Source organism: Lepidochelys kempii, chromosome 21 (assembly GCF_965140265.1).
Source record: "Lepidochelys kempii isolate rLepKem1 chromosome 21, rLepKem1.hap2, whole genome shotgun sequence".
Lineage (NCBI taxonomy): Eukaryota > Metazoa > Chordata > Testudines > Cheloniidae > Lepidochelys > Lepidochelys kempii.
The window spans coordinates 3,605,285-3,707,232 of record NC_133276.1 but is presented as its reverse complement, the minus strand read 5'-3'; the positions used below and the strand labels follow the sequence as shown (position 1 = coordinate 3,707,232).

Genomic DNA, 101,948 nt, shown 5'->3' with positions numbered 1-101,948 from the left:
AGGGACACAACGCCAGACAAGTTTTAAATGTTTTTTTTTTTATTGTCTACAGCTGCACTCCCGCATGCTGAGGTCCCTTCCACTCCTGCAAGCTGAGCAGGGTTGGGCCCAGTCAACCCCCAGATAACTGACCTTCAAGGAAAAAATGAGTAGCATCAGGAAGTGGTTTCAGTGATTCAACAGCTAGTGCTCTGTCCTCTTAATCAGCACAGAGACGGTGCCCAAGGGTGGTGCTAGGCTGCTGACAGTGCCCTCTGTGGGGTGCCACACCAAGGTACTGAGTACTCATGGCCACTGACGATCTTATGGCACTTTTCCCATACGCTTGTTGTCCTGCCCTTTGGAGACTTCAATTTTGCCTCCCTAAACTCCCAGTGAAGTTTCATTTGGATTGGAGAGTCTCCTCTTCCTGCCCTAATCCGTGGGGTAGTGTTGCTGCGAGACCAGACAGCTTCTGTATCCCACCTCAGAGGCAGCTCTTCGGAACTGGAAGCGTTCTCCGTCTCGAGAGGCTGCCCACCGAGCAGCAGCTGGTTACAGATAGAGCATCCACGTTCACGTTGCTGCCAATGGGACATCGATTTTAAAAGACTCCACCCATGCTACACTAGCAACAGCCAATAAAGACGCTGCTAGTTTGGGGTCAACCGCAATGTGGAAAGGGCCAAAGTGGCTTGAACATAAATGCTCTACAGCCCGTTGGCTAGGACAACAGAGACAACCGATGGAGCCAGGGGTGAAAGGATCACTCATGCTTCTAAGAGACACACACAACGCTCTTTTTCAGTTAACACTCTCTGCGGTACCTTGCGTCCTGGCCACACAATATCACTGCATCCTGCCCAGCCCGGGTGAGAAGAAACAGATGTAGGTGCCACAAGTCCAAATTCTGTGATTAAATCTAGAGCCGGATGTTTATTGGCAAAGTTAGAATCCCTGGCAGCAGAGCCGGCACTGTACCTCCCAAACCAACTGAGTACCAATGCAGCAGCAGAACCCCCGGGCTTGGAGTGGTTTCTGTCATATGCAGGGTTTACCATTTGGTTCAATGGCTCACAGCCCCCGCACTGTGCAAATGGTTCCAGCACCCCTGCCCTGAGCGCACACTCCACAGCTGCAGCCAGCATAAACCCAGGTCCGAATTCAACAACTTCAGTGATGTTACACAAAGGATGAACTTGGCAATGACTTTTTTTTTTTTTTTAAAGTCAGTGGGAGCCAAAATTCATGAGCATGTGGCTACTCCCGGAATGGCTTTGTTTTAATTAAATTTCTCTTTCTGATTCTACTTAAAATTATTATTAGAGACTAGAAGTTTCAAAGCGCGTGAAATAACCCCAAAAGGAATAAACAAGAACTCTAGTTATGTAAGGAAATACTATCTGAGTCCATAGCTTTTGATACAGATCAGAGGTGAAGCCAGTTAAGTTAATACTGGGAAGTCTTGAATGATTGATTGTTTTCCGTTATTTCTTGTCTAGTTTCTCTCCAGAGCTCCAGGTGGGACATAAGCTCAGTTGAATGACAAGGGATGAAAGAGCGACACAGCTGGAGAACAGCATGTGGGACTACTTGAAAAAATCTCTTGAAAAAATCTCAAACCTGTTACTGTAGAAAGGATGATGGATGTGTAGAATTTATATTAAACCATTTCAAAATGAAAAAACGCTGTAGTTTGATATCCTCATCCAACAGGGGACCTTAAAGTGCTTTACAAATGGGGTGACCAGATAGCAAGTGTGAAAAATCTGGACAGGGGGTGAGGGATAATAGGTGCCTATATAAGAAAGTCCCAAATATCAGGTCTGTCCCTATAAAATCAGGACATCTGGTCACTCTATTTACAAATGCTTATTGATCCTCACAAAACTCCTGCCACATAGACAACCATCATCACAACCATTTTACACATTGGAAAAATGAGGCAGAGAGGTTAAATGATTTTCTCAAGGCCACAAAACAATTCATTGACACAACTGGGACTGGACTCCAGTAGTCCAGATTCCCAGTCTACCCTGCTCTAACTACTAGAGACCACTTCCTTCCCAGAACTGTGACTAGAACCCAGCTATCTTGACTCCCAGCCTGCTCCTTGAAGTACTAGGCAGATGTAAAACACAATCCCACAATCATCAGACCACTGTTTGATGCTGTGACGTGACAGTTTCAGGTACTAGTATCAAAGCTGAACTGCTAAAATGAAAAATGTTCCCTTCCCCATCCAACCCACTTCCCTCGGCTTCTCTTCTCATTTTAAACAGAGCTGGTCAGGAAACTATTCTTTTTCCCCCTACAAAAAATGTTGATGAAAACCAAAATTTTCATTTTTTTGTCAAATTTTCTTTGGCATTTCTTGGGTTTTCAGTGTCAGATGATCCTGGTTTTCTAATGAAAACCCAATAAATCTCAACAAAAATTGATGGTTTCTATGAAAATATCCATGTTGTCAAAAAAATCAATTCAGCATAAAATGTTTGACCTGTTCTCATTTTACAGTCTCTTTTCCGCTATCCAGGAGTTCATTCCAGAGGGCTGTGCCACATCTGGTTATATAGGCCAATGCCTTTGCTTAGGATTTGATTGCAGTGTGAGTCAGATATTGATAAATAGCCTCAAACAGGAAGCATATTAGGCCTGTTTATTTATTGCTTTGGGCAGACAAGCTCTGAAATGTTCCACCCCTCCAAGTTAGCAATGGCTCAGAAAGAACCACCGTTTGACTAGCTGGTCAATGGGAAAACATATTACTAAATATTAGTCAATGGACTATTTTGCAGTGCAGGTAAGTTATAATAGCGAGACCTCCCTAGACAGAAAACAACAAGCTTGGGACTAGAGCTACTGGAAGAATTTCCATTGAAGTTTAAGTTCTAAAATCAAAAGTATTTTTAGTTAAATCTAAAATCAAAAACCCACTTTTTACAATTTTCAAAAAACTGAGATTTTTCAACTTTTTTAAACAAATTAAACAAAATGAAACATTTCCATTTCTTTTTACATTTTTCATGAAATATCCTTTTTAACCAGCTCATCTTGGGACACAGATTAAACCAGTTCTAGCCCAGTCCACACCCAAACTTTCCCCTAAAAGCAATTTCAAAATGTTTAGGTAACTTTTTGGACCCACTTTTTTTTCCATTTTCATACCCTTCCAAGCTTCCTGATACCTTCCCTAACATTAAATAGACAATTTTAAATTAACTAAGCAGTCAGCAAAATATTATTCACTACACTCTGTCTAGCATGTAGCTAAAGAAACAAATTAAAATGTGACTGTCATACGTGTCACCTTCAATAAAAATTCAATTAGTTTGCAGTGTGTATAATAAAGCTGGGTGGATTTTTTCAGATTTTTAAATTTAAAACAAAAAACGGGAAAAGATTTTTTGTAGGAAAAAAGGGTGAGTTTTCTCCCTCTTTCCCAAACAGCTGGTATATACAGTAAATAGTTTATAATCTATGTTCAAAATGTTTCATTGCAGTCCAGTAGCAGCATAACATATATACCGCCAGTCAGATCTGATGGATAAGGGCATGGAGTAAAGCTGGTTGCAATTTTTCTGTTGACATTTTTTTCGTCTTTGACAAAAAATGGCTGTTTGACCAAAATGAAAATTTTCACAGAAAATTTTCACTTTGAAATTTTTCAGTTTCTTGACAAAATCAGAAATTGATTGTTTCTTCAGTTAAAATTGCGGATAAACATTTTCAGGTTTTCTCAAAAACTTAACATTTTTACTTTTGCTTGTTTCAGAGTTTTTATTGTACATATGTAATTCTTTTAAAGATTTGCTGAATTTCTGTTGGTTTTAGTTTTGTTTGCTGATTTTTCTTAAGTTTTCTGAGAAAACTAAAGTTGCATTTTTTTATCTACTGTAGTTTGAGGATCAGTCTTTGAGGAAGGCAAGAGGCAGAAGTTCCACTACTGAATAACTCAGGAGTGGCATTAATGAGCATCATGTGAGAACTACATCCTGATCTTCCCCATCCACAAGAAACGGCTGGCCCAATACAGCACTTCATGGGAGGGTTACAGAGAACAAATGAGGGGATCCAGAGACGAGTTCTGCCTGCCAAACAGCCCAGGAGCCCAAATGAAATTGCAATTGTGAACAGCGGTATGGTTGACAATTGCCCGTTTTCCACTTCTAAAAGCTGATTTGTACACACAAATGTGGGCTTTACACATACAATTCAGGCAGCCACTTTGGAAATCTGGGCCTTGTCTGTGCAATGCTTCCGATCCCATCTTTGCAAAAGGTGTTTTGCTTCGTTCTTTTTGCACCCGTTGCCACTCTCAGAACCACAGACCACGTGCCTTAGCCTGCTACCTGGCTTCCCTACCAGTCCCAGCAACTACATTCTCCAGACACTATTGCCTTTATTATGTAACTTCTACTCCAAGCGGGGAGCCATCAAATCATTTACCTACCTGAACACGTGTTTATTAGAGACAAAGTCCAAATGCATCTGACCCTTGCCCGTATATGGGACATGTGGAACTGGGAGATGTGGCAATGGGCCCTTCTGCTTTAGCAATACAAGGATAAAAACAGTGCTGTGCAATATTTGGGGAAATTTCGCTATCTGGCAGAAAGTGGGCACTTCCATATGTCTGACTGGGCTGGGCTTCTCCTGGAAATGAGATGCAAGATACTTGTTCAAAAACAGTATTTAGCTGAATCGTATTTGAGAATTTCCCTCCAACTGTTAAATAAGCAGGGCCGGATTTCCAATACACACACGCCAGCCCGATTTCTCTCTTTCTGGTCTTGTTGATAAAGCTGTACCAGTTTAACTAAAGGTGGAAGGCTGTATCGATTTAGTGAAAGGTGCACCTTTGTGTGCAGACAAGCTTTCATGAGTTTAAACCTGGCTTGTGTTGGGTTAGTTTTCACGGTTGTAAGAGCCTTCAGTGCAAAGTTGCACCTGTTTAACTAAATCGATGCAACATCACATTTTTAATTAAGCCAGTGCTTAAACTGAGCAGACACTGAGGGTGTGTCCGTCTGACAGCGCCCTCCAACATCTGCCACTGCACAGAGGGACCAACACCTTCACTTCCTGCAGCACCCTGAAAGGTTCCCATCCGAGGCCTGGCACAATGCTAGCCTGAGAGCCCTGACAGGATCACAGTGCAACATGGTGTGACTGCAGGCGTAGGCGAGCACATGACATCTGACGTACTTGTTGATGTCCCTGTAACAGTGCTGATGGCTGGACCACTGACAAAACCAAAGCGACATCACTGGGGCTATCCTACAAGCTGTGGAATGTTTACAAACATAAAGGGTCACTAAAGATCAGCGCAAGGAACTCAGCACAAGCCTTGATGGTCAATATAACTTTACGACTCAGGATCATTAATGAAAGAACAGATCAGCAGCCAGACCTATGTTCCTGCTGCTCCATCCCTGCTGATGTGTCTGCAGGCATGAGCGACACAATGCACCTGTGGACTTTACTGCAGCAATAAAGATTACACAAGGACACTTTCCTCGCCACACGGGTCCTTTGATCACTGTTAAGGGGCTCCGGCATTTTCCTCTCTGGGACGGAGTGACAGGGTGATAGATCCAACTTTGGTAAGAGAAGGGAGAGAGAAAATTGCACGTTTAGATGATCGGAACAGGTCTGAAGTGTTGAGGTGTGCACTCATATGGAGGATACAGAGGTAGAGATGGGGTAGGGCCCCAGACTGGGACTCTGCCTACACTGTGATTAAAAAAATCCTGCAGCACTGCATCTTTGCCTGGGGCAGCTGATACGGGCTTGGGTTGCAGGGCTATCAGCATACGTGTTCAGGCTCAGGCTGGAGCCCAGGCTCTGAGATGCTCCCCCTCGGGGGTTTCAGAACCCTGAGTCTGAATGTCTACATTGCAATTTTACAGCCAAGCAGCCTGAGCCCCAAAGGCCCAAGTCAGCTGGATTTATCCATATTCTCTGTAACAGTTATGTCAGTGTGTCTGGCCCCCAGTGTGTCTAGTCCCTAGATATTGCTAGCTCTAAAAAAATTTAATTAAAAAGTGCATGATTCATATTTAACTCCATTTGCAGCAGGGTAATAAGGCCCCCTGTAAAGAGAGTTACTGTGCTCTTGTTTGCTTGTTATGGTTTTGCAGCTTGGTTTCATAGCTGTTATTCATGGCCTTTAGCACTGGGATTTCCCCCCTTTTCTGTTATTCTTATTTTCTCTCACCCTGAAGTCCAGAGTTCTACAGACTAGCTTTGACAAATCTTTCCCTTCAGACTGGCCGCTCATCAATTCCCAAATCTTTACAGAAGAGAGGAGATCAGTTCATCCTCCTCCTATGTTACAGAGCTCAGAATTCACCCTGCTTCTAAGTCCATAATAATCATCTTCCCAATTCCCCTTGCTGTTCACTCCTTTTGATGGTCTCCCTGCCACCTAATTAACACCCTGTTAAGTTTCATGCCCACAGCAGCTTTAATCTTCAGGCATTAACATTAATCGTGGGCACCAACCCTCTGCATGACACTCCTTCTCAAGCCCAGTCTGCACACCAAAACTGCACCGATTTAACTAACTGGTTTCTAAAGGTCTGGTCTACACTTAGAAATTAGATCGGCCTAAGATACATTGCTCAGGGCTGAGAAAAATGTTGCACCTTGAGCACTGTAGCGAGATTGACCTAACCCCTGGGGTAAATGTGACTAGGTTGATGTAAGAATTCTTCCATTGCCCTAGCTACTGCCTCTCGGAGAGGTGGATTAACTCCGGAACTGCACCTATGGAAAAACACCTTCCCTGGATGTAGGAAGCCTCTACACCAGAGCATTATGATGACAGCACAGCTCCACCACCGGAGTCCTGTAGCAGCTGCAGTGTAGCGATGCCCTGAACTGATTTAGGGCTTGTCCGTCCAGGAAAGTGGTAGTGGTATAACCTAAGGTGTGAATTTAGACCAAATACGGTTAAGATAAACCAAACGAAGCTGCTCTTAAACTGAAATAAGAGTGTCCACACAGGGGTTTGCACCAGTTTAAGCTGATTGGCAACAGGTTTCATTTAAAGAAAAATAACCCTCTTAAGCCAAAATAAAAGCAACCACACATGGGTTTGCAAACTGATTCAAGTTAAGCTGGTGCAACTTTCCTGTGCTCAGAAGGCCTCCATTAAACCTGTATAAATGCCTTTGGCTGGACACTCAAATAAAATTAAGAGTGGCTAAAATTAGTTTAATTTAATATTAAGATCATTAACATTAGCCACTCTTAATCCAATTTAAGAGTGTCCACACAATGAGGTTGCATTGACTTAACTAATGTGATATAAAAAAATATTTCGTAAAATAGATGCAATTTCTGGGTATGATGCACTGCGGGATTGTTACCAACTCACAGGATCTGACCATAAATCTCATGATATTTATTTGTTTTTCTTAACTGTGTCTTCAAGGGCTCAAGCTTTATGTGACAATCTCAGCTTTCTTTTTAAAAACTAAAGTGGCTGCAGAGAAAAGCTGAAGAACAAACCCTAAATGCTCAAAAATCAGAGGCAAGGGTTTCGGGGAGCCGGACTCATAGTTTTTGAACTCTTGGGATTGCCAATACAGTTAATTAGCTTCTTGTTGCACCTACAATGTGCTAGGCACTGTACAAACCCAAAAAGGCAGAGTCACTTCCTCAAGGAGCTGATACAAAAAGCTATGACCAGCTCTCCCTTTCAGATCAGACTTTATTCCTTAAGGAGCCAGTACAGTCCTGTCCTGTCAGACAGTGGCTATATAGCAGTTAACAAACAATCTGATAATAGAAAAGGAGGACTTGTGGCACCTTAGAGACTAACCAATTTATTAGAGCATAAGCTTTCGTGAGCTACAGCTCACTTCCTCAGATGCATATCGTGGAAACTGCAGCAGGCTTTATATATACACAGAGAATATGAAACAATACCTATTCCCACCCCACTGTCCTGCTGGTAATAGCTTATCTAAAGTGATTTCCAGCACAAATCCAGGTTTTCTCACCCTCCACCCCCCCACACAAATTCACTCTCCTGCTGGTGATAGCCCATCCAAAGTGACAACTCTTTACACAATGTGCATGACAATCAGGCTGGGCTATTTCCTGCACAAATCCAGGTTCTCACATCCCCCCCACCCCCATACACACACAAACTCACTCTCCTGCTGGTAATAGCTCATCCAAACTGACCACTCTTCAAGTTAAAATCCAAGTTAAACCAGAACATCTAGGGGGGGGGTAGGAAAAAACAAGAGGAAACAGGCTACCTTGCATAATGACTTAGCCACTCCAAGTCTCTATTTAAGCCTGAATTAATAGTATCCAATTTGCAAATGAATTCCAATTCAGCAGTTTCTCGCTGGAGTCTGGATTTGAAGTTTTTTTGTTTTAAGATAGCGACCTTCATGTCTGTGATCGCGTGACCAGAGAGATTGAAGTGTTCTCCGACTGGTTTATGAATGTTATAATTCTTGACATCTGATTTGTGTCCATTTATTCTTTTACGTAGAGACTGTCCAGTTTGACCAATGTACATGGCAGAGGGGCATTGCTGGCACATGATGGCATATATCACATTGGTGGATGTGCAGGTGAACGAGCCTCTGACAGTGTGGCTGATGTGATTAGGCCCTATGATGGTGTCCCCTGAATAGATATGTGGGCACAATTGGCAACGGGCTTTGTTGCAAGGATAAGTTCCTGGGTTAGTGGTTCTGTTGTGTGGTATGTGGTTGTTGGTGAGTATTTGCTTCAGGTTGCGGGGCTGTCTGTAGGCAAGGACTGGCCTGTCTCCCAAGATTTGTGAGAGTGTTGGGTCATCCTTTAGGATAGGTTGTAGATCCTTAATAATGCGTTGGAGGGGTTTTAGTTGGGGGCTGAAGGTGACGGCTAGTGGCGTTCTGTTATTTTCTTTGTTAGGCCTGTCCTGTAGTAGGTAACTTCTGGGAACTCTTCTGGCTCTATCAATCTGTTTCTTTACTTCTGCAGGTGGGTATTGTAGTTGTAAGAAAGCTTGACAGAGATCTTGTAGGTGTTTGTCTCTGTCTGAGGGGTTGGAGCAAATGCGGTTGTATCGCAGAGCTTGGCTGTAGACGATGGATCGTGTGGTGTGGTCAGGGTGAAAGCTGGAGGCATGCAGGTAGGAATAGCGGTCAGTAGGTTTCCGGTATAGGGTGGTGTGTATGTGACCATTGTTTATTAGCACTGTAGTGTCCAGGAAGTGGATCTCTTGTGTGGACTGGACCAGGCTGAGGTTGGTGGTGGGATGGAAATTGTTGAAATCATGGTGGAATTCCTCAAGGGCTTCTTTTCCATGGGTCCAGATGATGAAGATGTCATCAATATAGCGCAAGTAGAGTAGGGGCTTTAGGGGACGAGAGCTGAGGAAGCGTTGTTCTAAATCAGCCATAAAAATGTTGGCATACTGTGGGGCCATGCGGGTACCCATAGCAGTGCCGCTGATCTGAAGGTATACATTGTCCCCAAATGTGAAGTAGTTATGGGTAAGGACAAAGTCACAAAGTTCAACCACCAGGTTAGCCGTGACATTATCGGGGATAGTGTTCTTGACGGCTTGTAGTCCATCTGACTACAAAGGCTGACAAAGGAGGTGCTGTTGTCGTCATGAATAGGTCGGAATATGAACAAGAGGCTGCTCGGCAGCTCTCCAACACGAGTTTCTACAAGCCATTACCCTCTGATCCCACTGAGAGTTACCAAAAGCAACTACAGCATTTGCTCAAGAAACTTCCTGAAAAAGCACAAGATCAAATCCGCACAGACACACCCCTGGAACCCCGACCTGGGATATTCTATCTACTACCCAAGATCCATAAACCTGGAAATCCTGGGCGCCCCATCATCTCAGGCATTGGCACCCTGACAGCAGGATTGTCTGGCTATGTAGACTCCCTCCTCAGGCCCTACGCTACCAGCACTCCCAGCTACCTTCGAGACACCACTGACTTCCTGAGGAAACTACAATCCATCGGTGATCTTCCTGATAACACCATCCTGGCCACTATGGATGTAGAAGCCCTCTACACCAACATTCCACACAAAGATGGACTACAAGCCGTCAAGAACACTATCCCCGATAATGTCACGGCTAACCTGGTGGCTGAACTTTGTGACTTTGTCCTTACCCATAACTACTTCACATTTGGGGACAATGTATACCTTCAGATCAGCGGCACTGCTATGGGTACCCGCATGGCCCCACAGTATGCCAACATTTTTATGGCTGATTTAGAACAACGCTTCCTCAGCTCTCGTCCCCTAAAGCCCCTACTCTACTTGTGCTATATTGATGACATCTTCATCATCTGGACCCATGGAAAAGAAGCCCTTGAGGAATTCCACCATGATTTCAACAATTTCCATCCCACCACCAACCTCAGCCTGGTCCAGTCCACACAAGAGATCCACTTCCTGGACACTACAGTGCTAATAAACAATGGTCACATAAACACCACCCTATACCGGAAACCTACTGACCGCTATTCCTACCTGCATGCCTCCAGCTTTCACCCTGACCACACCACACGATCCATCGTCTACAGCCAAGCTCTGCGATACAACCGCATTTGCTCCAACCCCTCAGACAGAGACAAACACCTACAAGATCTCTGTCAAGCTTTCTTACAACTACAATACCCACCTGCAGAAGTAAAGAAACAGATTGATAGAGCCAGAAGAGTTCCCAGAAGTTACCTACTACAGGACAGGCCTAACAAAGAAAATAACAGAACGCCACTAGCCGTCACCTTCAGCCCCCAACTAAAACCCCTCCAACGCATTATTAAGGATCTACAACCTATCCTAAAGGATGACCCAACACTCTCACAAATCTTGGGAGACAGGCCAGTCCTTGCCTACAGACAGCCCCGCAACCTGAAGCAAATACTCACCAACAACCACATACCACACAACAGAACCACTAACCCAGGAACTTATCCTTGCAACAAAGTCCGTTGCCAACTGTGCCCACATATCTATTCAGGGGACACCATCATAGGGCCTAATAACATCAGCCACACTATCAGAGGCTCGTTCACCTGCACATCCATCAATGTGATATATGCCATCATGTGCCAGCAATGCCCCTCTGCCATGTACATTGGTCAAACTGGACAGTCTCTACGTAAAAGAATAAATGGACACAAATCAGATGTCAAGAATTATAACATTCATAAACCAGTCGGAGAACACTTCAATCTCTCTGGTCACGCGATCACAGACATGAAGGTCGCTATCTTAAAACAAAAAAACTTCAAATCCAGACTCCAGCGAGAAACTGCTGAATTGGAATTCATTTGCAAATTGGATACTATTAATTCAGGCTTAAATAGAGACTTGGAGTGGCTAAGTCATTATGCAAGGTAGCCTGTTTCCTCTTGTTTTTTCCTACCCCCCCCCCCCCCAGATGTTCTGGTTTAACTTGGATTTTAACTTGAAGAGTGGTCAGTTTGGATGAGCTATTACCAGCAGGAGAGTGAGTTTGTGTGTGTATGGGGGTGGGGGGGATGTGAGAACCTGGATTTGTGCAGGAAATAGCCCAGCCTGATTGTCATGCACATTGTGTAAAGAGTTGTCACTTTGGATGGGCTATCACCAGCAGGAGAGTGAATTTGTGTGGGGGGGTGGAGGGTGAGAAAACCTGGATTTGTGCTGGAAATCACTTTAGATAAGCTATTACCAGCAGGACAGTGGGGTGGGAATAGGTATTGTTTCATATTCTCTGTGTATATATAAAGCCTGCTGCAGTTTCCACGATATGCATCTGAGGAAGTGAGCTGTAGCTCACGAAAGCTTATGCTCTAATAAATTGGTTAGTCTCTAAGGTGCCACAAGTCCTCCTTTTCTTTTTGCGAATACAGACTAACACGGCTGTTACTCTGCAATCTGATAATAATTACAATGCCCCTGAACTTTCCCTATTTGCTGTCTCCTCAGCATTTTTCTCTGTAATGCTCACTTTTCAATGTACCGAAGGAGAAAAAAAATGCCTTAAATGTAGTGACCAGCTGTAAAACGTGTTGCCAAGTTGTAGGAAAAGGTAAAGAATTTAAAAAGAGCAACCAAAGAGAACAGAAAGAACCAGCTGGTTCTTTAGCAACCTTTGCAAAAAATCCAGCAATTCAGTTTCAAATGCTCTTGGGGAATCTGTGTATGAAATAACAGAGCAGTTTCAATATCATAATCTTGCAAGGGTTCTTTCCCTGACTGACGTAATGTGTTCCCAGCAAGCAGCACCAGCAGTCCTGGGAAGGGGGAGGAGAGTGTTACAATGGTGAAGAACCATAGTGCTTCTGCTACGTGCAGGATGTGTGGGGAAAGCGTGAGAGTGACTCACTGACTAGCCCTTGCTCACATACTGAATGAAACTCTGGGCCAGAAATAAAGTTCCAGATTTCAGTAACAAGTACTTATCTGCACACGCTGTATATTTACACCATGACCCAGATCCTTGAGACTGGCTGTTTCGTGCCTGATGTAAGTCAGGGATGAGGATAGGGGGATAAGCCACCCTTATGCTCTTCCCCCCAATCACTCTTTGGCCCACGGTGTTGTCCCGTGGATCCTCATGGCTACTCCAAGTTGCACTGGCTGCCTGCAGCCCCAAGACCATGCTCCCTCCACAGCCCTATACCAGAAGGTCTGAGGAGCAAGAGGAGGAGCCCCCAACTGGCTAACACTGCCTTTTGGGCTGCTTCATATAGCCAGAGTAGTTCAGAACAACTTTAAAAGGGCCATGGGACTCGCCCTGCAGTGTACCGCTGCCTTTGGATGCACACAGAGTCAGTGAAGTGAGCTGTAGCTCACGAAAGCTTATGCTCAAATAAATTGGTTAGTCTCTAAGGTGCCACAAGTACTCCTTTTCAGTTTGCAAAGTGGGATCCACACCCACGCCCCCACCCAGTGGCTCTGCTAGAACAATCTCTTTGACCCTGCTAGACATCACACTGTTTTCTCAACGGAACTTCACTTCTCTTTCCACGATAATCAGCTGGACAAAATTTCCCTCTTAGCGCCACACAGTCGATCTTGACTCTGATATGCTGTTCTCCCTAGCAAATCCACACATGGGGAGCGAGAACAGAATATCCACATTCAACACAACCATCTGGATCTGAGAGGAGACTTCTGCCCAAATTTCCCAAGCAGCTCTGAGGGATTAGAAGGCATCCTGCGGCCTCCTCTAGGCTTTAGCAGGTATTCAGACCCGGAGTCCATAGCGCTGCGTAAGGCTCTTTCAGACAAGGAAGCGTTCTGCACATTGCTCAGCATTCACTGGCCCAGTGGGTGATGTAATCCACTTTACGCTGCTGATGCAATGCCCTTACAGAGCAGGCCGCAGAGGAAATGTCAAAGTTCTACAGAACATAATATAATGTACTTTAGTTTCACGCTCATTTCAATAGAAAAGATTGCATGCAACTGGCTTTCTTTTGGTTTCAGGATAGAAGAACTGAAGGCAAGAAACCAAATTCAGCAAGTGGGGTGGTGGGATGCAGCAGAGAGAGAGAGAGAGAGAGAGAGAGAGAGAGAGGGTATGTCTACATTACAGCGACTACAGCGGCTGGAGTGGAGATGCGTCCTACTTGGACAGAAGGGTTTTTTTCCCCAATCGGGATTCAGTGTGGTTAATCCACTCTGAGAAGGGGTAGCTAGGCTGACGGAAGATTTTGTTATATGCAGCATTTAGTCCATGTTGTAACTGAGACAATCCATTTAATCATTCAAAGTACTCAGTATTCAGCTGCTATTTTTTGCTGCCTCTTTTCCTGCCCATGTTTTGCTGTATCCCTGGACTGTGCAATTTCAACTATATGGTACCAAAAAGAAAGAGATCAATGCATTCCCCAAGCTCCTATGTACATACTGTAAATCAGGGGTTCTCAAACTGGTGGTCGCAACCCGCTGAAGGGTTCTTATGTGGGGGCCGTGAGCTGTCAGCCTCTACCCCAAACCTGCTTTGCCTCCAGCATTGATAATGGAGTTACATATATAAAAAAGTGTTTTTAATTTATAAGGGGGGGTCGCAGTCAGAGACTTGCTGTGTGAAAGGTACAAAAGTTTGAGAACCACTGCTGTAAATTACACTTTTCTGAAACACCAGGGGGTCTCTCCCCGAACTTGAAAGTGGGCAGAAGAATAAATTACCTTCCAAGGGCAATATTCCCCCTTTAGAGCCGCACTGCTGCTGACTTTCCCCAAGATCAGGTTTCAGAGTAACAGCCGTGTTAGTCTGTATTCGCAAAAAGAAAAGGAGTACTTGTGGCACCTTAGAGACTAACCGATTTATTTGAGCATGAGCTTTCCTGAGCTACAGCTCACTTCATCGGATGCATGCCGTGGAAACTGTAGCAGACTTTATATATACACAATCATACAAAATCATATTCTCTGTGTATATATAAAGTCTGCTACAGTTTCCACGGCATGCATCCGATGAAGTGAGCTGTAGCTCACGAAAGCTCATGGTCAAATAAATTGGTTAGTCTCTAAGGTGCCACAAGTCCTCCTTTTCTTTTTCCCAAGATCAGGGAGGGATATTACAATGCTTTTTGCAGCAGTTCAGGAGAGATCTGGGCAGATTCCAAACCTTGTGCATTTCACCCATCCGTCCCCCGAAGGGGGTTTATGATTCTGCAGCTGCCCCAGCCCCAGGCGCGACCACCCCCGCCCACCATAAAGCAAACGCACCAACCAGCCCACTCCTCCCCTGCCCGAAACTGGAGCGTGCCGAAACGTTTGCTACGTGACTCCCAGGCTCCAAGCCTGCCCAGAAGCCCCCTCCCACTCCTCGTGCCCAGAGGCTGGATTCGGCTGAGTGATGCCTGCGTGATCCGGCCGCGATCCTTCAGGCCCCCCCCGGGTGTGTCTGCTCCGCAGCTGGCGACCCCAGCCCCCGCAGCGAGCCTCAGGGCAGGGGGCGGTCACCCAACAGAAACCCTGCGGGCTGCACGCTCCGGGGCCGTGCACAGCCCTGCTGGCACCCAGCCTGCCTGAGCAATGAGGGGCCGGCCCCGGGCGGGGAGGAGCCGCCGGCCAGCCAGGCAGGCGATATAAGGCTGCGGGTGGCTGGGGGAAGCAGCTGCCCAGCTCCAGCCGAGCAGAGAGCGGAGATCCCTGGCTGCGAACCCGCGGAGCGGAGCGCGTCCTGCGGTGAGTACAGAGGGAGCGGGGTGCGGTCCCCTGCCCGCTGAGAAGGGGAGCGTGGGGCGGTCCCCTGCCCGCCGAGGGAGCCCCAGGTTATCCAGGGGGAATTTCAGACCCAAATGCCGGCAGTTACTATAGTTAGGGTGACCAGACGTCCCGATTTTATTGGGACAGTTCCGATATTTGGGGCTTTTCTTTTTTTAATAGGGGCTCCTATTACCCCCACCCCTGTCCCGCTTTGTCACCCACGTCTGGGAGTTCTTTAAACTCCGCTTCGCAGCGGGGGCTGGCTGGGATGAGCGCCCGTGTGGATGTGGCTGGAGAAAGGCCGAAGGGATCACTGTTGGGGGAGGTTTCTGGACTGCCCATCACCGCCGCAGCCCAGTGTCTGCATTTTCCTGAACTAGACCCTGGGCAATGACCGCGTTAAGAGTGGCCCTGCATGTGCCATGGGTCTGTGCAGGCTACACAGACTCCACTTTCTCTGGGAAGCGGCCCTGCTGAATGCAGAAGGAAGCAGCACTAGATAGCAGCTGATGGGTATCTGTCTTTTTTTCCCCCTCTCTTGCTCTGCAGGTTTTGTGACCTTCCAGGCCCAAGATGGAGACCATGCAGGAGCTGATTCCCTTTGCCAAAGAAATGCTCAGCCAGAAGCCCAGCAGAAAGATGGTCAAGATCTACATGCTGGGCAGCGTGCTGGCTTTCTTCGGGGTGGTTATTAGCCTGGTGGAGACAGTCTGCAGCCCTTTCACTTCTGAAGAGCAACTACAAGAGGAGGAGGAGAAGAGACCTCCCCTGGCAAAAGAGCACACTGTCCCCCAGAAACAGAGGGATTTGATCGTGGAGAAGAGCAAAGAGCAGGATGTAATGCAGAGGAACCTGGTGATCAGGCAGCGTGCATCCTAAGAGAGACTGCCCAGTCAGTGATAGGCCTGCACAAAAGACTGCTGCCCTGTTTGATCTCCAGGTGCGGACTCCAGGGAGAAGGGAATCGACACTGACTGCAAACACAAGGGACTCTAGAAAAGTGACTTCTATTTGCTGCCATGCAGCAGTTGAAAAATGCCACCCATTGAATATGTACCCTTTTGTGGTATACACAGGTGTAACGTGCCCGGCATTTTGCACCATGTTTTTTTATTGTGAATAAACTTTACAAATATATTTTGCATTATAAATAAATATTTTATACATCACCAAGCCTCTTTCTTTTGTCAGTCTTCAAAGAGGGATGGAGTCTTAATCCAGCTAAAGTTATTGAAATAAATTCTTCGCAGCAGCAGCCTAATGCCTCCTGGTGGGTGGTGTTTATCAGGGCACTTAGGGAAGTGTCCTAAGTTTGGCAGTGAAACAGTTGCTGAATGCTGTCACCTTCCAATTAGTACACACACACGCACTCAACAATGTGAGAGCTTGTTTGTTTTTCTTAAGCCTACAGGTTAGGAGTTCTTTCCCACATCCCTCGCCCAAAAATAATGCACTGACTTTTTTATACAAAACTGCTATTACTCACATCCTTGTATTTACAATCATACACTGGTTGGTTGGTTTGGGTTTTTTTAAGAATGGAGGTGGGGGAATGTAGCCAGATGGTGATCTCTTGTTACATGGGTGTAAATGCAGAAAGGGATATCTGGCCCACTCTGTCTTATTTCTAACAAGCTGCAGGACTAATGAAAAGAGCCCGATCCTGCCTCCATTCATGTTTATGGCAAAACGGTCAAGGACATTTATACCCACCTCTTACATAGCACTTTTCAGTACCATTATCCCCATTTTGCAGAGGGAGCAACAGACACAGAGCAGTGAAATGACTTGTCCAAGGCCACCAACCAGGCCAGTGGCAAAGCTGGGAACAGAACTCACGTCTTTGAGTCCCAGTCCAGTGCTCTACCCACTAGGACACACTGTTCTCACCAGACTGTCCTATGGTCACAATTTTCCTGCAATTTCTCACCTGCATGGTCTTGAATGCAGCGGACTGTTAGCACCACATGCTTTAATTAACAAGCGAGTAGGTTAACCGTTTCCACTGTCCTTTAAAAAAAAAAGATTGGTGCACATATGCTACATGTAACACAATGCTAGCAAACTCTCCCATTCAGAAGTCAATGGGTCATCCAACTATGGGAGGGACAGTTTTAAATGTTGGTTTCTATTTGCTAGAAGTTAGAATCTGCAATGCTATCTCCAGTGCCCCCAAAGAGGCAGGGTAAACATTACGTGCTGTATATAGCATCAGGAAAGCACACAAGCATTATGCCTCTGTCTAGCCCCAAGGGGAAAAAAGATCCCTTTTCTAATTGCTACAGAGGACAGAAGATAGTGGAAACAAAAAAGATAAGAAAACGGGAAAGAACATGCTGCTCTCACTAGAAAGATCCTGTATGGTTTCTAGATGCTAGTGTTATTTTAAGAATAAAAACATCGATCAACTTCACCCTTTCATCTGTGTAACCAACACCTGTTGTCAAAAAGGGCACATTATTTGGGGAGAATGTCCCTGAGCCTGTGAAAACGTCATATTCTGAATTAAACACAAGGGTGCACATACATTTTCCATCTGTGGAAAAAACTGGGATAGAAGTCAACATAAAATAGCACTTGAGAAATATCGTGTTTTATGTGCCAATCAAGCATTACTCAGGGTTTCAATTTCCCAGACAAGACAGACATGGGCCACTGCCTCATTCACTTCACTGACTGCTGCATGTGCAAAGGTGATGACACAATTTAGCCTGAAAAAAACAGCTGAACCATGTCCCTGAATAATGCCAGATCAAGGACATGGATAGTTTTGCAGCATACACAGATCCTTATGCTGCAGAAGGCTTGTTGTAGTGGAAAGAAAAACTTTGGGCCCATACTCCAATCCCCTTACTCACCTCGCTGCCCAGTCATGTACCTTACTTCAGAAACAGTCTCATTGAAATTGATTTTTGTTTTGTTTTTACAGCTCCAGTGGGGACCTGAGCTATGGTCAGGGCTCCTAGGGGCCACAAGTGTGAATTTGATTTAAATAAGAAGCCAACTGGATCTTGACTTGATTCAAGACTTTTTGGCTTCAAACTCTCTCAACATCTTACTCATTCACAGAACTAGACCAGCTTCACAGGTTACACCTGGTGCAGGACAATAGGGAAACCTAGAAAATGAAGAGAAACATTTCTTCTTTGCTGTCATGACAGGAAACCACTGTTCAAAGGCTTTGGATGAAGCCTCTCTGTTGGATGACCTGAATTTAATATGAGCCAGTGATTATTTTTATCATCCTCCAACTCTATGCAAAGGGGCATTTCATTTGGTCTGGGATGACAGGGAGAGGGTAATCCTGTCCTTCCACCCACTCCCCCTTTGAATAAAAATAGAGTTATCTAATTTCAGGGTTTATGAGCTTAAAGCAGAGAGATTTGTGCAACTGTCAAAATAGCTGCACTTTAGGCAGCTAATGGGATTAGACAGCTAGAATAGGCTTGACTACGCCAATATGTCTAGAATCGTCCAAGCAAGTCCTTCCTTCCAGTATGCAGCCTTCTGATCTACTGTGACCCTGGAGGTCATCCCTTTGCAAATATTTCCCCCAAAGGTCAATCTGAAAAATCAGTTCTGTATCTCATTGATTCTGCAACAGGAGTTTGCGCTTAATGCACAGAAAACCGTGGCTTTCTACAGCCATGCAAATTAGGCAAGTGTCAGTGGCTAAACTGCCGTGCAATAATGCCCGGGCAAAGTTTAACATCAAGCCATGTGTAATAGATCCAGTGCTTGTGAATTCAAAATAATGTCATGGTAACAGTGGTGGGTTGCAGGAATCACCCACTAAAGAAGAGGTTTCAACAAACCCCACCTTCTACATTATGGCTGGAATTTTCAAAGTGGCCTGTCATTTTGGTGCTTCAGTTTTTGAATCCCCAACTTGAGGTACCTGGCAATTTAATGCACCTTAACTCATGGATCCAAAACCAGGAATTCTTGTAATGTTTTGGGGCTATACAAACAGCCCAAACACTGTCATTTGCAACTAAATGCCATAAGCAAATTGTATCTGTCAGATACAGAAGATAGAGTGTTGTATCTGCATCATACATGTCCATTTGCAACTTCCAAAAAGATAGAGGGATTTTTTTTTTATTAATGTGGGCTATTGGGATATAGCTAAGAGCACTGGGATGGAATTGATTAGAGGGACATGTACGCTCAAACTCAGGAAAGGCTCCTAATGGTGACGTTTATAGAGTGAAATAACATCACTTGGACCATTTGAAATTGGACTGTGCTAAAGCATTTGGGGCTAAGCTTTAGGAAAAACCCTGCATTGTCTAAAGGATGAATGAATCCCCTAATATGGCAGGTGTTAATTTCTATTATTCTGTTCCATTTAGGACAGATCTAAATTCTGCTTATTCTAAGCAACGAATCAGGAAAAATCCCCTGGCACGTTACATCCCCAGAGACTGCAGCTGGAGTGAGATCTGGTGTATAGCTTCCCCCAGGCTCACCATGCACATCTCAGAAGAGGTTATGTTAACGCTGAGACTTTACTCAGACCTTGGTAGCATGATAGAGCTGAACACTGCCGCAGGCACCATGACCTTCTCTGACCTGCCAATGCACCGCAAGAGTATGGGAGGCTTGTTTTTTAGAAATGCCTAACTTGCTATTTGCAGGTTGGGGTCTGCTTGGTTCAAGGGCCTCCCAACTAAATTTAGGACTTCAGCAATCAACACCTCGAGAGAAACAAGCCAGGTTTTTTTTTCAAGGGCACAGGGAGCATGGCCAGTGGCCAGGGCTCCTCCAGGCAGGCTGTAGTCAGGGTCCTGGAGATGATCTTTCCCAGGAGTGAGTTGGGTTAGGTCACCCAGCAGATATGAACATCACAAACACACTGTTCCCCCTGTACTAGCAATGTGCAAACTCTGACAGTACTTGTACGTGGGGACTCTCACTGAGACCTTTGAACAGGAATAGCACCTGAAACCTTCCCCAATCTCACCTCTACACTGGCCTTCCCACCTTCTCTGCTTAACACACATCTCCACACCATTTGCCAAGCCTGTACCCACAAGGGCGTTTTGCCGCTTCATTAATCCAAGATTTACCACATAACTGGGACGAGGCTTGACACTGGAATGAGGTTTGTCAATGAGGTGAAGTAGTCCGAGGAGTGGAGTGCCAGTCCCTTTGGAACAGTACAGGCAGAGCTGCTCCCCTTCCAGACTTTCTCCCTGGAGAACTAGCAAGGCAAGCCAGCTTTTCCCAAACTCCAGGAGCGCTCTTCTAGGGGCCAGAACACCTTCTGCCCCGTCCCACCACCTGAACATCGCACCTAATCCAACTGCTGCCCCTGCAATGGCTTCACACGGGGGCTGATTGGTCCCAAAGCATAAGGCCCTCAAAGCTCATAAGAAACACACTGGCTGCTACTGAGCCCAAACCTCTCAGATACACAGCAGATTCCCATGCACCGGCCACTGCATTTGCACTACCAGGCACTGTCCGGCTACTTGTTTCCCCAACTTGCTCTTTCATGGTTTCGACTGAGTTTCCCAAATCACCTCTGGAATGATCCAGTAGCTCAGGGGGCTGAGTGAACTGACTGTCGTCTCAGGCACACGTGTGTTTGAGAGAACACAATCAGCTCCCAAAAGGCAATGGTGCAATGTTCCTCGTGGCCATGCTCATACATGGCATTGCACGGTGGCGGGGCTCGGGCTCACATACAGGATAGAAGTCATTTGAGGCATGGCTGGCCTCTCTTGGAGCTCTACTGTCTACGCTGACCCTGCAGTTAGACCTTCACCTACACAAGCACATTTAGAACATATTTTTCAATGCCAGCTACCCTGATGCTGAAAAACAAACACTAAGTTGTCTTGGGAGCTCAGGTTCGATGGCCCATTCAGTCCTGACCCCTGCTAACACTGCGCCAAGTAGTGCCCTGGTGATGCACACCTCTGGGCATTCTGAGCTGCACTGTACCTGCCTTTTGTTGAGTAATGATCTAAGGCTCGATTGTAACCAATAATGACCAGAAAGTGACATGCCCGTGTCCCATTCCCAAAGCCCAGGACAGCCTCTCGAAAGTTTAGCTGGTAACATCAGCTTTTTCTTTATGATGAAACAGAAGCAAAGCTGCTTTTTTAAAAAAGCCATTTTAATTTCTGCCAAACTATTGAGAGCCCATCAGTTTTGCCTTGCATGCATAAACCTGACTACATTTTTCTCCTGTTCACTGTATTTGCCTCTAATACTCAGGCCATGGGTGGCTTGTGTGGGGAGGGAAGCTACAGCAGATATGATTTGCAGCTTCACTGACCATCCATCAGGACATTTAAAAATGCACCTTTAAATTTACATTAAATCCTCTCTCTAACGTGCTGTGGGTCTCAAGGAGTGGAAAGCATCCCCTGTGCAGAATGGCCAGCATAACGTCTATGCACCACTTATTTCCTTCAAGTGGGGTATAAATTGGACTTAAATGATACAGAGCTGACCCTCTGCACCAGGATGCATTTCTCCAAAGGGGAACAAATACAATAATGCCGCTGAGGTTTGTTCAGAAGTGGCAGCGTATTCTGCATGCTGCCAATACGCTCACTTCAAGGGCACGCTAAACTTGCTCTCATAAATACTTTACTATCAGGTTGCTGGTCTTTGGCTATGTGCTCTGCATACCTCTGGGCTAATTTAGAAGCTATGGGGGATAAAGGGAATGAGAGGTGGTGCCTGGTACACGTGCGCATGTTAGAAATGTGAGTAATAGTTATAAGATCTGCCCCTTTGGCAGGCCTTCTCAACCAAGGAGGGTGTGTTCATAGCAGCAGCAGCAGGCAGGAAGGTGCTGTTCAGGAATGACATTCTACATTTGGAGAGCAAACTTTGCTGCCTCAGTTTGGTCTCCAAATAAGTGAAACCTAAGTCTTGTTCCTTGGCAAAAGCAAATTGTTAAATAGTTCACAGCAAAAAAGTTAGCAAAGTGAAAAAAGATTTCAATGGAAAATTCTCGACCAGTTCTAGAGCATAGTTCTGCATGCTGGAGTCTAAAGAATCCACAGTGGGGGGCGGGGGAGGGGGCTTCTTGTCAGTCTTTCTGCTTCCATCCTTTCCCAGGCCATCCCAGCGCCTGGCGACCAGCTCTGAGGCCTTGTAAGGCTCACAGTGAACCTGAAGCACCGAGCTGATCAAATGCTGTAAAAGAAATCACGTGTGGATATGAGGAGGCCTCTCCCTGCAGACACAGGCCTGGGAGCCAGTGACTTCTGGGTTCTAATCCCAGTGCTGACACCGGGCCCTGGGCAGGTCACTTCCTTTCTTTCCGCAACCGTTCCCCCGGTTTTTCAAATGAGAAATAGCAACACCTGTTAATCCTCCCAAAGCACCTGAGAGCCAGAAAATGTCTGCACTGTACACTGAGGGTGTAAATAGCTACAGAAGGGCCTATTATGTTTAAGGAGGGTGTTAGATTTCAGGCAGCACTCAATCCCCTCCCCGTGAGCACCTCCAGTTATTCAGGGGCTAGGGGACTGACAAGTAGGTACCCATTGTCCCCACTCAGCCCCGCTGTACCCTCTGGCAGCACCCCAAGTCCGCCTGGGCATTTGCTGTGGGTGGAATGCTGCTTCCAGCCAGCGGGAAGGGGACTGAAGAAAGACCTGGTGACAGAAGGACAGCTGCTGAACAGTAGCATTTCCCTCAGGAAGGCAGCGTTAGCCCATGATCCACCGTGCAGCCTTTGACTCCCCCTATCCAGGAGCTACCTGGGAAAGAGCATATTAATTACACTAGCAGATGACGTTAAACCGGGGGGGGGTCATGAGCCCGAGTGAGGACAGAGGACCTTGAGAAAAATGGGCAGGAAATAACATAGGACGGACGGAACATCAGGTGACAGACTTTATGAAATGCTACTAAACTTTTATCTTCAGAAAAGGCTTCCCCCCATCACCTCCTCCTCACCAAACACCCCCAGCAAAAACAGCCTGAAACCAACAAGTCAAAGAACCAAACAACTAACAACATTTAAAAAAACTCTACCCAAGCAAAGATTTTACCCTGAGAAGGGAGAAGAGCCAGAGACTCCACGGAGCTCACTAAGGACGTCACTATTGATTTTACACAGAAGGCGATCAGACAGCATGGTGCTGGCAGCGGTGTAAAACCAGCCATTAGATAAAGTGTTCTGATTACCCAGGGACTGGTGGGGGCACTAAGCCACAGACGCCAAGTGGGATGGAGAAACCTGGGAAGGGTGACAGTCAGCAAACGAGGTGAGCTCCTGTTTCTGCGTAGCCTCCAAAACAGGCCCGTGTGATCTGGGACCGCACCACATACCCTGCTCTCCAGGGAGGCCATGCCAGGGATACTGGGCTCAGCTCTGTGGTATGTAAATGTTTAGACAAAGTGAAGGGATGGAGGGATCTAGAGGAAACAGCGAGGACCTAAAACAGTTCAGTTTGACAAAATAATGGGCAGGTGCTAATCCCCCCTAAGTCTTGGAAGGGAGTACAGTACCACACCACACCGTGGTGGGAGATGAATAACTATGGGGGCATTAGGAATTACAGGAGGCAATTAAAGAACAGGATATTTGGAGTAAATAGCAGGAAGGCAAAGCCTCCTCAGTGAGAGCCAGGCTGCAGAAGAACCTCCCAGGGAAATGATAGAAGACCCATTGGTTCAGAGGCGTACAGTTAGACTGGATAAACAACTCGGAAATGTCCTATAGGGGACAAACCTGCCTTGCTGGAGAAGGACTGGGCCAGATAGGACATTTTCCATCTCTAGCTCCCATACGTCTAGGGTAAATCCAAATCACTAGTTCCCCACAGGTTTCCATACTAACCAATGCCATTAATGGTTTCTTCTGAAAAAAGCCCAGCTACTGGGAGGCGCCTCAGAGGCCAGCAGCCAAGAGTCCCACCTTTGATTCTCCTGCTGAGTGTGTTAGCACCTCCTGCTGCCCAGCTGTTGCAATTAGAGCCAAAGCAGCCTCGAGGCTGGAGCTCGAAAGCAGCAGCAAATGTCAGCTTCGCAGGGAGGGCGATCGGATCCCTGTCAACTCCCCACAAGGCCCGTGGGACACAGTTGGGCAGCACATGAACCAAGAGGGGCTGTCAGACCTAAGCATTACACCAGCCCTGCATCTGACATTGTTTGCACTGTTAAAAACGCTCTCAGCCCAGAGCTCAGACTCTGAAGCCCACCCCAGTCCATAGGCTTCGGAGCTTGAGCCCCAGCCCAAGCCCAAGCCACCACTTCAAAGCACCGTCTCCACAGCTAGTTTCCGAGCACTAGTACAAGCTTGCGTCTGTCGACTTGGGCTGGGAAGCTTGCTTCCGACGGCTGTATAGACACACCCCAAAGCACCGGACCGGGAATCAGGAGACAGGGTTCTACTCTTGGCTCTGCCAGGGACCTGATGTGAGACCTGGGGTGAGGAATTTCCCTTTTCTGTGCCTCTGTTTCCCCTCCCACCCTTTGCCTATTCTGGGTATTTAGACTGCGAGGTCTTTGGGGGCAGGGGCGATCACGCTTTGTGTGTTTGTTCAGAGTTTTGCATGATGGGGATCTGAGATCAGCTGGGGCCACGAGATGCTACAAATACAAATAACAATAGTACCTAAGAGACTGACTTGCCCATCCCACATAACATAGTATCTGGCCCCCATCGCTGAATGCCTCACCATCTTGAACGTTTTTATCCTCAACACCCCCTGGAGAGGTACAGACGTGCTATTATCCCTGTTGTACAGAGGCGGAACTGAGGCAGGGAGAGAGAAAGGGCCAGATTTCCAAAGGTATATAGGGGCCTAACTCTCACTGCAATCAATGGAAGTTAGACACCTGGAAACTTTTACAAATCTGGCCCTCCCTGACTTTTCCAAAGTCACACGAAAACTCTTCCACAGAGCATCTCCCAGATCCTAGGGCCCTTGCCACTGGACCATCAGTTCTTTCCACAGGTGCTAGGTGCACAGGTGCTGCAGGTAACAGAGAGTTCGTTCTTTTATTGTTCAGCCAAGAAAGTGAAGTGGCCAATTCCAGGAACTCAGGGTTAGAACAAAAGATGACGACACAGGGGAAGTGGCAGCGTTTCCCAGAAAGCAATGATGTTTATCTGACCAAAACATATGCTAAGTGCTTCTTTCCAGCAGAGGATAAGTTAAGAGTGAAGAGAAATCTATACTTTAAGAGCAGTGCCCCACTGGCAACCAGACAGACCCACTGAGTATATTATTAACCCAAATCATCTGTTCCTTCAAAGCTATAATGAAGCACTGTCCCTGGTTCATCACTGGAGGGTTGCTTGTGTGTGCTGGGCTGCACACACAGACACTGGTTTGTTATTGTAGGGTTGCTCCTGAGTGCTGAATTGCATCCACTGATTGGGTATGTTTGGGGAGGGTGTGGTACTTCAGGATGTATCCTCTTCCACTTGGCCAATGAGTTAACCTGAGGTTTCTCTAAATAGATGTGGGGTGCGTACAATTTGAGGCCCAGCCGGAGGGACCACAGGAACCCATTGCATTGTGCACCTGTAACTCAAACCATCTTGCCTTGCAGACGAGGCTTTTATCTTCATAAATGGAACTTTCCCCACTGCTTGAATGGACGGGGTCCAGAGACGTAATCTCGTCAGCACATGAAGCCCTGTCAGAGTGAGGCCACAATCTATATGTGCCATGGCACCGAGCCCAGAACCGCATGTAATAAGATGTACTGTACTGTCCTGGAGGATCCCAGAGCTAGAGCAGGGCTGACAGCAGCTTAAGCAGACACCTATTATAAGACCTCTGTAATCGACTTTACTGAGGCCTAACCCCCGAGCCGTTAGCTGTTGCTCTGAAGTTCTCTTCGATTTTTCCTCTTTAATCTGAAAATGAATTGAGTGCTAGTGAAAGATGCTGGAGAGACTCCCCTGGAGAGCAAAGACCTGCATTTACCCACACAATGGGGCACAGCATCAGGGCAAGTTTCCCAGCGCTGCCCCACTGCCTCCATCCTGAACCGGAGGGACCACACCTAGCGGGGAGTTCAGTGCAGACTCTCTGAAACCCTGGCTCCTCTGATGAGGCAGCCAATTAGTGGCAGCCAATTAGACCACTACGATAAAATGAGTTAAATTGGGAAAGCATCTTCTGAACGACCTGGGGCCTCCAGCTCAGCACCCACAAGGGTGACCCTTTGCGGAATCAAGGCCCTAAAGAGTATGTCTACACTGCAGCTGGGGGGTGAGCCTCCCAGCCTGTGTAGACTGACTCGTTCTAGCAGGGCTTGAGCTAGTGTGCCGACGACAACCGTGTGGATGTTACAGCTCAAGTGGCAGCTCAGCCTCTCAAGCCCACACGCCCCCTTGGGTCAGAGCGCGGGTGGCTAGCCTGAGGCTCTGCCAGCGCTGCAGCGTCTAAAGAGCTACTTTTAGCATGCTAGCTCGAGCCCTGCTCGAACGAGTCTGCCTACACAGGCTGGGAGGCTCACCCCCCAGCGGCAGTGGGGACACAACCAAAGTGTGTTACCCAGTCCAGAGCACTGCAACGCTGAACCAATGCCCCCAGCTGGCGGCTTTCATGGGCCTGACTTGCTTTCCTTTTGCCTGAACTGCAATACAATTGCAAGCTCCTTGGTGCAGGGTCCGTGTCCTCTTATATGTCTGCAATAGTGCCTGAGTGCAGAGACAGTGCTTAGCAGACAGATGATAATACAACGCAACGTTCTCCCACCTTCAGTAGGCAGTCTCCAATGCTCCCTACAGTGAAATTTGATGCTTTCCAGCAAAGGCACACCTCTTTCAGGGTGTTGTGCAAAATTCTGTATTTTAACGTAGGGACAGGAAATATTAAATAAGCTGGCCAGACCCCAAAGTGAAGCTGTCACTTAGGCTGAGATTTATCAACTCTGAAGAGGAACAAGTTAAAGGTTTTGATGGACCCATCAATCCCACCACTGTGATTTTCCAAAGGTTGAACCTTTGGGGAGCTGCAGTCATTTCACTAACAGGTTTTTAAAGGGCAGGCATTGGTGCTTCTGTCTGGAGCAGATCTGCGGAGGAGTTGTTGTTTTTTTCCTTCTTCTTTCATGCTTGATTATTTCCTGATTCTGCAGTGGGATGGGTCTGCTGAGAAAGATTTTCATTCCCTTTGTAGGATTGGTCTTGGCCTTCTGTTTTTATTCAGCAAGGGAGGATTTTAAACCTGGTAAGTTATTAAAAGCAAATGTATTTTTAAAATTAAACAGAAAAAGCCACGTTTGAATGTTTTACACAGGATGTGTACAGAGCCTGAAATAAAACATGTCTGGGCATTTGTTACACTGCAGATAATAGACCACTCTGCTTCGCAGAGCTTTCAAACTACATCAAGCAAGTAACACAGAGAAATATTTTCTTAGGAAACAGGTGAAGTAGGAGTTTTATTATTCGGATTTACAGGGGGGGAGCTCTTAACATTCATTTTCACATGATTTATGTTTGTAAAAAAAGAGCAAGAAAAAGGCTATTTTACAAAAAAAAATTTAAAAATACTTATTTAAAAACATTGAAAATATCTTTTTTGAAAATGGCTGGAAATTTTAATTATCACCAAAAAAATTCATATCCTGATTTGCAACATGATAGTTTAAAAAAAAAATCTGGCCATGTCCCTGTTAATATTGCTTTTTTCACATTAGGAATTTTAACTATTCTTCTTACTACAGTTTTCTTGGGACAAGGCAGAGAGTTTGCCTGGTGCAGGGTGAACATGCTAGTTTGGGCAGGTTAGACTGGCTTGTTGTCCACTTTGGTTTCTTGACCCCGGAGGGCATGGGGTGGGGGGGTAAGAGAAGGGAAATCTTTCTCTGGTATCCTGGTAAGTTAACATCCCTGTGCCTTGCTTTCCAGAGATGTTGAAAGGGAAGCGAGTGATCGTCACTGGAGCAAGCACTGGAATTGGAGAGCAAATGGCTTATCACCTGGCGCGGATGGGAGCCCATGTTCTGGTCACAGCACGGACGGAAGCCAAGCTTCAGAAAGTAAGTACCGAGCACACACACGAAGGTCAGTCTTATGTCACACATATAGACATACAGACACGCATGGACACTCACCATTGCAATTACATGATATGCGCAATGGTACACTCGCATGCTGATTCTCACACATGCACAAACCTACACGCATGCTTGTGAGGCACAAACATGTACATATTCATGCTCCTGGTCATGCACACGCATACACTCTTCTTTTTATACATGCGCTGGTATCCATGCTCACACCCACTCATGGACACACAATCTCATACGCACAGTCACATGTGCACGAACACACAAGAATGCCCTCTCACTGCATTGCAGTAATATACACATGCCCCACTCATCCTGCAAGCACAGACTTCCACTGCAGAGCAGACTCTACTGGGAAATAGCCAGGTTGCTTCAGATTTCCATGGTACACGGATTTTGCAGTCCCAGGAGGCTCCAATCCCATTCTGGCATCCTTTAGTGCCCACTGTTTAAAGCCAGAGCCAGAGCGTTCAAGACAGTAACCCTTGGCAGGCCGAATGCGCTCATTCTACCCACAGAGCCACGTCTATCCGACCATGGATGTAACACACTGAGGCGCTCCAAGGTTCATCAGTGGGGAATGTGTTTCTACAACATTCCATTCATGCGTTCCAGATCATCACCCGGTGTCTGGAGCTGGGGGCAGCCTCTGCGCAGTATGCGAGTGGCAGCATGGAGGACAAGGCCTTTGCCGAGCATGTGGAGAAGGAGGCTGAAGTAGTGCTGGGTACGTTAGCAGCTCACTGTCTGGAAATCGCCATCCGACCTTTAACGAGTGATGAAACGCAGAGAGATGTGGCATCGCTCCTTAGCCACATTACTGTCTGCCACATTAAAAGGCAGGAAAAGCAGGAGGGATGTGGAAATGTCCTTCATTCTTCTCATTACGTGTGTGTGTGTATAACGAGAAGAATGAAGGATTTTATTCCTATTTGTATCTCACATTCACAAGTGACCAATCCATACATGCAGTAACTATATCGAGTTATAGTTACAATTATTGTTAAATGTATTAACTGGCCACTTGTGAATGTGAAATACAAATAGGATTGAAGAGAGCCACCATAGCATAGACAGGCTTTGTGCATGCACCCCCCGCCTCCCCAGCTCTGCCAACGCAACTCTGCCCTCATTAGAAGCATCATCTGTTGCGTCAGTCTTTGTTCTGCTAGTGGACTGCAATCCTACCCTGCTGGCCCCGCATGCTGTTCGAAACCTGGACCCACACACAGCTCGACCATTCAGGCTTGATCTCAAGTGCACTCGATTGCAGTCCTACACCTCCGTAATACTCCGCTCCTGGATCTCCGTCCCAGAGCCATGGGTATTACATTCCTAGGCCTTCCGTTTGCTTTGTGCTGGAGCAATCTTGCTATGCCCATTATAGGTCACTGCACAAAGCTGTGAAAAGCCACACCTGTCTGTTCTCTCTTGCCACACATCCTGATGCTGCACATGTGGGCCCACATGCAGGTCAAGAAAGATCTGCTTGCCCCCCCACACACACACACACATCCTGAATGAGAAGAAAGTACAAATCACAACACAGTGTTTTTGTAATAGAGTCTGAGGACTGGGACTTGGTGAGTGCATGCCAGTCACACTTGTACTGGCAAGCAGAATCTGGATTTTGACCCAGCTCTGCAGAGATGAAAGGCCCGTGCAGTGACCCAAGAGCCTCCCTTATTATTAAAAATAATAAGAATAATAGATGTATTTCATTCCAAAGAATAGATTCCTGCAGAGATTCATAGTGACTAAAGGAAAAGATACGTAGCGTAGACAAGTGGTGTGCTCTGAACTTCCTTTGTCCTCTTCCCCTCTAAACTAAAGCATCCCTGGCTCTCCCCTTTGCTTTCAGGAGGCCTAGACATGCTGATCCTCAACCACGTTGGCAACTCGTACTTTAACTATTTCGACGGCGACGTAGGGCACGTGCAGAAGCTGCTGAAGATTAACTTTCTCAGCTACGTGGCCATGACTGTCTCAGCCCTGCCCAGGCTGAAAGACAGTGTGGGCAGCATCGTGGTGGTTTCATCCATGGCAGGTGAGCCTGAACGGGGACAGAGACCTGGGGGCTGATTTTCAGAAGTGATGAGCACCTGAAAATCCAAGGGATGTCAATGGGAGAGGCAAGTACTCAGCACCTTCAAAACTAAATTACACTTTCCTTGGGTTTGGCTCCCCCTAGTGCTTTGTCACTAGAAGCTGATCACCTTGGCATGCTTCTTTATGACAAACAAAGGGGATCATCGGAGGAGTACAGCTCAAGCTCTTCAGATATTGGCATCACAGTCTGACCAGCACAGACTGGAAATATTTGGCTCTCTCCTTGTATTGGCTATTTGACCGATTAGACAGGGTCATTTTGTTTCTGTGGATCAAGTTCAATAGCTAGCTGACTCCACTAGCTGATAGTTCTCTGGCTTACATGAAGCATCTTAGTGACAGGTGTCCCTATGGTAAATCTGCCATCTTAGTTAACCCCTCGCTGGTGAGCTCAGCTGTGGCGCCAAGGACCCAAAGGGCCACTGAGGCTGAACTCAGCATTGTGGGTGATCTCTCCAGGTCAGGTCTGAGCACATCCGTTGAGAGCATTGAAGGTGGGAAGCTTACGCTGCTGCCACCTGCTCTGTGCGTGGCCAGGACATTTGGCTGGGCTAGTCACAGGACCTGAAGAGAGTTCAGAGCAATAGGGTTTGAGTGCCCAGATCCCTTGCCGTCCTCTGAACCCCGCGCCTGCATCTCTGGGGCCGTTGGCGTGACACTTCACCGGCACTCAACGCACTTGGAAAGAATGTTACATCTGGTGCGGAATCAAATAAATCTTTACGCAGCACTGTAACAGAACTTAACCATGTCGACACTGCTGCTCTGTGTCTAGGTAAAGTTGGGTTTCCATTTACCGCTCCCTACTCTGCAACCAAGTTTGCCCTGGATGGGTTTTTCAGCTCCTTGCGGCAGGAATTAATCATTCAGAAGGTTGATGTTTCCATCACGCTCTGTATACTCGGCTTCATTGACACAGGTAAGATCAGTGCCGTGTGGACCTTGCTGATTAGGAACTAGTCACCCTCCAAATTCAAGCGTTTTATCCTAACTTACAAGTTGCTTCACACCTCTCTCCCCCATTCCTTCTCCTCTCCTGCCTCTGCTCGACCCATGCTACTTGTCAACTCCCCACCAATGTTCTTGTCTTCTTTCATGCCACCCCAAATACTTGAAATGCCCTCTCTGGGCTGATCTGGAAGGACACTACCCCCACCCTCCTCCAAATCCTAGTCTCAGCCTGGGCTACACTGAAATTTTATACCAGCATAACTATGTCAATCAGTGAAAAAAACCACACCCTGCCTGGCATAATTATGCTGACAAAACCAACGATGTAGCTGCAGCTATGTCAACCAAAGAGTGCTTCCATAGACGTAGCAAATGTTGTAAGGGGAGCTGCACTGATAGCACAATTCATTCTGTTGCTCTAAGCTACATCTACACTAGGGGGCTATGCTGGCACAGCTCCGGTGACATAACTACGATGGTATAATCTCCGTAGTGTAGACATACCCTCAGACCCATTTCTGACTCACCATCCCAAAGAAATCAGCCAATGAATAATGGCTAGGCCAGCCTGAAGTGCAGTTAGGGTAAGTCTGCGGGCCAGATCCTCAGCTGGTATAAATTGGCCTAGGTCCACTGAAGTTAATGGAATGACAGCAATTTATACCAGCTGAAGAAGTTGCTGTATATTTATGTACTGATGCAAGTACAACGTGAATATATAAAATATGAAAGTGTATGCATGAGAGTTGCTTGGAAAATGGGGGAGGCGGGGGGAATTTACAACATTTTGCAAAATTCTCTTCCTCTGTTGAAATCTCCAACTTTGAGTTTGTTTTGTCTTGTTTTTACAGGCTCTAGTATGCCTATCAAAATCACTGAAACTGAGCTGACTCCCTCTCCCCAACCCTTGTGTTACTCATCTGCTTAAATCATAAGCTTTTGGGGGCAGGGTTTGCATTGACCTCTGCATCTGTAAAGGGCCTAGCACAATCGGGGCTCTTGTCTACTGTTGACTGGGGCTTCTAGTGCTACCAGGGTACCGAGCACACGTAACAACAAGAGAGGGGTTATGCTGGTTTTCTCCCAGGCTCACTAAGCCACTCAAGGCTCAATTGATGTTAAATGGCTTAAAAACAATCAGTAAAACAAGCAAATCCAAGCCGGGTTCAGCTGGCCCTGGACGTGCAGGGCTCACTAGTGGAGAGGACTGTAAATCTGACCAAAGCTCCTTTTGTTCTACGGTGCTAGAAAGTGCCATGAAAGCAGCTTCTGATGTGGTGCTGGTGTCCCCCTGCGCCGAAGGAGGAGTGTGCGCTGGAAATCATCAAGGCGGGAGCCCTCCGCCAACGGGAAATTTACTACAAATATGCAGCTACCAAAATCCCCTTCCTGATCCGGGACTGGGCTCCAGAACTCCTGGATTATCTGATCAGAAGAAGCTACAATGTGGAAAACCTAAAGAAAAATTCATCAGTCTGAGTTCTCCACTGCCTTTCTGCTCATATCTGTCTCTGGGGTTACCTTAAATCAAGGCCTGGTGTGCTGTGGAGCTCCCTAGCCCAGGTTCCTTCTCATTTAGGGAATGCAATGCTGGGATCCCTCATCGTGTGACCCTGGGATCATGTGGTATTTTACAGTCCTGAAAACCAATGCAGCATGCCTCGGGTTGCCAGGTGTCTGTTTTTTTACTGGAATGCCTGGTCAAAAAGGGACCCTGGCAGCTCCAGTCAGCACCACTGACGGGGCTGTTAAAAGTCCAGTAGGTACCGCAGTGGGGCTAAGACAGGCTCCCTCCCTGCCATGGCTCTGCATGGCTCCCAGAGCCAGCAGGATGTCTTCCCGCCACCCTGGCTCCTATGAGTAGGGGCATCCAGGGGGTTCCGCATGCTGCCCCCGCCCCAAACGCCAGCTCTGCAGCTCCCATTGGCCAGGAACAGCAAGCAATGAGAGCTGCGGGGGTGGCGCCTGTGGACAGGGCGGCGCCTGTGGACAGGGCGGCGCGCAGAGCCACCTGGCCGTGCCTCAGCGTAGGAGCCAGAGCGGGGATATGCCACTGCTCCTGGGAGCTACCTGAGGTAAGGGCCACCCAGAGCCTGCACCTCTGACCCCCTGCCCCAGACCTGATCCCCCACCCACCCTCTGAACCCCTCGATCCCAGCCCGGAGCACCCTCCTGCACCTCAAACCCCTCATCCCCAGCCCCACCCCAGAGCCTGCACCCCTCCCACACCTCAACCCCTTGCCCCAGGCTGGAGCTCCCTCCGAATCCCTCAGTCCTAGCCTGGAGCACCCTAAGGCACCCCAAACCTCTCCTCCCCAGCCCCACCCTAGAGACTGCACCCACAGCAGGAGCCCTCACACACTCCCACACTCCAACCCCCTGCCCCATCACAGAGCCCAATCCCACACCCTGAACTACTCATTTCTGGCCCCATCACAGAGCCCACACCCCCAGCCAGAGCCCTCAGCCCCTCCCTCACCCCAATGCCCTGAGCCAGCCCAGGGAAAATGAGCAAGTTAGTGAGGGTGGGGAAAGCGAGCAACAGGGGGGGGGGGGATGGAGTGAGTGGGGGCAGAGCCTAGGAAAAGGGGTGGAGCAGGAGCAGGGCCTCGGAGGAGGGACAGGGCAGGGGCTGGACAAGGGTGTTCAGTTTTGTGCCAGTACAAAGTTGGCAACCCTAAGCATGTCACTCCTGTCATTACAGGATACAAACGCAGGCACTCCTGCTCCTGCAGCTGGGAGCGTGGTGAAGTCATGCTGGCCTTGAAAACCCATGTTTTGGAAAAGATTTTTGAATTCGGTGCCCTGGGATTGCATTTCCTATAACTCTTCCTTAGCTCACACTTCTCCGCATTTGAACATATTTAAGGACCAATTGACCTCATCAGTGAAATGCAATGGCCATTGCCTTTACCTCACTCGTCCTGTCTCAATATGATTTTTATGAGATTTTTATTTAAAGGAACTAGGCTCCTGTTGCACTATTGATTGTTAGTCTATGTATTTGTCAGCTGCGTATGAAGAGATCTTTGCAGAGGCAGAAGGATTGTATTTTATCCCATACTTCCCTCTCCTGGTAGATAAAATCCTTGCAGCAGCCAGATTTGAAATTCACAGAAGAAAGGCAATGCCTTAACAATATTATAACCACCCTTGTGATCAAGCAGACTGTGGGAAGGTCATTTCCACAGCAGAAATCTGGCTATGTTTGTTTTAAAAATCTTTGTTTTGACCTTTTTAAGCTAATACACAGCACTTTGTATTTTGAATTAAGAGTGCAATTCCTTCAGAATTTCTCTAAATCAAGGAGTCCTGGTTGTAAACGTGGAAAACTACAGTATCCTGTCCCAGGAAAAATCAGACAATTTCTACTCCAGAAATGTATCAATGTTTACTCAAGAGAGAAGACTGCCCCCCACCCAAAGCCAAGTGGCCTGATTTTCAGAGGAACTGAGTGCCCGCAGCCCAGTGGGAACTTGGCACCTCTAAAAACCAGCAGGCCAAGACCTAACAAAAGCTAGCCAGCATTCCAGCAAACCCCACTGCTTTAGCTACAGTATCTGGAATAATATAACTACATAATACAGAATATATAGCAAAAGTAGTATCCAGAATGTCTCTGACCAAAGTTCTGACTTCTTAGGAGCTGGATTATGGTTACTTAACAGTTGGCATTTGTGGTGACTGGGGGAGCAAGGTGACTGCTAGCAGACAGCAGTGCTGGCTTTCTGTTTTCCTTTTTGGGCCAAATAATTAGTGCTGATGGAAATTTTCCAAATTTAAATTACATTTTTTCCACATGTACAAAAAAATTGAACAATGTTCATGAAACTGTTCCCCTTTTTCTAAAAAACTCTAATAAAAGTGTCATTGTGAAACTTTCTCCTGTCCCCAGATCTGAGCTGAAGTTTAAGGAGAGATGGCTGGACTCTGCACCACTGGATTTTTTCATAACACATAGTCAAGACTGAACAAAGCATGAAAGACAGAAATCTCCCACAACTCCAACCCCACCCTTCCAGCCAGCCCTGGCCCCTACAAACACACAGAGCTGTGGAGCATGTACCAGAGGAAATGTAGTGATGTAAATTCATTATTAAAATAGAATTCACTACCCTTAGAGTTGTGTATATTCCACCCCCTTCCTTTCTCCATTTCATCTTTTTAGCCCACCCTACCTGGGTGCAGTGCCATTGACTCCAATTCAGGCCTTATCTACATAGGCAAGCCGCACCAGATGAACCTGACAGTATGTCTACACTACAAACCCGACAGCGGCACAGCTGTAAACTGTGCCATTGTGGCATAGATACTTTCTGCATCGATGGAAAGGGTTTTTCCATTGCTGTAGTAAACCCACTTCTCTGAGAGGCAGTAGCTAGGCTGACAAAATAATGCTTCCATCAACCTAGTGGGGTCTACACTGCGGGAGAGGTCAGCATAACTCTGTTGCGCAGGACATGACATTTTTCACAGTCCTGAGCAATGTATTTGGGCTGATCTAAGTTTTAAGTGTAGAGCAGGCCTAAGGTATAAATTTAAACTGACATAGTTGAACTGGTGTGAGCCCCTGTGTGGACGTACTTATTTTGGTTTAGGAGTGACTTTTCTCCAATTAGATTAGGGCCTGCGTCTACACACAGTTTATAACTATTTTGGATGAGGTGGTGATTATACATATTATAGAAAAATAGTTATACCAGCACAAAGTTATTCTGGTGTAGGTTATTCCCCCTTCCCATATGGGAATATCTATCCCAGTATAAAGCACTTTTGTACAGTGTAACTATGTCCACACTCGTGGGGTTGTACCACTTCAACTATACTGTTAGCGGCCTGATCTATGCTTACAATTTATACTGGCATAGCTATACTGGTGAGGGGTGTGATTTTTTTTTATTTTTTTTTACTGACTTTGGTGTGCCCATATAAGCCCTAGTGCAGGTGCATTTATACCAGCATAAAAGTGCTTTTACCAGTACAGTTTATGTCTCTTGGGAAACTGGTGTCAGTTATGCTGGCAGAAACACTTCTGCTGATATGAACTGCATGTACTCTAGGAGGGTTTGCTGCTATAGCTATGCCAACAAAACTTTTCTAGTGTAGACAAGGCCACAGTTAAAGCAATATAATTTCTATGTGTAGACAATTGTGGATTGGGAACAGACTTAAGCCACTCTTAAGCCCGGTCAACACTAGAAAAGTGATACAATTTTAAAGTGGGATTTATTTATTTTTACGGAGTTAGTTATACTGGCATAAACCCTAATGTGGGTGCAGTTTTAACACTATAAATTGTCTTATAACTATGTCTTATTTTGCTTCCCAGACTGAAATAAGCTATTCCACAATAAGAACTTTTATACAGCATAACTGCATCCACGCTAGGTTTTTCTTTGCAACATAAATATAATGGTATAAAGTAATAAATTTTCTTAGTGTAGACAAAATCCTTAAACTGAAATCAGAGCATCCAGACAGGAGTTTGGATCAGTGTGACTATATCAGTTTAAAAACTGATTTTAATTAAGTAGGTGCAATCTTTCCAATGTAGATAAGGCCTGAGTTTTGTTTGTTTATACCAGGAAAGAATTTGCCCATCTCTTCTTATTCACTCCCTCCATCCTCCACCTCTCCCTCTATCCACCACATTTCCATTTTCTATTTCCCTTTTTAAATTATTATTCTTCTGGTCTCCTTTCTGGGTCCCTCCCTTTCTCTTTCTTTATGTGCCTTTCTGTACGTGTCTTTACTTTCTTGACTCTTAGCTAGTTAACCAGCCAATCTCCCTGCTGATCTTCACTTTCACAGAACAAACAAAAAAGCCCCATGAAACACAAGCTGAAGATACACGACTGTTGTTCTTCCAAGGGAAACTCATTCTTTCCAAAAAGAAAAGGAGTACTTGTGGCAGCTGTAGCTCACGAAAGCTCATGCTCAAATAAATTGGTTAGTCTCTAAGGTGCCACAAGTCCTCCTTTTCTTTTTGCGAATACAGACTAACACGGCTGTTACTCTGAAACCTGTCATTCTTTCCAGTAAAAACCGCACCTCTTTTCAGTGTATAAACATGCTGATGCCTTCCAAAGCAGGGACAGGGTAAACAAAGCAAGAGGCAATCCATCTCAACCCTTGTCATTTTCACTGATGGAGAGCAAGTCTGATACAGCAGGTTAAAGACCTGATGGCCGCAGACTGATTTTACAGGTCAGCATATTTTCTATCATGCAGGCACTCACAATCAGGGTCCAAAGTTTATATATGGCTGCTTTTCTTGGAGGCAGCTTTGCAGGGTTTGCCTGGTGTATTGCCTGACTCTGTGGAAGCCCCTGTTTTAGGATGTGGATTGTTTTTCTATTTCAGTTGGTAAAAGAAAGGATTTTAAACAGAATTGTGTTTGGAAAACAATTCAGAAAAAACAGCATGTTTGAGTTTTACACTGGATCTGAGCAGAGCTGAGACCTAACCCAGACTTGTTTTACTGCAACTCCCCAGATAGCGAAGTTCTGAAATTGCGCTGTTTGCGGACAGCACTTTTATGCACAGAAATGCACTGAAAACATTGCACTTTGCCTCCCTGAAATGCAAATTCCTCCCGAAAGCAAATTAGCAGCAATAACTTTCTATTAGTTTTCTGTAGACATTTAGGAGCTGATCCTTCAATCCTGATACACTTACTTCTTTCCCCTAGCCTTAGAACTCCTGCCCTAATCTCGTCCACAAGAACTCACTCCTCTCCGCCTTTAAACATCTCCTTAAGAAAGCCTTCTTGAGAGAAGCCTGCAATCCCTATTTCCCCAGGAAAGGGTTTACACACGCACCCCTTTTAGCAATTATAAGATCTAATAAAGGGAATAATAAACTGGAACTGCAAGACATGTCTCACACGACTGTTTATTCACTCTGGTTTTTAGTACATTCCTTCCCTGCATGTGTGTGTTCCCTGTCTACATAGGCTCCTCAATGGATAGACCATGTCCTTTTAGGAGTTTAGAGCATCTAGCATATGGTGGATATTATACAAATAATAAGTGGTGACAATAAATAGCAGAATCCTGTAAAGTTTGTGCTGCAAACACTAAAGTTCTGTCTAGATTTTTATATGTCCCTCATTCCTATAGCATTTGAGCACTTCCCACTCATACATGAATTTATCCTGGCAACACCCCTGGGAGGTAGGGGAGTATCATCCCCATTGTATAGACAAGGAAACTGAGGCACAGAGAGGTTAGGTGACCTGCTCAAGTACCTGCTATTAGAGCCGGTACTTGAACCCATGAACCAAGGTTCATAGACTCACCCTTCCTTTCTCAGAAGCTGGTTCCTTCTAGCAAAAGGACACCTTCCTTCAGTGTGCTCAGAGAACACAAAGGCAGACCATAGCAGGAACAGGGTGCAATAGGGAATATGAAGTCCAAAATGACGCTGTTGTTTAAAGGTTAATGATTATTAACCTGGACAAAAAGTAAACAAAAACTATGACATACATTTGCAGTCAAACTTGTTTTCAAAGCTCCCATAACTTGCTCCCTACTTTTCGGAATATTTATACATCTCTGCTTTTGCGGAGCTCAGACCTCCAGCATTTCTCTCTTTTATGCTTGTTTTTCTGCAGCAGGATGGGGCTGTTGCTAAAGATTCTTGTTCCATTTGTGGGATTGGTCTTGGCCTTCTGTTTTTATTCAAAGGAAGATTTTAAACCAGGTAAGTGATTAAAGCAAATGTCCTTTAAAACCATGATAGCAAAAGGGCACACTTGAGAGTTATAACAATGGATCTGCAGTTTCATGAGCCTTTCAAATTCCAGACTGTAGCCTTTTGAAATGAAGTGTGTCCAGGAATGTCACCTGAAATGGTATTCCTTTCTCTGGTAGAAAATGACAAATGACAATCACACAAAAGTGCAGACATATTCTAGCTTCCCAGATGAATAGAGGGGATTATTTGGGACTTGTAGGAATTTCCAAGGTAAGTGATTTGAAATCAACAAAGTTATACACTTTGAATCCTGTGGTTGATATTATTGTTAATAAAAATAACTGGACACAATGTTTAGCACCATGAAATCTAAAATGTTTCATTTTCAAATTAAAGATGGGCTTCAGCCACAAAACTCATCTCTGGATAAAAACCATCTTCACAGTGAGATGGTTTTCCGCTCCAACTAGATTTTCATATTGAACCCATCATCCTGGTAAAAGAATCCAGGGCCAGATTCTTAACTGGTGTAAATCACCATAACTCCACTGCGGTCAATGGAGTGATACTGATGTACACTAGCTGAGGAAATTGGTTCTAGGGGTTGGGCTTGTTCCATTAGAGAAACAAAGGTCAGTTATGAAGTTTGGATCCAAACTTCTACAGCTTTGAGATCTCAGATTTTAGTTTGCTACAGTTGTTAGTTTGTTCAGTTGTTGGAGTTTAGTTTTAGTTTGCTCTAGTTGTAGATACCAAGGTTTAGTAGGTTTTAAATGGAAGTGATAGTGCATCAAACCTGTATTTTTGGGTGAGTTTCCACAGCTCCCTTGATGGGTTCTTCTCTTGGGACAAAGAGCTCGCTTGATCTGAAGCTTGACTTGTACGGTTTGGGACAGAAATAGTTACTTTCACCAGTCTGTTTGGCACAAGTGATTTTGCGGGTGATGTTAGTGGGACATGTAACAGTCACCATGTGCTACTCTGCAGAGATGATGAAAGGGAAGCGAGTGATCGTCACTGGGGCAAGCACTGGAATTGGAGAGCAAATGGCTTATCACCTGGCCCGGATGGGAGCCCATGTTCTGATCACAGCACGGACAGAAGCCAAGCTTCAGAAAGTAACTGGATACCCAAACACTCCTGTGGTACCTAGATACTATGGTGATGGGTATATTATATACATGTGGATACTTGATTAAAGAGATATGCATGCTCAGACACAGTTTATGGAGATGCAATAATGTCTCATAATGAAGGTCAGAGGATGTTTTCCAACAAAAACCTATTTTCAACTCCCACCCGCTGCCATTTTAAAGCCTGTTTTTCGCTGACCACTGCAGGGTTTCTTGCACCTTCACCTGATGTACCTGGGGCTGGCCAATGTAAGACACAGATCACGGGAGAAGGTGGAACCCAGCCTGGCAATTCTTATGTCCCTACCCCCTCCATTCAGTAATCTTTACACAAACCATTCTTTTCCACAGACAGTTTCTCATGTGTTGCTTCTGCCCAGAAGAAACCGTTACTGAAAACTTTGAGGTCTATTTGCACAGGACATTTTTGAACTATGAGATTTTGAGAAAGTGGTGATTTCTCAAGTCTTGTTACTTGTTCTTACGGCTTAGCCCAGTCAAACACCGTTGAATGTAAAAGCTCTGATTCTGGAAATGGACCCATTTGCCCTGCTCCTGGCCCCTGCACGGAGACCAGTTAGTGGATTGCATTGCAGGATCAATGGTTTAGACACAGCATCTTGGTAAAAACTAGTGCACAGAGCTGGTTTTACCAAGCTGGAGTGTTAAAACCTTGCAGGTATTATCAAAGCTTGAATTCTTAGTTACCAACATTTTTAAAAGATAAGCAGAATTGGAGAGTACACATTATTTTCTTACATAAATATTAACAGGAAAAGTTGACAGACATAGTTACTAACACCTGACTGCTATGCCAGGGTCTCCAGTGTGTTATTACAAGGTCTGCGCAAAAATAACCATTTGCAAATTTCCATGAAAAAAATTACAGTTTACAGCCAAGTAAGTGTTTGCAGAATCAGATGTTTAGTGCTTGCTGTACTTTTTGCAGGCAGAGCCCCAGGACCAAATACCTGCATGGTCTAATTCCACTGGAAATGGCCCACCTGATGATCACTTTAGATAAGCTATTACCAGCAGGACAGTGGGGTGGGAGGAGGTATTGGTTCATATTCTCTGTGTATATATAAAGTCTGCTGCAGTTTCCACGATATGCATCTGATGAAGTGAGCTGTAGCTCACGAAAGCTCATGCTCAAATAAATTGGTTAGTCTCTAAGGTGCCACAAGTACTCCTTTTCTTTATACCAGCTATGAATCTCACTCAGTGAACACAGATTGGACTCACCCAAGTAGGAGAACCTAATCACTCTGCCCACTGAGCTACCCAAGTGTCCTCTTGAAACTCTAAGAGGACTAACAGTGGGAAAATCCCTGTCTAAAGGTTGCATTTGTCTCAGGTTGTCACATGGTGTCTAGAACTGGGCGCAGCATCTGCTCACTATATGTATGGCAGCATGGAAGACATGGCACTTGCAGAAGACGTGGTGAAGGAGGCCAAACGATTATGGGGTATGTTAACTGCTTGCAACCTGGAAATCACCACCTGCCCCTTTCACGGAGGTGCTTTTAGCACTAGAGACAAATAACCCCAATCTTATTTTTACTTCTCAATAAAACCCAGGCTATAAGTGTAGATGAAGGACCAGTGAACTGATTCTGTGTATTGCTGACACCTACTATGATGACTTCAAAATATATACTTATAAGTATTGTTATTAACATTGCTGGCAGCATATGCTAGATAATGTGGTTACATTGTTTACTTTTCGTTTTTGACAGGATTTTATAGACAAAAAGGGGTTTTGGTTTTTGAGATACACTTACAAACTCAAACCAGTGATGCAACACAATGTGAGGTGTATTTAGTCTCTGGAAAATAATAACCTACTATAGCTGTTAGTTAAGGGTGTTTTCTCCTTTAGTGCAAATGGTAAAAGGTCTATGTGATAAGGAGAGAGTCTTGGGTTCAAATGCTGACGGCACAGGTTCATGAAACAGTTTCTTCATTTTCTTCTAGCTGAAGTTAAAATACCCCCTTTGCTTTCAGGAGGCCTAGACATGCTGATCCTTAATCACATCGGTTATACCTACTTTAATTACTTCGATGGAGATGTTGAGCATCTACGAAAACTCCTGGAGATTAACTTTCTGAGCTATGTGGCCATGACAGTCTCTGCACTACCAGTGCTGAAGGAGAGCGGGGGCAGCATCCTTGTGGTTTCATCCACAGCAGGTGAGAGTGAACCAGGCTAGAGACCCTTATTGTTCCGTAATGCTGGATTCTTTCCTTTGATTTAGTTCCACCTGGGATTCAAAGGAAGCTTCTTCTGAAATTCTGAAATTCATGCTCAAATAAATTGGTTAGTCTCTAAGGTGCCACAAGTCCTCCTTTTCTTTTTGCGAATACAGACTAACACGGCTGTTACTCTGAAACCTGTCTTCTGAAATTGTTTTTCAAAAAAGAGGAGGATCACCTGAGAAGACTCACATAATTGCCTGGGACTGGGGGTTCAACGTGATAAAGTCTGTTTACTCAATGCAAAAACTGTCTGTATGGTTCACACACTGCCCTTCTGACCCCACTCTGCTGAGAGGCAGCACAGGTCTAACATCTTGCAGATCAGCTTCCCAGTGGAGGAGAAATCCGTGAGGCACAGTCTGGGTGTACTCCAAGTGCAACTGGTTTTACTTATGCACGTACACTAGTCCTAAAATGAGATGGTCAAACAGCACACAGGGTAGTTTCTGCTTCCAGAAATCTCAGTCTAACACCAATGCCTGGTTGCCAGAGAGCAACTCTGCCTCAAGAATTGACTAAGTGTGAGTCCAAGGCAGGGAGCAAACTCCCCCTTTTCTGAAGCTGCCTCTACACACAACTTGGCACAACCAAAGACTAACATCACCACCATGTGTCTTCCCAACAGTCAACACTCACTTGCACACTAAGCAAAAGATCTTATAATACTGCGTAACAGAGCCACACGCTAATATCTGCCATCACAATACATATTATTTGTTTGCTAGAGTGTGTGTTATATACACATTCACTGATGTATATGTGGATGTGTGTTCTATGCAAGGGTCACATTTCTCGTGAGTGCGTTATGGAGGTCATTCAGACCTCACGCTGATAATACCTTTATATCACCCCATCTCATCATATATTTTGTACATGCCACATATTACAGGAAAACTCTTCGGGATGTTTTAACCCCACCCCTACCCTCAACCCCAACGTTAGTGGATTTACTTATATCCTTCAACCTATTGAGATAGTTAATTTCTTTGAGTTGAAATATGACAGTTGCTGAAGGATAAGACAAAGTCAGAATGACACGGTTTTGCTTCTGTGCACTGCAAGTGTTTAGCCTCATAAACGTTGTTGTTGCATCTTTCTCTAGGTAAAGTTGGAATTCCATTTGTTGCTCCCTACTCTGCAACTAAGTTTGCCCTGGATGGATTTTTCAGCTCCTTGAGACAGGAATTAATAATTGAGAATATCAATGTTTCCATCACGCTCTGCATCTTGGGCCACATTGCTACTGGTAGGATCAGCAAAGTTATTTGGCCTTGCTAATTAGAAGCGCTGCACATATGCTACCCAGGCATAAAAATATTACTTACATCCAGACTGTAGAATAGTGTCCACATGTCAGATTGTGTTTTTGGTGTTTTGGGGGTTTTTTTTTTTTTTTTGGTAGTATGAACATTTTTAATGAAACACTGGGCTTTTAAAAAATAGTTTCACTCTTCTCCTTAGGAGTTTTTACAATACTGAACCCAAATCTCCTACTTGCTTCAGCTCCAAAATGAAGGAACTGTTTTTAATTAATTCAGTTGATCACATTAACTTTCATGCAAACCTCTTTACTACATCTCAAAATTGCATCAATGATGATTTTATAGTCACAAGAAATTCAGCCCAAATATGAGTGTCTCAGACTTGCTAAGGTAATTATTATTTTATTTTGACAGCACCAGTAAGTGCTAAACACAAGTAAAAGATAAGGTGTAAAATTTTCAAACACATCTAAGTGCCTTAGTAGCTTAACTCCTATTTTCAAAAGGGACTTAGGCACTTAGGACCCTAAGTCACCTTTGAAAATGAGACTTGAGTATTTCTGACAAAGTTATCCAAGCCTTTTGACCTGAATAACTTAGTAATAAAATTAGCAAAAGTTAAACAACACCACCACAATTTTCCAGTTGTATAATTACTCAAAAAGCAGGGGAGAAGGTCTACATCTCACCAATTTCCTTTTTTTAAAAAATAGTTGAAGTTTTGTTGAAATCTGAACACTTGATTTTTTTTATAACCCACTCTATTTAGTAATTAGTTTTCAGAATGCCAAATACCTCCTTAAATGTTGAACTTTAGATTTCTTTGCTCTGCACTGGTTTGTGATGACACAATTCTCTTTCTTGTATTTTTCCTTCTCCCCAGAAACTGCTGAGAAAACTGTTTCCCACGTGATGCAGAAGCCAGGTGCACCAAAGGAGGAGTGCGCACTGGAGATTATCAAGAGTGGAGCACTGCGGAAACGGGAACTGTACTATCCATACGCCGCTGTGAGAATCCCCCTCTTAATACGAGACTGGGCTCCGGAATTTTTGGACTCATTCACAAGAAATAGGTTAAATGTGGAAAATGTCAAAAGAAGTTAGCTTGTCACATGCACCAGGGCCTAACTAGAAAACAAACCGAATGGCATGAATCTCAGGTAAAAGGGGACATTTTCAGTCTAAATATTTTGGGCACTATTTTCAAAAGCATCTAAGGGACTTAGTAGCAACAAAGCCGATTGACTTTCAATGAGATTTGTACATCAAAGTCACTCAGGTGCTTTTGAAAATCCCATCCTTTGTTTTTATATTTTCTCTCTGGAGATGAGAAGAGGGGGCAACACAAGGCCTCTGCAAAGCAGCAAATTCTCACTGGCTGTAGAACAGCATTAGTAATGGCTAGGTTCATGTCTGCTGGGACGGGTGTGGGTCTCACCCACTTTGAACCAGGACAGCCACACTCAGACCTCCCAATGCTGCAAACAGCCCACTTTGGTTTCAGTAGCATACCTCCCATTTGTTCTACTGCACAAAGCTGCTTAGAAGAAATCTGCTTTTTAAACATCCTTGCAAAACCTAAGAGGATCTCATTCTCCTCTCACTGTGCTCTAACTGAGTCAGCATCAGGTCCCCCAGCATCCCTTTATGCTAACCACTAATTGTTATTGTTAGTAATATTTATCTGCATTGCAATAACACCTTGAAGCCCAAGCAGGGGTCAGGGCTTATTTTTGCATTGGACGCACACATCATAAAAAGACTTCCTGTCCCAAAGAGCTTACAATCTTGCTAATGTGAATTACAGAATGTATGTGTATAGAGGCCAATTCTGCATTCCATGAACACCCAGAACTCCCATCAAGCCTGACTTCAAGTTCCCACCAACTTCAGCAGTACTTGGGGAAGAACCTTTAAAGTTTAGGGATTATATCGTCCAGCTCTGAAGTGCAGGTGCCTCTGTGGTTGAAAACAGCTGCATTTTAGGGCCAGGTGAAATGTCCTAAACTCTGTGAAATGGGAGGTGGAAAATGTACAACAGCACCAGGAACGTATAGCCTAAGGAGACTACAACCTCATTTTGAAGTTCTGATTGAAATATACATCAGGAAAGTGTCATAAGAGCTATAAAACTATTCTTGTCACTGACTGCTGGGCAAAGCACAGTGAATTTATGCTTGTTAAAAATTAAGTGCAGTAGGATAGAAACTCATCAGGAGTCCCATAAATCATCACAATTAATAACGTACAAAGCATATTGGAGTAACAGAGGTTGTGAATAAATGAGACTTTGTGAAATGTGTATTTTACATATTTTTCTCTATTTGTTTACTCTTGGTTGGTCTATTGCTTTGGCTGTTTGCAATTTTATACAATCTCACAAAAGTTTGATTTAAAAATATAAATAAAAAATAAAGCTGAGAGACACAATCCAGCAGGTCCCAAGGAGGCATGAGGAAATCAGGGGAGTTTAAATGAAACACACAAATTTGAAATGGATTTGTGTTTATTCTCTTGGGGCCAAAACTAACGTTCCCTAAAGTCAATAGGAGCCTTTCCATTGATTTCAATGAGCCTTGGATCAGGTCCTTGCTGAAAGCATTCTGCTTTGGTTAAGAATGCAAAGGGCAAATCACAAAAATATGCTCTGAATGGAGTGAAATTTTACCATGCTCTAGCATGGAGTGCGTGCGTGCACTGGTTTAGTGTCCAAAAACATCCCTCTTCTGAGGTAGTTCTTTGATTGGCAGTGGAAACGGCAACAACACTTAAGCTTAGTCTAAACTTTCTCGCCCACGCTAGGCTATTCCTAGGGTTTCCCTCCAGGACCTCTCTGTTCCAGGCCGTTTCCCCCACTTCTGCCCACACCTGCTTCTCTCCTACTCTGAGTGGAATTACCTAACCCCACGCCCACCACAGTGAGTCAGTATCAATCAGTCTGCCTTGCCACCTGCTGACAGCGGACCCCGATACACGGATCCTCTCACATCCTGGTACCAAAGCAAAACAGGCACGGTAGGCTCCTTATTCCCCACAGGGGATGTCAGCTGGAAGGTATCCCATGGGATCAAAGTGCCTCGGAAAGCAATAATGGCTGAAAGATGTTGGGATAATATTGGGTAGCAAATTCTAGTTGGCCTACTATTGCAGTGACATGGCAGAAAGGTGGCCAGGGTGACTTTGGGCTACATACACAATGAATCAGGTGAGCAGGGAGGCACTCGTCCCTGAGAACACACCTGGAATAGCATATTGAAGTTCCAGGCCCAAAGTCTACCAGGATGAGCATGACTGTAAGGATGGGTGGCAGCAGATATTCCCCTCTGACAATAATAATTGAAGCCCTCTGGGCCAAATGATCCCACAGGAATTTCAGAAACGTAAAATAAGAAACTTAACAAGGATGGTTGAAATAGAGGGGCAAATACAGAGAAAGCAAGGGATTTATGGTGAAGGGAAAGGGGGTCTGGCGTTCAGTCCAAATAAGGATTTATTTTGGGATGCGTAAACCCCGGAAGCAATGCTAAGGGAGGCTCTCACATTTTATTCTAGCACTGTTTAGCCATAGACTTGGATCAAGCATCACTTCTGGCTGAGTCCTTAGAAAATAAGGATGGAGCAATCATAAAGAAGATGGCTGCCTTAGAGTTTCATTTTCTTCCATTTTTACCTGGACACACCTGTTTGGTGGGGAGCATTCACACCTGCTTCACTCTGACCTTTGTCAACTCTGCCGCTGGCCTAACCTCAGAAGGCAGAAATATGAATCTCACACTACACAAGACTGTTAACACTACTTTCTTTCCCAGCACCAGGATTCCTCATGCCAAAGGTGGCAGGGCAGAGTCAGCCACAGCTCATTCTGCACAGCTTCTCAGCACAGAGCACCGCCTCAAGCTGCAGTGGCTGATAAATGGAGAAACAGCAAAGGACACTCCCGGACCCTGGAGATAATGGAATGCAGCCTGTCCCACCACAAGATACCAAACAACTGTAGTGTGCCGGGCACCAATGCTCGAGCTTGTGCCCTAGCCTCTCCTCCCATGTCACAAACTCTTAAGCAGAGACAGGAACCTGGGGTAAGTGTTGAGGCTTAGTACATTTCCTGTTTAAAAAAAAAAAAAAAAAAAGCAGCAAAGAGAAGTCATTCAAACGAGATGTCAGTTGCAATGTGTTAGCACCCGGTAACCCAGGGCTCACCCTTCTCCTTTCTGGCGTGGGGCTTAACTGAGGTCGGGGAGCAGAGCAGGGCCTCTGAACATCTGCCGAATCCACCTAAGGGCTGCCCTTGCTGAGTAGAGGTAAGAAACTTTAGATCTGTGGCTAGCTAGGGATGTACAGGAGTAAACGCTGACCCTGTGAAGGGAGGCAATTTGTGTCTTGTTTTTTTCCCCAAGTTTCAGCCTGCATGATTGACACTGGGAAGTTGTAACATGAACCAGCAAGGGATTTTTTTTCCCTTTGAAGTTTGAGTGTTACAGCATGCAAGAGAGAGATAAAGGGCATGCTCGTTAATTAGGAAGAGTAATTTTGGGTGACCATGGAAGAAAATAAAACCCATAACTCATCAGCAAGGGCTCAGCAGTTTGCTCAGTTTGGGGGTGAGTAACAGATCACACTTTTCTTTATGTTTCTTTCTTACTTTAAAAGTTAAAAGGTATTCTGTGTTTAAATCAAGCGTATAAACAAGTCCTGCTTCCTGGGATGGACAATAAACAGGCTCTGTAGTCAGAAGAATGTAGTCAGAGCAGGTGAGAAGGTAGCTGAGCTGCTTGTAATGAGAAGAGTCTAACAAACTCAGGGCTTTGAGTACGTATCACACACCCGGATGAACGGGCAGCAGCACGCAAATTCAGCACTGGACTGGGCCATTTTTAAAATAGGAAAATATAGGCGGAGAAAAATATCTTTTCCAGGGCCTGAAAAGTTTGGAGGCCAGTTGTCTTTTTGGGGGGGAGGAGGAGGAGTGAGTTCACATCCTGATCCCGTTTCTGAGGGTTTTCAGCTCTGGGGTGTTGGCACAGGCCCCAATCATTATGTACTTCAATGTCGGCAAAGCTGTTCACCAGATCTACCCTCAGCCTGCTGTGGAAAGGAAGACTGGGCATGAGAGAGAAAGCCCAGAATGTGGGCCACAACGAAACTATTAAGTCAAGACCATAAAAGCTGTGTGGAAACAACATTTTAAGCATTTTATAACGTAAGTTCCCCAGTTCTGTTATTTCTCCAGCTGAAAGTTTGCAACAATAAAATCAAATGACTAGCAGATTTTGATGAGACGCAGAGGGGGCTGAGCGGAAAAATTAAGTGGAAAAAAAGGACATTTCAGGGCAGTGAGAGGTTTGAGAGTCAGCAGCATCTCCAAACAAATGATGAAAAGAAACCCCAAAAAGCCAAAAGCACAGGGCCATTTAGAAAGTGATTTATTTCAATATTATCTTGGCAGTTTTCATTTTCCTACTTGGCTGGGGGAGCATTTAAGGTGATGCATTGATGGCCAGTTTGCATAGATTTCTCCTACATAAAAGCATACACCCTTTGGATTGTTATTAAAAGGCTGTTCTCAGATTGACTAGAAGAACGCCTTTCCAAAGGAAAACATTTCAGTGACCTGCTCTGACTGTGCCATTATAAGAAATGTGTTTATCTGTAGTGGTTCTTTACAGGTAGCTATACTATTTTGTAGGGCAGATTATTATAAAATCCTCCCATCTTTCCTCCCCCTTCCCCAAAACCTTGCAAACTTGTTAATTGACACCACTAACTGCTCTCAGCGTTTCCATCAAAGTCAGTGATTTTCCAGTTGTGTGGGACAAAGAAATGCTAGTGAAATCGCTTATTTTTATTTGAGAGTGAACAAAGTTTAACCTGTTTTTTCAGAGACTAATTTGCCTTATTTTTTCTTTACTTTAGTTGATACATTTTTTCTTTCAGGCAGTCAGGCTCTCCGACTCAAGAGTAATTCGAGCTTTATAAGTACCTGGATAGAGAGTGCCCAGAATTTTGAAAGGGTTTGGATAGGAATTTGATCTTATCTATCTACATCTCAATCAGTCTGTCTGTCTTTCAGCTCTGAGTGCAAGAGTGTAGGAAGTAGTCTAGCTCATGGAGACATTAAGGACTGTAACAAATGGTTGCTATGAAAACAACATAATATATGTTGATGAGAATCTGAAAAATGTTTGCTAGGAATGGACATTACTACAACACTCTTAGCATACTGGTCCAGTGGTGAGAGCCCCAGCTCAGAGACTTTATGCATATGATGGGTGCCAGTTTATGTTCTTGCCAAGTGAACAGATGCTGGCATGTAGCAGATCATATCGCTTTGGAGGACATGAATAGGAAACCTAAAGCTGGAAGAGAGCAGTCTCTCCCTATTTCCAATCTCGATTTCCAACGAACCACCAAACATCATCAAAAACTTTTTATTTTTTGTTTAAATTATTGTGGGCATTATAAAAGGGCTGACTCTGCTCACAATTACACTGGTGTAAATCATGAGTGCATCCACTCAGTGATGTTACTCCCAGTTGACTTCTATACAACTCAGAGCAGAATGTGACCCTAAGGTAAAACCTTGGGTACTTATCAGAACTGAACTCTAACAACTGAATCATTTGATGATCCCCAGTCATTAAGGTTGGGATTTTCAAAAGCATTCAACGTTGGCCTAAGAAGAGAATGGTAAAACTCCCACTTACTTCAGTATGAACAAAGTTGGGCCAATGCGTTTCACCATTGAAAAAAATCACTCTTCGGGTATGTTTACACTGCAGCTGGGAGCATGTCTCCCAGCCTAGGGAGACAGACTTGTGCGAGCAGGACTCGAGGTCCTCCTCACCTTCTCCCATCAGTTAGGGTCTGTAGCTCTGGTTCTTAGTTTCCATGTGTTCTTGTCAAGTGTGTCTTCCAAGCTGTCACCAACCTTCTTCATATCCTCCTTCAGCATCTCAAACAACTTTTTTTAGGTGGTCTTTGTCCTGTGACTACTAGCTTTTGAACTCTCTGGCCAACACATCCTACATCCCGTCATTTCACATGACCCAGTCGTCTCAGTCTATCCTCCCCTCAGCTTTTCTGTGATGGAGGCTACCTGAATCCTGGCTTGTACCATTTCACTGCATAGCTTGTCAGCTCTTGTCTTACCCAGCACCTGCCTGAGCATTCTCCTGTTGGCAGCGCTGTAGTAGTTGTTCTCTCTGCTTCATTGGTCAGCATGCTGACTCACATATCATGGCTGACTTAACCACGATCTCATACGCTTGGCTCTTTAGTTTACTTGGCCTATCCTTATCGCAGAGAATTCCTGTCAACTCTCTCCATTTATGCTCGTCAGGTGATTCTTAACATCTGCATCCACATCCCCATCATGGCTCCACTGAGGTGTGTAAGTTATTGCACAGCCTTAACTCTGTACATCTAGTTTTACTGGCTTCGTGTTGTGTCCCTCTCAACAAAGCACTGAATGTATTCCATTTTTTGTCGGCTGATTCTTAAGCCATTTTCTTCTAATGTAGGCCTCCATAGTTCTAGTTCCCTTTCCAGTTTGCATTTATCTTCACAGTACAAAATAATGTCATTGGCAAAAAGCATGCTCCATGGAGCCTCTCCCCTAATCGCCTGCACCAAGGCATCCATTGCAATCACAAATAGGATTGGGTTTAAGGCTGATCCTTGATGTAGACCTATACTGTCTGTGAATGATTTACTCTAGGCGCAGCTGCTTCTCACTACTGTCGTGCTACCTTCATACATATCCTTCACAGTCTGAACATATGTCTCTGGCAGATTGTACAACCAAAGGCACCGCCAAAGCAATTCTCTAGGAACCCTGCCACGAGCCTTCTCTAAATCTACCAACACCAAGTGCAGTGCCATGCATTTGTTCCTGTACTTCTCCTGCAATATTCAGGTCGCAAATAAAGCCTCCACTGTTGATCTTCCAAGCATAAACCCAAATTGGTTGTCATATATTTGATGCTCCAGCTCCTGCTAAAATCTTTTCTCGATAATTCTTTCTAGCCATTTCATAGTGTGCTCCATTAACTTGATGGTGTGACCCTGAAAGCCCCTTTATGCCAACTCGCAAAGACTGCACCCAACAGAATATGTAGCCAAACTATGTCTCAGAGTATCCTAAAAAAAAAAAAAAACTTGTGTAATGTATGTACAGGTTGTGTATATAACAGAGTTAACGTATAACGTACATAACAGAGTTATGTATGTATGCTGGAAATATGTTCTTAAAATATGTTGTGGAGGCAGTTGATAAACTAGCCTGACCTAGACAAAGGAATGTGGATTTACCCATCTGCATGGATCAAGCAAACAGGTAGAAGAGAAAAACATCATGGCTTGATTACAAGCACAGGACAATAGAAAGACATTTATATCTAAGGTAAACAAAGTGATCAAGTGAATTAAAAAAAGCAAATTGACCTGAGGATGAAGAAGGGGCTTGGCACCTGCACCCCGAAAAACAAGCAGTAGGGGAAAGGAATTTTGTCTGGGTTTATTTTCAAAGAACACATTTCAAAGGCTTTTTGAACTATAAAAGGACAGAAAGGGGACTCCATTGTTATCCATCACTTAGGAGACAAAGGGATCAGCACCTTCTGATGCTGTGATTGGTGGATCCTTCTGCCTGAGAGGCTGGGGATGCTGATAGCTTGATGTGAGTGAGACAGCTGCTCAAGCAAAGATTGTAGCTTGCTAAAGTTAAGTTTCAGTCACTAGAAAGTAGGTTATTTTTGTTTTGTTTGTAACCAGACCTGTCTCTCTTCTTTTGCTCACTATCACTTAAATCTATATTTTTATTAATAAACTTATTATTAGTTTTACTATAAACCATCCCCTTCCTGTTATAGTAAAGAGAGGTGCATAACTGGGAATTGGTCCTGCTTTGAGCAGGGGGTTGGACTAGATGACCTTCTGGGGTCCCTTCCAACCCTGATATTCCATGATTCTATGATTCTATATCTTCAACTGAGCCAACAGGCTGAGGTGTATTCTGTCTCTTTGGAGGCAGGAGATGTGGTTAATTTCGATGAGTGTCCAAGTGAGGGGGACTGTGCACTGCAGAAAGATGCCTGTAGGGGACTCGGGAACCAGGGCTCACTAAATGTTACCTGCAAGGGGAAGTTTAGAATGGCGGAGTCTGGAGGTATTTTCTGCTGAGGTGGACAGAGTAGTGTGGCAGAAGGCTGTCACACTGTTTAAGCTCCAGCAAAGCTCTCTCTTGCTCAGGCAGAGAGGTAATACAGTGAGCTTATGGCTCTGGACTTCCTGAGGAGAACATCACAGATGGGTTGGTAATTACTACATTCCTGCACACCTCCTTTAGATAGGGACCAATGTGCTCTTCCTCCACTTGTCAGGCAATTTCCAGTACAGAGAATTAAGTTGAAGAAGTCTGTCATCATCACCACGACCTCATGGGTGAATGCTTTAAATGCCTCCTTTGGTACACTGTCTGCTCCCACTGCATTCCCATGTTTCATTGTTTTCAGTGATGAGGCTTATGGTCTTATAAAGCTGCTGCTTGCGCATACTTCCCACAACGATTTCTTCGCATTCTCTTCACTGAGCAGTTTCTCATAAAACCTCGGCCATCTCCTAATGATTTCACTATCATCCACCCGTTCTCTTCAGCTTTCTTCTTTGACGCACTTCGCAGCTGCCAAGTCCTCTGTGTTTCTTGGCTAATCTATATATTCCTTTCTCCCCTTCCTTTGTTAGTAGTCATGCATAAAAGCCTTGAAATGCCTTCCACAACTGCTGCTGCTTTTTTCTTTTGGTAGCAGGGCTTGAGCTAGTGTGCTAAAAATAGCAGTGTGGAAGCTGACGCTCCAGCCACCATAAAACTACGCAGGCTAGCCGCCCAAGCTCAGACCCAGGGGGTCAGGTGGGCTTGAGAGTCCACCTGCCATCTGAGCTGCACAGTGCTGTTTCTAGCTTGCTAGCTCAAGCTCTGCTAGCAGGAGTCTGACTCCCTGGGCAGGGCGGATCATTCCCAGCTGCAATGCAGATATACCCTAAATGGCCAGATAGTCAAAAGAGCTTCGCAATCAAGAGCTCCTATTGTCCTCAATGGGGCTAGAGAAGATTCTCCATTGTTCTGAATGGGAGCTGCTGGCTCTGAGCAATTTTGAAAATCTGGAGATGGGAATTTGCTTCTTTCTTTCATCTGTTCCTGTATCAATCCATAGTAACTTCACTGGAGTCAACGGAGATAAAACCACGGTGAGTGAAAAGAGAACCAGGTCCTTAAGAACATAAGAATGGCCACTCTGGGTCAGACCAAAGATCCGTCAAGCCCAATATCCTGTCCTCTGACAGTGGCCAATGGCAGGTGCCCCAAAGGGAATGAACAGACAGGTTTTCATCAAGTGATCCATGCCCTGTCACCCAATCCCAGCTTCTGGCAAACAGAGGCTAAGGACATCATCCTTGCCCATCCTGGCTAATAGCCATTGATGGACCTATCTTCCATGAATCCATCTAGCTCCCTTTTGAACCCCGTTATAGTATTGGCCTTCACAACATCCTCTGGCAAGGAGTTCCAGAGATTGACAGTGCGTTGCGTGAAAAAATACTTGGTTTGGATCCTGTTAGCTGGTCAAAATAAAAGGGATATTCCATCCCAGGGCTGCAGTGTAATACTCCTCTCCCCAACACCCAGAACCATGCAGGGGAGACCTCTCCATCACACACTGTGTGGGGACCCAGGTGGTGCTCTCCACCCCCTGCACTCCACCAGCTGTGTCCCCTTGGGGAGAAACTGCAGGGAGGAACCAGCCATAGGAGCAGCTGCAGAATCGGCCACAGCAGGGACCTCGGGACATTTTTCCAGAGCTTTTCCTTGTGCTGACTGGCTGTTTGTTCCAACCCTCCACCTCCCTTGGACTCTTCACCTTAGCTTCACTGTCCGCTTGCCCTCTTCCTCCTCTGCCCTGTCCCCCTCACCCTTCCCTTCCCGTTTAGCTGATCACCTCCTAACTAATACCTCCCCCCACATCACTGCCATCACATTGTTGACTTTGCTTGTGTGTTCTACTCCTTCCCCCATGCTGAACCTGATACTCGGGGTTTATGCCATGCTTAGCACAATGGGACCCCATTCTTGGCTGGCCCTTTGGCCCTGCATAATAAATATGATCAATAATAACTAACAGAGAATCTCACCGTCCAAACACAATAGGCCAAAAAGAGAATAAAATGTGCACTTGGGCTGGCAGGCAAGAGAGTCAAGTATTTCTTTACTCCCACTACTGGAGCACTAATCCAATCCCAAACTGCTCAGCAGAATGCCTAGCATGCTCACATGATCCTCCCAGCAACATTTCTGGAATGTGCATGATGATTATCCATCTGGATCAAGGAGCAGGAAATCCCTGTGCTGGCTAATAATGAGGGGTAGGAGGGGAAATGTAATGTTTAGGGATTTTGTCAGTGTGTGTCATGTTGTATTCTGTTTTCTCCCTCACTGGTGGAGAGGAGAAGACCCAAACACCTTCCATGTGGCCACAGTCTAGTAAAGCAAGCAAGAGGGAAGCTTGCAAGTGGAGCAGAGAATTCTGTAGGAGGAAGTGGAGGGAAGGGATTATCGTTCACTCTGCACATGCACATAGGGTGACCAGACAGCAAGTGTGAAAAATTGGGACGGGGGTTATAGGAACCTATATAAGAAAAAGACCCAAAAATCAGGACTGTCCCTATAAAATCGGGACATCTGGTCACCCTACATGTACACAGTGTAGGGAGGTAATGCCCAAACAAAGGAGCTCATTCTTAGGGCAGGCCTCTGGTGCAACCTACCTGCTTTGCTTGAGCTATAAACAAACAGAAGTGGAGGCAAGCCCACTGGGCTGAGCAGTGCCATTCAGCTCTCCTGCTTGCTCTCCCCTCATCTTGAGTCCAACAACGTTTCTAACAAGTGTAAACATTAATGTACAGGTATTTAATATTTACAACAGAGGAGGACAGGAAGCAGTGCCACTAGCCAGGAGAATTAAGGACATGGCATTACAGCCAGCCAGGTTTTTGTGAGGAGAAGGAAAGAAAAACGTTCAGAGTGCAAACTGGAATGTACCATTTCAGTCAAGCTATTGCAGAAGATGAGCGTTAAGGAAGAGGAGCTAAAAGAATGCAGCACTCAACATTAGGGTGACCATTATCTTCAGGTAGTAGAAGCTCTTAAAACTGATAAGACAGAAACAACCTGGGATTTTTCCAAAGGTTCTATAGAAAAACCCATGCAGTGTGGTAACACAAGCTACATGTGCTAGACCTCTCTGGGCATGCACAGAAGACAAACAGGATTTAGAAATACATGCAGCTGCATGAAAAGTAAATTATATAATAGCAAGTCTCCTACATCTACAGTTAATCTTTTGGAACAGACTGGAAAAATATATGTATGCAGGAAAGGAATGCAAGGCCACTACTACGGAAATTCCAGGAGCCATTATTCTTACTTCAGTCTTACTTTTTTAGGTGGGCCAAGGGCTTATAACTAGGAGCAGGAGGCTGAAACTGAGCAAAAGAAAATTTAGTCTGAACAGCAGGTGGTATTTGATAATGGCAAGATCTAAGACTGCAGAATAAATCTCCCAAGGAAGATGGTAGAAGCTTCATCACTTAGAACATGATTGAAACTGAACTGGATAAAGCACTGGAAAATCTTCCTCAAGGAGCAATCATGTATTAGCTCCAAGCTTGTGTGTATATATTTATCTATGGCTGGGGGTAGGGAGATGGAGAAGATGGGACATAATGAGTGTTTACCACTAATGTCTGTGATTTCATAGCGCTACAAAGATGCCACCTGCATTCACTGAATAAGGGAATATTCTAAGAGTTGGTGTCTCTCAAACATTTATTCAGCCTCCAGCCTGATCCTTTGTTTCATTTGTCTCTCCCCCCCCCCCCCTTTGGTTTCATTAGGAAAGGACTTCACCAAAGCAGCCAGAAGATCATCACAGGTTGGTGTGTTGTCTGTGCGGTTGTGGACAATATGATCAGTCAAACTGAGAAGTCCCCACGCCGGTGCAGGCGTCTGAGCGAGAGTTACGACGAGAAGTGTGAGCGCCGGCACGAGACCCGTGAGAACTTGTGGAGGAGAAACAACGTCACCACATGTCGCCGTGTGATGCAATGTCGGAAAAAGGAAGCAGAGGAGCAGTCCCAGAGCCCCCGCCAGAAAGAGTTCCTGAAGAGAAGGAACTTAGCCACCGAAGAAGGAAAGAAACAAGTAAGGTTTCCTACTGGGACACCAGCAACTCCAGGACAAGAGTGTGCAACAGGCACCCGCAAGGAAGCATCTTCCTGGATGGATCTGAGGTCACCCACATCCCTCCAGGTAACAGCTGCAGCTATGACAGTCATACTTTTCGTAAATGGTTGGCTACCTACTATGGGCCTTATCCAATGTCCACTGGAATCAATGGGAGTCTTTCCATTGACTACAAGAGGTTTGGGATCAGGGCCTAAATATTTGACGGCAAATGGATATTTCCTTGACAATTCACAGACTTGATCCAGGGCAAGATTTTTTCCCATCACTCTCATTGTGTTCCTCTCCTACTTTCTAAATACTGAACTTTGACCCAGACGGAGATTTGCAGCCATTTCTTGTCATTCAAACCTGCATTTTGGTAAAAAAAAAAAAAAAATTGTTTTCCTCTTGTGCAAATTGCCTCTCGTTCTCGTTAAAAGATCTGAGACGATGACCATCATAAACAGTTAGCTTTCTTGGGACGAATCTATGGAAGCATGTCTTCCCGCCAGCATCTTTAGTGGCAGGAATTTTCTCATGTTGAGTTAGTAATGAGTGTCTGATTGTATCCTAATTTCAGCATCCTTCTTACAAACTGTAAATTATCCTGCGTTTAGGCTTGGAAGTATCAGATTTTTTTATCAGTAAACATTGTTAAACAGTGATATCACCCTAAATATACAACCAATCAGTATTTTCATCATAATAACCAAAATTTACAGATAGGCAAAGTTTCCAAAATGCTGTTTGAGAACTTATTGGAGTTTGATTTAAGGATATTTACTTCGTATATTTTGACAAGTAATGTTGACCGTCCCATAATATCTCTCAACTGCGAAAAATTAAATTGATAAAAATCAAAATGACACTGCCAAGCCTACCGATGTTATATGCAGCCAGCAGTGAACCAGATGAGCCAATGCATTTAATAAAACCAGATTAAGATCATACATAAATGTTCCAGTAAAACAATCAGATTGTACCTTCTAAACTCACAGCCTTTTAAATGAAATAATTCCCCCATCTGTTTTTGTACCTAAGTAAAGTTATCCAAGGGGCTTTTAATTGAAATGAACAACCAAGGGCAATAAAATAAAAGCACAGACATGCCCTGGGGGCTCCTCTACAAGGCATGAGTGTGGAGGACAATTATTTACCTCATGCTACTGTTTACTTCTTTTGATCGCTGGGTTTAATTACAAGCCAGACAGCAAGATCTTGGGGCAGGCGTTCACATGCTTGCAGCCCCTGTGCCTGTAACGTTGGCTGCAGAACCGTTCTCATCCTAGCACCTGCAGGGGGCTCTGAGGAGCAGAAGTAAGGAGGAAAAAAAAAAAAGAGTTCATGCTCTTACTACCAGAGATCCTGAATAGGCACTCAGATATAACTCTGATGAGTGCAGAACAAATATCTAAGCCTACAGCTCGCCAGCTGCTAGCAGCAATGCTAGCCAGGAACTAACTCAAGGCCTCAAAAGCTCTTTTCTTACACTCGGTGTGGTTAGTGAAGCAATCGGCCTCCTGGCCTCTCAGAGGCACTTTCTTTCCCTGCAGCTTCCCAGTCTACCTGCAGGTAGCAGTTCCCCCACTGCCCCTGTCAGTGTTGCTGAGCGGCTACACCTTGCACTGACTCCAGTGGGAATTGGGGGTGCTCAGCACCTTCTGAAAAATTAGGCCTTGAACCCAATCTCACTGTAACCCTCAGTCTCCACCCATGTTATTGCCCAGGTCCGTGGCACAATGTGTACCATTCCAAGTGACAACATGCCATTGGGTTCGTTGCTTCCCCTTTTCTCTCCTGGTTTTTAATAGGCCATTATAAACATTAAACTCATTTCATTTCAGAACAACAGCACCTCCGTGGTCCATCACAAGCATCTCCAGCACAGTCTCAACGATCCTCGCACGCAGAACAACTGGCACTCCTGTGGTGTTTCATCACCAAACATCCTCCCCAAAGACATCTCCAAGACCAGCCGAGGTACAAGACGACTGGCTAAATGAGGCTTAGGTTTTGAAAAAAGGAACTCAAGCTTACTGGGATCTGGGGGCTGCATCTTATTTAAACCTCTGAGGTTCAAGGGAATCACATGGATTATTTTGCTTTGGACTCCCAAAGCAGGCAGAGAAAGAGGGTCTGTAATGATAAAAAATCCCCCCAGGTGCCACATCACAATGTACTGGAACCTGCACCTCTGAAATCAATGGGTGTTTTACCTGTGAATGGTATGGGAGCAGGATCAGACACAATCCTAACACATGCCAAAAGAGTTCCTGTTCCTAGAAGCCCTGTTCAAGTGTTTAAGGAGGATGTTCTGTATCAGCCAAATCTGACATTTTTCCCTTTCCTAACTGTGCATGATAAGAATATGTTGATTCACCAAGTGCTATTCTTTGTGCTGAGTCAAAAATGACCTCACTGCCCCAGCCTGCTGCAAAATGGCACTGTGCTGCAGAGGAAGCCATCATCCCATACAGATGTAAAATGGAGGCTCTGAACACTTGTGATCATTAAAAACTCCATGGCGCTTTTCTCAGAAATAGGTGTGTTTGCCAGTAGCTTGGCCAAACTTTAACTTAGGTTAATGACCTAAATTCCACTTGCATTTTCAGCTGCATACAAGATTCTTCTTCGCCTTCTGCCCTAAATTGTTGTGTTATGCTGCTGTGTGCAGTTTAAACTGCCATGTGTCATCCCAGCAATGGTTGCATTTCAGTGATGGTTGAAATAATCCCTATATACAATTGGTAAAGTACTTTATGAGTCTTCAGAAGGAAAGGTGCAGCTGTGAATGAGGGATTTTATACTAGCTATCTGCTGACACTGTAGGAACCAGTATACCACCCTCTCAATTTTATCTTAACAGGCACTCAGACATTAACAGATTCTAGTGCAATAAAGAAAGACTCAAGCCAACAAACAGAGTAAGTATTTTGTTATCTATCCTATTAGGAGCACATTCTTCCTGCTTCTGCAAGGGCTGGGGATTCACTGATACCTGTAAAGGCACTTTGACGTACTTAGATACAAGGTGCTATACAAGTGCAAAGAATTATTATTATTGGCATTATTTATTGTTCTATGAATCGTCATAGGATTGCTTCTCTCCCTAGCAAGTATTTTCAGTGCACCCATTCTTGTGATCTTTTTCATAAATCTGTCTCATGTCCCTCTTAAGAAAATCCTTGTCTTTTTTTATTTTAGCTGTGGAATAGCAGTATTAGACAAGGTAAGCAAAACATATGAATAACCTGTACAGAAATGCCTATGAGGATCCTGTTGTCCTAAGAAACATTAACATTAAAGGGCCAAATTCTACAGTTCCGGGGTTTTAACAGTGTCAATGAAAGCAGGATTTGTTCCTGATTATTTCTTATTGGAATGTAGATGACAGAGATTGCTGGAAATTAATTTACTGACAAAAAGATCTATGACGGTACATCTAATGCAGTAGACAGGGACAGTCTTGTTCCAGGGAAGGCACTGACTGTGCAGTAAAATACCTACTAGTACTTCGGGTTTAGCCAGTGAATGGCAGAACAGCTGCATTATTGCACAAGCCTAAGCCATGTAAAGGTCTGTATAGCTTATTATCATTGCCCAGAGAATGTGATAACTTAGGGTTCCCATTTAATGCTGGTTAGAACTCATACCACTGACTGCAGTTACTTGCAAAATCTTTTCCTTTATGGAAGTGATTGGTTTAAAAATATCATCAAATAGAAGGTTTGGACAAACTGAATCTGGGTTTTACTTCGCTTTTCTTTCACTTTTAGGAAATAATTCAACTTTCCAACTACCTCAAGGTAAGCAGAAAAATGATAAATACAGTTCTAGAAATGGGTGGAGGGTATGTGTGAAGAGGTAGCTTTTACTAAACTGGTATCATGCACCTAGTTTTAAGGTGGCCAGGAAAACAAAAGGAGCAGCTGCTGAAGCCCAGGGAATAAGTTCCCAAAACACAGTGAGGAGTGAAAATAGCTATCATGAGTGCTAGAGGGGAAACAGGTCACCCCTGGCTGTCCAGATGAACTAGGGTCACTGAGACGCATTCAGAGCACCTATATTAGCCTGGCTTTCTCATTTTGCCTACAGGAGGCGTTACATCGAGAGCTGCTGCTGAAGCAGAAGATGGTGATTTTACAGGAGCTTTTATCCACATTGCTACAAGCATCAGAAAAATCTTGGAAGGTACCAAATGGCTACGCTGCGTACTTCTAGTTGGCTTTAGGATTATGCCGGGATCTCCCAGGGCAGAGTCCCATGCTTGCAAGGGGGAAAACCCCATCAGGTCTTGCTTATTTCTGCCACCTGAATTCCAGCTCTGTTTCTGGTCTTCTAATACATTCTGGGATGATCCTTTTCTCCTAATGGAGAAGACGGTATAGCTCTGAAGCTGAGCTGTGGCTGCAAGGGGACATGACTGGGCTCAGAACTATTTAGCATGTGACTATCATTGCCCTTCCTCTCCAATATTGTTTCATTTTAGGGCCAGCTGAAAAAAACCTCTCCATTGTTATGGAAACGTTCTTTTTGTTTGACATTTTCATTTTTTTCCCCTTCATTCTTTTGGACAAAAAGTGTTGGGATGAAACGTAAGTTTTCATTAAGCTTTGAACTAAAAATGTTTCTCTTCCTGTTTCTTTTTTTAAAAGTTTTGAGGATTTTCCCCCATTTTCTGTCACTCTTGTTTCTCCTCCTTTTCCAGTAGGAAAAAAGTCTAAGACCATGGGGGGGAAAAGACCATAAAAAAAATCTTAATTGCCCCCCGTCCTCCAAAAAAGTTTTCACTTTGAAACAAACTTTTGTTTCAATTTTTTGTGGGGAAGGGGAGACCAAAAATGATTTGAGCCAAAATGAATTTTTTTCACGCAATTTTTCATTTAGAGTGAAGTGCCATTTTTCAATTGAGAAAACACGGATTGTTTTTTTTAAAAAAACAACCACCCCATTTTGTGCAGAGAAACAAAGGGGGAAAAGAGGGATTTTAACAAGAGGGATAGCCTTGGTAAGGTCTGCAACAGCTTGTTTCTGTGCGCTCTCCTGCCAAAAGATGCCAAGATGAGGTGCTAAATAACAGTGCCAAGAATGAATCCAGAACCAGACGGAGCAGGCGTCTCAGTTTAAACCACCTGTGTATGGGAAAGAATTTCATTCTGGTGAAGGTGCTAGACTCACGATCCTGGAGGCTGAATATATCTGTTTATCCACCAGAACAGATACAACACAGACAGCAGCAGCGCAAGCTTCTGCCACACACCATATCTCAATCCATTCTTGATATACGTTAGAGGGAGCCCCTCGAAGTTAAAGTCTATTCACTTCTTTGCCGCTCCGTTGAGACAAGCAATCAGGAGACGACCTAGAGCCAGCTGCGGCGGCAGTTTGTGTTATATGGACACTCTTCCCGCAGCAGGGGCCCAGGGCCCTGAATCAGCAAAACACTTAAACAAACACACCCCTAAGTGTTCTGCTGAATTAGGGCCTCCACCCCACCAAATCTAGTTCCCATGGCTCACCAAACAGGCATCAGATGGTAACAATTTCTGAATACAGCTGACCCAGAGTAGATTTTTAACCAGCAGCCTGGAGGTGACATTAAGCAATTACTTCTGAGAAGTACAAGCCATTATGGACTAGGTCATAAAGCAAATTTTAAAACAGAAATTTAAAATCAAGTTACATTGCAAAATATTTGCTGTTAAAAAAATGTTAATTTGGAACTAGACTTAAAAAAAAAAAAAAGATCTGAAAGAGTTCTGTCAGAGCAGAAGAGCCAACCGATTGGGTGACATGGAGCAAAAAATGCGTTAAGATGTACTGCGGTTTGAGACTTCCTCCGTAAAATGCTTCTGACAAATATAATATGAGCAGGAAAAAACACGCTGACACACACACTGGCAGGAAGTAGCCATGAAACCTCAGATTAGAAACAGGTGGGTGAACTTTGCTTCTTAATGTCTTTGCTATAGAAAATAGATTTCTCTGCTTCCTCTGCTTTTAGCCTTTCATGAGGCAATCAAAATTTATTTGTTGCTGGGGTTGTAGCCAACAGAGAAAACAAAGTAAATGATATTTAGAAATTGGCCCTCTGGGAATAGTTTAGCACAGATGATGAAGAAAACAGGCCTGTGGGAAAATGCTCAGAGGGGCTTCTGCAAGTTCACGGCTGGCAAATGAGGCTGCCAGACTCTTAAGGTTTCAGAGTAACAGCCGTGTTAGTCTGTATTCGCAAAAAGAAAAGGAGTACTTGTGGCACCTTAGAGACTAACCAATTTATTTGAGCATGAGCTTTCGTGAGCTACAGCTCACTTCATCGGATGCATACCGTGGAAACTGCAGCAGACTTTATATATACACAGAGAATATGAAACAATACCTCCTCCCACCCCACTGTCCTGCTGGTAATAGCTTATCTTAAGGGTCCCATCTGGAAGCCTCTCTAAAGCAAATTAGGTGACGATTGCTATGTTTCCATAACGAGCTGAGGCACCAAACCTTGAGGCAGCATTTTAGAATCAATAGCTCCTATAATAGAAAGTCTGAAGGGAAAAGAAAAATGTGATCATGCTGTACAACAATGGTCTGATCATAATTACACTGAGAATCCCTGTAGGATCCTACTTAATATTTGTGGGTGCATCTAGACCAATATAATGAATGCGTTCATCAGTACAACAGGAATATATCTAGCAGTTGGGCCGAGGGGCTATATTCAGGACTGCAGGGTTCCATTTCCTCTGGGTTTTATTTCCAGCTCTGCCACCAACCTTCAGCAACCCGCATAACCTATCTGTGCCTCTGTTTCCTCATGTGCAAGCAGCAGGATAACAACAGGGCTGTTGTAAAGAGTAAATACTGTTTGTAAAATAGTTAGCTAACTCCTTTCGTCTGAAGAGCTCAAAGTTTCATGTTGTTACAGTAACCAGTAATGACTTTTTAGACCTGTCTTTTAAAGTGTAAAAACACCACCTGAATATATTTTTCCCATCCCCAAAAATTCTGTCTGACCTTGGGAAGTCTGGAACATTTTCTGTGTAGTTTAAAGACTGTTTCCACTGCCTCGCTGCCACTTTCAGGGATCACTTTTCTCCCTTTTATTTGGCATGGCATTTGAGCAAAGGGAATGCAGTCCAAAAACAATGCTTAAAATTGCTTCTTTAAACCAGGAATTGAAAATGACAGGTTTAAAAAAAGCAAAGGGGGAGGGAACATCAGATACAGTCTACCAATCATGGGCTAGCCAGGACACTGCAGAAAAAACACTGTGATTCGCTGACAGCTGAACAGGGATGCAGCTGAGGGAGGATTTTGCAGCCAAGTATTTTGGAGTGGCCACTGGCCATAGATGTCTCAATTTTTGGTAGCCCAACCTCAGATCCAGAGAACCAAGCATCCGTAGCTTCTATTGACTCCACATAGAATTGAGGTCATCCAGTCTCTGAAAATAAGGCCCCGGGGTACCCAAGGATTGAGGCATCCAAAATCAGCCACTTTTGCAAACATTGGGCCTCTGACTAACTTTGAGCTCCCTTTTGTGCCTCCTTCAGGCTGTGGAGGCGGGGATCTGCGAGAAGTGTGAGCCGTCATCTTAAGGGAGCTCAGACATGAGGAACAACCCGAATGTAACTGTGAGAATGAACAGCTAAGGGGGGCATTGTGGTGTCTTCTCAGCAAACCTTTCTGGGCTGGTAAATACAACCTGCGCCTGGTCAACAGGTTTAAGTTTTGCCACCATAGCTATGTTGGTCATGGGTGGGATTTTTTTCCCCACACGTAACCATCATAGCTGTGCTGGCAAAAGCCCAGTGTAGACACAGCTATTCTGGTAGAAGAGTCCTTTTGTAGAGTAGAGCTTACTCCATTTAGGGAAATGGTCTAAGTTACAGGGACCAAAGTGCTCTTGCGGGTGTAAGCTGCATCTCCACTTGGAGGAGGAGGGAGTTTGCTGGTATAAATCTAGTACCAGCAAACCCTGTCAAGTATAGACAAAGTCTGATTCTCCCATCAGGCCCTCTATGCTCATTTACACCTGTATAGAGTGGGTGAGAAATGCTACCACTCTGACTAGACAGTGCTTTACATCCACTTTCCACAGGCTTAAGAAGACTGCCAGTAGAATCTGGCATGAAGTCTCTTCCAATATCTTGCATCTAAAAATATCTCTCAAAATTGCCACCCCCCTCTTTTTTTTAAAAAAAAAAATACAATTGGCCTCCAGTTTGTTATGGGAACTGACAGCTAGATTTATTGGACTTTACACTTTTGGGGCTGGGATGTGCAAACATCTGTGTGTTGACAGAGTGCCCAGCACGCCAGGGCTCTGATTTTGCTTGGGACCTCTGGATGCTCCCATGATAGGAATATTAAATAATAACCCAATGGATGTTAAGCGTGGCTTCGCACAGTAGTGAGTGGCAGTGGTGCTGACATCCTTCAGATCAGAGGTGGAAGACGAGAGTCCAGGCAAGCACTTTGCTAGAAGCCTTGCCTGGATTTGCATAGAGCCTGCATCTTACAAACCCAACTAGAAAACCTGACCAACACTGGGAAAAAAATATGATGACTCAGTTTCCCCATTCCTCTCTCCACCCCCAACAAAGCTCATTGTGATGCAAACCCAATCTGTTTCCTATGGAAGCTGACGAGACAAGATGCTGCCACCCACTGGAGCTGTAAGCCAAAATGTTGTTGCAAGAGAGAATCATGAAGCAGAAAGCAAGGCTGTGTGTGTGGGCTGGAGGGCAGTTCTGCTCTCAGTACAGACAGTACTCAGCAAATCATCCAGAGTAACTATATGTCTCCTTTGCCTTTAACTTTTCTGAGCGCTCCTGCGTTCCTATAATTGATAGAGCTGGTTAGGGGGAAAAAAGGGGAGGGAGGAAGAACTGCAAGTGTTTCATTTTTTTTTCCTTTTTTCAAAACTTTGAAATTCTAAATTTTTCCCACTTTTTTTTGAAATTTTGAAACTTTAAACTTTGAAAATAATTTGGGCCAGCCCTGGGTATGACACTAGGAGCAGAAGAAAAATCAGAAACATGAGTGAGCAAAAGTATGATGGATTCACTTAGAAAACTGCAGAGGTTGTTGTGTAATTCAGTATTCCAGACCTTGCCTCAATTATTTCTTCCAGGGTCAGCTGAATGAAGACAAACTAAAGGGTAAACTGAGGGCCGTTGAAAATCAGCTTCACACCTGTGCCCAGGTAACGTATGTGACTTTTTCAAAAAAGCAAAGAGAATAGATAGAAAGAAAAACTTTGCATGCAAGTAAAAACACAGAACAATTTAATTAGGTCAGGTCTTACTTTCCAGAAGGCTGTTATTAAATAGAGTCAAAAAACTGTTATGTTGTTTGCTGCAGCTTGATGCGTTTATCCATGTACGTGCTAATACTCAGATCCAGTGAGATCTCTCAGACTGGGGAGTAGCCCATCAAGGGTAGCGGTGTTTGAGACATTTAAAACTGAATCATGACAAAGCCGTGGAGAATGTATTAGAGAGAGAGCAATCCTGAACTGGAACCTGGTGGATCTTTTTGAATTTCTAGGCTTGTCTCTCACCAGTGGGTTAAAAGTCCATTGGTAATATTTGAATCAACTGTCAGTTCAGTTGTCTCTTTAAAGCATTACTCAAAGGACAACGTGAAGAGGATTCTGATGGAGATGGAGGACCAAAAGCAGACCTACGAGCAGAAAGCAAGAGAAGCTCTGCAGAAGCTGCTGGAGGAGAAACTCCAAGCAGAACAGCAGCTACAGAGCGCTCAGGTGAGGAACATGAATCCCACAGCAGACGTCCGAGCGAGAGGGACAGGCCCGTTTTCAGGCTGATGAAAAGTATAATCACACCGCCAGTTCAATCACGTTTGGGCCCAATCCTGCTCCCAGTGAAATCACTGACCCAAACCCCTTGGCTTTAGTGAGAAGAGGATTTTGCCTTTTACCATCTTCAACAACTGTGCAAAATAATATATTTTAACTACTGAATGAAGGCTAAAGTGGTTGTCCCCCTAACCTCTAGCCCCATACTTAACAATACAATGTCTCATAAGAAGTTTGGGTGCGTGTGTGTGTGGGGTGTTATTTAAGTTGTCTGAGCCAAATGATGGGTGATTAAATAACCTGGTGGGAAGGAGAAATGCTGCTGCTTTCGGTAGCTTTATGGTTTGTAATCTCAATGTTATTGTGGTTTTTAAATGTACATCCAGAGCACCCAGAGCTCTGGATGGGTGCCCTTTGGTGTGGCTTTTTTGAGACCAAAATCCTAACAAATAACGTCACCAGGAGAGTTCTCCTGTGCCACATTTGTCCACTGGGCCAGGGAACAAATTAACATTTTCAACACCAAAAAACAAAACACGACGACAAAGCAGCACAGAAACAATCTGTTTTAAACGTACAGAAACACACAGGAGTTCAGGTAATCCCCTATGTCAAACTCATGGTAGTTATACTAAACACTCCTCTTGTATGTACAGTCATATGGACCTTTAACTTCCAGAGTGAAAAGCTCCTGCTTGTTTCTCTCCCCTCCCCATCAGGCAGCACCGTATTCTAATATGTCTCTATGCTACTTCACTGCACAAAAACAGGGCAATGCCATCATGTTATATTACAAATGCACAGAACTTACTTCGCCCCTGCATTTCCCAGAGGTGTTCGAGACAGCGCTGTCAGAGTATGATCTTGAAAGAGCAAACCCTACACATTCATGTGTGTGGAGCGGCAGGGCGGGGGGGGGGTGTGTCATAGTTCAGCACATTACACAGACTGGAATCTTCACAGATGACACCAAAAATCTGATTTCTGATTCTCCGTGCTTGGATTTTGATGCGCTGTGTTCATTTCAATGAGGGGAATGGAGAATCTTTAAAGGCGGGGCGCCTGGGTTGAGTTCATCACTGGTTCTATCAGATGAGCTTGTGCTTGTAAACGTATAGGTGCAAGATAAAAGCCGGCATTAAACAGATACAAGAGCTGCAGCGTTTTAACTAAACCAGTATAAAATCACACCGTGCAGCACCGTGGTGTGTAGATCAGTCCTCAGCTAACAACGTTGAGTCTTGGGTGTTGTTTTGTTCTTCAGAGGACCCTGGCAGTCACTGAAGAGGACTGTGCTCTCTGGAAAGAACACTATGACACATTAGAAGCAGAGTGGAGTAAGACAGCCACCAAGCACACTGAACTAGAGAACAAGCTCTGTGTTTTGCAGAACCAACTGCAAGTAAGTTCGTTCTCTGCCGTATGGTTGTCTTGTTGCCTCTGCTGCTCTGGTCAGGCTGTCAGAGACCACGGATGTATGATCACGAATGGGTTAAATTCAAACACAACTCCACTATGGCAGAGGTTTTATCTGTATCCTCTTCTAAATTACAGTATTTAGGTGATTATAAGATTTTCCCCAGGCTGCAACTTTGTTTAAAATGTCTATAAACTCATTACATTTCTATTTAATGTCATCTGCTCCATATGACTGTAACCCTGATGTCCCAGCCATGGAGTTCAAATAACTGAATTCCCCTTGAGACTGAGTTGCACAGAGTATTCTTTTGTGTGGCATTTCTCCATACTGTTAAATAGCCACCATACTCCACTTCAGAAGAGGCTGCATTGCAATTGTAGGCCAAGTGGTTCCTGTAGCAGTGGAATCAATTACACAGTGAAACACATGTTTCTAGGTGTGCAAAAACTTCAGCATACAACTATGCAGGCCAGAGATTCAGGCCAATTTGAAAACAAGGCCTTTAATTTCTTGGTTAAACAATGCTGTGTTACTATTTACAAGTCAGACAGGAACAGATTTTCAGAGTTGTTGAGCACTCAGCTCACTTTGACTTCTGACGGCCAAGCCCACATTGTGTATCCTTTGAATTGTTAAGTATAAATTCTATAACCAATGCCCTGATGCTGAGGTTCTTTCCTGAATGTAGTGGGCAGACACCCAGAATGAGCAGCTCCACCAGGCCCTGTATAACTTGGAGAGTGAGCGGGAAGATCTCAATTTGAGACTCGAGGCTCTACAAGAAGACAGCCAGCTCAGAATGGAGCACATCAGTGCAATGGAAGGTACTGACTTTGCTAAGGGAAGAGCAGGATGAGTAATGGCAAAGGTTTCTCCCCAACAGGTTACCTTCAGGAAATACGTTTTTTAAAAATCCCAGTTGTTAAAGCCCAACATAAAAAAATACCTTCCTTTAAGCACTTTGAACATCTAGGCTTGGAAGACTACTCTGGTTTCCAGTAGGGATCCTAGATTAAGTTTTATCCAATTTTCTCTACCTAGGGTGACTGAGTTAGAAGGAGGTCAAGTGACTTTTCCAAAAGAAAGGGTGGTCTGGGAGCCAAAAGCTCTGGGTTGAATCCCCAGCTCTGTCACAGGCCCTCTGTGTGCTCTAGTCTAGAGCAAGTCACTGCATCTTTGTGCTTCAGTTTCCCTACCTGTGAAATGGGGATATTACTAACCCACCTCACATGGTTGTTGACAAATTCTTTAACATTTGAGCTGCATGGGAACAGTGATGGGCATGATGAGGCCATAAATAAATGCTAATCATATTGGCAAGTGGCAGTTCAGACAGAGGCCCTGAAATTCAGTTACTATTAATGTGGCTATTTTAAGTGTAGCAAATAAAATTAACGACCGATAAACTAATGGCAGCCGTATCTACCTAATGGATTTAAGTCTTGCAAACCGTCATTTAAACTAAAACCAGAACAGACAGCATTATTAATAGAGTGTAAAGAGCACCAGTAAAGCTGCCTTCACTGGTTAAACAGCATTTATTTGGGCATGTGTGATTAACAGGAAATCGCTAGAGTCTTAAGGAAAAACATTAGCTCATGAAGGCTCTCAACACCTTTCATTCCACTGTACAGAAGTTGTACAAATTTGGAGAGAAGGAAACCTGCAGCACTTGCAGAGATTTCCTCAGAGATTTTTTGTCATCCCTGACTTCTAATAATTAATTTGTTAATTTCAGGTAAATTGCAAAATGAACAAAAGCAAAAGCTGGCGCTGGAGGTGACAATCACTTGTTTGCGCAGTAAGTAGCACTGCAGGGCACAGGCCTGCATTTTTAAAATGCATTAAGTCTGACGCTGCCTTTGCAGCTTAACCCCAGTGAGCTCATGAACCCTGGCTTACATGGATAAGATAAGAGTCAGGCCCACTGCTCTGTGAAATGCGCCTTACAAGGAAATGCAAGAGCCTTCTCCAGTTACATCTATTCTTCTCCATTCATGGATAAACTCCCCTGCACAAAGACTGATGGAAAAGGAGGACTTGTGGCACCTTAGAGACGAACACATTTATTTGAGCATAAGCTTTCGTGAGCTGTAGTGGAAAAATGCATCTGATGAAGTGAGCTGTAGCTCACGAAAGCTCATGCTCAAATAAATTGGTTAGTCTCTAAGGTGCCACAAGTCCTCCTTTTCTTTTTTGCAAATACAGACTAACACGGCTGCTACTCTGAAACCTGTCATTATGAGAGACTGATGGGATTGTCTTTCCTATTCGTTATATAAAAGCAGGTTTACCCATCACCCAGAGCAACTGTGATTGGCTCTAAAGGTGACCAGGTTATCAGAAGGTCTCAGCTGATTGATTCTGCAAACAGAAAATCCAGGGATCTGGAGGGAGGGAGGGCATGAAAGACACCCCTCCCCTCCCCCCCCCCCCCCATAGCCTGCTCATCTCCACTAGGCACATCACCAGCACTTGGCATTGATCATTATTAGCACAACACAACCTCATTTTACAGTGTGTCTTTGACACAGACTTTATCCCAGATTGTCTTAGAGTTAAATATTAGCAGAGGGAGAAAAAGTACAACAGGAGAGGGCAGAGGAGACTGTTTTCACCGGACACTGGAAAAGAGATGGAGATACAGTGGAGTGGGCAAAAGGGAAGCTGTTTCAGACAACAGAAGAGTCAGAGGAGACGGCTCTCACGTTAACACAATCTGGATACTGTTAACAGGACACTGGGGCTAGAGAGAAGGGGAGAAGGATGAGGCGTGAGACACGCAGATAGCAGTGGCTGGAGCAAGACCACCGAGCATTTAAAATACAAGGACCTGGATTTTCAAAAGTGACTAGTCACTCTGACAGCCTGACTTCTTGGGTGCACAACCTGAGATGCCTTAAAGAGGTTTGATTTTCAGACAGTGCTTGGCACCTGCCTCTTGAAAATCTGCTCTCTTTAAGATCTCTCAGCTTGATTGCCCCAAATCACGTCATTTAAAAATCTTGGACATGGAGAATCATTTTGTACTGGGTCCTGAACTGAGTGGGGGAGCCAGTGAAGTTGCTGACAGGTACTGTTGCACTTCTCTGTACATTGCGAAGGAAGGCATGCTATCTTCAATAATCATAGGCAAATAAGATTTTGCCTTTCAGAGTAAATCTGTCCAGACTTCACAGCATCTGTTTGGGTATTTTTTTTTATAACAGCAACAACAGACCTAACTCTTCTGTCTTAGGGGATAGCCATACAACCCCCTGGGCTTTTAGCAGAGTAGCTTGGGTATAACTGGTGGCAGAATTTTCCAAGAAATTGTATGAATAAAGCGAGTCAAACCACCCACACAGTAGAACCAGTTTACAGTGAACTAAAAACAAACAAGGAGGGCTGAGATAGGAGAATGGGCAGATTAGAAGAGAAAGAAGAAATGCCCATAATGAAACTGATTTGTGTACATAATTTGGGTGATAATAGTGGCTTATTCTATTTGCAGACCAGTTACAGAACCAGTCCAAGGAGCAGAAGGCTCAGGAAGAGGTGGTAGGAAGAAAAGGTCAGAAAACTTTGTAACTCAGACTCTAGACAACCATTATGCTTCTAACCTCACATGAAAAGGTTAAACAGTAACTTCTAGTGAAATCGATTTATCTGTTTAGCGTAAAGCAATTCTACTGTTCATAACAGGTTGCTATGTATTCCTAATTGATACAAAATTTAGCCTCACTATATACAAATACATGTATCTGTGATGGCAAATGCCTTAAACAATAAATTGATTTGATTTCAACACTTCTGCTTCAGAGGCCATGCCAGTCATTGTTTACTTGATATGCCACATCTCCAATTTCAGCTACCCCTGCACACCAAGAAAATCATCATCAAAGACTGGGGAGTTTTGACCCCCCTCCCCACCAAAGGTAGCTTACTTTGCCAGACTACTATCAAACACCTAATAATTGTTTTAAAAATAAATATTTCTAACTCATATGCACAACCGAGCAGTAAGACAACTAAGCCATGTCCTGCATTCATTTCCAGTTGCTTAGCAGCTGAATACATGTTTAAGTGTACAAAGTTAAAGATAATCAACTTGTAGAACAATGAAGAGGCTGACCAAAAGCCTGGACTCATTTCTCATTGGAAGTCTGGCTGTTTTTTTAGATCAGGTTTTAACTATGCAGCTCCAACCCCCCAGTCCAGTCAGAGAAAAACAAGATGCTTTGTTAAAGCATCCTGACCATGAGGGAGAGGAAAATCTGAAGGACCAGGTGCAAAAGAGGACAGCCCAGCTCATTGCAAAGGAAAAGGAGGTGAGGAGGTGATACAATCCGTTAATGAGATTCAGTGTTCTCATTAGGAGATTAATTGCTATTTTTAAAGGCTTCCAAGGCAGAAATAAAAATGGTGTGTGATGATTTTTAGGAATAACCATACAAATAGCATCTAATTCTGTAACTGGAGACTCACGGTCACTACATTTTGAGTCTGACCTCAACTAAACCCCCCGTTGGGTTTCCTCTAAGTATTTCCAGGTGGAAGAATAGTCATGCAGTGACCTCGAAGCAAGCCCTTTACACAGATAGCCTTAAAGTCACAAAATATTTCATACCCCGAATAAAACCTTCCCATGCAGAAGCTGAAATGTATGTTGGCATGCGAGTTAAATACTGCAGGTCAATCTTGTACATAGAGGAGCTCAGGGCTATCAAAATAAAACATAACATTGGTACCCATCTTCCCAGACCATTGACTTCCCCGCCCCTCCCGCCAAGCCAGCTCCTTTGACGCTGTTACCTCCTGGAGCAAAGAAGAGAATGATAGAAACACAGTTTATGTTCACCAAAGGGAATCAGTAAAGAGAAAATACCCGAAGGCACATTTTAAAATTAAGTGCGCACAGAGCTGTGGGATGCAGGAGCAGTGTTGGACGACAAGTCCCTCCCGCACGCGGCTCACCACATGACAGCACACGCACAGGGCAGCGCCACAGGGAGCAGACACAGAGACAGAGTGGTTGGGGTTCAGGGAGCAGAGAGGGTACAAGGGACCTGTATGCACCCGCGTGGGGGACAGGTAGACCCCTAGAATTAGCGTTTCGTAAGCACAAGCATGTGTTAGCAATGCCACTGATGCTAGATACCCCTAGGGAGCGCTGTTACGGGGAGCACACACCTACCCCTCACAGTTATCGTCTCAGCGGGCTCCCCCAGAACCACAGAGATGTTCTGCCAGTCTGTCCTCTGCACTCAGAAGCCCCTGGCAGCTGCCAGTGGGGCAGTTACGCGCTGCTCATCCCAAACACACCTGTGGCTCCAGTACTTGGAAGGTAAAGGATCAGACAATTAAAATGAGGCCTGGGGAATTGTGGCTCTGGGGAATTTAATTGCTCTGCTTTAATCTCTCTTCCCCTATTTCTTTATGTCCTCATCAGGCCCACACCCTTGGGAGGAGTTGTTTGGGTGGGGAGGGAGAGGTGAGGCTTTTTCTTTCTTTATTGACTGTCTAATAATAGTGCCTATAAAATACCTAGGCACCAAGGGACTTATACACAGGAATTTATCAAATAGGCATTTACCCTTCTCTGTGGCCGATGGAACTCAGAGTTACCTTTAGGGCTCAGAGTGTCTTACTGAACTCACATGGTCTCCTTCAATGACTAAAAGAAAAGGAGTACTTGTGGCACCTTAGAGACTAACCAATTTATTAGAGCATAAGCTCACGAAAGCTTATGCTCTAATAAATTGGTTAGTCTCTAAGGTGCCACAAGTACTCCTTTTCTTTTTGCGAATACAGACTAACACGGCTGTTACTCTGAAACCTTCAATGACTACAAGCACCAGACATTGCAAATTGGATCTAAATCAGCTGGGGGCAGGGAGAGTGCAAAATAGCATTAAATCTAAAGGAAACAGGTGAGAGCAGGAACTGGCTAGAACACACAAAGTTCTTCCTTTGCCAACAGCTTTTACAGGGCTACATTACATACAGTACTGTGCACCATCAGGAAACTTGCAGTGCACCTTGCATAGACCATGGACTCCTCATACAATGCGGCCTCAAAACAATCTGACCAGCCCTAGGCACACCTGACCTGCTATGCATTGCCACAAACATCAATGCAACTAACACAGAATACACACAAACACTAGGAGGTCTCCATAGGTAATAACAGTGCCCCCCAGCCAGAACCTTAGTGCTTTGGGGGAGCTGCTGAAAGCACAACTTCCCCTCCCCAAAATGAAAAGGGAAAATATAACAGCCACTCTCACCTGCTGGAAGAAAGCGAGATGCAGTCAGCAGCAGCCCATTCCAAAACAGCCATCTTAGGGCTGCAGCTGTTTGACACTGCCCAATTTAAAGGGTCACTCCCCCAAGGCATGCTGGGGAGGAAAAAAGTTTTGGAGAGAGCTAATAATGACCAGTCAGGCACAGAGGAAGATGTGTTTTGGGGGAAGGGGCTGTTCCTGTGTGATGCCTTTCCCTTCCCTCCCGCTTCTTACTCAGTCCTACTGATTTTGTTCCTACCTTCCAGCCGGTAAAGCTCTGCGTGGGGGCAAGGGGTTTACCTATAAGGAGCCAGTTGCATGCCTGGGGACTTTCTCTTCTGCTGTCATAGGCACTAGGATGGGATTAAGTATATTATGTTTTGGTGGGGGAAAATATTACATTTTTGTCCCACATGACTTGAGTGCTGCTGAAAGATGCCAGCATACTAGCACTATAGGCTAAAGACCCCGGGAGAGGTAATATGCAGACAGAGGCAGCATGTGCTTCCCTTGGGCTCCTCTTAACAATAAACTGCTGTCCTGCCCTAGATGTCACAATACTAGGGGGGGGGGAGGGAAGATCACTCTCCACTACATGGGCTCTGTTGCACTGGGACCTTCACCGAGACCTGCCAAATTCTTGGTATACGTGGGCCATTTCCTAACGCTTGTCTGCTTTGTTTCCAGTGCGCAGATCTCCGCTCTGAGCTGGAGGCCCTGAGCGATGAGTACCGCTCCTGCATGACCAAGTTACGTCAGTGCCGAGATGAGCTCAATCAGTTCCAGAGCAAACAGTCAAAAGTAGGAGTTCGCTTTTACTGTGTCCACTGTTACCTACTGCAAACATCCTGAGCAGTTTGATACCTTTGCAAGCCCCACGCTGGGGTGGGGTGGTTGTTTCTCAGTTCTGTTCCACTCAGGTTCTTACACTGCACGCATCACTGTACAGTCTGAGCCCCTTCCAATAGTGCTTTAAGCAACATGACTACACATCTGTCAAGTTGGTTCCTTTCTCTCCCCAGGAGCAGCAGATCCATGGGCGTGTCTTGTTTTGGTAGGATTTGTCTTTCTTTTAAATACACATTATGTGTTTATATTAGAGGAAGCAAAGTCAAAGAAACACATTGCACTTGGAGCAGAAGGTGGTGAGGTTTGTCATGTCATCTGGGCAATGGAGGAAGGATAGCGCCTGTGTCTTTACACCGAATGTTAAATTAAAAATTTCCTTTGGTTGTGTACTGATTCACTCAACACATTTAATTCTCTCTTTCAGGGACAACGTGGCCACTGGATCCCTCTCCTACTGGTGGTGATAGCAGCAGCCATGGCGGCTTTCTTAGCCAATTTTGTACCCTGAGAATCTGTCCATTTCAATTACCTCATCTCAGCAACTGACTCAACTTTCTTCACTGTAATGTATAAAAATTTTGTAGGGTTTTTGGGGGGATATTTTTGAGCTGGTCTCACTCCTCAACAAATTCACCCTGGTCCAATAAATGCCATGAGATCATTCCTGTTGCTTGGTTTAATTTTTAATTGCAGGTTATATGAGAAAAGGTTCAGTGTGTCTGCTGCAGCAACCGTACGTTTTATTGCATAGCATCAGCTCGAGGACAGAACTCAGTAGGAGACACAAAACCCTGCCCCCAACCCCTTCGCTTTCTGCCTAGACTACCTCAGCTCTTGTCCAGGTCCTTGTCACCTCCTACTTGATTACTGTAGCCTCTTCCTCTCCACCTCCCTGCCCCCCTCCAATCCATACAAAGCACTAGAGGTTGCTGATATTTTAATTAAGTGTGGGGAGAAAAATTGTGAAATGTCAATACCGCGTTAATCCAAGTCAATGCCCGGTACTTACTGAAATTCCTTTAACAGCTGAGTTCTATTGCTTTGACAACAGTATGTATCTTTAATGCAAACACACATTTGTGCTGTTAGCACAAGCAGGGTCTATAGTAGATGCGTTACACTAGATAACATGGGCATTAAGTAGTAATATTTATCAAACTTTACACGTTCCAAGCACAATACAAATATAGACCCCTTTTTAATCCTCACACTAGTTCTGAGAGGTAAATATCCCCATTTTGCAGATGTGGAAACTAAGGCACATATGGGGAGAAATCACTTGCCCAAATGCAGCCAGAGGAAAAAAATGAGATTAGAACCCATGGCTTCTTGACTCCTGTCACTGTGCTCATTCTTCTAGTCAAACTGCTATTAGGAGCTGCTGTTGATGTGGTAGGGCAGGGGATGGAATTACCACAGGCCTATGTGGAAGGCAGAGTTCAATTGTGCCATTAGAGTCAGGTTACTAGGCCCTGGTCCATACTATGAACTGATGTTGGTATAATGACATCACTCAAGGGAGTGGAAAATCCCCACCCCTGAGCAACATAGCTATACCGACTGAACTTCTGGTGCAGACAGCACTATGTCGACAGAATGGCTTCTCCTGTCGCCGTAGCTACCGCCTCTCAGGAAGGTGGAGTACCTACGCAGCTCTCCCATTGGCATAGGTAGCGTCTTCACTAAGTGCTACAGCAGTGCTATAAGTGTAGACAAACCTTAGGAGTTGAACACCCTACAACTGGGATCCATCCTGCATGAACTGCCTGCAACCCAGCTGTCGGTGCCTGAATCCACAAAGTGCACTTCCAGGAAAGGCAAGTGTTCCATGTACCAGTGACATGGCGAGTACAGATTCAGCATCTAACATGGTCACCTTTCACATCCAGTGCTTTGGGCCCTAAATTCCAGGTGTGGGGGTGAGCTGTGGTTTCAAGCTATTCCTGAGGGAACCTTAGTCCATAAGGGAGTGTTAAGTGTTCCTCTAGATTTCATGCCTAGCACCCCCCAAACCTGTGATAAGAAATGAAGAAATTAGATTTACAAAGCAACAGCTGCTAGAGAAACCACCTCTGTTGAGATACAGAGGTTTGCAAAGTCATTCTGTGCACTAAATACGTCCTTCAGGTTTCCACTCCATGCATCCAGCCCCTCCTTCATGGCAAGATACAGGTTCTCTGGGACACTAAAGGAATAAATTCGGACTCTGAGATCTTTACTTATCCTACAACAAGAGGCCTGGACAGTAAAAACTCTCAGTGGGGTCAGAGACAAACAGTTGTCAAACCCCTCCTCGGCAGTGAAAGTATAGGAAGCTGGGTAGCCCAGGAGAACACCAAAGATGGTGCATAGATTCCAATCAGCAGAGAAGATCTCACTGGTAGTGATGGCCTGAGATGTGATACTTGGCAGTGTTTTAACATGAGCCAGTATTTCAGCAATGTGGCCTTTTATAGACTCCACGTATTCTGGCTCACAACGGCCAGGACACATCCTAGAAGCTGAAACATCAATGAAGGGCACTTTGTTTGTGAGTAACAGCATTTCCAGCCACAGTGCTGTCTTCTCCAGGTTGAGTATCAGAACATTGTCTGCTATATTTAGAAGGTGCAGCCGATGCCTCGTCAGGCCGATGCCCTGGATCTGCTGAAGGTAGTTCTCAATTTTGTTTATTCCAACTGAATTGTAATCGTAAAGGAGAGCAGGTTTCAATCCAGAAGCTACAGCTAAGATCTCCCCAGCCAGGTGCAAGGAGCCAGCTGGAGATAAACCCTTCTTCCTCCCTGGTTTAAGGTTCTGCTGAGCTGCTGCAATTAGCAACTGACAGGATGGCGTTGCCATCTGCTCCCTAGTTTCAGGATTATTCTGGAGATGGCTGATGCAGAGTGAAATCGTGAATCACTGTTCTCTCTACCTCCACAATCAACTTTTCTTTAGACTTCTGCTGCCCTAAGTCACTTCCTGAAAGATACTGAAATAAACAGTATTAGCATTTAAAAGGGATCCAATTTATTTGTGAGCTTCTGAAAGTTAGATTTCCACCCCCACCTCCCCCATCTTTAATTCCTGCAAAAGCAAATATATCCCAAAATCCTCACATTTTCACCCTTGTGTGCACAAATAAACAGCCATTCAATCCCCATCTATCCTGCACAGGGCAGGGGCAAAATAAATTATTTCTACCTACGTTATAACAAAGAGTCTCTGGGATGTAACCCCATCCCATCAAGCTCTAGAATCAATTTACAGAGTCCACTCCAGGATTAGGGGTTTTAACGACTGAAGAGAACAGCTTGAATAATAGCACGAAGTTTAGGGCGGCATGGATAAGATACAGGCTCCTTAAACTGGAGGTTCCTAAACCGTGGTCCACGATCCGCAACGCACGTGCTGGTGGTGGCAGGAAGCCGGCGGGCGAGGCTCTCCTCCTGGCTCCCAACTGAAACAAAGAATATCGGAGAGGAAATGAAATGAAAGATGTTTTTCCACAGAGGTCATGAAAACCCAGCCAGAGCATCACACTAGGGGATTCACCACCCCCCGTTGCACGCCCTGAAAGAGGCTGCAGAGAGCATTGAACACCAGTCGTCCAGAGGAAGCTAGGCTGAGGAACAGTTTGCACACCCACCCTCTTCCCCAGAGGGCCCTCCAGCGCAGCGCCGAGCACCGCCTGCGTGCACAAGACGGGGGGAAGGGGAAGGGGAAGCTCCTCTTGGGTCTGCGCCAGCTGGGGGCCGAGCGGCAGCGTGCACCCCCGCCGCGGGGCCCGGCCTCGCCTGCGCGCTGCCCGGCTGGTGCTTTCTCCGCTGCGGGAAGCGAGGGGCGGGACGCGGGCGCCGGCTCAGCGCTCAGGCTTCCGCTTCCCCCGGCTCGCTACGCCCCCAGCGCCTGACACGGCAGCGGCCGGGCGAGTCCCGCCCGCTGCCTGCCCTTAAAGCGGGAGGCTGGGCCCGGCCACTCCTGCAAGCTGGGCCCGCTGCTGACACAGCTCCGCTAGCCCCAGAGCGGGCTGCAGGGCCATAGCCCCGGCAGGGGGGCTTCAAACTATGGCAGCTACGTCTGGGGACGGTGCGTTGCTGCAAACGAAACGCCAGACTTGGAACAAAAAGTTAAAAAACAAACAAAACCTTTCCCGGATGCAGCTGCAGCCCAGACCCCTATTGGGGGTGCTCTGATAACAAGGGTTGTATTGTCTCAGAATCGGGTCCTGTGACCATGTCAGAGACTAAAGCCAAGTACTGAACCAGCACCGGCCGAAGCACCCTGTAAAGCTAAAAGAACAGGAGTCCTTGTGGCACCTTAGAGACTAACACATTTATTTGAGCGTCAGCTTGCGTGAGCTACAGCCCACAAGCTAGCATCCAAACTCCTGGTAGGGACATTTTTCGCTGGAAAGGTTGTGTGGGTAGAAGCGCCCACTGGAGTGTCACAGCCAGCAGGCTGGAGTATCCTATTTGGCGAGTTATGCGGGGTTCCACAAACCTCTCCTCTGGGCCTGGCCTTTCGCCCTCTCCTGCTGGGTATTCCCAATAGGTCAGAGGGGCCCGTTTTCAGCATTGCCTTGCTGCCTCCCACCCTGCTACAGGGATAAACCCCGCAGAGATAAAATGCGGGCAGCACCTGCTGCAGGCTATTGGGAGGTTCACCCACTCAGCAGCTCAGAGGCCCGCCCTGATACACTCCTTTCGCAAGAGGGGGACCTTGCTGCGCAACCTTCCCCGTTAGCAGGGCCAGGGCATAACAAAGCCCCAGTGAGCCTGGTGCAAGAATAGGTTTAGGGCCGCAGCCCATCTCAGCCCACCCCACCCCCAAACCTTGCCCTCAGGAACCCTCCCACCTCTTTCCAGGTGAGCTCTTTGCTCTTGAAGTGGCGGCAGCAGTGAGAGTCCGGGGCAGGGGCTGAAAACCTGACAGGGCCACCCAGAAAAGCCCCGGGCTGCAAAAAGCTTGAGCCACAGTGACCATCTTACCCAGGAGATGGGGTGAGAGGACTTCCTCAGAGCCCTGGTCAGCAGCCTAACCCCTCCCCTGGACGGTCTCACCAGCCTCACCGGTCACCGCCTCAGCCACCCTTTGGTGCAACCAGAGATCCCAAAATCTACCACCCTAGGCCCCCTCTGCTGCATAGGCCCCCGTAACTTGTGGCCCCCGGCATGACTTGCACTACTGTAACTCTACCACTGTAGCAGGGCTTTAAAAAAGGCTAATCCACATCACATCACCCCACTTTCCCCTCTGGTAGCTTGGGATCTTGTAAACTAGAAGGCAAACGATGCCTCCACACCAGCTACTCTGAAGGCAGTGGAGTTCCCTTTCTTATACACTTGTGAAGGCAAGCTCTAGCCGGCCCCCCTCATCCTGTTTTCAGGAGACAGAAGACTTACTATAGCACATGCTTGTGAGGGTACGTAAACCTCAAAACAGGCAGCGGTTCCAATTTTTATCTAGACTGCCCGTTTAAAAATCCTGAAGACCTGACAACAGCCTAAGGTGGGAGCTTAGATACAATAGGTAACCTAAAAGTACTTCAGAAATACTAAAAGCTAAACCTTTGTAAACGTACCCATCACAGTATTATTTTGGAAACAAGCAGCACAGAGGCAACTAAAAGCAAGAAGAAAAATTAAACGCATTTCCAAACCTCGAAGTATTTGGATCGAACATGGGATTGGTTCATGCTTTGCTCAGATTGGGTTTGCCCATCTATTACTTATGGCACAATTAGTTTAGGGAAGCCATGTTCCATGTACTTTGAAATGCCAGTTCGTACACTAATAGATATACTGCTGTTTTGCCTGTAGGCGTTGTGTATTCTGGAAGCATCCCAAGGTTTTTATGGTGCTTAATGACATCAGCTTTCTTGGGTTACAGTAAATCAGAAGGAAAGTACTTCCTACACTAAGTTTTAGTAGACTCAGAGGTTGACACTGCAGTAAACAGGAGCTCATTCACCAATGAGTATAGTACAGCAGGGATGTTATAAATATCCCAGTAAAGGTTTGGGTAAATTTGTTATCATTTGTAACATTGTTTGCTTCCTGTTAGGGTGCATATCATAGCACCTTATTTTTGCTGGGTATAGGGAAAGCAGAATGTCTTTTTTTTTTTTTTTTGCAGCATGGTTTATATGATTAGCTGGGGTTGCTCATTCACCTGCACATCTACCAATGTGATATATGCCATCATGTGCCAGCAATGGCCCTCTGCCATGTACATTGGCCAAACCCGACAGTCTCTGCATACAAGAATAAATGGACACAAATCAGATGTCAAGAATTATAACATTCAAAAACCAGTCGGAGAACACTTCAATCTCTCTGGTCACTCGATTACAGACCTAAAAGTGGCAATTCTTCAACAAAAAAAACTTCGAAAACAGACTCCAACGAGAGACTGCTGAATTGAAATTAATGTGCAAACTGGATACAATTAACTTCGGCTTGAATAAAGACTGGGAGTGGATGTGTCATTATACAAAGTAAAACGATTTCCCCATGTTTATCCCCCCCCCACTGTTCCTCAGACGTTCTTGTCAACTGCTGGAAATACTTAAGAGAGCAGCACAACTACGGTCAGGAAGTGAAATAGGCAACTGAATAATGAAAAAGTTACACCTATTAGCCTCTTTCCTCCGATTTATGCATGAGGCAGTTTATACAGAAATACAGGTAGTTCGGTTTGTGATGAATGGGAGAACCACCTGCCGTGTCTGAAGGTTGAGGACGTCTCGAGACAGGTAAACAGACTTATGTGCAGTGCTGGAGAGGAGCAGGTGGTTGTGGTACATGTAGGTACCAATGACACAATGAAAGGTAGAAGAGAGGTCCTGGAGGCCAAATTTAGGCTGTTAGATAAGAGATTAAAGTCCAGGACCTGCATGGTAGCATTCTCTGAAATGAAATCACAGAATCAGAAATGTAGGGCTCAGATGGACCTTGAGAAGTCATCAAGTCCAGCCCCATGTGCTGTGGCAGAACCTTGGTCTGAAGGCTGTAAAGTTAAAACCTTAATCTTGAATCATCTGTACATATCAATGAAATTATTATGGATCAATATTTAAAGCATGATAGTAGATGAAGCATCAGCCAGCCACTTGTTGCTACAGAAAATTCAAAATAACTATTTTAATCTTGATCCATTATTTCTCAAAGCAATTTTAATGGAGCATAAAATGCACATTGACAGTTGATAATTAAAACCGTTTTTTACATTGATCAACTATTTTATACACAAGGCTGTAAGCATTAGCTATTTAAAAATATTTAAGATGTTAAAACCTGTGATTTATTACATAATAGATTGCTTAAGCAAACTAGCCTGAGATCAAAAGTAACTAAAGGCCCTGCTTCAAAGCCTTTCATTTTATTCTCTCAAAAAAGTGAATTTCATACACCGTTGAAATTTGACCATCTGTATATAGGATTTACACAGGTTTTATTTATATATGGGCAAGGCACCATTTAAAAATATCCTTTTCTATGTACATATAAGAAACCAGAGAGTGGAGCAGAGTTAAATCAGAGACTGAAAATACATCATTGTGCTGGGAGTGGCTGAGCAATATGCATAGTTGATGCCTGCATTGGCCAGCCCTCTTGGTGAGTTTGCAGGAGACGGTATAGCTGTTTCAGGTGGGCAACAATGTTGTCTTTAATGTCAGGAGTGGAGATCTGAAGCCGCACACTGCCGCTGTCAAAGGAACGTGTGAAGTCACCAGAAAACATTTCATAAATCATCCGAGCTACAACTGGGATTACCTGTTTAAAAGAAAGTGCAGTTATTTTAGCCTCATGAGGATAACCTAAACGTGGCATAGTAACATTTCCAAACACTCAGGTATGCCAAGACACTTCTGTAGTGGTAGACTCTTTATCCACAGAACAGTTTCACTATCACCTGAGCTGCAGTTTACACTCAAACAGTCCACTTCACTGTAAGTGGATTCCATTTTACTTTGATTTAAAAGCCAAAAAAATCCTCCAGCTTGCAGTTCTGGTTTCTTATCTCATAAAGAAGTTCTACTTTGTTGCATATGCTGATATGGAGAAAACGTATTAAGGAAATCTGTATTTGATTCATCCATTTGTTCTAACAGATGTTTGTTTTGCAGAGCCAGAGCTCCCTTACCTGAACCACTATCAGCTTTCTCTCCCTAGGTTTTCCATCAGGCCATTCTTCTCCAAAACAGAAGTAGATCTCATAAGGTGGCTGTTTTTCTACCTGTCCTTTCTGATGGGCAATCAGCTCTAAGAAAAGAAGCAGTGTGATAACGTCAAATGGGGAATTATGTTTCTGATGGTGGTACAATATCCTGCTCCACCATCCGAATACAAGTGCTTACTACAAAGCAGCCTGTTCAGAATCTCCAGTTTTATTCCAGAGAAAAATGTTTACCCTTCTAGCATCACTTCTCTCACATCTCAGAGCTTTTTTGCTCTCCTGGATAGAAGCTTCTCCAGGAATTACACTAGCCACCAATGCTGCTCAATGAATGAAACAACCAGTTAGTTGTTTAGCAGAAGACAATATCTGTTCCCTTTTTCCTTCTCACCTTGGGCCTAATCCAAAGCTCACTGAAGTCATTGGAAAGACTCCCATTTATTTCAGTGGGCATTGAAACGAGGAGTAAGACTATCAAGACTGAGCCTAGTCTGGCTCTTCCAGCCAATTTGGAATAACGCTGTCAGCTGAAAAGCCAGAACTCAGCATTATTCCCTAGCATTTCAAGTTACTTACCACTTAGAAATGTTTCCAGACAGAAGAGTTTGACTTTCTTTTGTCTCTCAATCAAGTTTGGTGCGATGGATGAAGGGGCACATGGTCCAGACCAGTACACCTTGCACTGGCAGAGCCGAATGGCATAGATGGCATGGCCACTGACCTCCAGAATCAGTCCCCTGTCCATAACATCTAGTAGCCGACTTGTGAAGATCTTCTGCTTTTCGTTGGTGATTTGATCTGTTCCTGGAAACTTTACTTGCTCCAAACTAATAGGTCCAAACAGCTCTTCTTGGTCTGGCATAGGGCCCAGTTCTCCATAGAAGAGTCTACATCCCTGGGGGTTGCTTACAGTTGTCGTCTGCCCAATCTCTTTTCCTCGATACTCAAACTTTATTTCTAGATCTGTCACTAAGAGATAAATTGTTAGAATGACTTTGTTCCAGTTCAGTAAAGACTTTGGCATGCACCAGATAAAACACGGTAGACGTTATTACAGGAAAAACATTGCAATATAAATTAGACCTGATGAAGTATATTCTAAATACGTACAGTTATCTAATGTGCAGAAGTGTAAGAAGTCAAAATGCAGTAACAGTAAAGTAAAACAGACAGTTTTAGCCACAGTGACAGATGCACGAGAAATCCACAGATACACTTACTAGGAAGAGAGCTAATCCAGAGCTCCGGAGAGCTGAAGAAGTCATGTTGCAGAGCAGATGGAGGCATCTCCATATCTAGAGGTTCATTCTTTGGCCACACCGCTTCAGGGCTGCAGTTTCCCGCACTGGCTGGCCCCATCGGGGAATCTATACAGAAGAATCAAGTAAGTTTGAGAACAAGTATATTTTAAAAAAACAAACAAAAAACACTAAAAATTTTGACAAATTACATTCACCTGCAAAAAACTAGCACAGCAGACCATTTTTTTTTTTAATATTAGCATTTGACAGACATGCCTGGTCTGTTAAATATGCATATGCAGAGATTTCACTCTATTTAATAAAGTCATTAGAAACATATTATAGGTGCTATAATGATGCTCACTCTTTAATATGGTAGCCCCCTGTTAGTAGAAAGATCTGATCGTTGTATTCCTGTATAATGCCTTTAAACAAAAGCTAGCTGTTTTAATGAGTGTTTTGTTCTAATATTTACATAGCAAGGATTTGTAAACTTATCTTCCTAAGTAAATAAATAAATAGTTTAAAAACTAAACATTTATTTGGTCCAGTAATGACTGCATTTTTATTAACATGGCTAATTTATCTAGACAGAACTGTGGCGCAGAATTGATTGAAAGTGCTGTCATTGGCTTTCCATCGTGTCAAATATAGAGGGATAGAGGCATGAATAGGAACATCTGCTCTCATTCCCTTGGTCCCAAATTATTCTGTTAAGTTCAGAAGCTGCTGTAAGGCAAAACTGGTGCAGCTGTTTGGCATTCCACCCTCTAATCACAGAGCTGGTAACACATGAACAATGAGTTCTCTTATACCACTTCTCCCCAACACTACCAGCATGCTTCCACCTGACCTGAAGCAAACATCTTCATCGACTGGAAGGGAGTTAAGTACCCAGGCAGAGTCAGACTGAGACGGCTAAAGAGCGTCAGTGGATAGGCAATATAGAATGACCACACTAACTGAGAACTGCACTGAATGATCTCAATGCATACAGGTTCAAACAGCTACGAGATGGCAAACTTCAGTCACTCTCTAGGAGCACTATTATGACAGCTAAGTACTAGTATCACTGTCCTAACACATGAAATGTCTTTAGTTTAGTTAAAAACTAGCAATCTGCCATAAAAAGAGCTCAAGTCAAAGGTTTAGAGACTGGAAAAGGGACAGCTTCACTGCATCTCGTCTAACCAGATTGTCTAGAAAATTTTAAACACCAGCTCTGACCCTTCGGAAACTAATAAAAAAAGTGCATTTAAGTGCTGAGGCAACATTACAGTTAAAATCTGCCAAACCCAAACCTAGCTGCATAAAAATATACCAACAGCAGCTATTTAAGAAATCTCCATTATTACAGGATATTTTGATTTGACATACAGAATAGTGCATCCCTTTGCTTTTTAGTTCACAGCAGAAATTTTCTTTTAATAAAGCTTATTAGAGGAATCAAGTTTGCTATAGATGTAAACTGAAGTAGAGAAAGAACACATTTGTCAATGTGGGATATAATACTGGTGTGTTAATAGATTTCTTTACAAGGCAAGAAGTTAAGAATAAGGTGGTCTGAGAAGAAAACTTTCAGAAGTTATTTTTAACCACTCCCTCTCGTTTTCTGATAGAGTTATAAAAGTCTGCTTCAATAATAATACCACCTAGCTCTTATGTAGTGCTTTTGATCCAGAGATCTCAGAGTGCTTTTCAAAGATGATCAGGATCATCATCCCTGTTTTAGAGATAGGGAAACTAAGGCAGAGAGAGGTAAAGTCACTTGCCCAGGATCATCCAGGAACAGAACTCAGTTCTTTCAAGCCCCAATCCAGTGCTTTATGTATGAGGCCACACTGCCCCTCTATCATAGTACTGATTAGTAAATAGCCAACTAAATTAAAATGCTAGTTACATACATTGATTTACAAGTCCATCACTTCATTGACACACTATATCCCATTCTACTAACCATTGATATTAAGAAATGGAAAGGTGTCCTGTATGGGAACATGCTGAGATGGATTCAGTTCCTCTTCCTCCTCATCATCAAGGTCATTATCTTTCTCATCCCATGGAGCAGAGCCGGTGGAGCCTGTACATAACCATACAGTATGGGGTTAGCAAGCAGTACCGAACCTCATTGACGACTGAGAAGAAAAAAAAAAAAAAAAAGACATAGAACATCAATTCCCCCTTCCACTGCAGTACAGGGCCAACAGATGCACTTGTTGAATAACAAAGAGGTCAGTTTCAGTTACAAACTTAAGTCAAAGTTTAGTTTCAAGACACTGAGCAAAATTCATTACTGGTCAAATTCAATGGAAGTGTTGAGTTTTGCCCAATGTGAATTTAGTTTCTCCCTTTCAGTTTTATTCCATTTACCCTGAATGGTTTCATAGGTCAGCAGCACACAGCGAAGATAGTGGCCAATTGTCAGGCTCTGACCAATTTCCTTTTATTTCTCAATTGTGACATTTTTCATCGGCCAAAAGGGTACTGCTCACAGCATTCACCTCCCCCCAAGGAGGTGAATCTAACAATCCCCCACTGTAGTGCACTTACTGGTAAATACTGTAAATTAGAAACTAGTTTTGTGGAGTATCAGATGTTAACTTGCATGCTTTACCAACGTGAGAAGAGTCAGGGGCGTGCACAGGAATAAAAAAATTGAGGCTTTTGGAAGGGCACCATCCGTCATCTTTGGCCAGCTCCCCACCCCTGCAGCCCCAGGAGCTCTGACACACACACACACACCGAGCGACTGGAGGAGCTCGCCTCCCCCTCCCCCAAGCCCCTGTGGTCATAGGAGTTCTGTTCCCCGCTGGTTATGGGGGGGGGACATGTCCCTGCTTGGCCCACCTTATGCACAACCCTGAGAAGAGTTATACATACTATGTATTAAAATCATGTATGCTAAAGAGGTAAGATGCAGACTGAAAAGTATAACCAATGACTGTACAACATTTAATATAGTAGGAAATAAGGGCCCACACCTTGAATACTGCGTACAGCTCTGTGGTCACACCATCTCAAAGATATATTAGAACTGGGAAAAGTACAGAGAAGGGCAACAAAAACCATTAGGGGTATGGAACAACTTTCATAGGAGAAGAAATTAAAAAGATTGTCTCTTTTCTAAGCTGAAATGTCCCAATTAAGAGGAGATATGATAGAAGTCTATAAAACCCTGAATGGTGTGCCAAAAGTAAATAAAGAAGTGTTATTTACACCTTCACATAACACAAGAACCAAGGGTGACCCAATGAAATTAATAGGCAGCAGGTTTAAAAACTAATATAAGGAAATACTTATATATATAAGGCCAGAAATATAACTGCGTTCAAAAAAGAATTAGTAAGTTCATAGAGGAGCGATCCATCAATGGCTATTAGCCAAGACGGTCAGAGACAAACATATGCTCTGGGTGTCCCTAAACCTCTGACTGCCAGAAGCTGGGACTGGACAACAGAGGGTGGATTACTCAATTATTGCTCTGTTCTGTCTACTCACTCTGAAGTATCTGGCAGCAGCCACTTTCATAACACAGTATACTGGGCAAGATGGACCAGTGGTCTGACCCAATATGGCCACTCTTATGTTCCTCTGTAAGGGGCTAAGTTCACCTAGTATAACTCCATTAATTTCAGCAAAGTTACGCCAGGGATGAATGTGGATCTAAATCCTTTAGTTTGATTAGTCATCATGGACCACGCCACCGTCAACAATGTTTGCCACTTTGTTTGCAGAGGTAGCTGAAGAGTTAATACATCAGGGGAACAAGGCCCATGTATTGGACTGATGCCTGCTTAGTAACTAGCACTGTGTCACCCTTTTCCTCACCTGGGTTAATGATTGATCCCTGAGACTGTGGAATATCACACACTTCATAAATTTTAACAGGATTCATGGGCACCTCTTTCGTGCCATCATACATCAGGTTGAACTCCCGGCTTTTGTTAAGAGCGCATCGGAGCTGTGCTTTCCATTTTGCAGGGTCTGGATCATCAACTCCTTCCTGGTATTTCCCTGTTTCCACAGCCCATGCCTGGGGGCAAAGTACACAGTGTTCATATGAGTCCTGTTATGCCGATTTTGAATTGTGTCAGGTTTCCAAACAAATACATTATAAAAAACTGTTGTCTTTTACAAGAAATCTTCTAAGCTACAACACTTCTTAGAGCAGCTAACAATTAAAGTACCTTTGTTCCCCTGCACATTATCTTTCTCCCCTAACACAAAAAAGCCTCAAATTTTTATGAGTGACGAGTGATTTTACGTGCCCAACCTCAAACACCTTAAGGAAGCCTGATTTACATGGTGCTGGTCATCAGCACGCTCTCAAAATCAGGCCCCTTCTAGATCTCTCAGGTTGGACACCCAAAAATCACTAATCACTTTTGAAAATTTGAGCCACAGTTTGTTGGGTTAGAACAAGCTGGCTCAAATAGGAGGAAAAAGCACTAGCCAAGATGCTTGTTTTCTTTTTAACAGCCCTAAACTCTGCCTTAGTAAGTGGTCTGCAGCATGTGGCTGGATGCTACGGTTACACAAATTCTGCCTGTGTAACAGTAGCATCCAGCCACACATTGCAGACAAATTCTGTGATTCCACATGAGACCATAGTGGATATCAGAAAAGGGAGGCACACTTGAATTTGTTCACTCCAAATTTATTCTGTATTCTGATTTCAGGTCAAATTCTGCACAGAGGAAATATTAATTTAAATGAAAGTTTTCCATTAAATATTCGGAACAAGCCAGCCACTTTCCAGGCAAGGTAGCTATTAGAGGAAACAAACCTGTTAAAAGTCAGCAGTAACTAGGAAGTCTTCTACAATATGGAATTAGGCTGGTAGTTTGAAAGAAACACGAATGAGTACAGTGACGCCTTTAACAATTCTCTCTCCCAACTAAATGCCAAATTTTGCATTCAGATGCATGCAACATTCCTTCTGAAGTCAAAGGAACTGGATGCATTTAGTGGGCAAAATGTGGCTACAAATTATTACTAGAATGATCACACAATAATTATTCCAAACAACTCTTAACACTTTGTCTCCAGCCTAGAGCTGTTGCTTATGTGTTGGAATTCACAGTTATAGGCAGCAAAGAAGTGTGTTCAGTTTGTGTAAGAAATTAAATACAAAGGCTTGTGGTGTAATCTGCAAGTTTCTGGTCTGACTTACAAATGGTAGGTAGCAAGAGAATAAATCATCACAAAGCATTTGTTTTTAACAGTTCATGCAGAAAAAAGAAATAAAACAAGATTCAAACTGCTTAGAAGTAAGAGGAAAAGCAGTGTAACAAAATTAGCGGGGGGGTGCCCTCCCTCCCCCACCTTAAAGATGGTGTTCTCCTCTTCATGCTGAGGACTGTGTCGAGTTGCATGCTTCCAGGGGATCTGAAATCGCTTTGCTTCCCGATTAAGCCATACGAGGTTTGGATACATGCCACTATCTACCTGGGCTACTAGCCAGGGTTTCAAACGAACTCTGCGTGGATGTAATGCCATTATCTACAGAAAGAAAAAAAAACAGTCAGTAGGAAAACCACCAAGAATTACCTGAGTCTCTTATTCACTAATAAAGTAAGCACAGTTTCTTGAAACTGAGCAATAGAAACTGAATTAGGAATATCATATGTGATGGTTAATTAATTGTCGTTCTTCTATACTTATTTGAAAGCATGTCTAAATATGTAATAGCTATTAGATTTAGCCAGATTATATTCTATGAGAAACAGTTACTAATCTGTCACTAAAAAAGGCCTTAATGTTTGCAAACGGTTTAAAACAGTCTGGGTTAAATCTTTGTAAAAGCAGAAGCCTTCTGCATTAGAAGTTGGTGTATGATTTGTGTTAATAATTGAGCAAAGTGAAGGATAAAACCCAATCAGAATGTTGTTTTAGATGCCACAAAGCTTGTTATGCAAGAGATAAAGCTAAAAACAAACAGTGGAAGAAAAGATATTAGAGTTTAAAAAACTCTTCAAATACTTCCAATTGAACTACCTGATCAGATTATCCCACGATTACAATATTCTTTTCCCTCCTCAACTGACGTAAAAACATGCCCCAGCGGGCGCCCCCCACCGCCCCCAAAATCCAGCAATTGCAGCATAGTCTCAAGTGAGTCCGTTTTGTAGTGAAGGATAACAAACGCAGATTTAATTTGAAAGTAGTTGCACATCTACATGGTGTATTCCAAACAGCCATGAAAGTCATCTGTAGTTCAAATCTTACAGGTATTTGTGAAGGACACAGCTCTCTCTCTCTCTCGTTATTCAATATGCCAAACTACACTAACCACTACGTTTTTAGTTTGGTTACAAGAGAGCTGTCAAAGGAAATGGACAGCAAAGATTTATTCATGTTTAAAGGAACCCTTGTTCCCAAGTTCAGATTTTTTGATAAAAAGTTTTATTAAACTTGTTAACAGAAATAACTCCTCTTTTTAAAAATCAACTGAACGTTTGTTGAGATTTAAATAAATACTCATCCACTGTGTTTGCAACTTAAACATTGCAGTATTTTATCAGTGTATGAGAACCAGATGTCGAACGAAAAGTAAAACTGAAACAATCTAACATGTACTCTCAGTTTGAAATGAATCAAGTAAACAACCAGACAAGGTGAAAAATAGTTTAAAACATCACATGAAAATTGCATGTGATCAAGATTAACACTATAAAAAATTCAAGATATTTAGAATATAGAGAGTGTTCTTCAGATAATTTTACAGTATATTAAATTTCAGGCTCAAATTACTTGAAAAGAGGCTTAAATTACATGTACATGTTTAAAGTTTTCATTTTTTGAGTGGTTTAAAACTCTTCCTTGTAACTATTTTTATCTGGCCTGATTTTTAGCATACAAAACCTTGGTCCAAAAGGACTTACGTACTGGGTGTATAAATCTTACAATGCAAATATTTTTCTTAATCAAGAATAGTTATAGAAGATATATGAATCTCTCACAATCTACTGAGGATTATTAATGTAAAAATTACAAAATATGATTTCAGCATAGGTGCAAAAAGCTTTAAAGAAGCTACTATAAGACCAAATACATCAATGTATTTGTAGAAATACCTGCAGGTCCAATTCCAAGGCATGTGATACAGAAAGAGTTAATCTGTAACCAGAATAGAGTTTGTTTTATTTATTAAGTGGGAAAAACACTCAGATCCTGTTACAAAATGCTGTTTATTTAATTTAGATTTAAGAAATAGGTTAAAAGATGCCTATTCAAGACTTTAGATGCCCTAACGCACCATTGTTAATAAAATAATATCCCAACAGCATAAAAGAATGTCAACAGGAACTCAACTATCCACCTACAAAAGCTCCTTTCTGTTCCTTTATTGCTCGGGAAAGCATATCTTGAGCTCTCTCAAAAAAATGTAAACAAACAAACATTTTGTTGCATCCCTATAAGGTCACCAAATTCTGTCTATTTCGGACTAAGGGCTTATTACATTAGCGTGCAGCCAGCCGTGGCGTAAACCTACAGCACACCAGACTGCCTTGCACTAACATACTATGTGGCGCACTCCAAGACTTTCACTGAATTGTAGCAGTGACCACATGAGACATAAGCACACAGCAGGCGGGTGCGCTGTAGATTCACACTCCGGCTTGCCACACACTATTAAAACAGATACAGAATCCACTGGTGAAAAGGACAAAAAGGAATCTCCTAGTGAATTTCCAGTATAACAAAAAAACCCTCAATGTAAAGTTAAAAGTGTGTGTTCGCTCCTAACTATTCCCATCCGTACACAAAACCCCTTAACTCAAGCGTGGTAGTGTCTGTAACTTGAGTTATGACTAGCCCATTAGGAGGTACAGGCAGGCTACTGCCGAGTTAGTACAACTCTGGGCTGCTCATCCAATCGCTCCACACAGCTCAAGTGTTATTCTGCTCTCACTTGAGCAAGGCTAATTCAAGTATAGATAACTCAAGTTAACTCTGCAATGAAGATATAGCCCTACAGCCATTTCAAGTACAGTTAATTTTAAGATTTATACACCCAATACATAAGTTTTCACACCCGAAGGATGTAGCTTGGTCCATTTTACTGTTAAGGGTAGAAAAGGCTGCCATCCTAGGGTTGCCAATTTTGACTGGATGTATTCCTAGAGGTTTCATCACATAACATACTCTCGAATTATGATTAATTTTTAATTCCTGGGGACTCCAGAACAATCCTGGAGGGTTGGCTACCTTATGCTATCGATACATGAGGCTTTCTGGGTTGGGTATCAATGTTGTCCTACCTATATGCCTCAGTTCACACTATATTCCCCAGCTGCAATGTTTGTGTTGCAAAAACTGAACTGAAAACTACCTTTAAACAGAAATTAAACTGACTCACTTCTCATTGCCTAAGCCAAGAGATGCCACAATTACACCGACAGCAAATCATGAAAAGTAAATTGGATTAGTTGGGTACAGTCATTCCTACCCCAGGGTCTCATGCTCTCCCTTATAGCTTTTCCAAGCATATTAGGGGAAGAAACTTCCCAACAAGGGACAGCAAAGCACAGTAAGGTACATCACTGGAGTGCTGTACTTTTTCTCTGCACCGCTGAGTGGATATGATCATTCAGATCTTGTCTACACTAAGGAAACTCAGCAGCAGTTTCCTACCATTGCTAACACTGGTGCAGCTCCATTACAATTAGCCAAATTGCGAAGCAGGCTGCCACTAGTTTTATAAACACCCAATGGATAAATATGGTTAGGATAACAGTGCTTAAAATGCCAGTGGTCAAACATCGATGGAACAACATTTTCCTAGTGTAGGTCAGTCTTCAGAGACAAGACACTAGATGAGAGATGGCCATTGTCTTTTCTCTCTATGGGAATCCCCACATAGCTAAGGCCTTGTCTACTTCAGGAAACTGACCACCATATAGCTATGCTGATCAATTTCTACATGTAGAATAGTCCCAAGGCTTTCCATGGCCCACCCATAGACTAAGGCAAGAGGGGTCTACTACACGCAGTGGTAAGTGACCCAAGGCTTTTTATAGGCTAGGAAAAACTGTGCTTTCAACAATCAAGTTAGTTTAACACCAGCATAGATACAGGTTGACTTCACCATAAAAATAACCCAGCCAGGCTGGTCAAATACCAGCCAGGTGATCACCCTACTGCCAAGACTATCATTCAACCTGCTGGAATCAGTCTAGACATGTTAAACTGTCTGCACTAGTGTTTACAGGAGATATGAACTGGGCTAATCCAGCTCAGTTGAAAAAACACGCCTTCTTTTCCTAGTCTGGACAAAGTCTAGCTCAGCATTAAACCTTTTTCCCTCAGGGCTTCCCCTGAGGCATAGAAGTCATCCCCGGGGCAGATAGTGGTGGGTGTAGGCCATAGGGTGGGGGCTGGCTGGGATGGGAAGGATCCATAGGGGTGGTGGGAAGAGGTAGGAGGCTGAGGGATAGGAAGGGATGGGTGGGGGGGAGAAGGGCAGACTGGGGGGCATGGAGCTGAGGGGTGGGAACGGGCATGGGCAGGTGGGATGAGACAGGAGGCTGAGGAGTAGGAAGGAGTGAGTGGGAAGGGAAGGAGCCTGAGGGGAGGAGCCATGGGACAATAAGGGTGGGGCGGCGCTGGGGGGGCAAAGGAGTCAGGGAGTACCAGGGAGGGGGGGGAAGGGGTTTAGGGGCACTGGGGGGCAGGGAGTACCTGGGGGGGAGACTGAGGGGCACTTGGGGGGAGTCAGGGAGCGGTAGGGAGGGGGCATGGAGTACCGGGGGGTTAGGGGCACGGGAGGGGGCTGGGGGGCCGGGAGTACCGGGGGGGGGGAGACTGAGGGGCACTTGGGGGGAGTCAGGGGGCAGTAGGGAGGGGACAGGGAGTACCGGGGGGATAGGGGCACGGGAGGGGGCTGGGGAGCAGGGAGTACCAGGGGGTTAGAGGCACAGGAGGGGGCTGGGGGGCAGGGAGTACCAGGGGGTTAGAGGCACAGGAGGGGGCTGGGGGGCAGGGAGTACCAGGGGGTTAGAGGCACAGGAGGGGGCTGGGGGGCAGGGAGTACCGGAGGGGGAGACTTAGGGGCACTTGGGGGGAGTCAGGGAGCGGTGGAGAGGGGGCAGGGAGTACCGGGGAGATAGGGGCACGGGAGAGGGCTGGGAGTACTGGGGGGAGACTGAGAGGCACTTGGGGGGAGTCAGGAGTGGGGGGGGCAGGGAGTACCAGGGGGTTAGAGGCAGGGGAGGGGGCTGGGGGGCCGGGAGTACCAGAGGGGGAGACTGAGGGGCACTTGGGGGGAGTCAGGGAGCAGGGGGGGCAGGGAGTACCGAGGGGATAGGGGCACGGGAGGGGGCTGGGGGGCCGGGAGTACCAGAGGGGGAGACTGAGGGGCACTTGGGGGGAGTCAGGGGGCAGTTGGAAGGGGGCAGGGAGTACCGGGGGGATAGGGGCATGGGACGGGGCTGGGGGGCCAGGATTACCGGGGGGGGAGAGACTGAGGGGCACTTGGGGGAAGTCAGAGAGGGGGTGGGGCAGGTAGTACTGGGGGGATAGGGGCACGGGAGGGAGCTGGGGGGCCAGGAGTACCGGGGGGGGGAGACTGAGGGGCACTTGGGGGGAGTCAGGGAGGGGGCTAGGGAGCAGGGAGTACCGGGGGGTTAGAGGCACGGGAGGGGGCTGGGGGGCCGGGAGTACCGGGGGGGGGAGACTGAGGGGCACTTGGGGGAAGTCAGGGAGCGGGGGGGGGGCAGGGAGCACCGGGGGGATAGGGGCACGGGAGAGGGCTGGGGGGCACTTGGGGGGAGTCAGGGAGGGGGCTGGGGAGCAGGGAGTACCGGGGGGTTAGAGGCACGGGAGGGGGCAGGGGCACGGGAGAGGCTGGGGGGCCGGGAGTACCGGGGGGGGGACTGAGGGGCACTTGGGGGGAGTCAGGGAGGGGGCTAGGGAGCAGGGAGTACCGTGGGGTTAGAGGCACGGGAGAGGCTGGGGGGCCGGGATTACCGGGGGGGGACTGAGGGGCACTTGGGGGGAGTCAGGGAGCGGGGGGGCAGGGAGTACGGGGCGGGGGCAGACTGGGGGGCGCTTGGGGGCCGTCGGGAGGGGGCAGGGGGGAGGCCCCGCGGCCGGACTCTCGCTCACTCACCGCGCAGCCGGCTCCGGCTCCGGCGCTGCCCCAGCTCGGCCCCGCCCTTCCCCTTCCCTCACCTGGCCAGGTGCAGCCGGGCGCAGCCGCGGCCCGCCCCGCCCCCGGAGCCGCGCTGGGCGGGGGCGGGAGCAGTGAGAGCTGGGGGGGGGGCATTCAGTGGGTCAGCTCCTGTGTCCAGGCCCCACCTGCAGGGTGCTGGGGGGCGGCGCACCCCACACATGGGGTCTCTGCATGGACTGGATCCAGAGCGGCTGGCGCCCTGGGGCTGTGGCCAAGTGTGTTTTATCCCAGGGGTAAGAATCTGGGCCTTGGATTCTACTCCTGGCTTGGAGTCGCGGGGACTCTGGGCAAGTCCATCGTGCCTTCCTTCTCCTCTGCGCACTTCAGTTTTCTCAGAGGGGGGAACTTACTTTTGTAAAGTGATCTTAAAAAGGGCCTGCTTGCAGCCCAGCTGCTCTGCTGGAAGTAGGTGCTTGTCTGCCCAGGAAAATGATAGCGGTATAATTATTCTGCTATAGCTATGCCAATATAATGCCCTGTCTGGACACTCTGTTATGGAACAAAAGTAACTTTATTCCAGTATAGTTACTTTGCTTGAGTCAACTTTCCTGTGTAGACAAGCCCTAATTAAGATTTCACTGTTCCTGTGAGCCCTGTAGGAACCAGCATTGCTACAAGGAGAGGTAACTGGAGTGTAGCCTGGCTCCTGCATCATCCACAAAATTGTTAGCTATATTACAATTTCAGAGCCAAATTCTGCCTGGGAAAACACAACAGGGTTTCACAGGCGACAAAGACCCTGAATACACGAGTGAGAATTTCATAGTGAGAAAAGGTGCTGGCGGGGGCTGGTGTTTTCACCGCTGCCCTCAAGGCCTGGTCTGGGCACGGTTGGAGGACAGAGTGTTTACAATGCTGGGAGACTGCACCAACTCAGCTGCTGCTGGTGAAGCCGAACAACTGGTAGCACCAGTGGGAGACGATAAGAAAATAGCCTGGAGTAGATGCAGCCTCTAAGGGCATTAGCTAAAACGGTGGGACTGCACACATGTGACCAACAGGGGAGAACTGGGTTCTGCAGAATCTTTATTACTAATGATGGTGAACAAGCAGACAAGTTTGACCCAGATCCTACAATGAGATTGCAGGGCTAGCAGTTAGGAGGGAAGCATGTCCCCTCACCAATAAACAGTATGTACATGATTATTTAATGTATTACAAGTGTGGCCAGAGGCTGCAGTCAGGGTTGGGGTCCCATTGGGGCAGGTACAAGATAGACATACATGAAGATATGGTCTGTATCCTGAACTGTGCATTATTGAGAAATAGAGAGAAAGAGCCCCAGTCCTGCCATTTATACAGTCTCTTTTCAAAGTGGACCTGCACTTCAAGATCCTTGTTTTACAAAAAAAACCTTTAAAGAAAAAAATATTATTATAAGCAAATTAGGTGTAGGCAGTCAAGTTCTTGGCATGTTTTCAAATATTCTTCTGTTGTACTCTCTCTTGTAGAAATTTGAACCTTCGCTCTTTTTCTCAATTTGGCATAGACAGATTTGTCCTAACAGATCCCTAGCATCAACCACTGAGAAACTTCAAGATGAAGCATGATTAACAGATGAAAGTACAGACAGATGGCATTCTCAGAAATCCATAAAACTCCTCCTTCCCCTCCCGACCTCATAACAAAGCTCCGTCACTGCTCATAAACATACCTTGTGCTGTGACTCCACTACTGTGCGTTACTTCTCCCTGGCACGTTTTCTGGCTTCAGTCAGCAAATGATGTCTCTCAGCAATCCCTTACTGATTCTACCTTCTTTTTTCATAGTTGGGGAGCAGTGAGTCAAGGGTGAATCTTGGTTTCGAGAGACCAAGTTGAACATTACAGTTCAGTTTCAATGAATCAGAAAGACAGCAGGAAATTCCCTTCTCCTTACTGCCCACGCAGCTACCCAGCACCTAATGGTGTTCCTAATTTTGGAAAGCCTGGACTTTGCCTAAGTTTTAACCTTGTGCCAAGAATTTACATTTATTTGAAGTTGTGTGCTTTACAGGTTTTTCATACAGAAATCACAACCTTCACCACTGAAATGCAACCACCTCTGGGGTGAAAAATGGCAGATATTTAACAGTACATAGTACCATGACTTCCACAACAAAAAGGCAGTAAACTGAGGAGAGACTAGCATCCTCCTCAGTAATATCAATCTGCATTACTAGATTTGGTAATTTGTTCACTGTGCAAAACTGCATTTATTTAACAAACTGGTTCTATATTGAGGCCCCAGTTTTGAATGGGGCCTTTTGGGTAATGCTGTAATAGATTATAAGTGATAATATCTGCTATACTGTCATTTTCCCCCACATATAAAAAGCATGTGACAACCCAGATCTGCTGGTGATGGGCTCAGAAAAGATGAAAGTTTAGATAGTTAGATCGATTGATAGATATTGGCATAGAGCTTCCCACTGCCAGCTGTTTTGATCCATTCTGTGCCTTTTGAACTTGTCTGGGCCCTTCCACTGCTGCTTCAGCCTGGCATGAAATATCTGCCAGCTCCTCCAGACCTAGGTGCAAAATCACAGCTAGCTGCTTGTGAACGGGCTCTGGCTATAACCTGATTTTATGGCTAATTTTCCAACTAATGAGAGTTTCACAAGACATAGGGTAGCACAAAGACTTTCACAGGCAGCTGGAAAGGGAGCAAATGAGCCTACAGAAGAAAGAGAAACAATGAGCCTGATTCTTAGTTTCTCCATTCCTGCACTTTGGGAAGCAGTGGGGTGGAGGGAGCATAGATAACTTTAAGCCACCTTTGCATTTCCTGTATTCTGGGGCCGTGCTAGAGCCTGCCTGGCCCTTGGTGTAAATTAGAGATAGTTCAGGTCTTCTCCAACTGACAGTCTGCTTCCAAGGCGCCCCGTTGGCCCAGTGAAGCAGAAAATAGCCATGACCGTGTATTGTGGCCACACACCCAGATCTGTACACAATGCCAGCACCTGGAAACAGAGCTGGTATAGAACTCTTGCATCAGCTTATGCTCACCTTAAGGTTCTCTTAGACTGAGAGAAAAGTTAAAAGGGATCTTACTGTAAATGAGAATGAGACCCAGTTTGTTTAAGAATCATGGAACAACAGAGCAAATGAGTTATGCTTTCTCCATTCTCGGATACTTATAAGGATTGGCATGACTTTGCCTGGGGCAGACAACACCTGGTGATACCCTCTTACCTCTTTGTGCCATTTTTATGCTCAGCAAAGACAAACATGATTGCTAATGCAGATGCCAAACAACTCAATCTTTCCACTCCTCTGCAGTCATTTCCTGAATTTCCTGCAGGCTTCATCAAAGCTGGCATGTGGGAACATGCTCTGTCAATGGACTGAAGGATAAAAAGCAGTCTAGTTTGCCTAATTCTAACTTTTCATGCTCCTGGCTGGGAAACACAGCAGCTTCCGAGCTGTTGTCACTGGTGATAACTTAGGGATGGCTCATCTGGCAGAACACGTAGCTGGATCTCACCAGTTCTTTGCAGCTCAGTCACCTAACAAACTGCTCACTATACCATTGCATATCTCCAGTCTATGTGTCATTTGATCCAGCATTGGTCATCCCCTTAGGGCCATCTATTCCTTATCACACGGAGCTCTGGTCATTCCCTGAGTATCAGCTATTTACTACAGTTCAGCATTCTCCAGACTCCAGAGATCTCTTCTTTTGCTTTAAAAACTAATAATCTGTATTTACATTTACACCAATTTGCACAGCTGAAGTAATGCAGGAAGAAATCCTCCAGACTATAATAATTAAAAGCTATCCCACAGAATAATATTATACTGGCAGAACGGAGATAACTTTTGCCAGTGCAAAATCTGCAGTGTAAAAAATCTGAACCGCTGGGAATTCGTGTAGTATGCACAGGAGTTTTCATACCAGCCGCTAGCGGTTTAAAATTACTTGGGAGGAGCAAAAATAAACAGGGAGGAGCTATTATATTTGATGGGAAAATATCACAAAATTACCACAAGGCAAAACCAAGTTACACAATGAGGTAACATAATGTCCCAGGCATGTAGAACCTTGTTTTGTGCACACGGTAGAGTCACATTCCAAAATGCAGCTGTGTTTCAAACATAACAGCGGAAAATGACGAAATACTCTACACCTCTGGCATTCAACCTTCTCCATACCAAGATCCCAAGTTACAACAGCATTTATCTATCTACAGGTCGAATAATTTCTCACCCAATAATTTCTGCATTAAGCTCATAACTTCTGTTTGAGCTATAGCATACCTTTTAAAAAGATGTCTAGTTTGTTTTCGTGTCTCCAAGTGATGGAGAACCCATCACATCCCTAAGTAAGTTCTTCCAATGGTTAATTACCCCAACTGTTATAAATGAGTACCTTGTTTCTAGTCTGGGTTTGCCTAGCTTCAAGTCTCAGCCATTGGAATTTCTGATGTTGCATGTTTGCATTTTCTACACGTATGATTTGAAAGAGGAGAGTAAAAGCAGAGTAAACATATAACATATCATTTATCACATATCAACATGTACAATTTACCCCTCAGTTATTGGTATGTAGTGCCAGATTTAGCAACTGGCTGAATATAGTTTCATCTTTTCAACGAGAATAATTAATGCAGGCTTATCCAATACCTGAAGAGGGTGTACCTGATGGCTTCCTCTACTTCCTTGCTATCATTCCTCTTCGACTGGCCTCTTGCTGTATTGAAATGATGCTGCAAAAACTTCCTAGTTTGGAATAATATTTGCAGGTCTATCACCTGTAACTGACAAATCTTTTCTGACTGTTACCAAATCTTCTGATTGAAAAACTGACTTGGAGCAGACATGTCTCTTAAAAAAAAAACATTTTCAGTTAAAAAAAAATTGTTTTTCAGTAAAAAGTTTCAAGTTTTGGCTTCAGTTTAGGTCAAATGGAATGGTTCTGGTTTTCAAAAACTACTTTTTTTTTTACTGAAAACCAAAAATATTTATCAAAAACTGCTATTGAAATTTAAAAATATTTAAGTTTTTCATGAAAAACTGAAAAATTATCACAGGAAATTTTGAAAAAAACATGCAACATTTTTAAAAATTCACATGACAAATAACTGGCATCGTTGACAATCTCTTATTAGGACAGCAAAACAAAGTATGTCGATCCCTTTGTGAGGAAAGCCTGCAGACCTTTCCAGTAAAAATTAGCTCGACTCAGGGGGTATTATTAGCCCCATTTTCCGGAATTGGTACTACATTAAAGCACACGATGGGAATTCTAGTTTGCTCTAGGAGGGTCGACACAGACCAATTAGCATGCAACAAGTTGGTGCACTGTAGAAATCGTAACCTCATAGTGTGCATTGTTGCTCACAATCCCTCAGTTTCCCATTCTGTAAAATAGGGCTAATAAAGCCTCACTTTATAGGGGCTGTGATCTTGCAAACCCTTATGCATGTGCTTACACTACTAATGGTACTAAAGTTAAGCACATGCGTAAGTATTTGCAGGATCACAGCTTAATTTCACTGGGCCAAATCCATCCCTGTTGGGGCAGGGAGGTGCCAATTGGATTTCTCGGTACCATCTTGGTACACTGCACTTCAGTGAAATTCACTTGGCATTTTCCTAGGGGAAAGCAGCTTTAATCTCACTGGTGACTCCACGGGACCCCATGTGTACCCACACTTCACCTGCCCTGACCATGCCCCTCTTCCTTGTGCAGACTCTGACATGAATCGGCAAAGTGCTTGTAGAGAGCCTTGATTGGAAAGTGCTGAGGAAATGCAAAGTATGGAGGTGCTCCTGCAAACCCTCACCAAGGGGTTTAGTCCCATTGACTTCACTGGGGCTCCTTGCATGAGTAAAAGGTCAGCATGAGTGAGTAAGGAGTTGCAGGACCAGGAGCTATTCTTCTCAACAGCAGTCTGATTTGTTTGCAATAGCATGTGCCTAGCTGAGCGGCTGAACCATTTTCTTCCACGACATTATAAATTCCAACCTCCTGCTAAAAACAGTGACTTTAATCTTCATGCCCCTTGCTCCTGTAAGTGTGGCATCTATTGTTTCCTATTAACACTGCTCCAATCCTCTTAGGAGTAGAATCCTATCTCAGGCACATTTATAGCAATAGGTCATTTGTTTCCAGCTAACATGGTAAGACGAGTTGAACTCCGACACCTGGTG

General features: G+C 44.8%; 6 protein-coding genes and 1 long non-coding RNA gene across 17 annotated transcripts; 5 read left to right on the top strand and 2 right to left on the bottom strand.

Annotated features, from left to right (window-relative positions):
* Positions 1-15,054: 15,054 nt before the first annotated feature.
* Positions 15,055-16,349, top strand: G0S2 (G0/G1 switch 2). Its single transcript, XM_073319581.1, has 2 exons — positions 15,055-15,159; positions 15,730-16,349. Exon 2 carries the CDS (start codon positions 15,754-15,756, stop codon positions 16,057-16,059), a length of 306 nt encoding a protein of 101 aa, XP_073175682.1. The 5' UTR covers positions 15,055-15,159; positions 15,730-15,753; the 3' UTR covers positions 16,060-16,349.
* Positions 16,350-27,013: 10,664 nt separating this feature from the next.
* LOC140901208 (11-beta-hydroxysteroid dehydrogenase 1-like) lies at positions 27,014-33,048 on the top strand. The gene is given in 7 exon segments (XM_073319629.1): positions 27,014-27,347; positions 28,031-28,161; positions 28,807-28,918; positions 30,053-30,238; positions 31,076-31,219; positions 32,500-32,540; positions 32,542-33,048. Coding segments are annotated over 7 exon segments (891 nt in total). The 5' UTR covers positions 27,014-27,259; the 3' UTR covers positions 32,731-33,048.
* Positions 33,049-38,870: 5,822 nt separating this feature from the next.
* Positions 38,871-44,770, top strand: LOC140901299 (11-beta-hydroxysteroid dehydrogenase 1-like). Its single transcript, XM_073319894.1, has 6 exons — positions 38,871-38,955; positions 39,937-40,067; positions 41,440-41,551; positions 42,090-42,275; positions 43,444-43,587; positions 44,487-44,770. Exons 1-6 carry the CDS (start codon positions 38,871-38,873, stop codon positions 44,705-44,707), a joined length of 879 nt encoding a protein of 292 aa, XP_073175995.1. The 3' UTR covers positions 44,708-44,770.
* A 2,781-nt stretch (positions 44,771-47,551) lies between these two features.
* TRAF3IP3 (TRAF3 interacting protein 3) lies at positions 47,552-76,241 on the top strand. 9 transcript variants are annotated; one of them, XM_073320369.1, is made up of 18 exons: positions 47,707-48,204; positions 48,662-48,803; positions 56,552-56,966; positions 58,727-58,862; positions 59,749-59,806; positions 60,087-60,111; positions 60,659-60,688; positions 60,978-61,073; positions 66,016-66,087; positions 66,508-66,648; positions 67,967-68,104; positions 68,811-68,946; positions 69,861-69,923; positions 71,616-71,675; positions 72,284-72,432; positions 73,269-73,448; positions 75,076-75,189; positions 75,662-76,222. In XM_073320369.1, exons 3-18 carry the CDS (start codon positions 56,622-56,624, stop codon positions 75,743-75,745), a joined length of 1,827 nt encoding a protein of 608 aa, XP_073176470.1. In that variant the 5' UTR covers positions 47,707-48,204; positions 48,662-48,803; positions 56,552-56,621; the 3' UTR covers positions 75,746-76,222. The 9 variants fall into 9 exon arrangements, with proteins under 9 accessions (XP_073176473.1, XP_073176475.1, XP_073176470.1 ...); XM_073320372.1 differs by lacking the exons at positions 47,707-48,204; positions 48,662-48,803 and adding an exon at positions 47,552-47,682; XM_073320371.1 differs by lacking the exon at positions 48,662-48,803 and having other exon boundaries at positions 47,707-47,904.
* On the top strand, positions 61,080-65,738 carry LOC140901469 (uncharacterized). The gene is made up of 2 exons (XR_012155861.1): positions 61,080-62,818; positions 64,433-65,738. It is a non-coding gene; the product is annotated as an uncharacterized lncRNA (long non-coding RNA).
* C21H1orf74 (chromosome 21 C1orf74 homolog) lies at positions 75,559-78,908 on the bottom strand. 2 transcript variants are annotated; one of them, XM_073320379.1, is made up of 3 exons: positions 78,866-78,908; positions 78,425-78,676; positions 75,559-78,208 (listed from the first exon to the last, which is right to left on the bottom strand). In XM_073320379.1, exon 3 carries the CDS (start codon positions 78,076-78,078, stop codon positions 77,278-77,280), a length of 801 nt encoding a protein of 266 aa, XP_073176480.1. In that variant the 5' UTR covers positions 78,079-78,208; positions 78,425-78,676; positions 78,866-78,908; the 3' UTR covers positions 75,559-77,277. The 2 variants fall into 2 exon arrangements, with proteins under 2 accessions (XP_073176480.1, XP_073176478.1); XM_073320377.1 differs by having other exon boundaries at positions 75,559-78,676.
* Positions 78,909-82,428: 3,520 nt separating this feature from the next.
* IRF6 (interferon regulatory factor 6) lies at positions 82,429-95,774 on the bottom strand. Of its 2 annotated transcripts, none has more exons than XM_073320066.1 (8): positions 95,752-95,774; positions 89,964-90,140; positions 88,467-88,671; positions 86,596-86,718; positions 84,618-84,764; positions 83,974-84,366; positions 83,365-83,483; positions 82,429-82,994 (listed from the first exon to the last, which is right to left on the bottom strand). In XM_073320066.1, the coding sequence occupies exons 2-8, from the start codon at positions 90,135-90,137 to the stop codon at positions 82,773-82,775; spliced, it is 1,383 nt and encodes a 460-aa protein (XP_073176167.1). In that variant the 5' UTR covers positions 90,138-90,140; positions 95,752-95,774; the 3' UTR covers positions 82,429-82,772. The 2 variants fall into 2 exon arrangements, with proteins under 2 accessions (XP_073176167.1, XP_073176168.1); XM_073320067.1 differs by lacking the exon at positions 95,752-95,774 and adding an exon at positions 91,715-91,752.
* Between the last annotated feature and the right edge of the window lie 6,174 nt (positions 95,775-101,948).

Coding starts and splice junctions, on each gene's coding strand:
- C21H1orf74 (XM_073320377.1), bottom strand. CDS start 78,078: ATGGCAACGCCATCCTGTCAGTTGCTAATTGCAGCAGCTCAGCAGAAC.
- LOC140901299 (XM_073319894.1), top strand. CDS start 38,871: ATGGGGCTGTTGCTAAAGATTCTTGTTCCATTTGTGGGATTGGTCTTG. Junction 41,552..42,089: donor GGAGGCCAAACGATTATGGG/GTATGTTAACTG, acceptor CTTTGCTTTCAG/GAGGCCTAGACATGCTGATC. Junction 42,276..43,443: donor TGTGGTTTCATCCACAGCAG/GTGAGAGTGAAC, acceptor ATCTTTCTCTAG/GTAAAGTTGGAATTCCATTT.
- G0S2 (XM_073319581.1), top strand. CDS start 15,754: ATGGAGACCATGCAGGAGCTGATTCCCTTTGCCAAAGAAATGCTCAGC.
- IRF6 (XM_073320066.1), bottom strand. CDS start 90,137: ATGGCATTACATCCACGCAGAGTTCGTTTGAAACCCTGGCTAGTAGCC. Junction 86,719..88,466: donor GGGATCAATCATTAACCCAG/GTGAGGAAAAGG, acceptor GGTTATGTACAG/GCTCCACCGGCTCTGCTCCA. Junction 84,367..84,617: donor CTGGATTAGCTCTCTTCCTA/GTAAGTGTATCT, acceptor TTTATCTCTTAG/TGACAGATCTAGAAATAAAG.
- TRAF3IP3 (XM_073320372.1), top strand. CDS start 56,622: ATGATCAGTCAAACTGAGAAGTCCCCACGCCGGTGCAGGCGTCTGAGC. Junction 58,863..59,748: donor CATCTCCAAGACCAGCCGAG/GTACAAGACGAC, acceptor TTATCTTAACAG/GCACTCAGACATTAACAGAT. Junction 66,088..66,507: donor AGCTTCACACCTGTGCCCAG/GTAACGTATGTG, acceptor GTCTCTTTAAAG/CATTACTCAAAGGACAACGT.